The sequence below is a fragment of the Lissotriton vulgaris genome, chromosome 7 (assembly GCF_964263255.1).
Source record: "Lissotriton vulgaris chromosome 7, aLisVul1.2, whole genome shotgun sequence".
In the NCBI taxonomy this organism is placed as follows: domain Eukaryota; kingdom Metazoa; phylum Chordata; class Amphibia; order Caudata; family Salamandridae; genus Lissotriton; species Lissotriton vulgaris.
Window position 1 is genome coordinate 937,175,086 of NC_141695.1, and position 144,179 is coordinate 937,319,264.

The 144,179-nt window shown below is 44.4% G+C and overlaps 3 protein-coding genes and 1 pseudogene across 3 annotated transcripts; all 4 read right to left on the bottom strand.

Annotated features, from left to right (window-relative positions):
• Positions 1 to 17,578: 17,578 nt before the first annotated feature.
• LOC147702734 (protocadherin gamma-A6-like) lies at positions 17,579 to 55,620 on the bottom strand. The gene is made up of 2 exons (XM_086929441.1): positions 53,050 to 55,620; positions 17,579 to 17,818 (listed from the first exon to the last, which is right to left on the bottom strand). Exons 1-2 carry the CDS (start codon positions 55,618 to 55,620, stop codon positions 17,579 to 17,581), a joined length of 2,811 nt encoding a protein of 936 aa, XP_086785567.1.
• Positions 55,621 to 66,973: 11,353 nt separating this feature from the next.
• Positions 66,974 to 78,635, bottom strand: LOC147702735 (protocadherin gamma-B6-like). Its single transcript, XM_086929442.1, has 2 exons — positions 76,335 to 78,635; positions 66,974 to 66,985 (listed from the first exon to the last, which is right to left on the bottom strand). The coding sequence occupies exons 1-2, from the start codon at positions 78,633 to 78,635 to the stop codon at positions 66,974 to 66,976; spliced, it is 2,313 nt and encodes a 770-aa protein (XP_086785568.1).
• A 14,886-nt stretch (positions 78,636 to 93,521) lies between these two features.
• LOC147702736 (protocadherin gamma-B5-like) lies at positions 93,522 to 95,837 on the bottom strand. Its single transcript, XM_086929443.1, has one exon. It carries the CDS (start codon positions 95,835 to 95,837, stop codon positions 93,522 to 93,524), a length of 2,316 nt encoding a protein of 771 aa, XP_086785569.1.
• A 13,601-nt stretch (positions 95,838 to 109,438) lies between these two features.
• LOC147702737 (protocadherin gamma-B6 pseudogene) lies at positions 109,439 to 111,727 on the bottom strand (annotated as a pseudogene).
• Between the last annotated feature and the right edge of the window lie 32,452 nt (positions 111,728 to 144,179).

Below are 144,179 nucleotides of genomic sequence, written 5' to 3' on the forward strand. Positions count from 1 at the left end.
GGTTGCTGAAATAATTTTTATAATACTTAATAAGCCCTGAAGAAGTTCTAGTCGAATGAAACCCACAATACCTCAGTCACGATCCTCATGGTTTATGGCAAACAGTAAATATCTTATATAATCATACACATATTAGATACATAAAACATTCCTTTTTGTATTTAGTCACTGTTCATCACATCTGGGTTTTCCACTGCGTGTGATGTCTCCCTCCTACATGCAGAATCTCTGCCCTTTACCCTCTAACTCAGGGTGCAAAACTATGCCCTCATGGTTGAGAGACTGCACTCTGAGAAGAGATCGCCACTTATTGCCAATACACAGGGAATTACATACAGGAAGTGGTGTACTGACCGGCACAGGTTTGATTGGTTCGCCTTCCACTCTACTGTTTTCACAGAGGTTGATTACATTTCCTTTATGCTATTTAGGTCTCGCCTATGAGTTGGACCTTGTGAGGACTTCTGAAACCCACATATCTTCCAGTAACAGGGGCAGACAGCTGCATGCACTGAGCCCCGGGCATTTCGGAAAGGCAGTCTCAGGCACACACTTGGTAACACACAGCACGCCGGCAGCCTCGAGCCTGTAGCAATGCCTGAGCAGCACTCTGAACTAACATATACTGCAACACGACTGGCACCGAGGTAGCTGATCGTGCTGCTTCTAAAAACAAATAATGTGTAATTAATATTAACTCACTCGGTTAGCTACAGCAAGCACTGTCAGTCTCATTTACTTGTGAGGCCAAAGGTCTAAGACTAGTTGGTTGCAGGAGAGACTCCCTGCTTGGTCCTGGGTTCCCGAACAATAATGGGGGCCTCCGGTTTCAACATGTATACAATTCTTTGCCTTGAACAAGATTTCTAGAATGGAGCGCTGGCACTGTTATGATAGGAAGAATAGGTGGGGAATGTGAGTTCTATGGTCACTTTTATGGTAGTAGGAGAGAAACATTTTGTTGATTAATTTCCTCCTTGGTCTCTTTCAGTTCCATCTGGATAAAGGGCCAATTTGTACAAACCCTAAATGATCGAAATGATTTGAGATTTTTAATGGATCACATCAAACTCCATTTTTAAAGGTGGGTCTATTATAGTATGCAAAACAACAGGTCAACTCATTAGGCGTAGGCATGTATACTTAGAGCTGTATTTTATTATTGCAGATTTTAAAAGCAAACCATGGCAGTGCATTGAAATCGATTAATAAGGAATGACACTGACCTGAATACTTATCCACATCAAAGTATAAGGTAAGATGGTAAAAACAGAAAGCAGGACTCCCTTAGAATTAGCTGAGGAACATAACCTGGAATCATGAATTTGATTCTGACACTAACTTGAGTATGCTTATGTCTACAGATACATCCTGTACTGTGATAAATAGGACTTAGAGAGAGGGAACTACAGTATTTTTGTCTTCTCGTGAAACAATTGCTCATCTTTATTAAGTTGATAAAAAAGGGTGAGCATTATGGACACCTTATTTGATTTACAGAGTGTCATGGTAAGTGCATATGTTGGCGCACATAACATTGGCTGCAGTGCACAGAGACCATACAATGCCACCCACAGAGGAAAAAAATTAGAGGGAACATGGGCTCCAACTGATTTTCTTCAGACTTTATTACATTGCACTTTTAGATCGTTAATAAAGAAATGCTTGAGTGCACTTAAAAACACAAAATACAGAAAATGGATCTACTTGGACTATCCCATAAGTATAATGAAATATTTCATCAAAATCTTTTTTAAAAGAATTTTTTTTCTTATGAACAATAGTTTTATTTTTTCGGCACTATACCAGAAACAAAGAAGTTGCATAGAAACAATGCAAACATGTCCTTGCAGAAAAATTGGCCTTTTCTTGGTGCTTGTTTATGATACTGAGGCCAGAGTCGAAGAACAATGAACAAATAGGTCATCCTTGGTGGGTTGTCTTTGTAAATGGAACATCTACTATAAAGAAGTTCCCTTCAATTACAGCCTTGGTCCTTGTGCTTCATACAACTAAGAGAATATATGCAAACATTTAAACCCTTTTCATGCACACATCTTATGATTGTTAAATATTTTTCGGTACTGTCTTCAAATAAGTGAAAGTGAAAAATTATTTATTGTATAGTTAGTTAAAACCATCACAATGTGCCGATACATAAGATCCGTCTTCAAATAGATTGTTCTTGGACTACTCACACATCTTTAACATACCCAGTAATGTTTATGAATGAACAGATTTTTGAATGTCACTGTATAAATTACACCACACAACTTTTGGAGGATTAAAACACCACTCTGGAATGAGGCTGCTAGGAGATACTCCCGAATGGTTGTGTACATCATGTAGCAATTTATTTAAGAACAAAACCATAATATAGCCACATTTTATACTTTGGGGGAAAGTGGGAAAAAGTGTTGTACAAAAAGGCATATACTTTTTTCCACTTTTTTTTTAAATGGCATTAGCAACAATTCTGAATTCATCAAGGGGTCATTTGTGTATAACCCTCAAGGCTTTTCTAAAGAAACTTAATGTTGATGAAAATACATTGTGCAAATGAGTAGAAAAAGATAGTAATTGGTGACCATTTTTTTTACCTACATTTTTTTGTCACCATGGACAAATTACAAAACAAAATCCCGGTATGTCTGATAGACTCTCTTGGTCACAGGAATATATACTGTTTGCAGGATCTCCAAAAACAGGAGAAACTCAGAACCATCAACTGAGCTTCAGCCTATAATGAGTTTTCATTTAATAATGACCAAGCAGCAGTTCATATGGTAAAATATAATGAATGAAAAATGGTATGAAAGAAATCTATTATTTCTGAAATGGCACTGAATTTATTGTGCACCTCCGAATTTGGGGTTTTCAATATTATCACAAGATTCAAAGATAATTTTGCAAAATGTCTTCTGTTCAGCATAGTAACTTTTGGAAGCCAACAATGTAGAGAAATCAAATCGGTAAAAACAAATGTTTTACAATTCTGTACTATCATATGTCTCCCAATAAAAACTGGGCCCCACTTGTGTGGCATGGCCTAGCACATACTACACAAAAAACCCCAAAACTGTACCAGAAGAAATCACATGTCACCCAGCAAAATCAATGTTTTTTTTTCACAACAGGGGCAGCTATGGAATTTGGGCCTGGTTCATCTGCCACCCGGGGAATCCTATCAAACCCAAGCATTTCTGAAAACTAGACCCACAGGGGAGTACAAGGTAGCGTGACTTGAATGGGTCACATGGAGTCATTTTACCCAGAAGGTCTTGCAAACCTCAAACCTTAGCCAAAAACACCCACATCCCTCATATTTCTGTGAGAGAAAGTTTTGGAAGCTGGTGGTATCCACAAATTTTCTATCACCCAGTGGGTCCACACTTAGCACAATAAACTGGTGCACAACGTATGTGGATGGAACTAGTGCTCAAGAATACATAATACTCCAAAACATGTAGTGGAAAAAACAATGTGAGGAAAACATGACCCAGTTTGGAGATGGGTAACTGGGGATTTAAGCCATGACTCACCCATCACACAGGGAAGCCCACCAAACCAAGACATTTTTTTTTAAAACTAGGCTCCTAGTTCAAGGTGGGGTGACTATCATGGATCCCACAATGTTCTTTTGCCCAGAAAACCTTGGAAAGAGTTGGGTAAAAACACACATTTTCCCTCACATTTCTGTGACAAAAGTTCTCGAAACTGCAGGGATACAAAAACCTCTTACCACACAGCCTTCCCACACTTATCCTGATGACAACGTTACCTCACTTGTGTGGATTGGCCTAGTAACTATGACAGGAAAGGATCAAACCCGGGACAATAAGAGTCACTGGCTCTATGTGCATCAGTCACAAGACTCTCACCCACCGAGGCTGGAATGGGAGAATCTCCTGCTCTGACCCAGTGGATTGACAGATGGAGGAGAACAGAAGCAGCCTACAACAGCTTCGAGTCTGGTGTCAGGCACTTTCACATGACCTCCCCATCAATAGCGCTAGGCTGCGAGTGTTCATAATGCAGGGGTCACATTAACAGCACCAGGGGTAATACTGGGTAACAAAGAACTACTTAAAACACATTAATTGCTTTGCATCACGCTAAAAGATTGAAAGAAAAGTATGTGTTGGTGCTCATTCAGAGTCCAGAGAGTGGCCTGCCATGCCACTGGTGAGGCGAAGGTCTTGCCTATGCCAGCCTTGTGGCAACCAACCCATATTATTCGTGCTTTATTGCTGGGTTGGTGCAGAGTTTTCACCGGAAGTGCTTCAGACAACATTGCATAAGCAATATCAATGAAATTGCTGAATGTATGCTTATCTATCATGTCATGCAGAGTGGGTGCTTGCCTTTGAAGAATTAAAAAATAATGTTTCAAGCACACAAGGTGTTTTTTTTCCTCAAAAGTTTGTAGGACGTTCTTTGTTTTATCTTTCCGAAAAATGCAATGTGGGTGTGTGAAATTTGCGTAACTTGCTTTTGCGCAATTACACAAAATAACGTGAAATTATGCAGAATTACATGAAATGCAAATCTGTCATTTTGCATTATATTTTAGCACAAAATGCATCCTTGCATCAATTTTTAGTGCAAGGGTGAGTTTAAACAAGAACAAAGTGAACAACAATCACTGTTTTTCTGCTGTTGATCTGTGATTGGTGAAAATACTACTGGGCTTTACCATGAGTTGCTCCATTTGCAGTAAATGTTTATTGTGAACTCTGCATAATTTTGCAAAGTGTCATAATTTCAGGAATTTCATGTAACAAGCATAATGACAAATTTGTGAAATGACATGAATTAGGCCAGCATAATTTACATTTCGTCCAGTCCTAACTGCAATTCCCTGGAGTGGACCTTCAGATGTCATGGAGCTGGTGGTTCTGCTCTAGCTTGTCCTCCACAAAGGTGATTCCCAGAACGGAGTTCATGGGAACACAATGGTTCCCCACCATAAAACATACAGGATGTGGCATCTGATGATTTTGGTGGATGGATGGGTTACCACTCACCGGTAAATTATGAGTGTGTAAAGTTGCAAAGTTAGTTTCTTGCAAACTTCCCGTAGTTCTCACAAATACTTCAATTACTCCCCATTATTTGCTAAGTTTCTTGCATGTCAGCTTTCCTGTTAAAATCAGGAGTTTCATGTGATTTTTAAGTTGCTGCAAAAAAATATCAGAACTGAATGTGAAATAATTTGCAACTGCATGGCTGTCCAAAAAATGGAAACTCCATAAATTGTGGGTAGGCCAGTAATCGGGAACTATGAATTAATGGAAAAAAAATATGCACATCTCTATTATAAGTGGGGCTCTTTTTTCCTGAGCTTGCACAACTCCACAAACAACGGCAGCTAAAACCTCCAACTTAAATGTACACGTGAAAAACAGTCCAAGGTAACTTGCACCCATTGGTACTTTTATGCAACGGTCTGAGGATACCATACAGGGCAGGACTGGCTATTCTGCCACTCTGGCATATTTATGATGGGCTGCAAACTAGTGGGACTGCCTTCGGTGCTGAATGGGCTCCCATGACACAATCATGGCTTCATCCATTCTAGCCGCAGTCTCCAGCATGGTTGTTCTTCTTTGAACATTTTTTCCAGGCCAGGTATAGGTTTCCAGTCTGGTCTTGGATTCCTATTTCTTGTACCCAAACCTAACTGAAACAATGTTTATTTTATGTCATTCATGAAAATTCAAATGGCTCACTTTTATTTTAGTCCTTAATTTTACGCGTCTCCTCCTCCACCAACTGGACACCACATACCCAGGCCACATAGTATGAAGCATTTGAATGACGTAAGACAATGTCTCGATGCTGCCACATTCCTATTCTGTCACCACACACGTTTCCATTGAACAAACAATTGTCTGAAGTGTAATACATTTAAAAATCACATTTCTGTACCAAACACAGTACGCAAACTACAGTACACAAACTACAATATACAAACAAAATACCTGCCAAATAACAGTTGCTCTTCACTTAACGGGCAAAGTACAATGCTGCACTGGTTTCGATATGCTACATTTAATAACAGTTTCCGATAAAAGACTCGGAGAAGAGCATTGAATATGTAAATAATTCAGTGTTCACAAGCATTGATTAAATACAACGAGCAATGATCTGTATGTAAACTTAACACCCTTACTGAAGGCATTAAGCCAATATGTTTTTGTGCTTAATCACTACCTATGGCAAAGAGTGTTACAAACGGTACTGAGCTCTATAACTAAGACTCTGGAAAGAGAACTGTTCTTTAGTTTTTGAGGATTTCGTGTTCTATATTGACAGGGAATCAAAAGTAGACACCATTTGTACATCATAAAGATAACTTTAAAGTAATATTTCTTAGACATTCTCAGGAAGCCTCTGTAGGGCTGGATAGCTGTGACTATGAGTCGCAAGTCCATTTAAAATATTTCAGATCTGTTTGCTGTAAATTGAATTCTCTTTTGCGAGTAATAGCCTAAGAGACACGGAATTTGAACAATGAATATTCATACTACCTGAGGGCTTTCTCAGGATGAAACAGAAGCATAATTAGGCTCTGCCCCTAGATATAACACATTGGGCACAGGCTGACTGACATTCTGGCTGCAGCAGATGTTTTCAGGTTTCAGAAGAGTGGATCATAAAGGAAGAAAAGGATTTCTAGTGTTGTATGATGGACAGGCTGAGCGGCCACAAAGGCACATGCTTGTCGCCACCATCCTCCCATAGCCATGGACTGCAATGGATGGTGAATGTCAACACCACTCTCAATAGTTTTGTTTCTCAAACCCTCAGACCTACTATTTAGTTGGTTGGAGAGGAGCCAGTGCACATTAGGTAGGAATAGTATTTTATGTTTTAACTGTTCTTTCTTTTTTCTCTGTGGCCACTTTGTGGACTTGGTCAGAGGGGGTTTTAGCACTATATTTATCCCCTGAGTTTTAGATATTACAAGTAATGGTTATTTGAAGATGCAAAACTAGCATACTTTTCCCATATGTGATGTGGTTGCCAAAACTCTCCATGATTATTTGACAGCGACCCTTGTGATTCAAGGAATGGTCGGGTGGGGATTACCCTGGATTTCCCCAAAACGGGTATTTAGAACGGCACACAAATTTAAGTGCAAATGTTAGGATGCAGTTGTTGTCATCAAAGTTATCAGGGTGGCTTAGCATCTTTAAAATGAGGAAATATTTAGAATAAGTTCAATGCTATCCTTACATATTAAATTGCTCATCTTAGGAGGAAAAAAATACCTAATGGTAAATATGTCACAGCCATATATGAGAGCTGCCTGTGTGGTTTTTGGGTGGGGAGGGGGTATTAAGGCTCCAAGGCTTGACAGATCCACTTTCTATTACCAATGACGTCCACTAGTCAAGGTCCTAACAAAAGGCTCGGGGAAGTTGCTATATAATATCAGACATGAAATCAGTAACTAAATTAAAGAGTACACAGCTTCTTAAAAGAAGCACTTTAAAGTAAAACACTAATTGATATCCCATTAGTCACAAAATTGTATGCATGTGCAATAGGCTTATAATTTAAACGTAAAGTGAATTGCTTGATATACTTCAAAGTAAGCTGCAAAAATAAAAATGCACACAAATCTATACAGACCTAGTAACAGTATGATCTAAATTTTAAATCATTAGAAAAGAGTTGTGATGGGGTACAATTGAGCTTGGAGAAGTGTGGCTCAATGAGTGGAGAAGTGTGGCTCAATTATTGAAGCGGCAGACCCTGATGCAGAGGTCTAGCCCGGGACCAGGGTTCAATTCCCCGCCTCGGCGGGTCTTGCGCTCAAAATTCCACAGACCTGATAATTCTCGCCTCGGTGCCTATTCCAATCATGGAGTCCCACTCTGCAACTCTGGGCAATAGCTTGCTTAATCTCCACAACGGCCCCCACAACGCTAAGGATGCCTGGCCTCCACCTTGGGGGTGCCCAGGAGTGGACGCCTCACAGGGAAAGCTAGGATGGGTTCCACAGCGGTATTCGTACAAGCGCCTTGAGACCCTTGCGGGTGAGTAGTCGTTATACAAGTATACATTTACATTTAGCTTTCACTGATAAAACGTTAAAGTGAAGCACCATCTGTATTATTACAATCAATAAATAAGGACCACACATAGTCTTAAACTGCTGTATAAAAGAGAAGTATTGTAAATATAATTTAAAAAATGCCTCACCTGATTTAAGCTGTCATTTCCAATAGATATGCCAGCAGACTCGTTTCCAATCCCAGAATCATTAGGAGAACAGAGAATATCCGCTGAAACCTCTTGACTTGGTTTGAGTAAAGCAAACGCCTTGTTCCCAGAATCGAGGGCTGCCACAACCTCATACGAGTATGGCAGTGGCAGAGTCCCATTTTGGTAATTCGATGTAAACATTGGATCAATGTGTGAATAAAGAGCAGGAGTTAAAGACTCAAATATCTTGGGTCCCTTGGGCTTTCTGCATCTGAAAACCACGACAAGCATCAGAGTCACAATAAATAAAAGTGAAATTGATGCCAATGCTACCATTAAATAAATCGTTAAATTTGATTCGCTGACTTGGTCAAGTGGTTGATTTTTAAGCTCAGGAAGCGCCTCTTGTATGTTTTCTGCAAACACCACGTTTAGTGTAACTGTGGTGGATAGTGGAGGCTGCCCGTTGTCCTTTACCATGATGACCATTTTGTTCCTGAGCGGGTCTTTCTCCAGGAAGAATCTTGATGTCCTAATTTCTCCAGTGTGAGGCCCTACTTTAAATAGTGGGGGTTCAGTGGTTTCCAGCAGATAGTAGGACAACCATGCATTGTGTCCAGAATCAGCATCTACAGCCACCACTTTCGTGATCAGACAACCAGGATCAGAAGAAGGGGAAACCATCTCAAACAACACAGAACCATCAGGTCCGAGTGTGGGGTAGAGGATTTCCGGAGGGTTATCATTCTGATCCACAATAAATATCTTCACAGTGACACTGGTACTAAGAGGAGGAGATCCAGAGTCCTGAGCCTTCACCTGGAACCCAAACTCCCTGAGCTGCTCATAGTCATAAGAGCGCTGGCCATAAATCACACCAGTCTGGGAATTAATGGAGATGTAGGAAGACATTGGTGTTTTCTCCACTTGATTATCTTGTATAGAATAAGTGATGTGAGCATTTTGATCCAAATCTAGATCAGATGCACTTAAATGGTAAATGGAAGTACCTGGAGCATTGTTCTCTGAAACATAGATCTGGTAGGAAGACTTGCCAAACACGGGAGGGCTATCGTTAATATCAGATAGTTGCAACAGGATAGTTCTGCTCGTAGCTAGAGGAGGAAATCCTCTGTCTGTGGCTGTAACTGTGATATTGTATTCTGGGACAGTTTCCCTGTCCAGGTTGCTTTCAGTCAAAAGCTTATAATACTTTCCAGATGATGATAGTAATTTAAAAGGAATATTTTCTTCTAAATGGCACCCAACCTTTCCGTTGTCACCGGAATCTCGGTCGTCAATATAAATGAGAGCTACCACTGTACCCGGGGAGGAGTCCTCTGGAAGTGGACTGGAGATAGAGGTAAAGGTTACCTCGGGGGCATTATCATTCTCATCAGTTACTTCAACAAGTACCCGACACTGTGCAACATGTCCCCCTCCATCCCTGGCTTCTACTGCCATTTTGTATGAATTAATCTTCTCAAAATCCAATGTCATTTTAACTTTAATTTCTCCACTCTCTGCATCTAAGTTGAATGTACTCTGGAGAGCTTGAGGCATATTCCTGAAAGAGTAAGTAATTTTGGAATTCGAACCTTCATCCTTGTCCGTGGCTTTTACTTGAAGCACCACTGAGTTAATTGCTGCCCCTTCACTGATGCTGGCTCTGTAGACCTCGTGACTGAACACTGGGAAATTGTCATTGACATCAAGAACATTAATATTAATGTCCACGGTGCTCGATCTGATTGGTTCTCCCCCGTCAGAGGCAGTCAGAACCAAGCGATGGTGACTTTCTTTTTCACGATCTAAGGCAGTTTCCAGAACTAATTCTGCATATCTGTAGCCGTCACTACTCACTCTTTCTTCCAAGACAAATTGTGGGTTTGGGCTCAGCTTATAGCCCTGCAGGGCATTAATGCCAATGTCAGGGTCCCGGGCATTGTCCAGTACAATGCGGGTCCCTGGCAAAGAGGTTTCAACTATTTCTACATCCACGGAGTTCTTTGAAAAACTCGGGGGGTTGTCATTAATGTCCTGAATAAAAACTTCAACGTGAAACACATTCATTGGATTTTCCACAACAGCCTCGAAGGTGAGGGAGCAGGTGGGTGACTCCCCGCACATCTCCTCTCTGTCGATCCTGTCACTCACCTGCAGGATTCCAGTTTCCGGGTTTAATGTTAAATATTGTTTTGCAGCAGCAGAGGCAATGCGCAAGTTCCTGGCAGATAACAGCTTCAAATTTAAATCCTTTGCTATGTTTCCCACTACGGAGCCGCTCTTCGTTTCTTCTGCAATCGTGTATTTTATCTGCCCAGACACCGCCTCACAGAGGCACAGAAATAACAATGAAAACAGTACTTGCCGCCTGCCTCTCAGTCCTGCTGCTCCGGGGCGGGCTCCCATTCCAGCCACATGTACATGCGTGTACATTTGTCTCCCGAAAAGTCGCAACTTCCGCAATAATTCAAATAAAAGCACAGCCATAAAAACCTTGAATGCGAATCCACACTCGTTTGTCTCCCGAAATTAAGTAAGGTGCATCTTACACAGCTCAAAGCTCCTTTTTTTTAACAGTTTTATATATAGAGCTCCTCGCGGTGAAAATCCCTTCGTGACGAGTGTCTGCCTCTCCCTGGACTGACTGCGCACGGGGCTCGCAGGAAGCGCCACTGGCACTTCGGTTCCCACACCAAGTTTGACAACAGCGGCACCCTGTGGCTCTATTCCGGAACAACAGCCAAACACAGATTTCTCTGAACCACCAAAACACCGCAAACATTCAAGCCTGTGAGACATTAATATATTTATAAAAAGTTAAACAACCTCAATCTCCACAAACACAAATCTATACCACTAAATAGAGCGTCGTCGTCGTTATGTCTGTCCTCGCATTACATCCAACTATTATGAAGCAAATTAGACTTTTCTAGTTAATCACATACTGAGTATGCCGAACCTATGCCAAGGGGAGGGTAGGGGAGAGGGGAGAGGGTAGGGGAGAGGGGAGAGGGTAGGGGAGAGGAGAGGGGAGGGGAGGAGAGGGGAGAGGAGAGGGGGGAGGGGAGAGGAGAGGAGGAGAGATATTATGTGTGTGTGTGTGTGTGTGAGAGAGTGAGCGAGAGAGAGTGTTGAGAGAGAGAGTGAGAGAGAGAGGGTTGCGAGAGAGTGTTGAGAGAGAGAGTGAGCGAGAGCGAGACTAAGTGTGGGAGAATGAGAGAAAGAATACTTAGAAGGCCTGAACCACAGAGGATATCTCGAATAATGTTCCTATTGATGAAACTTTAATGCTGGAACATTCGTTTCTAAATTTCTCTGTTTTGCTTCCTCTGAGCAAGTGGAAGCGTTCTAGCTTGGAGCACCGAGCAACTGGAAATAATGTTGCACAATTTATAGATAGCAAAATGTTTTTGTCACAAAAACATGCCATTCATTGGTTGTATGTTATTCACAGCTAATGTAAGACAGGCAGAACATTACGCATTGAAAAAAAAATATCGTTGAAAGCAAAATAAGTAAACTTACTTGAATAAAGGGCTGGTCCTCGTTACTCGGGTTTATAAAATCGTCAATGAGGAGTTGCGGTCCTTGGCTCTCATAATTCTGATTTCCAGAAAGAGTATTTGAGTTGCTTGAATTTTGAACATTACACTGCTTTTGTACGGAGTCTGCTGTGAAACAAATATCATGAGAGTATGTCTGCAGAAAAGCTCTGACACCATCAATGCCCACAAACTGAGAGGCCGGAAGTGCATTGAAGTTAACACCGGATGACGCGCAGAGCTGAGATTCCCTCCAGTGGTGAAGCCTGATGGCCAAAAGATGAATGATCAAGAAAAGGAACAAGAAGGAAACTACAGCAACAGCGATCACCAGATACAGGGTGAGGTTTGACTCCATGTCTGCAGGAGGTGAAGGGTTACTTATATCATGAAGCATTTCTGGCAAACTGTCTGCCAACACGATGGTGACTGTAACTGAAGAAGAGAGAGCGGTCTGCCCATTGTCCTTGACTAAGACCACAAGGAATTGTTTTATGGCATCTTTTTCCAAAATGGGTCGGGCTGTCCTGATTTCTCCGGTGTGAAGGCCTACAGTAAACAGACCCTGGTCTGTGGACCTCAGCAGCTGGTAGGAGAGCCAAGAATTCTGACCTGAGTCAGCATCGACAGCGACCACCTTTGTTATTAGATAACCCGGTTCAGAGGAACGAGGAGCCATCTCCATCCCAGAGGAGCCATCCGTGGGTGTTGATGGGTATAATATTTCAGGAGTGTTGTCATTCTGATCCTGGATAAAGAATGTGACTGTGGTATTACTCTCAAGAGATGGAGATCCGCCATCTCGAGCCTTCAATTGAACCTGAAATTCTCTGAACTCTTCAAAATTGAAGGGCCGAAGGGCATAAATGATGCCAGAGTCAGAATTAATGGATATGTAAGAGGAAAGTGGAACATCTCCGATGTGTCCATCAGTGATGGAGTAACTGATTTTTGCATTTTGGCCCCAGTCGATGTCTCTCGCCGTGGCTGAATAAACAGAAGAGCCCTGTGCTAAATTTTCCATTACGTAGGTGCTATATGTCATTTCCTGAAAGACTGGCGGATTGTCGTTTTGATCAGCAATCTGAAGGTTTAAGATTTTCATTTTAGACAGTGGTGGAGTTCCCCCATCTGTTGCTGTAATGGTGATATTATATTCTGGGACTTGCTCTCTGTCTAAAACACCATCAGTCACCAAAGTGTAATAACTTCCAATCGACTTCTTTAACTGGAAGGGTAGGTGTGGAGGGATGGTACAGGTAACTTGTCCATACTCTCCTGAATCACGATCATATACCTCTAGAAGAGCAATGACTGTACCTGATGGGCTGTTTTCTGCTACTTGATTGGCCACAGATGACGTTAATATCTCTGGACTATTATCATTCACGTTAATCACACTTACCAAAACTTTACAGCGAGATGAGAGACTCCCGTCACTTCCCAGGACTTCAAATTCAAAAAATTCAGTTTCTTCAAAATCCAAGTTTTCAATTAATGATATCTCTCCACTTCTAGAATCCAGTCTGAATTTTTGCATAACACTTTCCTTCATTTGGTTAAAGGAATACGATATTTCTGAGTTGGACCCCTTGTCAATATCAGTAGCTGTTAAAGTACCCACAACAGTCCCCTTGGCTGTGTTTTCGGGCACACTGATCTTATAGACAGATTGCTGAAAAACTGGTGCGTTGTCATTCACATCCTGCACATTGATCTGTATCTGCAGTGAACCTGATCTGACCGGATCCCCTCCGTCCGTGGCTGTGAGGATCAAACTGTGAACTTCCTGCTCCTCCCGGTCCAGTGGTTTCTCTAGAACCAGCTCTGCGTACTGTGAGCCATCGCTTCTCTTTATTACATCCAACGTGAAGTGTTTATTGAAGCTTAGGTGATAGTTTTGAAGGGAATACATCCCTTCGTCTGCATCGTGGGCCTCTGGCAGCATATAACGAGTTCCCACTGCAGTATTTTCAAGGACTTGTAAAACAATTCGATCTTGAGTGAAAACGGGGGAATTATCATTTATATCTTTAATCTCCACTTCGACCTCATACACCTTCATAATGTTCTTTGAAAGGATCTCTACGTTCAATAAGCACAGAACGGTGTTCCCGCATATACTTTCTCTGTCAATCCTTTCATTGACATTTAAATGTCCGTTGTTTACATTGAGAATAAAATGCTGCTTCCTACCTCGGGACACAATCCGGGCTCCTCCCTCAGATAACGCCTTTGTATCCATACCCAGATCCAGAGCCACATTCCCAACAAAAGCGCCTTTCCTCATTTCCTCGGGAATGGAATAACGCAGCTGCCCGGAAGCGGCTCCACAGACTGTCAGCAGAGCAACAAGAAGCAGCAGAGGAGCCCCGGAGTAACAGCGCCTCGATGCCCGAGCCCCGGAGTCACAGCGCCTCGATGCCTGAGCACCTGAGTACCAGCGCCTCGATGACTGAGCCCCGGAGTAACAGCGCCTCGAAGTCTGAGCCCCGGAGTAACATCTTCCTGGAGTCTGAGCCATGCCAGACGGGGGACTCCCTCGGCGTATCATTAATCCCAATCAAGACTTCTGTTCTGGTGTGGAAAAAAAGCCCAGGTGCCGACGTCAGCGGAGGAGAGTCTGCAATGCACGGATTCTCAACGATCTTTCCTTATATTCCAAGACTGAGTCGGGTCCTTCACTGCTGTTTTGTACCACGTGGCCTTCGGCATCTCTTTATACTTCTCGTTCTCTGCTTGGTGAACAGCGGCGCTCAGTGTCCTAACCTGTAACTGCAACACCCCCACACAGTGGAATACTGCTGTGACCGTCTGTTTACATCTTTCAGGATTAGGTTATTATCAGCCTACATGGCAGGTTACTAACACTACTGCCAACATCCGTGCACAGGTTCATACACTATCTTTGCGGGATGCTCAGCGCGCTCTTCTTCGGGATATCGGAGTGGTCGTATGGTTGGGCGACGTGGTCAACGCGCCTGTAGGCCAGCGAAAGGCTGGCATCAACCTTATGGTATGAGAAGTACACGTCTTTATTGTGGCTAGTGGTGACCCCAGCTATCAAGGTCAAATCAAACCATGATGCTAAAAGGGACATCATTGTTCTTCCTTAGTTGCAAGATGAACTGCAGTAGTTGGGTTTTGAGCGAGGTAACAGGATGGAGGGGCCCGTCCCCCAAGGAGTGGCAGGACATAGGATCAGTCGTAATGCAGAAATGCATGGCAGCATTTTTCTCCCTGGGGTCCAAATGACATGTGACATGCCTGCAGTCCAAGTGGCATTTTCAAGTTTTGTTCATCAATAACGTTTGTAAAGGGTTACATAGCTAGTTCTATCCCAGCTTTTAGAGAAGCTGAGCATGATCTTTTTTCATCATATTAGAGTAAATGCAAGTGGTTGGTTTGGCCCCACTTGGAAGATCCCCAAACCAACCAGCTGCATTCAGCACTTTTTCAGGGAAGACGCGCATGAGTTCTTCAAAAACACTCTTCAAAACCTTATTGTTGATTCTTCCTGGCGGTCCACGGCTCCCTGCTCGAGGCAAAAGCATAACATCTACACCAAGATTATGCATCGCTTGAGCAACTGAGTGCAGCACAACCTCCAGGGATTTAACTGAAGGCAACGCTTCACACTGGTACTTGTTAACTGTTGTCACACCCCATCTTTATGCTTGGCCTCCTCTCAGCTTGCGTCAGTAAATCTCTGTACTCCTTCTCACTAACTTATCTGCCACCGGAACCCCAGCCAGTTCTGTCAAACCCACACCCGCAACTGCCAAAATGTAAACACAACAAAGAATCAGCTGCAACTAATTTTCTCTAAAAAGGCACATATTTCATTTTAACAAGTGATTCTGTAAATAGAACATACGCCGACTACATCTGCGTTTGAATCAACCCTCCCTCTGATACAAAATACTGACCAATAGCCTGCGATCCATTCTTAAAACATATTTACTGCCCCACACAATGTCTGAAGTGGTTGATGGGCCACTCACAGGGCAATAGTTCTACTTAAATAACCTCATAAATATTTCAAGTCTCTTTTGGAATCATTGGAATAAAACCCACCGTCCATCAAGCATTCACAGCTATTTGCAAAACAGTGTTCAAGCCCATTGGCTCCTTTATCTATTGTGAAGTTGCGCATCTTACCCAGACATAATTACTACAACACAGGGGAATCAATTAAAGAACTTTTAACTTGGTCAAACACAGTTTGTGTTCATCTCCCCTCACAAATTCCACACCCTTGAACAGTAATTTACTTATTAGTTCTAGAACTTTAACAACATTCGCAAAGTTCTGCAAATGACATCGGTTTGTCATTAAAATTCAGTGCCAGACCTTCTACCAACTACTCGCTCAGAACAATTTCTTAGTCTGATATTGTATTCCAAAAGTAGATGCCATGATTTAACTGTGGGTACTTTTCTGCACACAAAACAAGATTTTCTGTGAATTTCTGGCACATGCATCCCTCAAAACTCTCATGCACGGTCCATCTTCTTTTGTAAAAATAGACGGCCACCCTTCAAGTAATTTCCACAAGAAACTGTCATTTTGAAGAGTTGAAACCTGGCCCTCTGAAAAACTGAAGACACCCAGACATGGGCAAATAGCATCCACCCGTAATGGACATCCAAAAGGTACGGTGAAGAAGGTCAAGAAGCTTGAGGCCCCCTATGTTTCAAAATGATGTTAGGCTGATCTTAACCATAACAATATTCCCTTTCAATGCCCTGAGGCCAGACCACTAATACAAATGTCTGCCATCTTTTTCAGCCTCCGGTTGAAAAACTCATGTGATTCTTCAAAATTGTCTTCAGAAACGAGTTCTTAGAACATGTTTTGGAGACTTTGCATGACATTAATTGTAAACACCCCTCACCCCTGCTTGACACGAATAGTGCTCTCTTGCAAATATTTCTATGAGCAAATCCCTTTAACCTATCAAATGTTTTACAAATAATCCTGTGAATTCATGAAAAATCTGTCATTTCATATCATTATGAAAATACCATGTAATTGGTCCTGCCCAAAGGAGCTTAACAATATTTAGAATTTGTAGGACTCCTTCCACCTATGTAAATCCTAAACCTTACCATAGATTCAAAGCTAACACTTTAAGCAACTGAGTTAACATCCTAAACCAATAGCGAGAATTTATAAAGATCGGTAACTCTTCGTCAAAGCATTCAGAGGCACACATAAAAACATGCACGCGCCCACACACACAATGTGTAGGTTTTAAAATGGCTAGTTATGCTGAATTTGTACACTTTTTATGTGGGGTCATCATGCAATTTGTGGCAGGATTCAGACAACACTTTTAGTGTCACATATATCCATACTATAGTTTGAAACTGTATTTCTTATCTTTTGCTTGGGTTTAGACGGACGCTGGAGTTATGGCGAACAGAAATGTGAAGAATATTTGAGGAGATTCCACAACTAACACTGTCCCAAGCACTGGAGCCTCACCTAAAAGACCATCAAGGGAGACTCCAGAACAGAAAACCTCATGACACAGTTTTGTTTACATAGAAAGAACAACAGTATATCAAAATAAAATAACAAAGGTTGCTTAAACATACAAAACAATATTGAAACAAAAACAGAATATATAATCAGAAAAACTCCACATGTGTCACATTTTCTTCCCTAAAAAGAAGAAACAAAATAAACAAAGTGCTGGAAAAACCTGCAGTTGAAAACTTCTATAAATGACGATTATATAGCTATTCTCTAAATACCTTTTTATTTTTATTTTCGCCAATCATAATTCTCTTTTTATCATCAATGTTTTAGGTGTCATCATTAGTTGTCACGCTATTTTCAATGTTGCTGTTATTCACAGCAACTTTACTTTCCATACCTGCACACAGAGCAGATTCAGGCACCTCTGCAGAAAGAATCTCTTCAATGACGTGACTTGAGACGTCTAAATCCAGATGCAATCCATCAAAACACATTGTATCAGAAGTATCATATTCATACACAATTTTGTCAACATAATCAATTGGACCATCTCTGATCTCCCATCTCTTGTATGACAATTGTACATCCTTCAAAAATCTGCCTGTTTTGTGTCACTGAACTTGGAACATCCTTTTTAATCCAACCAGGATTTTTCACCCTTTACTGGCATTGATTATCACCTCCTTGGCAAGAATGAGTTTCTCATGGTACCTCTTGTATTACAATTCCTCTACCCTGCTCTACACCATTTTCAAATATACGTCCATCAACTTAGGCACACATATTTCGATATAGGTTTGACATTGGACATCAAGCTCTCAACTGGAATGGATTACTCCAGTTCTAAATTGTAGAGTAACGTGATAAGTGAAAAAAAAAATCAAAAACATGTATCACTTTTTATCCACAATCACCACAGTTTGGATGTCGTCTGTGCTAATCTTATTGTCAAACACGTGTTTTGGAAACTCTTCATGGCAGAAGTCACAAGCTAGACACTGTTGTCAATAACAATACTTCCTGAACCAAAATGTCCAACAAAACATTTGCCAGACACATAGTTGCCGAGGTACTCACAAATACACCTTTTCCAGTCTGGAAAAGATTAGCCAGTACAATCAAATGTTACACATCTAGAGGAAAGAACGCTCAGAGAATGCATGATAAAGGTCTATACACTAGCCCAGCAGCTGTTTCCTCTGCAATTGTTTCGTTGTCCCTGGGTGCTCCCTTGGACTTTTACATTTTGCTAGATTATGTGGTCCCCATATCACTAGGGACAGATAAACACCGTACCCAGTGCTTCTCATAGCCCCCTTCGAAGTACTTTGAGAATTGGGGGCTCCGATTTTTTCCTCTCAAAAGAAAGTCTGGAGGGGTATCCCCTTAATCTCTTCACAGGCTCTAGAAACTGGCAAAAGATTATGATTTGGGGGGCATCAAGGTTCACCCGAAGGAGCGGCCTACTAGCATTCCCACTGAAAATGAAGTCCAGTGCATTGAGGGGCATTTAGGTTATGTGCTTGTGTATGTGTTTTATCAAAAACATCAGCAGAACATTTTCTGCTGTTAGTGTTGGTGTAACCACTATTGGAAATGATAAAACATGACACATTAAAGGATTTGAAAACATTACAGGTGCGTCTTTAATAAGTGATGCCCATACATTTTCACAAACATTTACATTGTGTAAGGACAACAGAGGATGGGAGCTGCTAACATAAGACCGACAGACAGACAGAACAAGGACGGCTGCATCCGTTTTGTTTACATACTGTGGTCCATTCTGGGAAGCTTGCCTATCCCAAACTCCACTATGAGGAAGGAGGAAGTGAATCCTTCTGGCTTGTTGGTAATTTAAATAATAAGGATGGACCAAATGTAATTGTCAAAGGCTGCTGCCCACCCACCTGGCTTTGACATTATGACCCGGAGCCGCCCTGCAGCTCACCCGACATTGGCTGGACTGAGGATCTCAACGGACCATGCAGCCCAAGGGCCATTCCAGAGAATGGAGCGAGCATTCCGTAAACTTCCTCTTGGTTATAACAAAGGCCATGAGCTGGGGAAGGGCTTCGGCCATGAGCTGGTGAAGGGCTTCGGGCATGAGCTCTTACTACTGATTAATGTAAGTCCTGAGCAAACCCAAGGATTCCTAGGAAACGGAAGAGAGCCAGAGTCTGCTGTACCCCTCACCCGGAGACAGAGGTGTGTTGTAGGAGATTCCACTTCAATGACTGACTGCACTTGTGTACACCAACTGGAACCTTGAAGCCCCTTACCAGAGATAGAGGCAGGGTGCCTGAGTGACTGCTACATGTGCAGGGGAGATAGCAGTGACTCTGCATAGTGAGCACACCTTTTTATGAGCTCTAAGCATGAGCGGGAAATCCGTTACGCTCGCGGATTTTGCGGATTTTTGGGAAATCCGCAATCCGCGAATTTTGCGGATTTCCCGCAAAATCCGCAAAAAAAATCCGCGAACATAACGGGTTCAAAAGTTGATCCCCCACTCATGCAACTATTTTACAATGGCGCCAGCAAGCTGCCAGCGCCGTTGTAAAATAGTTACAAAGTTAGCTTGCTCAGGAACCACTAGATAAAACGAAGCAGGTGCTGCTTTATTTTATCTAAGTGCTTCCTGTGCAAGCTAACTTTGTAACAATTTTACAACGGCGCTGGCAGCTTGCTGGCGCCATTGTAAAATTGTTACAGGCACAGCCTTACACAGGTCACTCAAGGGACCCCTGCGCCCTTCAGGGCGATTGCATAGTAACACACACATGGTCACTCGAACTAGTTGATGCTCAAATTCAGTGACTCATTCATTAGCCCAAAAACAATCATGAGCGTCTTCTAGGCTGGACAGGTGTGCCTCTTCCCAAATCTACCGTGGAAAATCAGCTGTGATGCTGGGTAGAGGGCGGCCTTTGCATGGTCGCTCGAACTAGTTGATGCTCAAAATCAGTGACTCATTCATTAGCCCAAAAACAATCATGAGCGTCTTCGAGGCGCGACAGGTGTGCTTCTTCCCAAATCTACTGTGGAAAATCAGCTGTGATGCTGGGTAGAGGCCTTTGCATCCTTGACTTTCATGAGCGCAATCCCCGTGCTGTTCCTGTGACCAGGAGCTTCTTTCTCTTCATATAATTGTGTTCGCACGGGCTGCTGCAAGTTCGCACGCGTTTTGTACAATATCGCAATTTGCGAAATTGTACAAAACTCTCGCGAACTTGCAGAAACCCGTGCGAACATAAAAAAAAAAAAATCTGCAAATTCGCGAGAATTCGCGGATTTTGCGGATTGCGAGTTCGCAAATCCGCAAAATTCGCGAACGCGAGATTCGCCCATACCTAATGAGCTCACGTTTATTATTTTTAATGCTTTCTTTTTTTTGGATCAACCATGTGCGCTTGCCAAGCACAACACTTTCTAGCTTGCTAGCTAGCAAAAGAGAATTGTGGGTCTGTTGTAAGCCTTGTGCACTCAGGAAACCTACAAGGTCAGCATAACATAACTGTGCACTTATCTACAGACACAAACCTTGAAGCACTGTAGCATAATAACAGAGAAAGCATAAACAAACAAGAAATGCGGTGCATAGTATTTTATAATTTCTTCATTTTCTGAAGCCCAGACGCCTATAAACTGCTCCAAGGCACACTAACAGACATTCATATGTGGGACATGCTACTGCCTGACACTCTAGATGGTTTTTAGGATCATGTTAAATTTTGTCGGTTTAATCAGTATTCATGTTTGCGTGAATTAAATCACCAAAATGCAAGCCAAATAACTTATCAAATCAATTGCATCATGATAATGAGAATACTTTTTCTATGTATGGCCTAAGACAAAAGCAATGATCATGAAAAATACCAGAAATGAGTCACCTCATTTCTGGTATATCACAGTGACCTTTGTGTCAAACATCAGCTTGATGTCTGAACAAGCAATTTCCAGATCACAAGCCAATGCACACAGCAGAGCTCTTTATTCTTGGCTTTAAAATCCCCATGAATTGTCAATGTTCTGCCAGCATTGGTCTTCCACCTATCTCAACAAAAATAATAAATTACCATATTTACAGTTTAGCAGATGGAATTCCATCAAAACTTGACAGATATCCTGTCTGCTCTGTTATATAGGCTATAATGCACTAGTTATATGGCGGATTAAACACCAGTCATCTTTATGATAGAGTATCCTGTCTGCCAAACTCTAAATCAGGGCAACGTATCTACATTCACAAAAGCAATTGAAGACAGACACTTGTGCTAATATCTGGAGCTGAAACCGGAATGCCATTGTGGAAGGTATTCTGGCAAACCTATCAATGTGAAGCTCCATTCCACTGATTGGCTGAGTGCAGAGAAAAGACAATTTGAACACACTTCCCCAATTCTGAGGGATCTACATTAGATTCCTTGAGAGCCAAGGATAACATTTAAAGTCAACTGCACTGCTTTCAAAGGACTTCGCTTGGGTAGACCAAGATATCTAGCAGAGCTCCTAACAATCTCAGGAGGCAGAATAGATTCTAGGAGGGAACTCACTCTCCAACTGGAAACACTGATACTCAGGAAGATCCATGCTCCTAGGCAATGATTCTCTGGGGCAGCTTTGACCATGTATAACCCCCTGCTAATTCAGCTGAGAACATCCCTGGTGTCTTGTCATTTCAAAAAAGGCTAGGCACCTTTTCTAGATGTAGCTAGGAGGAAGAGACAACAGTGCTCGAAGTTCATTCACTACAAAAAGGCATCCCACAAAAGACTCCTAACGAACAGCCCCTTATCTAACAGTGGGCGAGCCACTGAACGCTTGAGCCAAGCTCGAGCCAAAACCATGGCTTTCGCTCAACATGAGATCATGTTGGAACCTCAACCCCATGTGAGGTGAGTTTTAAAGTAATTTCTGCCTGCCACTCTCCCTCTACCCAGGATTTGGCCCCAACTTACAAATTTGGAACTGGGGAACCAAATTCGTGTTTTGGTGTTGACTCAAACTCCAGTGATTATGGGCAATCACTTAATCTCCCAGTGCTTTAAAAATGAAGTGGCCTCCTGAAATGTAACTGGCGCTCATGTAAAATGCTTCGTCACCTACTGGCCGAGTTCTCACCATGTAAAACTCCAGAAATAAATTGTGCTGACTATCTTAGGCGATGGGCCAGGGCTCAGGTCAGGACTAGCTGTGGGCCGTTTGTTTCCTATCGCTGTTGGATCATTTAGCCAAACCCAAGGCTACTGGAGTGTATGATTTAGAGTATAGTGGAAAATAAAATAATAAAGACAAAAGGAAAAGATTAAAAAAGAAGGTGAAAAGAAAAAAAGAAAAAAAATGACAAAACAAGAGTTTATACTGAGACACTGAGCAGAAAAAAGGAAAAGGACTGAAAGATTTACAAAAACTTGAGTAAATAAATATGTACCGTAGCTTGCAGTTTAAAATACCTCATCAGTTTAGTAACACAACTGCAACATACTCTGTTTGATCAGCAGGACACTGCTCTGAATCTGGATGAAATAATTCAATTGGCAAAATAATTAAGGTGTGGCGCGCATGGGACAGAGTCCTCTGTCCATTTAAGAAAAGTACGGGCAAGGCCACTGGAATTATGTGCCAGGAGAGGGCCAAATTACGTGGCAGGGTTAAGTAAATTATGCAGCAAGAAAAGGTCAATCATGCGGCATAGTGCCACAGATTTTGTAATTGCATTATTTCATCATTTGTAAACTTAGTAACATTCTATGTGCATAGGTTACACCTTATTGGTACCAGTCTAACATCCAAACATGGAACTAGAGCAACAGAAATGTGCCCAGTCCAGCTTTGCAAATGGCCGTGCACTGCACAGTATCATGTCTCATCATATTTTTAATAACTTTTGGACTGTTTGTGCTGGAAACATTTTTTTTTGTCGAAATCTGCAGATTATGCAAATGATGATGGATTTGGTGGCAAATGGAGCAAATCTATAATTATGTGAAAATCCCTGCAGCTGCACAATTCCATAGTTCCAGTGGTCCTGACGATGGTAAATTCCCATTCTGTGCAAATCAGTTTGTGTATACTTACGCTCACAGACTCTCATTCTATTGAGAAAGATAACTTGTTTAATGCACCCACTGGAGAAATTTGCACAAATTACTTAATCTACCTATACAAAATAAAGGCGGCCTTGTGTAATGTTACTGATGCTTATGGAAAGTGCTCTAATACCTGTGGTACGAGTTTGCATCATTTAAAAACTGCAGAAAAATGTACAAAGAGATAAAAGCAAAGTTTTAACATGAAATAGTAAAGAGCCATAAATACCCATTTAGTGGATTATATGGACAAAACGAAACCAGAAAACCAGGATAAATCGTGGCTTCCCTGCTTAAATTGTATGAGCTTAGGCAAATATTTTATTTCACCAAACACCTTTTTCGTCATTATAATGAATGAAAACACTTCCAAATATGTGAATTTGGAATACCAGATGTACTAAAACATATTGTGCTTGATTTAATAGACAGTCATTTTGGTATATAATAATATGGGCCGTGAGCAGGGTTTACATGTCAACAGTCTTGCCATATTAGTTCACTAATGGCCCGGCCACCAGGGCGGGCTGGACTGGTCCTAACTATTTTGGAATTTTTTATTAGTTGGGAAGAGCTAAAACAAGCATTTGCAATGAAATAAGTCTCGCATTAGGAAAGTTTGAGTTGTTTGTCCTGTACAGGACAAATTTGTTATTTATGTGTTATTTTTGAAAATTGTGAAATTAATAGCTTTGCCATTTACAATACTAATACTTTTATTTTTTGACAATGTGACACCTATAGCATTTTTAATTCAACATGTTTAGTATTTGGGTGACTTAGAAGTATTTATTTTACAAATAACAAAGTTTCTTTTTTTAAAAATAATTAATACTTAAATAAAAAGTTATTGTAATTTATAATGGCGATATCTTAAACTTTTGTAAATAACTTTTGTGAAGATTATGTTCAGTGTATTTTATCGTGACTAAAATATAAGAACAGAAGTGAAATATCAACACTTTTTGTGACATTTGTAATAAAGCTTGAAACATTGAGAGAACATATTTGAAACAGTTGTTGTTGAAAGTTTGCACAGATTGATACTGTGGTGGTGCTGAATGATGTGGTGGCGACAAGTGATGCTGTGGCGTTCAGTGATGCTGTGGTAGCGCAGAGTGATGTTGTGGTGCCCCTGAGTGATGCTGTGGTGCCCTCGAGTGATGCTGTTGTTGTGCGATAGATAGAGTGAGGGTGATAGAGTGAGGGCGAAAGATAGATAGAGTGAGGGCGATAGATAGAGTGAGGGCGATAGATAGATGTGTGTGGTTGTGTGTGTGTGTGGTTGTATGTGTGTTGTTGTATGTGTGTGCGTACATGGTTGTATGTATGTGAGTGTGCAGTTACAGAAGGATGTATGTGGAAGACAGCAGCAGATCAGCATATTATAAGAGAACAGGGAGTTAAAGAAGGATGGGTGTTGAAGTGATCAGCAGATCAGCACAGGGGAAGAAAACAGGAAGTTAGAGAAGTAGGCGGTGGAAGGGAACAGCAAATCAGAACGGGAGAAGAGAATAGGGTTTTGGAGAAGAAGGCGGGTGGAAGAGAGCAGCAGATCAGCTCAGGTGAAGAGAACATGGAGTTAAATAAGGATGCAGGGTGGAAGAGTGCAGCAGATCAGCACAGGAGAAGAGAACATGGAGTTAAAGAAGGAGGCGGGGGGGGGGGAGAGAGCAGCAGACCAGCTCAGGAGAAGAGAACATGTAGTTAAAGAAGGAGGCGGGGTGGAAGAGAGCAGCAGACCAGCACAGGAGAAGAGAACATGTAGTTAAATAAGGAGGTTGGTGGAAGAGAGGAGCAGATCAGCACATGAGAAGAGAACAGGGAGTTAAGTAAGGAAGCGGGTGGAAGAGAACAACATATTAGCACAGGAGAAGAGAACAGTGAGTTAGATAAGAAGCGGGGTGAAGGAGAACAGCAGTTTAGCACAGGAGAAGAGAAAAGGGAGTTAGAGAAGGAGGCGGGTGAAAGAGAACAGCAGATCAGCACAGGAGAAGAGAAAAGTGAGTTATTGAAGGAGGCGGGTGAAAGGGAACAGCAGATAAGCACAGGAGAAGAGAAAAGGGAGTTAGAGAAGTAGGCCGATGGAAGATAGCTTAAAGATTATCAAAAGAGAAGAGAACAGGGAGTTAAAGAAGGAGGCGGGTGGAAGAGATCGGCACAGGAGAATAGAAGAGAAAAGGGAGTTAGAGAATGAGGTGGTGTAATAGAGCAGTAGATTAGTAAGGGAGAATAGAAGAGAACAGGGAATTAGAGAAGGAGGTGGGTGGAAGAGAGCATCAGATCACCACAGGTGAAGAGAAGAGAACAGGGAGTTAGAGAAGGAGGTGAGGTGGAAGAGAAGCAGATTAGCACAGCAGAAGAGAACAGTGAGTTAAAGAAGGAGGTGGGGTGAAAGAGAACAGCAGATCAGTACAGGAGAAGAGAAAAGGGAGTTCGAGAAGGAGGCGGAAGGAAGAGAGCAGCAGATCAGCATGGGAGAACAGAACATGGAGTTAAAGAAGGAGGCGGTGGAAGAGAGGAGCAGATCAGCACATGAAAAGAGAACAGGGAGTTAAGTAAGGAAGCGGTGGAAGAGAACAACATATTAGCACAGGAGAAGAGAAGAGTGAGTTAGATAAGCAGCGGGGTGAAAGAGAACAGCAGCTTAGCACAGGAGAAGAGAAAAGGGAGTTAGAGAAGGAGGCAGGTGAAATAGAACAGCAGATCAGCACAGGAGAAGAGAAAAGTGAGTTAGAGAAGGAGGCAGGCGAAAGAGAACAGAAGATAAGCACAAGACAAGAGAAAAGGGAGTTAGAGAAGTAGGCGGATGGAAGATAGCTTAAAGATTATCACAGGAGAAGAGAAGAGGGAGTTAAAGAAGGAGGAGGGTGGAAGAGAGCAGCAGATCAGCACAGGAGAAATTAAAAGGGAGTTAAAGAAGGAGGCAGGGTGGAAGAGAGCAGCAGAACAGCACAGGAGAAGAGAACAGGGAGTTAAAGAAGGAGCTGGGTGGAAGAGAAGAGCAGATCAGCACAGGAGAAGAGAACAGGGAGTTAAAGAAGGAGGCGGGGTGGAAGAGAGCAGCAGAACAGCACAGGAAAAGAGAAGAGAACAGGGAGTTAGAGAAGGAGGTGAGGTGGAAGAGAGAAGCAGATTAGCACAGCAGAAGAGAACAGTGAGTTAAAGAAAGAGGCGGGTGGAATAGAATTGCAGATCAGCACAGGAGAAAAGAGCAGGTAGTTGCAGAAGGAGGTGGTGTAAAAAACAGCAGATCAGTAGAGGAGAAGAGAACAGGGAGTTAGAGAAGGAGGTGGGGTGAAAGAGAACAGCAGATCAGTACCGGAGAAGAGAAAAGGGAGTTAGAGAAGGAGGCGGATAGAAGAGAGCAGCAGATCAGCACGGGAGAACAGAACATGGAGTTAAAGAAGGAGGCGGGTGGAAGAGAACAGCAGATCAGCACGAGAGAAGAGAAAAGGGAGTTAGAGAATAAGGCGGGTGAAAGAGAACAGCAGATCAGCACAAGAGAAGAGAAAAGGGAGTTAGAGAAGGAGGCGGGTGAAAGAGAACAGCAGATCAGCACATGAGAAGAGAACAGTGAGTTAGAGAAGGGGCGGGGTGAAAGAGAACAGCAGTTTAGCACAGGAGAAGAGAACAGGGAGTTAGAGAAGGAGGCGGGTAAACGAGAACAGCAGATCTGCATGAGAGAAGAGAAAAGGGAGTTATAGAAGGAGGCGGGTGAAAGAGAACAGCAGATCAGCACAGGAGACGAGAACATGTAGATAAATAAGGAGGTGGGTGGAAGAGAGGAGCAGTTCAGAACATGAGAAGAGAACAGGGAGTTAAGTAAGGAAGCGGTGGAAGAGAACAACATATTAGCACAGGAGAAGAGAACATAAAGTTAAATAAGGTAGTGGGTGGAAGAGAGGAGCAGATCAGCACATGAGAAGAGAACAGGGAGTTAAGTAAGGAAGCGGTGGAAGAGAACAACATATTAGCACAGGAGAAGAGAACAGTGAGTTAGATAAGGGGCGAGGTGAAAGAGAGCAGCAGATCAGCACAGGAGAAGAGAAAAGGGAGTTAGAGAGGGAGGCGGGTGAAAGAGAACAGCAGATCAGCACAGGAGAAGAGAAAAGGGAGTTAGAGAAGGAGGCGGGTGAAAGAGAACAGCAGATAACCACAAGAGAAGAGAAAATGGAGTTAGAGAAGAAGGTGCATGGAAGATAGCTTAAAGATTATCACAGGAGAAGAGAACAGGGAGTTAAAGAAGGAACGGTGGAAGAGAGCAGCAGATCAGCACAGGAGAAATTAACAGGGAGTTAAAGAAGGAGGCGGGTTTTAGAAAGCTGCAGATCAGCACAGGAGAAGAGAACAGGGAGTTAAAGAAGGAGGCTGGGTGAAAGAGAGCTGCAGAACAGCACAGGAGAAGAAAACAGGGAGTTACAGAAGGAGGCGCGTGGAAGAGAACAGCAGATCCGCACAGGAGAATAGAAGAGAACAGGGAGTTAGAGAATAAGGCTGTGTAATAGAGCAGTAGATTAGTACGGGAGAATAGAAGCGAACAGGGAATTAGAGAAGGAGGTGAGGTGGAAGAGAGCAGCAGATCAGCACAGCAAAAGAGAAGAGGGAGTTAGAGATTGAGGCGGTGCAATAGAGCAGTAGATTAGTACGGGAGAATAGAAGCGAACAGGGAATTAGAGAAGGAGGTTGGTGGAAGAGAGCATCAGATCAGCACAGCAAAAGAGAACAGGGAGTTAAAGAAGGAGGTGGTGTGGAAGAGAGCAGTAGATCAGCACAGGAGAAGAGAAGAGAACAGGTAGTTAAAGAAGGAGGTGATGTGGAAGAGAGCAGCAGATCAGCACAGCAAAAGAGAACAGGGAGTTAGAGATTGAGGCGGTGTAATAGAGCAGTAGATTAGTACGGGAGAATAGAAGCGAACAGGGAATTAGCGAAGGAGGTGGGTGGAAGAGAGCAGTAGATCAGCACAGGAGAAGAGAAGAGAACAGGGAGTTAAAGAAGGAGGTGAGGTGGAAGAGAGCAGCAGATTAGCACAGCAGAAGAGAACAGTGAGTTAAAGAAGGAGGCGGGTGGAATAGAATAGCAGATCAGCACAGGAGAAGAGAGCAGGGAGTTGCAGAAGGAGGCAGTGTAAAAAAACAGCAGATCAGTAGAGGAGAGGAGAACAGGGAGTTAGAGAAGGAGGTGGGGTGAAAGGGAACAGCAGATCAGTCCCGGAGAAGAGAAAAGGGAGTTAGAGAAGGAGGCGGATGGAAGAGACCAGCAGATCAGTACAGGAGAACAGAACATGGAGTTAAAGAAGGAGGCGGGTGGAAGAGAGCAGCAGATCAGCACAGGTGAAGAGAACATGGAGTTAAAGAAGGATGTGTAGGGGAAGAGAACAGCAGATCAGCACGAGAGAAGAGAAAAGGGAGTTAGAGAAGGAGGTGGGTGAAAGAGAACAGCAGATGAGAAAAAACCAGTTAAAGAAGGAGGCGGGGTGCAAGAGAACATCAGATTAGCACAGGAAAAGAGAACAGGGAGTTAAGTAAGGAAGCGGGTGGAAGAGAACAACATATTATCAAAGGAGAAGAGAACAGTGAGTTAGAGAAGGGGGCGGAGGGAGAAAGAGAACAGCAGTTTAGCACAGGAGAAGAGAAAAGGGAGTTCGAGAAGGAGGCGGGTGAAAGAGAACAGCAGATCAGCACAGGAGAAGAGAAAAGGGAGTTCGAGAAGGAGGCAGGCGAAAGAGAACAGCAGATAAGCACAAGAGAAGAGAAAAGGGAGTTAGAGAAGTAGGCGGATGGAAGATAGCTTAAAGATTATCACAGGAGAAGAGAAGAGGGAGTTAAACAAGGAGGCGGGTGGAAGAGAGCAGCAGATCAGCACAGGAGAAATTAAAAGGGAGTTAAAGAAGGAGGCAGGGTGGAAGAGAGCAGCAGAACAGCACAGGAGAAGAGAACAGGGAGTTAAAGAAGGAGCTGGGTGGAAGAGAAGAGCAGATCAGCACAGGAGAAGAGAACAGGGAGTTAAAGAAGGAGGCGGGGTGGAATAGAATAGCAGCTCAGCACAGGAGAAGAGAGCAGGGAGTTGCAGAAGGAGGCAGTGTAAAAAAACAGCAGATCAGTAGAGGAGAGGAGAACAGGGAGTTAGAGAAGGAGGTGGGGTGAAAGGGAACAGCAGATCAGTCCCGGAGAAGAGAAAAGGGAGTTAGAGAAGGAGGCGGATGGAAGAGACCAGCAGATCAGTACAGGAGAACAGAACATGGAGTTAAAGAAGGAGGCGGGTGGAAGAGAGCAGCAGATCAGCACAGGTGAAGAGAACATGAAGTTAAAGAAGGATGTGTAGGGGAAGAGAACAGCAGATCAGCACGAGAGAAGAGAAAAGGGAGTTAGAGAAGGAGGCGGGTGAAAGAGAACAGCAGATCATCACGAGAGAAGAGAAAAGGGAGTTAGAGAAGGAGGCGGGTGAAAGAGGACAGCAGATCATCACAGGAGAAAAAAACATAGTTAAAGAAGGAGGCGGGTGTAAGAGAACAGCAGATAAGCACATGAGAAGAGAACAGGGTGTTAAGTAAGGAAGCGGGTGGAAGAGAACAACATATTAGCATAGGAGAAGAGAACATGTAGTTAAATAAGGAGGTGGGTGGAAGAGAGGAGCAGATCAGCACATGAGAAGAGAACAGTGAGTTAGAGAAGGGGGCGGGTGAAAGAGAACAGCAGTTTAGCACAGGAGAAGAGAAAGCGGAGTTAGAGAAGGAGGCGGGTGGAAGAGAGCAGCAGATCAGCACAGGAGAAGAGAACAGGGAGTTAGAGAAGGAGGTGGGTGGAAGAGATGAGCAGATCAGCACATGAGAAGAGAACAGGGAGTTAAGTAAGGAAGTGGTGGAAGAAAACAACATATTAGCAAAGGAGAAGAGAACAGTGAGTTAGATAAGGGGTGGGGTGAAAGAGAACAGCATTTTAGAAAAGGAGAAGAGAAAAGGGAGTTAGAGAAGGAGGCGGGTGAAAGAGAACAGCAGATCAGCACAGGAGAAGAGAAAGGGGAGTTAGAGAAGGAGGCGGATGGAAGATAGCTTAAAGATTATCACAGGAGAAGAGAACAGGGAGTTAAAGAAGGAGGCGGGTGGAAGAGAGCAGCAGATCAGCACAGGAGAAATTAACAGGGAGTTAAAGAAGGAGGCGGGTTTTAGAAAGCTGCAGATCAGCACAGGAGAAGAGAACAGTGAGTTAAAGAAGGAGGCGGGTGAAAGACAGTAGCAGAACAGCACAGGAGAAGAAAACAGGGAGTTAAAGAAGGAGGTGGGTGGAAGAGAACAGCAGATAAGCACAGAAGAAGAGAACAGGGAGTTAAAGAAGGAGGTGGGGTAGAAGAGAGCAGCAGATCAGCACAGGAGAAGAGAACAGGTAGTTACAGAAGGAAGCGGGTGGAAGAGAACAGCAGATCTGCACAGGAGAATAGAAGAGAACGGGGAGTTAGAGAATAAGGTGGTGCATTAGAACAGTAGATTAGTACGGGCGAATAGAGCGAACAGGGAATTAGAGAAGGAGGTGAGGTGGAAGAGAGCAGCAGATCAGCACAGGAGAAGAGAACAGGGAGTTAAAGAAGGAGGTGGTGTGGAAGAGAGCAGTAGATCAGCACAGGAGAAGAGAAGAGAACAGGTAGTTAAAGAAGGAGGTGAGGTGGAAGAGAGCAGCAGATCAGCACAGCAAAAGAGAACAGGGAGTTGGAGATTGAGGCTGTGCAATAGAGCAGTAGATTAGTACGGGAGAATAGAACCGAATAGGGAATTAGAGAAGGAGGTGGGTGGAAGAGAGCATCAGATCAGCACAGGTGAAGAGAACAGGGATTTAAAGAAGGAGTTGGGGTGGAAGAGAACTGCAGATCAGCACGAGAGAAGAGAAAAGGGAGTTAGATAAGGAGGCGGGTGAAAGAGAACAGCAGATCAGCACGAGGGAAGAGAAAAGGGAGTTAGAGAAGGAGGCGGGTGAAAGAGAACAGCAGATCAGCACAGGAGAAGAGAACAGGGAGTTAATTAAGGAAGTGGGTGGAAGAGAACAACATATTAGCACAGGAGAAGAGAACATGTAGTTAAATAAGGAGGTGGGTGGAAGAGAGGAGCAGATCAGCACATGAGAAGAGAACAGTGAGTTAGAGAAGGGGGGTGAAAGAGAACAGCAGTTCAGCACAGGAGAAGAGAAAGGGGAGTTAGAGAAGGAGGCGGGTGGAAGAGAGCAGCAGATCAGCACAGGAGAAGAGAACAGGGAGTTAAAGAAGGAGGCGGGTGAAAGAGAGCAGCAGATCAGCATGAGAGAAGAGAACAGGGAGTTAGAGAAGGAGGTGGGGTGAAAGAGAACAGCAGATCAGTACCGGAGAAGAGAAAAGGGAGTTCGAGAAGGAGTCGGATGGGAGAGAGCAGCAGATCAGCATGGTAGAACAGAACATGGAGTTAAAGAAGGAGGCGGTGAAAGAGAGGAGCAGATCAGCACATGAGGAGAGAACAGGGAGTTAAGTAAGGAAGCGGGTGGAAGAGAACAACATATTATCAAAGGAGAAGAGAACAGTGAGTTAGAGAAGGGGGCGGGGAGAAAGAGAACAGCAGTTTAGCACAGGAGAAGAGAAAAGGGAGTTCGAGAAGGAGGCGGGTGAAAGAGAACAGCAGATCAGCACAGGAGAAGAGAACAGGGAGTTAAAGAAGGAGGCGGGTGGAAGAGAGCAGCAGATCAGAACAGGAGAAATTAACAGGGAGTTAAAGAAGGAGGCGGGTTTTAGAAAGCTGCAGATCAGCACAGAAGAGAACAGGGAGTTAAAGAAGGAGGCAGGGTGGAAGAGAGCACCAGAACAGCACAGGAGAAGAAAACAGGAAGTTAAAGAAGGAGGTCGGTGGAAGAGAACAGCAGATCAGCACAGGAGAAATTAACAGGGAGTTAAAGAAGGAGGCGGGTTTTAGAAAGCTGCAGATCAGCACAGAAGAGAACAGGGAGTTAAAGAAGGAGGCGGGGTGGAAGAGAGCAGCAGAACAGCAGAGGAGAAGAAAACGGAGTTAAAGAAGGAGGTGGGTGGAAGAGAACAGCAGATCAGCACAGGAGAAGAGAACAGGGAGTTAAAGAAGGAGGTGGGGTGGAAGAGAGCAGCAGATCAGCACAGGAGAAGAGAACAGGTAGTTACAGAAGGAGGCGGGTGGAAGAGAACAGCAGATCCGCACTGGAGAATAGAAGAGAGCAGGGAGTTAGAGAATAAGGCGGTGCAATAGAGCAGTAGATTAGTACAGGAGAATAGAAGCGAACAGGGAATTAGAGAAGGAGGTGAGGTGGAAGAGAGCAGCAGATCAGCACAGCAAAAGAGAACAGGGAGTTAGAGATTGAGGCGGTGTAATAGAGCAGTAGATTAGTACGGGAGAATAGAAGTGAACAGGGAATTAGAGAAGGAGGTTGGTGGAAGAGAGCATCAGATCAGCACAGCAAAAGAGAACAGGGAGTTAAAGAAGGAGGCGGGGTGGAATAGAAATGCAGATCAGCACAGGAGAAGAAAGCAGGGAGTTGCAGAAGGAGGCTGTGTAAAAAAACAGCAGATAAGTAGAGGAGAAGAGAACAGGGAGTTAGAGAAGGAGGTGGGGTGAAAGAGAGCAGCAGATAAGTACAGAGGAAGAGAAAAGGGAGTTAAAGAAGCAGGCGGGTGGAAGAGAGCAGAAGATCAGCACAGGTGAAGAGAACATGGAGTTAAAGAAGAATGTGTAGGGGAAGAGAACAGCAGATCAGCACGGGAGAAGAGAACAGGGATTTAAAGAAGGAGTTCGGGTGGAAGAGAACAGCAGATCAGCACGAGAGAAGAGAAAAGGGAGTTAGAGAAGGAGGCGATGAAAGAGAACAGCAGATCAGCACAGGAGAAGAGAACAGGGAGTTAAGTAAGGAAGCGGGTGGAAGAGAGCAGCAGATCAGCACAGGAGAAGAGAACAGGGTTTAGAGAAGGAGGCCGGTGAAAGAGAAGAGCAGATCAGCACGAGAGAAGAGAAAAGGGAGTTATAGAAGGAGGTGGGTGAAAGAGAACAGCAGATAAGAAAAAAACAGTTAAAGAAGGAGGCGGGTGCAAGAGAACATCAGATTAGCACATGAAAAGAGAAGAGGGAGTTAAGTAAGGAAGCGGGTGGAAGAGAACAACATATTATCAAAGGAGAAGAGAACAGTGAGTTAGAGAAGGGGCGGGGTGAAAGAGAACAGCAGTTTAGCACAGGAGAAGAGAAAAGGGAGTTAGAGAAGGAGGCGGGTGAAAGAGAACAGCAGATCAGCACAGGAGAAGAGAAAGGGGAGTTAGAGAAGGAGGCGGGTGAAAGAGAACAGCAGATCAGCACAGGAGAAGAGAAAAGGGAGTTAGAGAAGGAGGCAGGTGAAAGAGAACAGCAGATCAGCACAGGAGAAAAAAACAGTTAGAGAAGTAGGCGGATGGAAGATAGCTTAAAGATTTTCACAGGAGAAGAGAACAGGGAGTTAGTGAATGATGCTGGCGTAAGAGAGAAGCAGATCCGCATGTGAGGAGAGAACAGGGAGTTAGAGAAGGAGGTTGTGGGAAGGAACAGCAGATCAGCACATGAGAAAAAAACAGGGAGTTAAAGGAGGAGGAGGGGTGGAAGGGAGGAGCAGATCAGCACAGGAGAAGAGAAGCAAAAAGGGATTTAAAGAAGGATTTGGGGCGGACGAGAGCAGCAGATCAGCACAGGAGAGGAGAAAAGACCAGGGAGTTAGAGAAGAAGGTGGGGTGGAAGAGAGCAGCAGATCAGCAAAGGAGAATAGACCAGGGAGTTAGAGAAGGAAGAGGGTGGAAAAGAGCAGCAGATCTGTACAGGAGAAGAGAACAGGTAGTTAGAGAAGGAGGGAAGTGAAAGAGAACAGCAGATCTGCAGGAGAAAAGAGAAAGGGGAGTTTTAGAAGGAGGCGGGTGAAAGAGAACAGCAGATAAGCACAGGAGAAAAAAAACTGTTAAAGAAGGAGGCGGGGTGGAGGAGAACAGCACATTTGCACATGAAAAGAGAACAGGGAGTTAAGTAAGGAAGCGGGCGGAAGAGAACAACATATTAGCACAGGAGAAGAGAACAGTGAGTTAGAGAAGGGGCGGGTGAAAGAAAACAGCAGTTTAGCACAGGAGAAGAGAAAAGGGAGTTAGAGAAGGAGGCGGGTGAAGCAGATCAGCACGGGAGAAAAAACTGGGAGTTAGAGAAGTAGGCAGATGGAAGATAGCTTAAAGATTATCACAGGAGAAGAGAACAGGGAGTTAGTGAATGATGCTGGAGGAAGAGTCAGCAGATATGCATGTGAGAAGAGAACAGGGAGTTAGAGAAGGAGGTTCTTGAAAGGAACAGCAGATCAGCACATGAGAAAAAACAGGGAGTTAAAGGAGGAGGTGGGGTGGAAGAGAGAAGCAGATCAGCTCAGGAGAAGAGAAGGGAACCAGGATTTAAAGAAGGATTTGGGGTGGACGAGAGTACGAATAGGCACAGGAGAAGAGAAGAGACCGGGGAGTTAAAGAAGGAGGTAGGTTGGAAGAGAGCAGCAAATGATCACAGGAGAAGAGACCAGGGAGTTAAAGACTGAGGTGGGTGGAAGAGAGCAGCAGATTATTACAGTATAAGAGAACAAGGAGTTAAAGAGGGAGGCGGGTATAAGATAGCATCAGATCAGCACAGGAGAAGAGAAGAGAACTGGGAGCTCGAGAAGAAGGCAGTTGAAAGAGAGCATTAGTTCAGCTCTGGAGAAGAGAAGAGACTAGGGAGTTGGAGAAGGAGGTGGGTGGAAGAGAGCAGCATAACATCACAGCAGAAGAGAACATGGATTTAAAGAAGGAGGAGGGTGGAATAGAGCAGCAGATCAGCACAGGATAGGAGAACAGGGAGTTAAAACGGATGCTGGTGGAAGAGAACAGCAGATCGGCACAGGGGAAGAGAACAGGGAGTTAGAGAAAGGCAGTGAAAGAGAACAGCAGTTTAGCACAGGAGAAGAAAACAGTGAGTTAAAGAAGGAGGCGGGTTGGACGAGAGCAGCAGATCAGCACAGCAGAAGAGAACAGGGAGTTACAGAAGGAGGTGGTGTGAGAGAGAGCAGTAGAACAGCACAGGAGAAGAGAAGAGAATAGGGAGTTAAAGAAGGAGGTGAGGTGGAAGAGAGCAGCAGATTACCACAGCAGAAGAGAACAGTGAGTTAGAGAAGGAGGCAGAGTGGACGAGAGTAACAGATCAGCACGGGAGAAGAGAAGAGAACAGGAAGTTAGAGAAGGAGTGGTTGGAAGAGAGCAGCAGATCAGCACAGCAGAAGAGAACAGGGAGTTAAAGAAGGAGGCGGGGTGGAAGAGAGCAGCAGAACAGCACAGGAGAAGAAAACAGGGAGTTAGAGAAGGAGGCGGGTGAAAAAGAACAGCAGATCAGCACGGGAGAAAACAACTGTTAGAGAAGTAGGTGGATGGAAGATAGCTTAAAGATTTTCACAGGAGAAGAGAACAGGGAGTTAGTGAATGATGCTGGCGGAAGAGAGCAGCAGATCCGCATGTGAGGAGAGAACAGGGAGTTAGAGAAGGAGGTTGTGGAAAGGAACAGCAGATCAGCACATGAGAAAAAAAACAGGGAGTTAAAGGAGGAGGTGGGGTGGAAGAGAGGAGCAGATCAGCACAGGAGAAGAGAAGCAAAAAGGGATTTAAAGAAGGATTTGGGGCGGACGAGAGCAGCAGATCAGCACAGGAGAGGAGAAAAGACCAGGGAGTTAGAGAAGAAGGTGGGGTGGAAGAGAGCAGCAGATCAGCACAGGAGAATAGACCAGGGAGTTAGAGAAGGAGGTGGGTGGAAGAGAGGAGCAGATCAGCACATGAGAAGAGAACAGGGAGTTAAGTAAGGGAGTGGGTGGAAGAGAGGAGCAGATCAGCACATGAGAAGAGAACAGGGAGATAAGTAAGGAAGCGGTGGAAGAGAACAACATATTAGCACAGGAGAAGAGAACAGTGAGTTAGATAAGTGGCGGGTGAAAGAGAACAGCAGTTTAGCACAGGAGAAGAGAAAAGGGAGTTAGAGAAGGAGGCGGGTGAAAGAGAACAGCAGATAAGCACAGGAGAAGAGAAAGGGGTGTTAGAGAAGGAGGCGGGTGAAAGAGAACAGCAGATAAGCACAAGAGAAGAGAAAAGGGAGTTAGAGAAGTAGGCGGATGGAAGATAGCTTAAAGATTATCACAGGAGAAGAGAACAGGGAGTTAAAGAAGGAGGCAGGTGGAAGAGAGCAGCAGATCAGCACAGGAGAAATTAACACGGAGTTAAAGAAAGAGGCGGGTTTTAGAAAGCTGCAGATCAGCACAGAAGAGAACAGGGAGTTAAAGAAGGAGGCGGGGTGGAAGAGAGCAGCAGAACAGCACAGGAGAAGAAAACAGGGAGTTAAAGAAGGAGGTGGGTGGAAGAGAACAGCAGATCAGCACAGGAGAAGAGAACAGGGAGTTAAAGAAGGAGGTGGGGTGGAAGAGAGCAGCAGATCAGCACAGGAGAAGAGAACAGGTAGTTACAGAAGGAGGCGGGTGGAAGAGAACAGCAGATCCGCACTGGAGAAATTAACAGGGAGTTAAAGAAGGAGGCGGGTTTTAGAAAGCTGCAGATCAGCACAGAAGAGAACAGGGAGTTAAAGAAGGAGGCGGGGTGGAAGAGAGCAGCAGAACAGCACCGGAGAAGAAAACAGGGAGTTAAAGAAGGAGGTGGGTGGAAGAGAACAGCAGATCAGCACAGGAGAAGAGAACAGGGAGTTAAAGAAGGAGGTGGGGTGGAAGAGAGCAGCAGATCAGCACAGGAGAAGAGAACAGGTAGTTACAGAAGGAGGCGGGTGGAAGAGAGCAGCAGATCAGCACTGGAGAATAGAAGAGAACAGGGAGTTAGAGATTGAGGCGGTGTAATAGAGCAGTAGATTAGTACGGGAGAATAGAAGCGAACAGGGAATTAGAGAAGGAGGTGGGTGGAAGAGAGCATCAGATCAGCACAGCAAAAGAGAATAGGGAGTTAAAGAAGGAGGTGGTGTGGAAGAGAGCATCAGATCAGCACAGCAAAAGAGAACAGGGAGTTAAAGAAGGAGGCGGGGTGGAATAGAATAGCAGATCAGCACAGGAGAAGAAAGCAGGGAGTTGCAGAAGGAGGCTGTGTAAAAAAAACAGCAGATAAGTAGAGGAGAAGAGAACAGGGAGTTAGAGAAGGAGGTGGGGTGAAACAGAGCAGCAGATAAGTACAGAGGAAGAGAAAAGGGAGTTAAAGAAGCAGGCGGGTGGAAGAGAGCAGCAGATCAGCACAGGTGAAGAGAACATGGAGTTAAAGAAGAATGTGCAGGGGAAGAGAACAGCAGATCAGCACGGGAGAAGAGAACAGGGATTTAAAGAAGGAGTTCGAGTGGAAGAGAACAGCAGATCAGCACGAGAGAAGAGAAAAGGGAGTTAGAGAAGGAGGCGGTGAAAGAGAACAGCAGATCAGCACAGGAGGAGAGAACAGGGAGTTAAGTAAGAAAGCGGGTGGAAGAGAGCAGCAGATCAGCACAGGAGAAGAGAACAGGGTTTAGAGAAGGAGGCCGGTGAAAGAGAACAGCAGATCAGCACGAGAGAAGAGAAAAGGGAGATATAGAAGGAGGCGGGGTGCAAGAGAACATCAGATTAGCACATGAAAAGAGAAGCGGGTGGAAGAGAACAACATATTATCAAAGGAGAAGAGAACAGTGAGTTAGAGAAGGGGCGGGGTGAAAGAGAACAGCAGTTTAGCACACGAGAAGAGAAAAGGGAGTTAGAGAAGGTGGCGGGTGAAAGAGAACAGCAGATCAGCACAGGAGAAGAGAAAAGAGAGTTAGAGAAGGAGGCGGGTGAAAGAGAACAGCAGATCAGCACAGGAGAAGAGAAAAGGGAGTTAGAGAAGGAGGCAGGTGAAAGAGAACAGCAGATCAGCACGGGAGAAAAAAACAGTTAGAGAAGTAGGCGGATGGAAGATAGCTTAAAGATTTTCACAGGAGAAGAGAACAGGGAGTTAGTGAATGATGCTGGCGTAAGAGAGAAGCAGATTCACATGTGAGGAGAGAACAGGGAGTTAGAGAAGGAGGTTGTGGGAAGGAACAGCAGATCAGCACATGAGAAAAAAACAGGGAGTTAAAGGAGGAGGTGGGGTGGAAGAGAGGAGCAGATCAGCACAGGAGAAGAGAAGCAAAAAGGGATTTAAAGAAGGATTTGGGGCGGACGAGAGCAGCAGATTAGCACAGGAGAGGAGAAAAGACCAGGGAGTTAGAGAAGAAGGTGGGGTGGAAGAGAGCAGAATATCAGCACAGGAGAATAGACCAGGGAGTTAGAGAAGGATGAGGGTGGAAAAGAGCAGCAGATCTGTACAGGAGAAGAGAACAGGGAGTTAGAGAAGGAGGGAAGTGAAAGAGAACAGCAGATCTGAAGGAGAAAAGAGAAAGGGGAGTTTTAGAAGGAGGCGGGTGAAAGAGAACAGCAGATAAGCACAGGAGAAAAAAACTGTTAAAGAAGGAGGCGGGGTGGAGGAGAACAGCACATTTGCACATGAAAAGAGAACAGGGAGTTAAGTAAGGAAGCGGGCGGAAGAGAACAACATATTAGCACAGGAGAAGAGAACAGTGAGTTAGAGAAGGGGCGGTGAAAGAAAACAGCAGTTTAGCACAGGAGAAGAGAAAAGGGAGTTAGAGAACGAGGCGGGTGAAAGAGAACAGCAGATCAGCACGGGAGAAAAAACTGGGAGTTAGAGAAGTAGGCAGATGGAAGATAGCTTAAAGATTATCACAGGAGAAGAGAACAGGGAGTTAGTGAATGATGCTGGAGGAAGAGAGCCGCAGATATCCATGTGAGAAGAGAACAGGGAGTTAGAGAAGGAGGTTCTTGAAAGGAACAGCAGATCAGCACATGAGAAAAAACAGGGAGTTAAAGGAGGAGGTGGGGTGGAAGAGAGAAGCAGATCAGCTCAGGAGAAGAGAAGGGAACCGGGATTTAAAGAAGGATTTGGGGTGGACGAGAGTACGAATAGGCACAGGAGAAGAGAAGAGACCGGGGAGTTAAAGAAGGAGGTAGGTTGGAAGAGAGCAGCAAATGATCACAGGAGAAGAGACCAGGGAGTTAAAGACTGAGGTGGGTGGAAGAGAGCAGCAGATTATTACAGTATAAGAGAACAGGGAGTTAAAGAGGGAGGCGGGTATAAGATAGCAGCAGATCAGCACAGGAGAAGAGAAGAGAACTGGGAGCTCGAGAAGAAGGCAGTTGAAAGAGAGCATTAGTTCAGCTCTGGAGAAGAGAAGTGACTAGGGAGTTGGAGAAGGAGGTGGGTGGAAGAGAGCAGCATAACATCACAGCAGAAGAGAACATGGATTTAAAGAAGGAGGAGGGTGGAATAGAGCAGCAGATCAGCACAGGATAGGAGAACAGGGAGTTAAAGAAGGATTTGGGGTGGAAGAGAGCAGCAGATCAGCACAGGCTAAGAGAAAAGAGAGTTAAAACGGATGCTGGTGGAAGAGAACAGCAGATCGGCAAAGGGGAAGAGAACAGGGAGTTAGAGAAAGGCAGTGGAAGAGAACAGCAGTTTAGCACAGGAGAAGAAAACAGTGAGTTAAAGAAGGAGGCGGGTTGGAAGAGAGCAGCAGATCAGCACAGCAGAAGAGAACAGGGAGTTACAGAAGGAGGTGGTGTGAAAGAGAGCAGTAGAACAGCACAGGAGAAGAGAAGAGAACAGGGAGTTAAAGAAGGAGTTGAGGTGGAAGAGAGCAGCAGATTACCACAGCAGAAGAGAACAGGGAGTTAAAGAAGGAGGTCGGTGGAAGAGAACAGCAGATCAGCACAGGAGAAATTAACAGGGAGTTAAAGAAGGAGGCAGGTTTTAGAAAGCTGCATATCAGCACAGAAGAGAACAGGGAGTTAAAGAAGGAGGTGGGGTGGAAGAGAGCAGCAGATCAGCACAGGAGAAGAGAACAGGTAGTTACAGAAGGAGGCGGGTGGAAGAGAACAGCAGATCCGCACTGGAGAATAGAAGAGAGCAGGGAGTTAGAGAATAAGGCGGTGCAATAGAGCAGTAGATTAGTACAGGAGATTAGAAGCGAACAGGGAATTAGAGAAGGAGGTGAGGTGGAAGAGAGCAGCAGATCAGCACAGCAAAAGAGAACAGGGAGTTAGAGATTGAGGCGGTGTAATAGAGCAGTAGATTAGTACGGGAGAATAGAAGCGAACAGGGAATTACAGAAGGAGGTGGGTGGAAGAGAGCATCAGATCAGCACAGCAAAAGAGAACACGGAGTTAAAGAAGGAGGTGGTGTGGAAGAGAGCATCAGATCAGCACAGCAAAAGAGAACAGGGAGTTAAAGAAGGAGGCGGGTGTAATAGAATAGCAGATCAGCACAGGAGAAGAAAGTAGGGAGTTGCAGAAGGAGGCTGTGTAAAAAAACAGCAGATAAGTAGAGGAGAAGAGAACAGGGAGTTAGAGAAGGAGGTGGGGTGAAAGAGAGCAGCAGATAAGTACAGAGGAAGAGAAAAGGGAGTTAAAGAAGCAGGCGGGTGGAAGAGAGCAGCAGATCAGCACAGGTGAAGAGAACATGGAGTTAAAGAAGGATGTGTAGGGGAAGAGAACAGCAGATCAGCACGGGAGAAGAGAACAGCGATTTAAAGAAAGAGTTCGGGTGGAAGAGAACAGCAGATCAGCACGAGAGAAGAGAAAAGGGAGTTAGAGAAGGAGGCGGGTGAAAGAGAACAGCAGATCAGCACAGGAGAAGAGAATAAGAAAGGAAGTGGGTGGAAGAGAGCAGCAGATCAGCACAGGAGAAGAGAACAGGGTTTAGAGAAGGAGGCGGGTGAAAGAGAACAGCAGATCAGCACGAGAGAAGAGAAAAGGGAGTTATAGAAGGAGGTGGGTGAAAGAGAACAGCAGATGAGAATAAAACAGTTAAAGAAGGAGGCGGGGTGGAAGAGAACAGCAGATTAGCACATGAAAAGAGAACAGGGAGTTAAGTAAGGAATCGGGTGGAAGAGAACAACATATTATCAAAGGAGAAGAGAACAGTGAGTTAGAGAAGGGGGCGGGGAGAAAGAGAACAGCAGTTTAGCACAGGAGAAGAGAAAAGGGAGTTAGAGAAGGAGGCGGGTGAAAGAGAATAGCATATCAGCACAGGAGAAGAGAAAAGGGAGTTAGAGAAGGAGGCGGGTGAAGGAGAACAGCAGATCAGCACAGGAGACGAGAAAAGAGAGTTAGAGAAGGAGGCGGGTGAAAAAGAACAGCAGATCAGCACGGGAGAAAAAAACTGTTAGAGAAGTAGGCGGATGGAAGATAGCTTAAAGATTTTCACAGGAGAAGAGAACAGGGAGTTAGTGAATGATGCTGGCGGAAGAGAGCAGCAGATCCGCATGTGAGGAGAGAACAGGGAGTTAGAGAAGGAGGTTGTGGAAAGGAACAGCAGATCAGCACATGAGAAAAAAACAGGGAGTTAAAGGAGGAGGTGGGGTGGAAGAGAGGAGCAGATCAGCACAGGAGAAGAGAAGCAAAAAGGGATTTAAAGAAGGATTTGGGGTGGACGAGAGCAGCAGATCAGCACAGGAGAGGAGAAAAGACCAGGGAGTTAGAGAAGAAGGTGGGGCTGAAGAGAGCAGCAGATCAGCACAGGAGAATAGACCAGGGAGTTAGAGAAGGAGGTGGGTGGAAGAGAGGAGCAGATCAGCACATGAGAAGAGAACAGGGAGTTAAGTAAGGAAGTGGGTGGAAAAGAGGAGCAGATCAGCACATGAGAAGAGAACAGGGAGATAAGTAAGGAAGCGGTGGAAGAGAACAACATATTAGCACAGGAGAAGAGAACAGTGAGTTAGATAAGGGGCGGGGTGAAAGAGAACAGCAGTTTAGCACAGGAGAAGAGAAAAGGGCGTTAGAGAAGGAGGCGGGTGAAAGAGAACAGCAGATCAGCACAGGAGAAGAGAAAGGGGTGTTAGAGAAGGAGGCGGATGAAAGAGAACAGCAGATCAGCACGGCAGAAAAAAATCTGTTAGAGAAGTAGGTGGATGGAAGATAGCTTAAAGATTTTCACAGGAGAAGAGAACAGGGAGTTTGTGAATGATGATGGCGGAAGAGAGCAGCAGATCCGCATGTGAGGAGAGAACAGGGAGTTAGAGAAGGAGGTTGTGGAAAGGAACAGCAGATCAGCACATGAGAAAAAACAGGGAGTTAAAGGAGGAGGTGGGGTGGAAGAGAGGAGCAGATCAGCACAGGAGAAGAGAAGCAAAAAGGGATTTAAAGAAGGATTTGGGGCGGACGAGAGCAGCAGATCAGCACAGGAGAGGAGAAAAGACCAGGACGTTAGAGAAGAAGGTGGGGTGGAAGAGAGCAGCAGATCAGCACAGGAGAATAGACCAGGGAGTTAGAGCAGGAGGTGGGTGGAAGAGAGGAGCAGATCAGCACATGAGAAGAGAACAGGGAGTTAAGTAAGGAAGTGGGTGGAAGAGAGGAGCAGATCAGCACATGAGAAGAGAACAGGGAGATAAGTAAGGAAGCGGTGGAAGAGAACAACATATTAGCACAGGAGAAGAGAACAGTGAGTTAGATAAGTGGCGGGTGAAAGAGAACAGCAGTTTAGCACAGGAGAAGAGAAAAGGGAGTTAGAGAAGGAGGCGGGTGAAAGACAACAGCAGATCAGCACAGGAGAAGAGAAAGGGGTGTTAGAGAAGGAGGCGGGTGAAAGAGAACAGCAGATAAGCACAAGAGAAAAGAAAAGGGAGTTAGAGAAGTAGGCGGATGGAAGATAGCTTAAAGATTATCACAGGAGAAGAGAACAGGGAGTTAAAGAAGGAGGCGGGTGGAAGAGAGCGGCAGATCAGCACAGGAGAAATTAACAGGGAATTAAAGAAAGAGGCGGGTTTTAGAAAGCTGCAGATCAGCACAGAAGAGAACAGGGAGTTAAAGAAGGAGGCGGGGTGGAAGAGAGCAGCAGAACAGCACAGGAGTGGAAAACAGGGAGTTAAAGAAGGAGGTGGGTGGAAGAGAACAGCAGATCCGCACAGGAGAAATTAACAGGGAGTTAAAGAAGGAGGCGGGTTTTAGAAAGCTGCAGATCAGCACAGAAGAGAACAGGGAGTTAAAGAAGGAGGCGGGTGGAAGAGAGCAGCAGAACAGCACCGGAAAAAAGAACAGGGAGTTAAAGAAGGAGGTGGGTGGAAGAGAACAGCAGATCAGCACAGGAGAAGAGAACAGGGAGTTAAAGAAGGAGGTGGGGTGGAAGAGAGCAGCAGATCAGCACAGGAGAAGAGAACAGGTAGTTACAGAAGGAGGCGGGTGGAAGAGAACAGCAGATCCGCACTGGAGAATAGAAGAGAGCAGGGAGTTAGAGAATAAGGCGGTGCAATAGAGCAGTAGATTAGTACAGGAGAATAGAAGCGAACAGGGAATTAAAGAAGGAGGTGAGGTGGAAGAGAGCAGCAGATCAGCACAGCAAAAGAGAACAGGGAGTTAGAGATTGAGGCGGTGTAATAGAGCAGTAGATTAGTACGGGAGAATAGAAGCGAACAGGGAATTAGAGAAGGAGGTGGGTGGAAGAGAGCATCAGATCAGCACAGCAAAAGAGAATATGGAGTTAAAGAAGGAGGTGGTGTGGAAGAGAGCATCAGATCAGCACAGCAAAAGAGAACAGGGAGTTAAAGAAGGAGGCGGGGTGGAATAGAATAGCAGATCAGCACAGGAGAAGAAAGCAGGGAGTTGCAGAAGGAGGCTGTGTAAAAAAACAGCAGATAAGTAGAGGAGAAGAGAACAGGGAGTTAGAGAAGGAGGTGGGGTGAAAGAGAGCAGCAGATAAGTACAGAGGAAGAGAAAAAGGAGTTCAAGAAGCAGGCGGGTGGAAGAGATCAGCAGATCAGCACAGGTGAAGAGAACATGGAGTTAAAGAAGAATGTGTAGGGGAAGAGAACAGCAGATCAGCACGTGAGAAGAGAACAGGGATTTAAAGAAGGAGTTCGGGTGGAAGAGAACAGCAGATCAGCACGAGAGAAGAGAAAAGGGAGTTAGAGAAGGAGGCGGTGAAAGAGAACAGCAGATCAGCACAGGAGAAGAGAACAGGGAGTTAAGTAAGGAAGCGGGTGGAAGAGAGCAGCAGATCAGCACAGGAGAAGAGAACAGGGTTTAGAGAAGGAGGCCGGCGAAAGAGAACAGCAGATGAGAAATAAACAGTTAAAGAAGGAGGCGAGGTGCAAGAGAACATCAGATTAGCACATGAAAAGAGAAGCGGGTGGAAGAGAACAACATATTATCAAAGGAGAAGAGAACAGTGAGTTAGAAAAGGGGCGGGGTGAAAGAGAACAGCAGTTTAGCACAGGAGAAGAGAAAAGGGAGTTAGAGAAGGAGGCGGGTGAAAGAGAACAGCAGATCAGCGCAGGAGAAGAGAAAATGGAGTTAGAGAAGGAGGCGGGTGAAAGAGAACAGCAGATCAGCACAGGAGAAGAGAACAGGGAGTTAGAGAAGGAGGTGGGGTGAAAAAGAACAGCAGATCAGCACGGGAGAAAAAAACTGTTAGAGAAGTAGGCGGATGGAAGATAGCATATAGATTTTCACAGGAGAAGAGAACAGGGAGTTAGTGAATGATGCTGGCGGAAGAGAGCAGCTGATCCGCATGTGAGGAGAGAACAGGGAGTTAGAGAAGGAGGTTGTGGAAAGGAACAGCAGATCAGCACATGAGAAAGAAACAGGGAGTTAAAGGAGGAGGTGGGGTGGAAGAGAGGAGCAGATCAGCACAGGAGAAGAGAAGCAAAAAGGGATTTAAAGAAGGATTTGGGGTGGACGAGAGCAGCAGATCAGCACAGGAGAGGAGAAAAGACCAGGGAGTTAGAGAAGAAGGTGGGGTGGAAGAGAGCAGCAGATCAGCACAGGAGAATAGACCAGGGAGTTAGAGAAGGAGGTGGGTGGAAGAGAGGAGCAGATCAGCACATGAGAAGAGAACAGGGAGTTAAGTAAGGAAGTGGGTGGAAGAGAGGAGCAGATCAGCACATGAGAAGAGAACAGGGAGATAAGTAAGGAAGCGGTGGAAGAGAACAACATATTAGCACAGGAGAAGAGACAGGGAGTTAGAGAAGGATGAGGGTGGAAAAGAGCAGCAGATCGGCACAGGAGAAGAGAACAGGGAGTTAGAGAAGGAGGCAAGTGAAAGAGAACAGCAGATCAGCAGGAGAAAAGAGAAAGGGGAGTTTTAGAATGAGGCAGTGAAAGAGAACAGCAGATAAGCAAAGGAGAAAAAAACTGTTAAAGAAGGAGGAGGGGTGGAGGAGAACAGCACATTTGCACATGAAAAGAGAACGGAGTTAAGTAAGGAAGCGGGCGGAAGAGAACAACATATTAGCACAGGAGAAGAGAACAGTGAGTTAGAGAAGGGACGGGTGAAATAGAACAGCAGTTTAGCACAGGAGAAGAGAAAAGGGAGTTAGAGAAGGAGGCGGGTGAAAGAGAACAGCAGATCAGCACGGGAGAAAAAACTGGGAGTTAGAGAAGTAGGCAGATGGAAGATAGCTTAAAGATTATCACAGGAGAATAGAACAGGGAGTTAGTGAATGATGCTGGAGGAAGAGAGCAGCAGATATGCATGTGAGAAGAGAACAGGGAGTTAGAGAAGGAGGTTCTTGAAAGGAACAGCAGACCAGCACATGAGAAAAAACAGGGAGTTAAAAGAGGAGGTGGGGTGGAAGAGAGAAGCAGATCAGCTCAGGAGAAGAGAAGGGAACCGGGATTTAAAGAAGGATATGGGGTGGAAGAGAGCAGCAAATGATCATAGGAGAAGAGACCAGGGAGTTAAAGACTGAGATGGGTGGAAGAGAGCAGCAGATTATTACAGTATAAGAGAACAGGGAGTTAAAGAGGGAGGCGGGTATAAGATAGCTGCAGATCAGCACAGGAGAAGAGAAGAGAACTGGGAGCTCGAGAAGAAGGCAGTTGAAAGAGAGCATTAGTTCAGCTCTGGAGAAGAGAAGAGACTAGGGAGTTGGAGAAGGAGGTGGGTGGAAGAGAGCAGCATAACATCACAGCAGAAGAGAACATGGATTTAAAGAAGGAGGCAGGTGGAATAGAGCAGCAGATCAGCACAGGATAGGAGAACAGGGAGTTAAAGAAGGTTTTGGGGTGGAAGAGAGCAGCAGATCAGCACAGGCTAAGAGAAAAGGGAGTTAAAACGGATGCTGGTGGAAGAGAACAGCAGATCAGCACAGGGGAAGAGAACAGGGAGTTAGAGAAAGAGGCAGTGGAATTGAACAGCAGTTTAGCACAGGAGAAGAAAACAGTGAGTTAAAGAAGGAGGCGGGTTGGAAGAGAGCAGCAGATCAGCACAGCAGAAGAGAACAGGGAGTTACAGAAGGAGGTGGTGTGAAAGAGAGCAGTAGAACAGCACAGGAGAAGAGAAGAGAACAGGGAGTTAAAGAAGGAGGTGAGGTGGAAGAGAGCAGCAGATTACCACAGCAGAAGAGAACAGTGAGTTAGAGAAGGAGGCAGAGTGGACGAGAGTAGCAGATCAGCACGGTTGAAGAGAAGAGAACAGGGAGTTAGAGAAGGAGGTGGTTGGAAGAGAGCAGCAGATCAGCACAGCAGAAGAGAACAGGGAGTTACAGAAGGAGGTGGGTGGAAGAGTGCAGCAGATTAGCACAGGCGAGGAGATCATGGAGTTAAAGAAGGAGGTGTTGTTGAAGAGAGCAGCAGAACAGGACGGGAGAAGAGAACAGGGAGGTAGAGAAGGAGGAGGGATTAAGAAAGCTGCATATCAGCTCTGGAGAACAGCAATGAACAGGGAGTTAGATAAGTAGGTGGGTGGAAGAGAGAAGCAGATCGGCACAGGAGAAGAGAACAGGTAGTTAGTGAGAGAGGCGGGTGGAAGAGAACAGTAGATTAGAACAGGAGAAGAAAACAAGGAGTTAAAGAAGGAGGCGGGGTGGAAGAGAGCAGCAGATCAGCACAGGACAAGAGAAGAGAACAGGGAGTTCGAGAAGGAGGCAGGGTGGAAGAGATCAGCAGTTCTGCACAGGAGAAGAGAAGAGAACAGGGACTTTAGAGAAGGAGTTTGCTGGAAGAGAGGAACAGATCAGCACAGCAGAAGAGAACAGCGAGTTAAAGAAGGGGGTGGGGTGGAAGAGAGCAGCAGATCAGCACAGAAGAGAATAGAATAGGGAGTTAGAGAAGGAGGTGTGGTGAAACAGAGCATCAGGTCAGCAGAAGTTAACAGGGTGTTAAAATGCTATGCAATATGTTTCTCATTTGCAAAGTTTGAGCTATTGCTATTGTAAAAGACCAATTTTTTAAAAATGTTTTGTTGTGGAAAATAGTGAAAATAATTGCTTTGTCATTTACAACACTAATAGTTATAACTTTTGGAAATGTGACACCTATAGCATTTTTAATGCAATATGTGTTGTATTTATGTGACTTACATGTATTGATATTACAAACAACACTGGTTTGGATTTGGAGGGTGGAGTTGGCTTTTGATTTGGAGGGTGGAATTGGCTTTTGATTTGGAGGGTGAAGTTGGAGGGTGGAGTTGGGGTGGAGTTGGATTAGGAGGGTGTATTTGGAGGGTAGAGTTGGATGGTGGATTTGGAGGTAGGATTTTGATTTGGAGGGTGGAGTTGGAGGGTGAAGTTGGAGTTGGCTTTTGAGTTCGAGGGTAGAGTTGGAGGGTGGAGTTGGAGGGTGGAGTTGGATTTGGAGGGTGGATTAGGAGGGTAGAGTTGGATGGTGGATTTGGATGTAGGATTTTGATTTGGATGGTGTAGTTGGATGGTGTAGTTGGAGGGTGGAGTTGGCTTTTGATTTGGAGGGTGGACTTGGCTTTTGATTTGGAGGGTGAAGTTGGAAGGTGGATTTGGAGGGATGATTTAGAGGGTGGAGTTGGAGGGATGATTTGGAGGGTGGAGCTGGAGGGATGATTTGGAGGGTGGAGCTGGAGGGATGATTTGGAGGATGGAGTTGGATTTGGAGGGTGGATTTGGATGGTGGATTTGGATGGTGGATTTGGATTTGGATGTAGGATTTTGATTTGGATGGTGGAGTTGGTTGGTGGAGTTGGAGGGTGGAGTTGGAGGGTGGCGTTGGAGAGTGGAGTTGGAGGGTGGAGTTGGAGGGAGGAGTTGGAGGGAGGAGCTGGAGGGTGGAATTGGAGGGTGGAGTTGGAGGGTGGATTTGGAGGGTTGTTTTTGGAGGTGGAGTTGGAGAGTGGAGATGGAGGGTTGTTTTTGCAGGTGGAGTTGGATGGTGGAGTTGGAGGGTGGAGGATGGAGTTGGATGGTGGAGTTGGATGGTGAAGTTGGATGGTGGATTTGTATTTGGATGTAGGATTTGGAGTTTGATGGTGTTTTTGGATGGTGGAGTTTGAGGGTGGATTTGGAGGGTGGAGTTGGATTTGGAGGGTGTATTTGGATTTGGTTTTTGAGGTTGGATTTGGATAGTGGAGTTGGAGGGTGGATTTGGAGGCTGGATTTGGAGGCTGGAGTTGGAGTTGGAGGGTGGATTTGGAGGTTAGAGTTGGATGGTGGATTTGGATGTAGGATTTTGATTTAGATGTTGGAGTTGGATGGTGGAGTTGGAGGGTGGAGTTGGAGGGTGGAGTTGGAGGGTGGAGTTGGAGGGTGGAGTTGGAGGGTGGAGATGGTTTTTGATTTGGAGGGTGGAGTTGGAGGGTGGATTTGGTGGGATGATTTGGAGGGTGGAGTTGGCTTTTGATTTGGAGAGTGGATTTGGTGGGATGATTTGGAGGGTGGATTTGGTGGGATGATTTGGAGGGTGGAGTTAGAGGGATGATTTGGAGGGTGGAGTTGGAGGGATGATTTGGAGGGTGGATTTGGATTTGGAGGGTGGATTTAGAGGGTAGAGTTGGATGGTGGATTTGGATGTAGGAATTTGATTGTGGAGTTGTAGGGTGGAGTTGGATTTGGAGGGTGGAGTTGGAGGGTGGATTTGGAGGTTAGAGTTGGATGGTGGATTTGGATGTAGGATTTTGATTTAGATGTTGGAGTTGGATGGTGGAGTTGGAGGTTGGAGATGGTTTTTGATTTGGACGGTGGAGGTGGCTTTTGATTTGGAGGGTGGAGTTGGCGGGTGGATTTGTTTTGGATGATTTGGAGGGTGGAGTTGGAGGCATGATTTGGCGGGTGGATTTGGATTTGGAGGGTGGATTTAGAGGGTAGAGTTGGATGGTGGATTTGGATGTAGGAATTTGATTGTGGAGTTGTAGGGTGGAGTTGTAGGGTGGATTTGGAGGGTGGATTTGCATTCTGAATTTGAGGGTGGATTTGGAAGGTGGAGTTGGAGAGTGGAATTGTAGGGTGGAGTTGGATGGTGGAGTTGGAGGGTGAAGTTGGAGGGTGGAATTGCATTTTGAGTTGGAGGGTGAGTTGGAGGGTGGAGATGGCTTTTGATTTGGAGGGTGGAGTTGGATTTTGATTTGGAGGGTGGAGTTGGAGGGTGGATTTGGAGGGTTGAGTTGGAGGGATGAGTTGGAGGGTGGAGTTGGAGGGTGGAGTTGGAGGGTGGAGTTGGAGGGTGGAGTTGGAGGGTGGATTTGGAGGGTGGATTTGGAGGGTGGATTTGGTTGGTGGATTTGGAGGGTGGAGCTGGGGGTGGATTTGGAGGGTAGAGTTGGATGGTGGATTTGGATGTAGGATTTTGATTGTGGAGTTGGAGAGTGGAGTAAGACAGTGGAGTTAGAGAGTGGAGTTGGAGGGTGGAGTTGTAGGGTGGAGTTGTAGGGTGGAGTTGCATTTTGAGTTGGAAGGTGGAATTGGAGGGTGGAGTTAGAGAGTGGAGATGACTTTTGATTTGGAGGGTGGAGTTGGCTTTTGATTTGGAGAGTGGATTTGGTGGGATGATTTGGAGGGTGGATTTGGTGGGATGATTTGGAGGGTGGAGTTAGAGGGATGATTTGGACGGTGGAGTTGGAGGGATGAGTTGGAGGGTGGAGTTGGGGGGTGGAATTGGATTTGGAGGGTAGAGTTGGATGGTGGATTTGGATGTAGGAATTTGATTGTGGAGTTGGAGGGTGGAGTTGGAGAGTGGAGTTGGAGAGTGGAGTTGTAGGGTGGAGTTGGATGGTGGATTTGGAGGGTGGACTTGGAGGGTGGAGTAGGAGGGTGGAGTTGGCAATCTGGCGTGTGGGTGACTGTGTTGAAACGTTCTGGGGTACTTGACCCTGTTGGACCTCCATATACGCTGGGCACTGCATTTCCCTTCTCCCACAGGGCCAGGAGGCTCACCTGCAGTGTGTTGAGCTGATGGGGGTGGCCTCTTCCACTGGCTGAAAAGCTCCTGTGCAATCCCATTATGCAGGATCCACGTGCGCCGCGCCCGGGCCAAAGGTGCCCATTCTGCACCCTTCAGAGCCAAAAAGAGGCGGGCAGGGCCACCCCACACCCTGGTTTTGGTTGTCTCGGCGGTCCTGTTGCCAAAACGTCCTGAGACCAATCAACCTGCCTCCTAGGGTACTATTTGAAACGTGGCCTGACTGGTAGAACTAAATATTTCCCTGGTGTGTGGGGAATAACACGAGGGTCCCATTATACTAGCTCCCGGTAGGCGGCAAGTTGGGCATCGCTCCGCTAACTACCTTCGCTCTATTCAGAACAGTTTTGTCAGTGCCCACAACAAAGTTCTGCTATATTTGTGATTGGTGACTGTTCAGGGTAGACTCGTTTGTACACAAGGGCAAGTGGAGGAGGGGGAATGTATTACTGCCAGGTTTGATGTGTTTTGGTCTATCTACCACAGGGTTCCCTGGGGGGTCCTATGTTTTTTGTGGGGCTGTATTCAGGAGGGGCTGTGCTGTATTAACAGCTCAGTCATGGGGAAGAGGAAAGCTCCTGTTGTTACATCACCATCGCCACCCCCCAAATCGAAGGTATTCTAACTCAGGCAGTATCAGTGTTGTCGAAAGAAATTGAGTTAGCAGTAAGCAGATTATTGCTATCTAGGTGCAGCCTGCCTAAGACCCCACCTTAGCATGCTTCGCCCGCAGAGGTTCCCTCAAGAGTGGATGGGTTGGGTGCCATGGGTTCTGGGGCCTAGAGAGGGAGTAGGGAAGGGTTCAGGTGGGCTCTCTAGAAACCAGAAGGTTGTCATCTGGAAGGCATGAGGGGAGAGGCTTAGGGGCTCTGACTCAATTTCCCCATGTCCCATGAGTGCGAGCTGCAAAAGATGGAAACAGGGGGCGTTTACGAAGTCATAGAGCCCTGGGTTTCATGAAGCCTCCATGTCTGATTCTAATTTACCTCGACCTGGAAGAGTGGAACCACTGAGTATGGAACTAGTCTCTGAGCTTAAAGTGGTCTTAAATGCTAAATTAGAACTGATATGTGTAGGTTAAATGCCATTGAGACTAAAGTGGCAGAAATTCTGCCTCAACTTAATGAAGGGAGGGACATGCTGACAAGGCAGCCTATTTCCTTGGAGCCAACTGTTTTGACACCCATGCTGCGGTGGGCAGTACAGCCTCCAGTCATGGTGAATCTGGTAACTCAGCTGGTTCGACCAGTCCCAGGAGGGATCCCAAGGACATACCCAGGCAATTTCCGACCCAAGCCGCCTCTACAATGGAGAGCCCACACATAGATAACGGCCTCACCTTGTTTATAGAGCACTGGGGATATACTTAATTTGTCCCCTGAGGCTACCCCTTATGTTGTGGTCTTGGGAAATGTTCCACTCGATCAAACCCGGCACCAGAGTTCTTTCAGGAGTTAAAACAGACCAACAAAATTCAAGCCGCTAAAAACAAATTTTGAAGGCAACTAGTCCAGATTATGCAATGTACTCCTGCCTTCTCAGTGCATGCTGAACTTGGAATTAGGTTCCTTGCCGGCACAGTTGCTCTTAGTCCTCTCCTCTGCTGGATAAAGTTTTGCACCAGGGAGGATCTTAAGCTCAATACAGTTACCCTCTCAGACTCTTTGTCCCTGCAGGATGCACTCAAAATCCCCTGGTTAGCACATATTAAGACTGCATTTGTCACACTTGGGAGGTTAGATGCCTTTTTGACCCCCTACTCTTTGGTGGCCCGTGACCTGCTTTCCATAAAAGAGCAGTATTTTGAGCAGACATCATCCCTTACAGAAGGGCCTTAATTGATGTAACCCTTGCTGATGGGACACTGGCTCCTTGCGTCCTGGTGTCTAGAAGGCATGTCCGGTTTTATCTTGGTCAGGTTTCATTTTTAATCAACTACACCATCTCCTGGCCACACCCTGTGATTGGGTCCACTCTGGTAATGCAGCTGCTACAATAGATCCCCGAAGGATACCCTACATTTTGTAATGTTTTGCAGTTAATATAGTTGGCCCAGAAAGCAATTCCTGACTCCATTGTTGAAGACACTGAACTTTACTCAAGTACGACCGGCTCTTATGTACTTACAACTGCTCCGGGAGGAACATGTCTTTTTTGCTGTGGTTAGTTATTTATGTGCAGCTTTGGCATCCAAGAGCTCAAGGCTGGACTGAGTATCATATTTATATATTAGGTGCTTCCTTGGCTCTAAATCTTCTATTTTATGTACATGTATAATGTTTGTGTGGTTTTATGGCTATATATTTTTTTTATGGTTGCTTGTACAAGCAAATAAAGATTTTACTATTACTACTCAGTGTAAAGTACTGGCAAATGAGTTTTTCCCCTTATTTACAACAAACAATACATACAACAGGTGTATGTATCATGCTTTTTAAACCAAGCCAAATCAATATACCACAAAATAAATAAACTTACTTGAATAAATGATTGGTTCTCTTTAGTCATACTCAAAAAATCTTCAATGAGGAGAGGTTCTTCTTTATTACAATTCTGATTTTCTGACAGAGTATTCGAGAGGCTTGAATTAGGGAAAGGGAACTGGCTTTTGCCAGAATTGGCTGTTAAACAGGCTTCATGAGAATATGTCTGTAGAAAAGCTCTGACTCCATCAATGCCCACAAACTGAGTGGCAGGAAGTGAATTGAAGTTAATCCTGGATGAATCACAAATCTGAGATTCTCTCCACTGGTGGAGCCTAATAGCCAAAAGAAGAACAATCAGGAAAAGGAACAAGAAGGAAACAACAGCCACAGCGATTACTAAATACAGGGTTAAATTAGACTCCATGTCTGTGACAGCTGAAGGTCTACTTATATCATAAAGAATTTCTGACATATTGTCTGCCAACACTATAGTGACTGTAACTGATGAAGATAGAGGAGCCATTCCATTGTCCTTCTCTAAGACTACTAGGAATTGTTTTGTGGCATCTTTTTCCATAATAGTTCGGGCTGTCCTAATTTCTCCTGTGTGAAGACCAACAGTAAACAGTCCCTGGTCTGTGGACCGTAGCAGATGATAGGAGAGCCAAGAATTCTGCCCGGAATCAGCATCAACTGCTACCACCTTCGTGATCAGATAACCTGGTTGAGAGAAGCGAGGAGTCATTTCCACTCCAGTGCTACCATCAGTTGGTGTTGATGGGTATAAAATTTCAGGAGTGTTGTCATTCTCATCCAGTATAAAGAATGTGACTGTGACATTATTCATTAAACACGGAGAACCGCCATCTTGAGCCTTCACTTGAATGTGAAATTCTTTGAACTCTTCAAAGTCAATGGATTGAAGCACATAAATGACTCCGGATTCAGAATTTATGGACACATACGATGAAAGTGGATTAACTCCGATTTGTTCATCAATGATAGAGTAACTGATTTTGGCATTTTCCCCCCAATCCAAATCTGTTGCTTTGGCAGTATAAATGGATGTTCCTGTAGAAATGTTTTCCTTTATGTATACATGGAATGACATTTGCTGAAATACTGGCGGGTTATCATTTTCATCTGTAATCAGAAGGTTTATGCTTTTGGTTTTAGACAATGGGGGAGTTCCGCTGTCTGTGGCTGTAATGGTTATATTATATTGCGGGGTCTGCTCTCTGTCCAACAAACCATCTGTTACCAAACTGTAATAGTTTCCAATTGACTTCTTTAAATGAAAGGGGAGGTGAGGAGGCAGGGAACAAGAAACATTTCCATGGACTCCAGAGTCCCTGTCATATACCTGCAGTAGAGCAATGACTGTTCCAGATGGACTATTTTCAGAAACGTATTTGAGCACAGACGAAAACATAATCTCTGGGCTGTTATCATTCACATTAATGACTTCTATGAAAACCTCACAGAGCGAGGACAGGCTCCCATCACTTCCTCTGACTTCAAATTCATAAAATTCAGATTCCTCATAATCTAGATTTTCAATCAAAGATATTTCTCCAGTTTTTGGATCGAGTTTAAATTTTTGTAAAATAGGCTCCTGCATTTTGTTAAAAGAATATAATACATCTGAGCTTGCTCCCTCGTCAACATCAACAGCTTTGACACTGCCCACAACAGTACCCTTGGATGTGTTTTCTGGCACACTGACCCTATAGACAGACTGATTGAAAACTGGAGCATTGTCATTCACATCCTGCACATTGATCTGTATCCGCATGGTGCCTGATCTGACCGGATCCCCTCCGTCTGTAGCTGTGAGGATCAAGCTGTGAACTTCCTGTTCCTCCCGGTCCAGTAATTTCTGAAGAACGAGTTCTGCATATCTTATTCCATTGGTTCTACTTTTTATATCCAGATTAAAGTGTTTATTGTCACTGAGCTGATAGTTCTGAAGAGCATAAATCCCAACATCTGCATCGTGCGCCTCGGGCAGCACATAGCGGGTTAATGGTAGTGTGTTTTCAAGGATCAATAATTTTATTTGGTTATCAATAAACGTAGGCGAATTATCATTAATATCTTGAATTTCTATTTCAATTGCATACACTTTCATAAATGTTTCTGATATTATTTCTACATTTAAAGAGCAGTGAACCTCGCGTCCACACACGGTTTCTCTGTCAATCCTTTCATTGACATTTAAATGTCCCTTGATTAAATTAAGAATAAAATACTGCTTCATACCTCTGGACACGATGCGGGCTCCTCCCTCTGATAACTCCTTTGCATCCATCCCCAGATCCAGAGCCACATTCCCAACAAAAGAGCCTTTCCTCATTTCCTCGGGAATGGAATAACGCAGCTGAGCGGAAGCGGCTCCACAGACTGTCAGCAGAGCAACGAGAAGCAGCAGAGGAGCCCCGGAGTAACAGCGCCTCGATGCCTGGAGTAACAGCGCCTCGGTGTCTGGGCCCCGGAGTAATAGCGCATCGGTGCCTGATCCCAGGAGTAACAGCACTTCTGTGTCTGAGCCCCGGAGTAACAGCCTCCCGGTGTCTGAGCCCCTGAGTAACAGCGCATCGGTGCCTGATGCCGGCAGTAACATTGTCTATTTCTCGCCGTCTTTGACATTTCAGAAAATTGAGTTTCCAATATTAGGCATCTGAGTATAAAGGTCGGTTGAGGAGTTGATGGAGCGGGTGCCGTCGCTGGGCTCCTTTGATACAAGTCTGTATGTTCGCAGACTGCCTGAGATTATTTGCTTTACTCGTACCACGTGATCTGCTGCTGCGCCCCTTGCATTTCTCTGGCTGGTGAACAGCGGCACCTGTAGTGATGGAGCCACCCGGCCCGCACACGTACGCACACACGCACGCATACGCCTCAGGGGCGGGGTAGCCCCTGAGTATAAATAAACGGCCATAGGACCGCTCGTGGTCTTTGGCCCTAACCGTAGTCAGTGTTGCGTCATTTGTATCTGTGATAGTTAGGCCCCATTTTGCGGCCTAGGCATTCCCTTACCCCCGTGTCTCCGGACACCACACTGGCGACGAGGCGGACTTTCGTTACCCGCGCCTCGCCACGCAGCTGTGCCGGTCATCCCTGCTCGGCCGAGCCCTGAGGTGGTGCTGCCGCGTGTGACGTGTGCACCAGGCCGTGGTGCGTCAGGTGAGCTCGAGCCTCTCCGAGGCCTCAACCGACGCCCGCCACCCAGCCCGCTTTCTGGCCGCTTACCGGCGCTCTCGCTGCCGTTCGCCTTCCTGCTGCCTCCGTGTGCGTTTCACCGCCTGCCGCCGGCGCATCGGGGGGTGTTCCTCGGCCCTCGCGCCTGTACCTCAGCGGCCGCGCTTGGAGCCGTGAGCTCGCGCATGCGCACGCTGCACCAAGTCGCGTAAGCCCTGTCAGCTCGCATTTCAGGCTGCCGACCGGTGCGAAGGGCCCTGCGTTTTCACACGCATTGGGCGGACGCAGGAATTTCCTTGAAGGGAGCTTTTCCTTGTTTCACTCGGCCTTTGACCAGACGGCGACTCGGCACACTCCAAGTCAGATCGCCTGCCTCATCAACCAACACTGCACCTTTGGCTGCTCGGAGCCTGTTCTGCAGCACAGTTCTGCACGCCTAACCTGGAAGAAAAGCCTAGTTAACCGGCGCTGCCTGTCTGCCACGTGGGACCTGTGTTTCATTGTGCCTACCCTGTCTCAACCTCCCACATCGTGTTATCCAACGTGTTCCTACTACTGCTACGACAATGAGCGATCAACAAGCCGATGGTGGTGCTGCTGCCGCGACCCCTGCACTGAACCAACCGCCTGCTCCTACTGGTCCCCCGGTCATGGGGCAGCCCCTCGTTGTTCCTGGTCCGGCTCCTGGCGCTGCCACGACCGCTGCTGCAGCCCCCCCCGGGCATGGCCTTGCAGCGCCACTTCCTCCGTTCAGCGAACTGGCGGATCCACCCACGGCTGCGGCAAGATGGCGTCTGTGGATTGGAAGATTGGAACACTATTTTATCGGCGTCCGTGAGACCGATGGCAAAGTCAAGCGCTCTTTGCTCATGTGTTATGGCGGAGATGAACTATATGAACTCTTTGAGACGTTGCCAGATCGAGGTGGAGAACAAGATTACGACGCCGCGGTACGGGCATTAAACCTCTACTTCGACCCCAGGGTAAACCCTGACTACGAATGGTTTAAGCTGCGCCAAGCCAGACAGGGAGAGACGGAGCCCATTGATTCTTTCTATGCCCGGTTGCGGAAACTGGCTATTGCCTGCGAACTTCCGGACCAGCGCCTAGAGATTCGCGCACAACTAATCCAAGGGTGCCGGTCGGTACAACTCAGACGCCTCATCCTTAGGCAACCACGTATCTCTCTCGACGAGATCCTCGTCCTTGCGCGCTCGCATGAGCTCTCCAACGCCAGGGCTGACGAAATGCAAGCTGCTCTTGACCGACCCGGCGCCCCCGCCAAGACCCCTCACATCAAGGAGGAACAAGTAGACGCTATAAGGCGCCGGCCACAAACGCAAAGGGGAGCCTCGCAAGCCACTTCCCGGAACCCCTGTGGGAACTGCGGCATGGAACACCCCGCCAGTGGAAGGTGTTTCGCGAGAGGAAAAGTATGCTCCAACTGCGGAAAAGCGAATCATTTTGCGAAAGTGTGTCGCAGCAGCGGGAACCGCCGTTTTAGCTCAAGCGGAAGAGGCCCTACACAGGCGGTGCGGCAACTTTCCTTGGAAGATCCAGGCCCGTGCAGTGATGCCTCAAGGTCAGCGTTCCGCGTTGACGACGATGATGATAATGTCTTCTTTGTCTCCTTCGTGGGAAGAGAAGGTTCTAGAAGACGCCCACCCCCGATGTGCGAGATCTCCATTGCTGGCTCTCCTGTGCAAGCACTCATTGACACTGGGGCATCAGTAAACGTGATGGACAGCACGCAATATGAGTTACTGTCTCCACGCCCACCACTGTCTCCTTCAAATGCAAAAATATACACCTACGACAGCGACGACCCGCTTCCCCTGAGGGGAGTAATCAAAGTGACAGCTGCTTGCAATGGTCAGCAAGTCCAGACCAAGTTCCATGTTACCGGGGGCAGGCGCGGCACACTCCTGAGCTGCCACACGGCGGAAGATCTGCTACTAGTATTCTTCGCGCGACAAGTGCATGAACTGCACGCGGAAGCCATCTTGCGAGACTTCCCAACCCTCTTCAAAGGACTCGGTTGCTTGAAAGGAAGAAAGTTCAAACTACACGTTGACCCAACGGTCCGACCCACTGCCCTCAGACACAGACGAGTGCCGTTTCACCTACGGAAGCAAGTGGAGGAAGAACTACACAAACTCGAAGAGTTGGGGGTGATCGAAAAAGTGTCGGGCCCGATGCCCTGGGTATCGCCTCTCGTGATCGCTCCTAAGCCGAAGCAGCCAGGCGCAATACGCTTGTGTGTGGACATGCGTCTTCCGAACAAAGCAGTGAAAAGGGAGAGGCATCTAACGCCAACCATGGACGACATCGTGGCAGATCTCAACGGCGCTCGCTGGTTTTCCAAGCTGGACCTCAACGCCGGATATCACCAGCTTGAGCTTCACCCGGACAGTCGCAACATCACGACATTCTCCACCCATGTCGGACTCCGGAGGTATAAGCGGCTGAGCTTTGGGGTGTCATCGGCGGCTGAAGTTTTCCAAAACGCCATCAGGGAGACTCTCTCAGGCTTGACAGGAGTTATAAACCTAAGCGATGACATCCTTGTCTTCTCCAAAACCTTGGAAGAGCACCACGTCCACCTCCGAGCCACGTTGCAACGCCTTGCCGATCACGGTCTCACTCTCCATAAAGAAAAATGTTCCTTTTACAAGGAATCAGTGGATTTCTTCGGGTATATCTTCTCCAGGGAGGGACTTCAGGTCGATCCGAAGAAAGCGGACGCCATCCGGGCCGCTCCTAAACCGATGTCAGCTACTGAGGTCAGAAGTTTCTTAGGGATGGCCACGTACTGTGGCCGTTTCATCCCTGGATTGGCATCCCTCTCCGAGCCGTTACGCACCCTCACCAAATCGAACCAACCATGGGCGTGGACTGCCAAGGAAGACGAAGCCTTCGCGGCAATCAAAGCCGCGCTAATTGACGACAAAGTCATGGCATACTTCAGGCCACACCGGCGCACGGAAGTCATTGTGGACGCGAGTCCTGTGGGACTGGGGGCCGTCCTCATGCAGGAGACAGAAGCCCATGAATGGGTGCCGACAGCCTACGCTAGCAGAGCACTGACCGCGACGGAGAAGCGGTACGCCCAAATTGAACGTGAAGCGCTGGCCATCAAATGGGCGTGCCAGCATTTTCACCTCTACCTGTTCGGACATGAGTTCAAAGTAGTATCTGACCACAAGCCCCTGGTGCCTCTGTTTGCAGGAACCGCCAGGCTCGCCCCACCCAGGATTGAGAGATGGGCTGTGCAACTCCAAACATACCGGTTCGAGGTCATCTATCGGCCTGGAGCCGACAATCCTGCGGACTTCCTATCAAGACACCCCGGCTCCTCACATGCAGTCCAAACTAGAAGTGATGAAGACGACGTCGAAGAGTACGTCCGAATGATCTCTCAAGACGCTTGCCCAGTAGCCCTGACGCTAGAAGACATCGGAAAAGCCACGGATGAAGACGAGTGCCTCATCAAAGTGAAAGCAACGCTGGCAAATAGAAACTGGAAAAATTTCCTGGATGGAGTCAGCGCTCTCACGCCCCAGGAACAGCTGGCAAGGCAACAACTGTGGAGGGCTCAGAGCGAGCTGAGCATCGGACCCCATGGTGTGATCCTCCGAGGAACGGCGATCGTGGTACCTGCAAGGCTACAGGGGGAAGTCGTGCGCCTTGCGCACCAAGGCCACCAAGGGGTGTCAAAGACCAAAGGACGCCTGCGCAACAAAGTGTGGTTCGCCGGCATGGACGCAGCGGTAGAGAAAGAGGTTGGCAACTGCCATTCGTGCACCATCACAGGCCGGGAACCTGCTCCTCACCCGGTGATCACAGAAGGTCCCTGTAAAGAGCCATGGTCGAAAGTAAGTGTGGACTTTGGATCATTCCCGGATGGACGGCACACCCTCGTCCTAATTGACTCCTACTCCCGTTTTCCCATAGTGGAAATTGTACCCTCCACAGCGTTCCACCATGTCAAGAAGGCCCTGGAGAGAGTGTTCGCCATGGTAGGCCTGCCCGAAGAAGTGAGGTCGGACAATGGCCCTCCTTTTCAGGGGAAAGACTTCCAGGCATACCTCACCGCCCGGGGCATCCACCACAGAAAAATCACTCCACAATGGCCCCAGGCAAACGGGGAAGTCGAGAGATTTATGCGGACCTTGAACCGCGCACTGCAAATTGGCGTGGAAAGAAGGGAGGACGCCGAAGAGTGCCTGTCACAGTTCCTCAGCGCATATCGACAGACACCCCACTCGACCACCCGCTGCGCTCCGGCGCACCTAGTATTCAAGAAGGTACCCAGAGACTGCGTGCCAGCTACACCTACCTGGTGCCCCCCTGAAATAAACCACGAAGCCACCCAAGATCGACGGAGGCGTACAAACGACAAAGCCAGTCAGGCTAGGAGAGCCCAAGCCAGGTCATTGGCAGTTGGTGACAAAGTGGTCCTCAAGAACCGGCACCGACATTCAAAATACGACCCAGCCTTTGAACCGGAAGTGTGGGAGATCGTGAATGTGCACGGCACCATGGTGTCCGCATCCAGAGGCACACGAGCCGTGACTCGGAACGTGTCATGGTTTAAGCGAGTCTCTCGCGACGGTGGACATGCCGGCTCTGCATCTGAGGAAGCAGAAGACGGAGACCAGGAGCCAGCACGCATGGAGTCACCCACGTCCCCACGAGAAGAAGAAAGACCGATTTCACAGAGACTCGAACCGGCCGACAACATCAGCCCTGAGAACTCCTCGAGCAACATCGCCCTGAGCAACCAGTGGAGACGGGAGGTCTGGAAAGTCGTCAAAGCCAAAGATATCACCTGCGACCCAATCCGACCCCCAACCAACGATTAAAGGACTATGCATGGAATATGAACTGATCCAAGATATCTCATGGCCGGGACTATTGATCTGTGAGTTTGGAGGGATGTAGTGATGGAGCCACCCGGCCCGCACACGTACGCACACACGCACGCATACGCCTCAGGGGCGGGGTAGCCCCTGAGTATAAATAAACGGCCATAGGACCGCTCGTGGTCTTTGGCCCTAACCGTAGTCAGTGTTGCGTCATTTGTATCTGTGATAGTTAGGCCCCATTTTGCGGCCTAGGCATTCCCTTACCCCCGTGTCTCCGGACACCACAGCACCCAGCGTCCTAGCTGATAACTGCAGCAGTTACACCCGGGTGCTTTTTACATGCAATTTTGCAAACGCTGCCTCTGAACCCGCTGATAATTTCGGCGTGCGTAAAATCAAAAGGAGGTGACTCGTGCTCCATTTGTCGAAGTAGTATCGCGGAGTAATGGTGGACGGATGGCCCTCTTTTACCATCTTGAGCCGAACCCATGCAACAGCTCTTATTTTAGAACAAATTGCAGTGTTCAAATGTAATCTACTGTTGAGCGACAGGTTACTTTCTTCCAACGGAGCCCTCAATACCATTGTATCCAACTGCACCCACGGAGATCTGAAGTAGGCGCGCAATAGACCTTAGAAACGCACCCCCCTTATGCCGGGGTCAAACCAGTCTAACCCCCCCCCCCCCCCCCCCCCGACGAGTATTTGTCGCCGTTACAAAACAGAATGCGCGACCCTCATAGTTTTAGGACAAACGTTTGGAAAAGTGATCTATGCCCCGATACAGGCATTAGCAGTTCAAGAACTAGGACCGCCACATTTCCAAGTGAAAAATACCGGCCATTAGGCATTGTTTTAAGAATCGGAAAGGGCCTGGATGAAATACTAAATAAGAGTGTTAACAACATCGTGTGTTTTCATTTGTAACAATTGTCTGCCTTTAGTTATTTTAATTATTAGCTATATAAAAGTACCGCAGCTTAAAATCACATTTAAAAATATTTTCTATTTATACTTCTGGTTTGAAGTTTTTAGAGACGAAGGCTTAAAACTACCGACCTTAGGTGATTTTGCTTAGTTTTGTACCAGCAGGGACTGCAAACTATACTGGTGTCGGTGGAACACTGTCCAGGTGGTTAATCTAACAAGAACCTCAAAGCCCTGCTGTTCAGACAAGCTTTCGTGCTAGGCGCACTTGGTCATCTAATGCGTGATTAAAGCGTCGACTTTAAGTGACGCTGCGCCTCCCTGTGCCAGACTCCCTAATTAAATACACTTTAGCGATATGGGTTGGGACTCCGAGTTAACCAGTCTCCCTATAGGTCTCCTTATAGGTTTTATTGAGATGGCGGAACTTAAGGTCTGTAGTAAATCCAATACACAAATGTAGGTTCCAAGAAGGTTTATTCCAGAAGAACAGCTTAACAACCACAGGTAGGAAGATAGGTCTTAACAGCTTCAACTCCACAGCAATACAGTAGAAGTCAAGGCAAAACATTCTGTGAAACATAGAGTAGTTCCAAATGACATATGATAATTCCAAATGACATCAGGTCATGGAATACCACACACCTCCCCCCTTTTAAAAAAAAAAAATGAAAAAAAACAAAAGGGACAAAAAAAAAAAACAATAAAAGTAACATATGAGCAATATTGGTTAATAATTAAGATCTAACATAATCCTTGAACTTTGAAGGAACACATTTGACACGCTCACTACGTCTTAAGGAAGTCTCCTCAAAGTCAGCATTCAGCGAAGAATTATCAATTTCAACAGAAGAATTAGGTAAAATGTCAGAATGAGTCCCCAGATTAGAACTATTTACAAATTTATTCTCTAAATTGTCATATACCTCATGTGTCCCAGGAAAGCCATTTGAGTTATGGTCTAAGTGGAACTTCTCAGTAACAATAGATTTTTGAGTGGGAGGAACGTGTGTAGTACTGGTCTTGCATAAAGAAATTCGCCTCAAGTTCCATATTTTACCTCCTTCCACCCTGACAGCTTTGCTAAAAATCTCAATGACCTTGACAGGATCAGACCATTTACATACCCTCCTGTGTAGAAGTCCACCTGACTTTACTCGAACAAGGTCACCAATTTTGATACTACAAGAATTGTATTTTCTTTTTTCAGAATGTTGGATCATTCTTTCCTGGTACTTGCCAATTTTATCCTTCAATTCCTTAAAATCTACTTCGTAAGAAGAGTTACTTCTTAGCCACCAAGGTAAAAGCCTAGAACCTGGTTTCCTACCACGTAATAGTTCAAAAGGAGACAAACCAGTCACCGTATTGGGAGATAACCGATAGGTCAACAAGGTCGCTTGAAGCGCTCTTCTCCACTTCAAGCCACTTTTCACAGCCAACTGGCAAGATTCCTTAATGACCCTGTTGAACCTTTCAACTTGGCCGTTTGCCTGTGGAAAGTAATTTGAAGTTCTTTTGTGTTTAACACCACAATTACTTAGGAAATCTTCGAACTCCTTACTAATGAATTGTGGGCCATTGTCCGAAACAAGTTCTTCAGGTAGACCTTCTCTAGCAAAAATTTCATCAAGAAATTCAATGACATATTCTGAAGAGGTTCTCTCAACAATCTTCAATTCAGGCCATTTAGAGAAGTAATCAATAAGAACTAATGCAAACAACTCTTTTCCAGACTGGTAGCTAAAAGGTCCAATAATATCAATGGCTAATCTACGCCAAGGGCCATTGGCATATTCAATGGGAGTTGTGTCAACAGATACGCTCTTAACAGACTTGTCGCTCAGAGAGCAGGGAGAACAATTCCTGACCCAATTATCCACCATGGCATCGACACCAGGCCACCAGTAATGTTCTCTGATCCTCCTTTTAGTAGTGGACATTCCCATGTGTCCCTCGTGTGCCAATTTGCAAATAGTCTCTCTTAGTTTCAAAGGAGGAATAATTTTATCAGATCTAACAATAATGTCTTGTGACAACATCAAATCATCCTTAACTTTGTAGAAGGATGACAACTCACCGGAGAGTTTCCTCTCTTCAGGCCAACCTTTAATCAAGAACTCCTTAACTTGAATCAAGACATGGTCATTCATCATAGCTTCTAACCAGTCTTTCTCAGAAAAACAGAAAGAACCTTCTTGATTCAAGATTACATTGACATCAGCAAGTGAAAATGCAACATCGCAATCAACATTTTTACCAACAGTTACAGTTGCAGGAAAACGTGACATACAGTCTGCATGGACGTTCAGACGTCCTGGAACATACACGACCTCACAACGATATTCTTGTAGCTTGGCCGCTAACCTTGCTAAGCGAGCGGTAAGTACTCTACCACCACCAGCAGATAACATGGTGATCAGTGGTTTGTGATCAGTTCTTAGAGAGAATTTAGTTCCCCACAAGAATTGTCTAAAGTGCTGGGATGCCCAAGTACAAGCTAGTAGTTCCCTCTCAATGGTTGAGTAATTTTTTTCAGCATCACGTAGAGCTCTAGAGGCATATGACACTACAAACTCACCAGATTTGTCTTTTTGCATTAATACAGCGCCTAGACCTACATTGCTAGCGTCAACATAGACGATACATTCCTTACCTACGGAATACGGTTTCAAAAATGGGGCCTCTACTATTTTGTGTTTCAGAATTTCAAAAGAATCTTGTTGTTCTTTTTTCCATTCAAACTTTGCATTCTTTTTCAGTAAAATCCTTAAAGGATGTACAATGTCTGAGTAGTTTTTTACAAACTTGCCATAGAATTCGGTGAGACCCAAAAAGGAAAGAAGTTGTTCTTTAGATTGAGGTGCAGATGCATTCACAATACTCTGAACATGATTTACTTTTGGTTTGATGCCATTGCTCGAAATTTCATGACCAAGGTACTCTACTTTATCCTGTCTAAATTTACATTTAGTGAACTTTAATGTGAGTCCCTTAGATTTAATTTTCTCCAAAACAGAAAACAAGTTCTTATCATGTTCAATGCAATCTTGCCCAAAAATCAAAATGTCGTCTTGGAAGGCTATGGCACCCTTGCATTCCATTAGTAATTCTTTCATTAGACGCTGAAATACAGAAGCTGCACTTGCCAAACCAAAAGGCATGCGAAGGTATTGGAACATACCTTCTGGAGTGACAAATGCAGTCAACTTCCTGGAGTCCTCATGTAACTCCACCTGATGGTAGGCACTGGCTAAATCAATGGAAGAAAACACAGTAGCGCCAGAAAGCGCAGAAATAAGTTCATGTATGTTCGGTAAAGGGTGTTTATCTATCCATATTTCTTTGTTAAGGCTGCGAAGATCCGCACATAAGCGCAGTTCGCCTGTGCTTTTAAGAGAAATTACAATGGGCGAAACCCAAGGGGAGGATTCGATAGGTTCAATTATGTTCCTTTTGACTAAGTCATCCAAAATTTCTTTCAATTTGGGTCTGTAGGCCAAAGGAACATTTCTCACTCTGTGTCTAACAGGCAAAGCGTTATCATACAAGATGATTTTGTGTTTGAAGTCTGCATATTTTCCTAATTCATCACTAAAAATCTCAGGAAATTTCTCAAGTACTAATTTAGTGAAACTACTGTTGGATACATCTACTGTTAAGTTCACCATGGAATCAGTAATAGACTTTTGAAAACGAGGTTCATCAACATAAACTGGAGGATTAGCATTGGGATCTAATTTGATTCCTAGACAACGTTGATGAGGCCAACCAAGAATGGATACACCTTTAGTGGATACATAGACTTTTCCCATCATATCCCAATTCTTAAAGTATAGCTTAGCCCAGAAAAAACCCTCTAAGGCGATTCTTTGTCCCGTGTAACCACCAGGGTAAATGTCTGGACTTAATAATTCTCTATGACTCCACAATTGTTCAAAAATATTTTTGCCGATAATGGTGTACCAAGCACAAGAATCAGCAAAAATCTCAACAGGTTTACCATCCATAAGAATAGTACAAGAAGGAAATTTTTGCTGAACACATTCATCGACAGAAAGTATACAGTTCAAACTGTTAAGAACCTCCTCTTCTTCAGGAGATATGTAGTTAATTCTCTGACCTGATCTGCATACATTACCAAAATGCCCTTTTTTCTTACACTTTACACAAATTTTATCCCAGGCAGGACAGCCTTTGTAATTACCCACATGAGTGGAACTTCCACATCTGTAGCAGAGAATAGTATTCTTTTTGACAAAATTTCTATTGTCATAGGAATTTTTTACAAATTCTTTTTTAAAATTAGTTTTGTTACCGGAAAAACCTGAAATCGGCTGATTTTTGACAATGGCTACTTCAACATCAGGAACATTTGTTTTCTGATTTCTCCCTCTTATTTCGGACACAAATATTTCTGAATGTTCTATGCCTTTAGCTATGTTCACTACTGCAGATAATGTGGTTTCAGTCCCTAACCAAAGTCTCTCTTGGATCTTTTTGCTTTTAGTCTTCATCATTATTTGATCCCTAAGGACTTGTTCGTAAGATATAGTTTCAAATGCACAGGTGCAAGCAAGTGAACGTAATGCTGCCACGTAATCTTCAATTGTTTCATCAGGTTTCTGCTCTCGAGAATAGAATTTGAACCTTTCCATTACGGTGTTTATTCTTCTACCGAATCGAATTTTCATTTGTTTGGCAGCTTTATCAAACACATCCATATCACCAGCATCATCTAAGGGTGGTAAGTTGTCGAATTCTTTAATTCCAGCACCCCCTAGACAATGTCTCAAGAGAGCGAGTTTTCTTTTAGCAGAACAACCATCTTTTTCTAATACTTCTACATATGCAATGAACATGGGATACCAAAGATCCCATTCTATTGAAGGATCACCTGCAACTTGAAGAAAATGAGGAGGAGCAGAAATATTAGACATTTGTAAATACAGCTGAAAATAAACAATGTAAGTAATTAAATTATCCTGAAACCTGAAAAATAAGGATATTAATATAACTGGTGTGCAAATCACCGTAGTAATGGATTTGCTGAAAATGTCGATTTTTCCTCTTATAAGATCACTGTTATCTTTGCTGTTTAATTCTTTATAAATCCGAGTTTATTTCCTTAAAAATCGCTTTTGAACGTGAGAAGTGGCAGGAATAAGTCTTCGAGTAAACTTTGAAAATATACTCGCAATTTCGAAGAAAATACTTCAGCCCTTTACTAATATGGCCGCCAAGAGCGTCACGCATGCGCGATGACGTCCGCAATGACGCGTGTATCCCAGGATGCAACTCCGCGTCAATAACAATGGCAGAGCGAGGGGAAACACGAAGGACGCCTCGTGAAGGAAACGAACTGTGAGATTCTCGAGGTGAGTCTCTTTGAAAGTAAACAACCAGGGAGACACACTCCAGTATGGGAAATTGAGAAAATATGCAATAAATATTCTCACGTTCGTAATGCTTGGAAGCACACCGCTCGATAGATGCGGTCGAAAAGGCAACAAATCGAAAGTTATTAAAGCTGATGAGAAAACTTACATTTGTTCACGTTTCTCGTGTTTTCAGGAAACGGATCTTTCACACAATTGAAGTAGGATTCTCATCTCACGTTTCCAAATAAGCAGGTCTTTAACACCATGAGAATGTAGGTTTTCTTGAAGTTGAAAAGGATAAAAAAAAAAAAAAAAAAAAATGACCAATCCAGGAGAAAAAGAAGTGAACGCTGTTTCCTTCTGAGATCTGGATCCCCAATCGTCGCCAGCAATTATGTAGTAAATCCAATACACAAATGTAGGTTCCAAGAAGGTTTATTCCAGAAGAACAGCTTAACAACCACAGGTAGGAAGATAGGTCTTAACAGCTTCAACTCCACAGCAATACAGTAGAAGTCAAGGCAAAACATTCTGTGAAACATAGAGTAGTTCCAAATGACATATGATAATTCCAAATGACATCAGGTCATGGAATACCACAAGGTCATTCATCCGCAGTATCAAACAGCCATTCCGTAGTCTACAACCATTAGACTTCATGGCTAACTAGGCGAGAACCAGAGCGATGACTAAATAACTAAATGCAACGTAAAAGCTCCGTCACACTTGGACGCACTGCACGATCTGCCGACATTTTTTTTCTTCAGAACAATGCAGTATCTGCCAATGGAGAATTCAGTTTAATTCTACTTCACACTGTTTCTCCGAGTTAATTAGCGTAATCATTTTTTTCCCGTAAATTGCACTCATTAACGGGCATCAGGAAAAGGCCACACGTGTCCCTAACAAACAGCCTGATTGCTGGGCCGGGTAACGGGCCGACGGTGTGGCATTCCTTTCCGGTGTTTTCTTTCTGCTTGTGCCCAGGGAAATGAGTGCTTGTCATTGAACAGGACAGCACAGAGGCCTGGAACGCAACCATTTCTGAATTCATGTCTCTGATTTTACTCTCCCCAAAAGTAATTCTCTTCCTGTCAGTCGGAAGCAGGTGACTCAACAGGTGACACTCTTGAACCGGTAAGAACGGACCGCATTTCTTACCGGAACGGAGATTGGCGTCTAATCTCCGGAATCTGGCCGCAGCGAGGAAAGGAGATGCTAGTTATCAAAGGGCGTCTTCATCATCTCAGGTGACCTCCCACTCACCCCACCAGGCAGCCCCCTCTCCTTGTATCTAGGTTTGGTACCAAGGGGGTGTCATGCACACATCGTCATATCCGAGAGCCCCCGCGCAGCTAAGGTTGGGTGATGGCTGTGGGAAAGAGGATTGTCTAGAATGGAATAGCACTTTACAGTTGAAACTCCACTGTGACCTCTCTGGAAGGTTCTTTATGAACTGTGCTCTAAACGGGTCTAAAGAAGTGCCTGTACTCTCCCATTACACGTATAGCAGCTGTGCCTAGAAGTGCATGAACTCTCAATTTCAAAATATAGAAGTGCAGGTACTTAAACCGGACAGTATCTGCCACCTGAAACCACTGATTTAGGATTAATAGACATTTCTTAGTGTTTATCAATGAACAAACATGGCTCTCGAGAAGACTACAGATAGTTATGTCCTAACTAATGAAACTAGCAAAATGTGACGCCCTTTGCCACTTTCATGGCAGTAGCAGCAGCTAGGTTCAAGGCGCATAGGGTTGTGATAGAGTGACCCTTTGCAAGTGCACCACTCCTCCAGAGCACTGAATGTAAAGGTCGATTCAGGAAACTAACCCTTGAGACTATAGGAAATAATATGGGTCCGAGGCTATTGTAACTTCTTCGATAAAGTAATCCCCTGCTTGAGGACATGCCAGAGGGCATGTAAAATGTCCCTAGCATCACTATAATTCACCCTTAGAAACAAGATGCTATGTGGAGTGGCTTCTGGCACATAATTATTTTAAAAATGTTAAAAGAGCACCATGGAATGCTTGTATTAATGTCTACCACAGGCAATTACTTTCGGTCTCATTCCAATCCATTGTTTACTGCTCATCGTGGTGTGACAGAGAAATCACCATATCCCAATCAGTTTTAGCCCAGAACAGAAGTGGACAGTTCACTCAATGCTACCAGTCTACTCTCTGTCAAGGGATACAAACAATCACAGACTCGTTTTGACTTTGTTCTGCGTCTTCAGGGAAATGCATTTTGATTCTAGTTGCACCTAGACAATGTTATGAAACAACAGAACCATTTTCTCTCTGAAGGAGTCAGATGATGGCAGTCTCATCCACCGATTCGGTGATGCACTTGGATGCCCAGGAACCCTGCAGAAAGTGCTACTATGCTGGCCCAAATAAACAGTGAGAGTAGCAAGGAAGTCATTTCCTGATCAGGAACCCCATTGGAAAGGAAAAGAAAAAAAATACATACACAGTGCTTTAAATGGGCCATGTCCGGTACGGAGTACCAGCACTTTTTTATTTTGATAGGTAGAGTACCTGCACTTCTCAAGAGAAATGCTATACTTTTAATTGGAGTATACCAGCACTTCTCAGAAACAAGCACTGTATATATATATATATATATATATATATATATATATATATATATATATATATATATATATATATATATATATATATATATATATATATATATATATATTTATACACACACATATATATACATATACACATGTATTTCTAGGAAGACGTTCCTATAGAAAGATTTAATCTCCATAATTAATCACTATTGGACTGGCATTCACTAGACAGCTTCAGACAATAACAATTGCTCTTTTATTTGTAGCTGGCAGGGAACATGTTGAATTTTCACTTTAACTGCCAAATACAAAGCTATTTGGATAATCATTGTGTGTGTGTGCGCGTGTAGTTCAGTAATCTAGGTCACTCTCTTGGTGGAAGTATGTAGAGATGTTCATGGTTTCCTGTATGGTTGAGAAGCTGGAGTAGAAATGGCTGCCTTAGTGGTAGGAGGGCACAATGTGTACTCCCACGTGCAGCAACTTCCCAGTCCACTTGCACCCTAGCCCAAAAAACTGCCACGCAGGGCACAACAGTAAACCCAGTCTGATCCTAATGACACAACAGGCAAGACTTCAGTGAGAATGACGAGGTCTACCAATAAGAGAACCCAGATAAAGTGAGGTTTGGGGAGGCCAAGGCCCAAGAGGAAAGCAACAACATGACATGATGAAGAAAGTGGGCCCCCCTGCTGCAAAAGAAGCAGTTGTTGAGATCTGGTACTTGCTTATGAATAAGGAATAAAAACATGAACCTTTGCTCAGGACTGTCAATAGCCAGATCAGAGGGGCTCTGGAAGACACTATGGCTTCAGGCCACAATTTTTCAAACAAAAATCACTGCACCCACTTAATTTTAAAACAACATACTTCATTTTTTGTATTTTTTTTACATCGACAAAAACACTCCTCCTCTAAAGCTGCACTGAAAATGTTAACTATTTCTTCTCAAGTAACAGCATTTTAAAAGCAAGTATTTCATTGTAGTGTTCTACTTAATGTCATGTTGCTCTTAAGAAGGCGAGATTTGTGTTGTGACAACATGTTGGGGTCAGGGTTACGATGGGCACCGCTGACTGTCCTCTTTGTATTGCGCGGTTCAGTGAGTCAGGAACAATAGTCTCCATAAGTTGTTCTGGGGTACAGTATGCAGCTGGCATGAGGCTCCATGCAGGGCTGCTGCTGCATTGAGGAGCAATGCCGGAACACTGTGGTCAGGAAAGTAGAATACAAACTGCCCCACCCCCTTTAGTACAAATGGTTATTTTCAGAGCAGCCCTTGTCCCGTGAAAGAGAAAAGGTGTGGGCTCTCGCGATACTTCTCACACAGTGTTCTATTTTTAGACAAAAGAGTCGAAAGTACACATTATGTCGATTTTTTCCACAATATTAGAACCATTTCATCTTTCACAGAGAACTTTTATCGAAAACGTGCAATACATGCCCAATGCTCTTCGTTCTGGCTTCTATTAGACATAAGGGTAGGCTTGGATACCCCATAACACTTCTAAGCACTTGGCAACAAATGCACAACGCCAATGCCCAGCTCCAGAATCCCCACTCTGGTCGCATACAATGCAACACCAATGCAAGAAAACCAACAATGAACAAACTCCCTGTCCTGCTAGAGCTGTTCTGCCGCTGTAAACCGGTGAATGGTTTGTGATTGGTTTCTGCAAGTTGGGCAAAACAGAAATGGTGCCTCCGCTCGAAACAATACCGTCCATATAGAAATACATCTCCAGACCACGGCAGAATAACAATGTATATGCAGCCAATATATAATTCTAGCTGAACATTCATAATCGCATATTTGGAACTCAGTGGCGATGAAACAGGATGACCTTGTACACACTCTAAATCACCCTGTGCATGCCAAGCACACTATAGGCTAATTTAAACCACATACTTCAAAGCAAACCTCACTGTGTGTCTGCAAGTCAACCAATGCTTGGTTACTCGAGATGCATTTTAAGACCATACGTACATCGATGACTTGTAGGCTTACACTGACCAATCCTTACCATGCCACCATCTCCACTACCCTCACCATCAAGGATACTGTTGGTTTCCAACAGCAGGGCCGCTTGGGACATCAGAAAAGTCTGATAATGTTCTACTTTGCACCTTCAGTATGCACATTAGAAGGAAATGATTAATTAAAGAGCCTTTGCACTCTTTCCACCCACCACACCTGATAAACAGCCAATATAAGCTAGAACAAGCTGTTCGGACAAATAAGCGAACATTAGCGCTGGCCATTATCAAAGCAGGCTTTGTGGCACAGTTCAGCTGGGCATCTGAACGAGCAATATCCAGACAACAGTCACTAGATTGGCAATGGTTTATGCATTCTGTGCCTTTAAGGTGGGGCTAAAATAACATATATGCCTCTCCCCAATCACGAAAATAGATCCATGCGACACAGTCACCTTTTGTGATTGCTTCCATGGGCAGACATGTATGTGAAATTATTAGTTTAGTTGTTAGCAGAAAGTGCAAAGCTGACTTCTGCAGCCCGAGCCTGCTTCTCTCGGTTATATCTATGGTGGGAAAGCATTAGTGAGTATGTTTGGTGCTTATGTAACATGCCTCGAGGCACTCTAGTGAAGCACTGTAATAAACACAGATGTGTGTCATACTCGTATGACTAGGTTCATTTAGAGAAGAAACAGAAAAGGAAGAGACGCTAAATAAATGTATCACAGTCTACAAACAGTCAAAAACTCCAAAACTTAATTTTGCAACATATCTGACCAACTGTACCTTTAGTTCACATGCTTCTTAGGCAAACGGTGATGAAAGATGACGCAGGTGTGCTGGGCTCATGAATGTAGTCTAGCCCCAGATAACAGTGAAAGACCCCTTGCACATTCCCACTGAAACACAATTTAGTGCATGACATCCCTTATATTCACTGATTAACTTCAAACACTGAGATGTTTTCTAAATGAATACATCATAGTACATTGATAAAAAATGAGTGAACAATAGTTATGTGGAAACATATCAAATCTAGGTGGTTTCAAAATTGCATTGCATTGTGCACTTTGGATGAAATAGTCAGTCAGTTCAAACTTTATTCGACTAATTAAAAAACAGCCATAAAAGTGCATAAAACATACTTTAAAACATCACAATATGACAGAATAGAAATAAAGTGCCTTGTTCAGAATATCACATAATTTGAGTACATAATTTACTAATTCTCACAACCAGTACAATTTAACACACAATACTCTTCCTTAAACCGATCGCCTTCAGAAGAAAAATTGCGACATTAAAACACACTATATGATCGTTTAAAAATAACAAAAAATACAAGGCCACTTTGTAATTTCTAATACTCTGTATGGCAAAAATTGCTTTAATAGGATAACGCCTATAGCCAGACTAAAAGTTACAAAATAGTATAAAGTGCATGGTGCTCAGCTTATTTACACCATCACATGGACAGGGGGTCGACTCAGGTGGACACAACTTCATTGAGAGGAAAGCTACCAGGTGGTGCACAGTGCCAAGCCAAAACTTTATCAACACATATCGATGTTGGTTATTAGTAACTCAGGATAAATAGTATTGGTAAACCTCCCCCAAAGGAAGAGACATATACATGCGGACTGTTAGTTTAATCAATTCCAAACTTATTCTAAGATCCTGCCTATTTCCTACTAAAAGAAACTTTAATCAGATTCTTGGTAAGTATCAGGACCTTAGAAGGATCATCCTACATCGACAGTTTAAAAAGGGTGCTAAAAGAAGACTTATCATACAACAAAAGCGAAATGCGTAAGGCATTATCCTGGGTTAGGCAATCTAAAATGATGGATTTAGTACAACTAGCTTTTGCTTTAGACCAGATATTAAACTAAAGGAGCAGAGGTTAACCAAAAGCAGATCCTCTAAGTATTGTAATTCAAGCTCTTGGTAAACAATAAAATTAGAAGCAGAGGTGGGTAAACGAAGTAATCATTTGAGAAATCGTTTTTCCTCAAGTTGTAAGTGCTTACTAGAAGTAAAAGGAGTAGCTAAGGAGTAGCAGTTTATACAGAAATGCTTCCATTTACAGTAGGAAAACAAAGAGTGAACCATTAGCACATTGATGTTACTTGGACAACGTAGTTCAGGAACCCAGAGCTCGGGCAAACATGCCACTGGAATATTCACCGAACATAAAAAATGAGGCTCTTTCCCAGGACCGGGAGATTTTAGAAGGACTGAGATGGAGCAAAAAAAGTCCACACATTTGCTTTACCTTCAAAGTTCAATCCCACCAGGATGAGTGGGAGATGGGTGAAGATTCCCCAGAACCTCCTCTTGTGGACTGGCAAGGAGTACACCCCACACAGCCTGCTTTTACATCAGGTATTACTCTGACAAGATGTGCTCACCTGCACAATAAATCCTGCTTTTGAAGAGGAGAGGGAGAAGGGGCCCGAGACTGCACTCACCCATTTGGCACCCTTCCTCTTTTAGATGGTGTAGACCGACCCACACATTGATGAGGCATAATATTCCCCCACTCATCCTGCAGGCAACTAAGCATGACAACTTAGGTTTTTTTTGTGTAATGGCATAGCTGGTGCGAGTGGGTGACAGCGCGCTACCCCCCACTACAGCCACAGATAGGTTATGCCATAGAGCATGGAGAGTTGTGAGCTAAACTGGTTAAGCAAAGAATCTGTGCTTTCTTTTGCATGTTAATCAATATTTTTAGGATAGATTGTTTACTGAAGTCGGACAGTGTTTGTGATTTTAGTGACTGTGCATTGTACACTACCAGTCCATTCAAGGAAAGCCTTGCATACCACACAGATGAATTAAATGCACTGACCTATGCTAGAGGGCATCAGTGGATGAAGAAGGTTGCCCAGTTCTTTAGCCACTGGTCTGTTTCGGTAGTTGCATTATTTGTGTTCATTGACTTACTTTTTGCCATTAACGATGTATGAAAGAGCGGTATAGCTCAGCCTTGATTATCTATCTGCCTACTTCTACCACCCTGCTGTGTCCACCTATGGATGAAAATGGTGAATGCTGTTGAGGGCGCCAATGTTTCTAAAATGTAATTCAGGTGCATGTTCACGTACAAATACCAACTGTCACACAAAGACGGTGAAACATACTGCAGCTTTACTCCCACATGTGAGTGACCCCCTTTTAACTATACGCTCTATTTCAGTGAACTCATAGGAAGGCCTGCAAATGGTGTATTCATTTTGCAATCTGTCCACAGAAGTGGTAGCTACTTTCATAGGACTCCACAAGATGGGACATTAATATGATGCTCAAATGTACCTGGGAATTGTATGATGGACCGCAGAAAGTAAATGTTACAAGGCCCCAGGTCAATTGTATCTGTTTGAGCTCATATTCTTAAACCAATATCATGATTCGACCCACAGATCATTTAATACCGGTTTTGTCTTTCTACATTTGCATGCTTCGAGGGTTGGGATGCACCAGAAACGAAAACATAGCTAAATACGTCTTTCTAAAGATATAACACTAACCCCACAACTCGGATTATTGAACATTTGGGAGGCCACTGACTTGACGGAGATCGAACAACAGTTCGCAACATTCGGATACACGCTGGTGAAGAGAGAAGTGGCTAGGGGCTGGGGGGATAAGAGCCCACCTCGTATTACTCCTTGGGTCATGGAAATGGACAGGTGCATGTTGGCAGAGACAGAGGTCTAGAAGGCAAGGGGCTTCCCTAAGAAATGGGACAGGAAATTGTCACAGTGGAACAAACACAGGAGGGACCTATGTGTATCACCCACGGTCGAAATGGAGATGAAAAGAAAAGAGACTGGTAGGAGATGCGTCCTGAATAATTTTGATTGTTGTTGAACCGGAAATTTCTAATGGTAACATGCAATTTGTCGTTCAATCATGTAATGTACTATTGTGATTTCAATCAATAAATAAAGTTTTTTTTAAAAATACAGCTTTCTAAAACACTTACTGAAAACACAAGAGACCTCCAAATTGGTTTGCCACATTTACAGAAAGTGGTCGTTTTAAAAACAAAAAACTTTTTTTAGCTCTATATTAAGACAATGGGCCACAAAGCTTTGCTTAACTATTTGGATATTACGTAAACAAATACACACATAAATGTACGGCACACACACATGATAGTGTGTTTACAGAGTTTATATAATGACATAAAATAGCAGTAAATGGTAAAGTGCACATTCACCCCTTGGGGAATCTTGGCGCTGAACAATAAACAATGCAAATACAATCAAAGTTATAAGAAGGTTATACGCCAAGCTAAAATGTGACCCATTAAGTTTCTCAGCTGATGGACAAAAGCTAAGAAGAATGGCACACTTAGACAATTGTAAACTTGCCTCACCTGTTCCAGGATCTCGTTGTCCACAGTCCCTCCAAGAGACTCTTGTACAGTCCCAGAATCTTTTGCAGAAAGAAGACTTGGCTTGGGGAAAATGAATTCATTTGGGCCAGAATCCAGGGATACAGCGACCTCATAAGAGTAGGGCAGCGGCAGAGTCCCGTTTTGGTAGTTGGAAGAGAATCTCGGGTCTATGTGGGTGTAGAGTGGAGGACACAGAGACTCAAGTATTCTGGGCTCTTTGGGTTTTCTACATCTGATAACCACTGCAACCATTAGGGTTAAAGTGAATAAAAGTGAAATTAAGGCTAAAGCTACAACTAAGTAGATCTTTAAGTTTGAGTCATTGTCTTGGTTATTTGCCTGGTTACTTAATTCCGGAAGTGCTTCTTCCATGTTTTCTGCAAACACAATATTCACAGTAACTGTGGCAGACAGAGAAGGCTGCCCACCATCCTTCACACAAATAACTATTTTCTGCTTGGTGAGATCTTTCTCAAACAAGGCTCTTGTTGTCCGTATCTCTCCGTTATGTGCTACGATTTTAAACAGTGGTGATTCTGGGACATGAAGAAGGTGGTACGAGAGCCACGCATTGTGCCCAGTATCAGCATCCACAGCTACCACCTTTGTTACAAGATAATCTTGACTGGAAGAAGGGGGTACCATCTCGAACAATATCGAGCCGTCTGATTCCAGAATAGGATAGAGGATTTCAGGAGGGTTGTCATTCTGATCGATAATAAACATCTTCACAGTAACATTACTGCTGAGAGGAGGTGACCCATAGTCCATGGCCCTCAACTGGAACTGAAATTCTCTCACTTGTTCAAAGTCATATGAGCGCTGGGCATAGATCACGCCAGTCTGGGAGTTAATGGAAATATAAGATGAAAGGGGGGTGTCCTCCTTGAGATTACTCAATGAATATGTGACATGGCCATTTTGACCGAAATCTGCGTCAGACGCATTTACCCGATAAATAGAAGCACCTGGTGCATTGTTCTCCGGGACATAAACTTGGTACGAAAGCTGGATAAAAACTGGAGGATTGTCATTTATATCGGATAATTGTAATCGGATAGTTCTGCTTGTAGATAGAGGAGGGGATCCTTTGTCAGAGGCAGTGACTGTGATATTGTATTCTGGGACAACTTCCCTGTCCAAAATAATTGCAGTCACAAGATTGTAATATTTTTCAGATGATGATACTAATTTAAAAGGCAGATGCTGTTCAATATGACACCTAACCTCGCCATTATCTCCAGAATCTTGGTCGTCAACATAGATCAGGGCCACAACCGTATCCAGCTGTGAATTTTCTGGGACTGGATTGGTGATAGAAGTAAATGTTATTTCAGGAGCATTATCGTTTTCATCAATAATTTCTATCAGCACCGGACAATGAGCCACGAGTCCCCCTCCATCCTTCGCTTCCACTGTCAGTTTGTAAGAAAAGGTCTTCTCAAAGTCGAGACGCCTCTTAACTTTTATTTCTCCTGTATCTGCATCCAGGCTGAAAGTACTAAGAGCACTATCTGAGATGCTGCTGAAAGAGTAAGCAATTTTGGAATTTGAACCTTCATCCATATCTGTAGCTTTCACCTGAAGCACCACTGAGTTAATTGCTGCCCCTTCACTGATGCTGGCTCTGTAGCTCTGCTGACCAAACAAGGGAACATTGTCATTGACATCATGAACTTTAATATTAATGTCCACTGTGCTGGATCTGATTGGTTCTCCTCCATCAGAGGCAGTCAGAACCAAGTGATGATGACTTTCTTTTTCACGATCTAAACCAATCTCCAGAACTAATTCTGCATATTTGTAGCCATCACTATTTATCTTTTCTTCAAGTGCAAAATGCGGGTTATCGCTCAGTGTATAGCCCTGCAGGGCATTAATGCCAATGTCAGGGTCCCGGGCATTTCCAAGGGAAATGCGCGCTCCCGGCAACGCGGTCTCAACAAGTTCCAAATCGAGGGAATTCTTTAAAAAGCTCGGAGTATTGTCGTTAATATCCTGGATTCGCACTTCCACGTGAAATATGTTTAAAGGATTCTCCGCAATGGTCTGAAACTTGATGGAACAACTGAGTGACTCCCCGCACAGCTCCTCCCGGTCGATTCTGTCTTTCACAAGAAGATTCCCAGTTTCTGCGTTTAACGTAAAATACTGATTCCCGGAAGCAGAAACAACACGGAGCTTCCTTTCAGAAAAATCCCTCCTATTTAACCCCAAATCCTTCCCGATGTTCCCAACAACGGAGCCTCTCTTCATTTCTTCGGCAATCGAGTACTGCATCTGTCCGGTGACTCCCTCACAGAACCAGAAAAACAACAGAAACACTACTTGCCGTCTGTCTCTCTGCTCTGCTTCTCCGTGGAGGGCTCCCATAGCAGAAGAGTTGGTCTCTTTTGTTCAGAAAAATCCAGCCTTGAATGAGTAATCCGAGAAAATCAGCGCACGAAAATATATGGCTGCAGGCACACCGAGCAGCATATGATGCAGTGTGCGCCTTCCTGAAGATGTAACTGAGGGAAATCCACGCTGCAGAACGTCTGCTGCTGCTCTCGCAGTGACAACTTTGTAGGCGGAACCAGCTCAGTTTTACAGTGTGTTGTATAATAGCGCCGCCTTGTGGCAAATTTGAAAACTACATACACCCTACGAAACTAATGCATTTAAAACGTGTCTCCGTCAAAACGTACACCAACAGAACCATGTTGTATTGAACACATTAAATATTTCAAATAATGTTTCTACACCTAACAGCTGCATTTAAAAAGGATTCTCACAAAGATGCATGGCATTTGCCTGCATGCCAAATTCCCACCTGCTATTATAATCACATTAAATGTACGATCGTGTGTAACTTATGTGTTCATCGTGCAAAACCCTGCTTGCAAGCATTGTGTTGTGCATTAGAGAATGTCGTGCATTAGAGAATGTCATGCAACAGGGTCAGATGCGCCAAAGGTACTCGAAACATTTGGAGAAACAACAAAACGAGTATGGTTTTCCGACAGACAGCAAGTTATCTTCAATTAGCTCCAAGTGTATTTGTAAGGAAACATCGTGTCAGAGTACAGAAAAACACATTTTCTTGCATGTTATTATTCACATTCTATTGCATGTTGTTATTCACAGCGGATCCAATGCAACCGTCAGCCAATAGTGTATTTAAAAAAAAAAACCCTGCACAACATCACAATGTAAAAAAAAGCTACACATCTTAAAGGACTGTTTCGTTATGCCCTGGATTACAAAAAATCTTCTATTAGTAGAGGTCTTGGCGTCTCGTCATTCTGATTTTCTGAAAAGGATATTTGAATTGGGGTATTTAAAGTGCTTTCTCGAGTCTACTGTTAAAAACGGACACCATAAAAATTCAGACTAGGCCTGTAGTAAAGCTCCGACTCAAAAATTGCCCGCAAATGGAAAGAAAGAATGTTAATCAAGGTTACCACCGGATCATTTACTTAATTGACATTCACTCCAGTGGTGCATAGGGGTGGCCAAGAATATGACCAGGAAAATTAACAAGTGGTAGTCAAGAGCAAGAGAGATCCACAGATTTACTGTGATGTTCGACTCTGTCTGTGGGAGGTGAAGGGTTATTTATGTCATGAAGCATTTCCGGCAACGTCTGCTGACATTATTGTGACTGGAACTGAAGAAGAGAGAGAGAGAGAGGTCTGACCACTATTAAGTATTCTTTTACAGCTTCGTTTTTAATTTTCTTTTTTAATATTATAGTGGGGTTGGTTGTCCTGATTTCTGCAGTGTTAAGACGTACAGTACAGCCTAGTTTCTGTGGACACCAGCCAGTGGTAGGGGAGCCAGGTATTCTGCCTACAGTTAGCGGCAGCAACTACCACTATAGTAGCCAGATAACCTGATTCAGAGGAGCGAGACCAATCTTCACCCCCAGAGGAGCCAAGTGTGTGTTCAGGAGTGGATGGAGTGGAGCTGGATAACGTGTATAACATTTCTTAAGAGTTGCTATTCTGATCCACTAAAATTATGGCACAGATACTTTCAGTCCAAAATTGTATATCCAGCATCATGAGCTTTATTTAGGTTTGTTATTGAACTTATCAAAGTTGATGGGTTAAAGTGCATAGATCACACCATTTTCGGAATACATTAATATATGCAAATTCTAGTGATTCTAGCAATCACTTCCAGGTGTCAGGATCGCTCTAGAAAACCAAGCATGTAACAGGAATTGGTACCCACAAACTCTTCTATATGACCTGGATTCCGCAAGTATATGCAGGGTATCTCTAGATGTCCTAATTGACTTACATCCGTATTCTAAGTAAACCCCCACCCTAGCTTCAGAGTACAGTTTGCCGAATTTGTCTGTCCCCAACGTTGTGCCTGTTTCAGACAGAGCACATTCTTCACAATTGATTTGGAGACACACTCCACAATCAAAGACATCAAATAGATCTAGTGCTTGTCTCCTGCGCCTGTTTTTACTCAGGAAAGAACGTGATATTCAAGTTCCATATTACCGATGTCAATCATAAAGAACATTATGTTATCTACTAGGAATCTCTGCCAGCAAATTTGGGATATGCTGCAACCACGAGCCTAAGTAGGATAACTCCATTGATATCCAGGAAGCCAATCCACTCCTCATAGGGTAATTTCAGAGTATATACTTTGAATCTAGGATGAGCACCTGTCTATATCAGAGTACATATGCGACCTTTTAATTTATGAAATTCTTCTCAACAGTACACAGAAGGTTGCATGAAAAACATGAAATCATTTGGAAAGCACCTACATTTTTACTAAAGCAACCCTGTCGATCGCTGATAAAGGTAAATTCATCAGAATGTCACGGATTCATGTATATGAGACAGTACATGACAGATGCATAAAGGTATATGTGTGTCCTGAACAAGTGCCAATGTAATTACCAGGTACATCAAATTACTTAATTGCCATTGGGGGACCATACGTGTGAGAAATGTCACCCCACACTGATCTTACACCCTAAGGGGAAATATCCGGCACTTAGTCCAAATAGAATGAAAACTTGACATTTATTTATAAAGCAGATCTTACAGTTGGGGTGTAGAGAGAATAGTGTCTTTAAAGTCTAACAAAGTGTCATTGGCATTTTAAGATAACATAGGTTTCACTCTACCAATCAGAGTCCTCCATTCCTCTATATGCAGTCTTAACATATTTGCCATGGGCTCCACTACCAGAAAGAACAAAAGATGGAAGTGGGCGGCTCTGGCAACCACCCTGTTCCAGAATTCAACAATCCAATATCTCCTTTTGAGTACTTAATACTGGGGTTTTGCATGAAGCCTCTTTACCCGTCCCTTGATATAGAGGTCAAAACAAAGCTTTTCAAGTACCTGAAGCATGAAGTCCAAACCGGCAGTTTAAAAATGTTTAACATCCAGAGAAGCTACTGCATACACTCCTCAATTATAAACAAAAAAGTACTTTGAGCTAACATGCGGAGGCTACAAATGGTATTGCTGTGACAATAAAGCCTGATTTGTCTGGTGCATTACATCTGAAATTAGAGCTAAGTGTCTTATAGCACCAGCTCCACTAGGATCTTTGAACATCTTTGAATATATAGTCATAATTGATTGTGACCACTAACATTTGAAGTCCTTCTGGTCTTTTCCCCACTAAAAGGACCACAACAATCCATATATCCCTCATGGAATCAATGAGACATCCCATAAGTATGCACTTACCACACACATCCAGGACTTGTTCCTATAACAGAATTGGAAAAGCATGATAAGACTCCGCCACCTGTCCATCTATACTCGGGTTCTCCCTTATTGCATATGGTCGATATAGGCAAACAAGTCCGTCATGGTCAGGGGACCATCCAGAATCACAGTCTGTTCCAAGTTAACCATGTTAATTTCACCTCTCGCAAATAATTATGGACCTCATCTGGATCCAGGACATATGTGTGTGATTTACAATTAATGTTTCAAAAGTTGATAATCACTCGCTCTCTGCACTGAACTCCTGTCCTGGTCAACAATGGGCAACCTCTAAGACTCTATCCAGCAGCTAATCTAACATCTTTCTATACTTGTCCCCTCTGCATGGAACATGAAAATCTGTCTAACATTGTATTCAAATAACAATGCCACGAATATATTCAATGCCACCATAGTTCTCCCTTTTAAATGCAACCTATATATCCAAGGCAGTAATTTCCTCCTATAGTTTTGCAATATTCTGCATGAGCTGTTGAAGTACCTGTTATATCTAACAAATGCAAACACTCCTCACCACCATCGTCATAACTTCCCATTCAGTGGTCTAACGTGACACCCTACTACAGTTATTAGTGAAGTAATCATTAATAGTCTCACCCATTAGTCCAAAAAATTCGAAACTTCTACTCTAGTGACACCATCATGAGCCTCTACCCCACATCAAGTATTTACTAAGCACTGGGAGGAGTTGGAAAACAAAATCCTTTCCACGTAATGGGGCTTACTCACAAACTGCATTTCTCAGTACCCTTTGTAAAACTGTAAATATCCTACAAACATATGACAAAATGCTATCTATATATATAAGTGTGGGGTTTCCACCTCCACCTCTCTTATATTTTTCTGTGAGAAGATTTGCAACTTGACTGGAGAGTCTTCGCACACATAAGTACACGGTTTAGTAGCACAAGTGGGAGGGGCAGAAAAAAGTAGCTGGAAAATGGGGAATACTTGCAACTACAGGAGAGCAAATAACGGAGGAGTAAGGAGGGTGTAGGGATAGTTAGGGAGGGGTGAAGGGAGGGACATGCAACAAGCCACAAAAAATCATGTCACTGCCAGTCACAAACTGCACTTCTAAGGTTACTACAGCCAAAAAACGGACCTAAAAACAGTAGTACATCACTCCAGCTCAGAACCAAAGCCCAGCACTAAATGGTCAAACTGTGGTACTGCAAAACCTTACCATAGATAATAATAAAGATAGGGTCATACCATTAAAAAATCTCACAAGAAATAATGTTAAATAAAAGTAAACTATTATATATATATATATATATATATATATATATATATATACATGTATATCCAAGGAAGTAGTGACAAACAGATTCACCAAAGAACAAAAGAACAAAAATATATTTCCACTACAACGTTTCAGCTTCCGCCTTCCTCAGGTAGTTTCAAGATGGTAAGCTCAGTGGCTGCACAGAAGACACAGCTGAATTTTCAAAAAGCATCTGAGTGAAGATTCCATTTGGAATGTGGAATCAATGCAGTCCTGAGAGTTCTTGAGATATGCAGTAATCAGGTTGTCAGTAATGTTCAGTCCATCTGGATGCAATGATTTTGAACGGTACATCCAGAAGTTATATATTAAAAATATTATTATATATTCAAAGTCCATACAATTAAAATGTATTATTAATTAAAACATATTTGAATACATTTTTCAATAAAAAATAATTATAACATTAAATTGTAACACAATATAATGAAACTACTTTTAATTAATTCTATAAAGTACTCTCAGTAATGAATGCATAAAAACACATTTTTTGTTGATTTTCGGTGCCAATTTTATTTATCCATAGTCCCCAGCGTGGTGTTTCCCCCTCTCCGTGAACATCTACCTGAACGGGTAGTCATCGGAGAGTGTGTAGACATGTGCGGAAGCTTATTGCAGTTGGGTGTGTTAGCGTCAGCCCTCCTTGCAATGATCGACTTAGCTTACCGGAGAAGTCAGGGGGATGGCCCGTCCCGGCCCCTGCTGGCCCCGGACGGCCACAGACGGCCCGCCCTTTGCCCGGGCTTCGCCCGGCGTCCCGCTTGCGTCCCGCAAGACGGACCCACTTCTGATGATATAGGTTGGGCGGTGGGGGCGGGGCACGCAGGGGTGCGCTGACCGGATGTCTCGTGGTCAAGCAGGGACTCCTGGGATAGTGAGTCCCTGCCGCGCTACCCCTGCAGCCTCCACAGATGGTCCTTCCTCTCGGCGGCACGTCAGCCAGACGGAAACAACAGCGTTGGTGGGTCAGAGGTGTCCTCCCACAGGCGAAGCGGCTCCCGCGCAGCGGGAGCGGCGAGCAGCAAAGGTCAAGACAGACGGGGCAAGTACTCTCCCTCGGCGTCTCCGCGTTCTAAAACAGGGTCACACAGGCAAGCACTGCTGCTCTCAATTAAGCTGATTTGCCGATGGGGGCGGGGCACGCAGGGGTGCGCTGACCGGATGTCTCGTGGTCAAGCAGGGACTCCTGGGATAGTGAGTCCCTGCCGCGCTACCCCTGCAGCCTCCACAGATGGTCCTTCCTCTCGGCGGCACGTCAGCCAGACGGAAACAACAGCGTTGGTGGGTCAGAGGTGTCCTCCCACAGGCGAAGCGGCTCCCGCGCAGCGGGAGCGGCGAGCAGCAAAGGTCAAGACAGACGGGGCAAGTACTCTCCCTCGGCGTCTCCGCGTTCTAAAACAGGGTCACACAGGCAAGCACTGCTGCTCTCAATTAAGCTGATTTGCCGATGGGGGCGGGGCACGCAGGGGTGCGCTGACCGGATGTCTCGTGGTCAAGCAGGGACTCCTGGGATAGTGAGTCCCTGCCGCGCTACCCCTGCAGCCTCCACAGATGGTCCTTCCTCTCGGCGGCACGTCAGCCAGACGGAAACAACAGCGTTGGTGGGTCAGAGGTGTCCTCCCACAGGCGAAGCGGCTCCCGCGCAGCGGGAGCGGCGAGCAGCAAAGGTCAAGACAGACGGGGCAAGTACTCTCCCTCGGCGTCTCCGCGTTCTAAAACAGGGTCACACAGGCAAGCACTGCTGCTCTCAATTAAGCTGATTTGCCGATGGGGGCGGGGCACGCAGGGGTGCGCTGACCGGATGTCTCGTGGTCAAGCAGGGACTCCTGGGATAGTGAGTCCCTGCCGCGCTACCCCTGCAGCCTCCACAGATGGTCCTTCCTCTCGGCGGCACGTCAGCCAGACGGAAACAACAGCGTTGGTGGGTCAGAGGTGTCCTCCCACAGGCGAAGCGGCTCCCGCGCAGCGGGAGCGGCGAGCAGCAAAGGTCAAGACAGACGGGGCAAGTACTCTCCCTCGGCGTCTCCGCGTTCTAAAACAGGGTCGCCAATTTTATTTACAATTTAAAGCTCAGAAAAAATGTTTCTAATTTAATTTATTATATTTACAATTATTAAAGACTTAATTCAAAATTAAGTTATTAGAACTGTAGCATTTCTTTCTTTTGTTCTGCATTTAGAATACATATATTTTACACTAATATTTAACATAAAAGTTTTTTTTAACATTTTAGTGAGTTAAATACCATTTTTTTAAAAAACGTTTCCCTATACTTTACTATAGGGAGCCTCTGCAGTCAGGGCAGAGTTCTACATATGGCAAAGTATAGAGAAAAGTAAAACAGTTTATTCAATTTAGAAAAAGTACTAAAATATATTTTTATGTCAAATATAATTTTGAGGTAATTGTGAAGTTTTATTTTAAACGTTAAACAACAAAATGAAACAGCACCATTAATCTAATTCTGAATAAAATATTTAATGAAATATATTAAATTAAAATTTCCGACAAAATCTCGTAATAGGGCCATTAGAGTCTTTACATGCAGTAGACTGATTAGATAGGATTGGTTCAGATGAAGCAGCTGGTTCCCCACTTCGACATCAGTCCTCTCCAATGAGGGATGCCACATGTCTGCAAGCTATATTTTTCATTATTTTGATATTGTGCATTGTTTTGCTGGATTTGTCCCACACCATAATTCACAAATGATGCAGTCCAAAGCACAATGAATCTGGAGTTTCAGGACCAATTAAGCACGCAACTGTAAGCTTTGTGCCAATCCTAACCCAAAGGCCATCACAATGTGTATAGTAGAAAAGGTTTAATTGATTAAGTTGAGATGGCTGCCAAAGTCCTTGCAACACTAGCACGCTCACCAGGGTTTTCATGATGCAGTGTCCTTTTCTGTGACAAAGCAGAGTGAGTGGCCCTATGGATCATAAGATGGTGACTTCCAGGCATACACATAACACAGACAGTGTCCAAATAGGCCCCAGATAAGCATCCATCTGGTGCTCAAATAAGCAACTCCTCAAGATAATAAGTGTGAAAAAACAATGCTCAATAGGAATACTGTAGGCCGAAGTGGCCATCTGAACCAGAATACATGGCTAGTCAAGGTGATCAATCTTTGATGTTCAAGGCAAGGAAAAAAAGATTGTGCAGGTGTCGCATGAAGCTGGTTCAGGCAGGGGAGGTTTGCTGTGTATGCAAAGCCTTTGTACAGAACGACGCCACCAGATTTCCAGCCTCCCCATGACCATATCTGCCTCACATGACTAGATGGCCTGCTCTGAGGGAAGACTAGGTTCACCTGTACACTGGCACACCAGGCCTCACAAATGGTCTGGTAAAGTATACGATGTTCAAGAACACCATAGAAATGATTATGTAAAATAGTCATGAGTTTCCCAAGTGGGTCTGATTAACTTTAGGGGATTGTAACACCCCTCAGAGACATTCTGATAAAGATTTAGCTTTGTTGCATAGTCAAGACTTTGCATCAAACTCAGTAAGGACACTCTGTCAAAGAGGATAGGCAAATACAGAGTATAGTGAAACCTCCACGACAAACATTACAGGTAGAGGCTAATGTATTGTGAAACACCTGGTATAGATTTGTTATTATTTCCTTTTATAGTTTTTGCTATGTTTATGTGTATTATTTTACTGTGTGCATAGATTAAAGTATGTTTCCTTTGTATAAGTAGAAGCATTGTCTGGGCAACAAAATCTGTTGTTGTGTGCCATACTGAGTTCTGAATCCCTAGCCTAAACCACCTCCATGAATATGTTTTGGACTCCTACGTTTGCTATCCCCCAAGGACAAAGTGCTAAAGTTGAAGGTACACTTCATGTTGAGATTTGGGTCCATTACAAGGTGCCCTATAAAACAGAGATAAACAACATATTTTGTCACAGTTGGAGCTCACTAACTCCCGATGGTCCTGATACCCCATGTGTGTGTTTGTGTGTTTATACATATGTTGTCAGTACTCAATGATGCCTCTGTAAACAAAGGCCAGAGGCTTAGCAGATAATTTATAATATAATACGAACAAGAGAACAATGGTTCTCTCCAATGTTATTTTATTACAAATTGGTTGTTGGCCACTAAGTGTCTTATTTAGCGTTTGACGGTGAGGCGGGTTGGAATGACTCGAGGGGACACGAAAGGAAGGTAACGAGGGTTTTATTGATTTTAGTAGTCGCTTTCGGTGTACAATGCTTATGTAGTATGGGAGAAGGGTTTCAGTGTATTTCTTTTTCTGGGGAGAGGCGTTCCTTCCAGAGATCCAGTCCTCTTCTTCTTCTGTCCAGGGTGCTTGAGGTGGATGTAGGCGTCGGCCCAGTCGTCGTTACCACCATGAAAAGAAAATAGACTTGCTGCAGTCGGGTGCTCGATATTTTTACAGTGTCAGGGAAAATGGGGTGAGGAATTCACACAGGTGTACAAAGTATTAAGCAAACAGAATGCTGCAACGTAGTGCCGCATGTGCTCGGGGAAGGGAGTGGCAGGTCCGATCGAGAGGTGTTTCAGTGTGGTTTAAAAACCTTTCTACCCGCCCAGTCTGCGATACGTAAACGTACCTGGGAAAGCCACGCTTCCCCTGAAGCATGGCTGGGCGATGCGCCTTGCCGTTGGACTCCTGGGTCCGCTGCTCGTCGGGACGCCTCCTCTGCCAATACTTCTCTGCACCCTCTCTCCACGCTGTTCTCTGCTCTTTCACCTCCGCTCACGCCTTCGTTTCCTCCGGATGTACAACACACCGGTGTGTCTTCTCTTCCGGTATTTACCCCGTCATCCTCCTCCGCGTGACTCCTGGGGGTCAGGGTTTGCTGGAACTCCGTCCAGTTAAAGAAACAGTGTTCGCCGTCCTGGTCAGGCAAAAAACACAGCTGAGTCAGAGCGCCTCCAGTTCTTGGGTTGCTGTTTAAAAAGAGGGGAGATGGTACTGTTCGCATTGTTAGGAGTCGTATTCAGGTTAGTCTCGTCTCTGTCCTGCACCACCCCATCACAGACGGACAGGTTATTCCTTCACAAACATGATGGAAATCCCCTCCACTACATTACAAGTACCTTATGATATAATACACTTGTAATAAGGCAGACAGTATATCTATCACATTTGTGATGACCTAAACTGTCTGCCAAACTCTAAATCAAGCCTAATGTCTACTAAAAAATGACTATGAATGAGAAAAAATAGATTCTACATCCACTATTGTAATCTCAACACTAGAATAAGCTATATAAATCTATAGCTGTGTTGGCAATTTCTTGGAACCCTTGCATTGTGTGACCCACATTTATAATATCAAACAAACACATGTTCTGTATTTTACGAGGAGGACTAGATATTCTTCATTTACCCAAAATTGATGACCCGCTATAACAATACAGTTAAGGAAGATGTTGTTCCTACCTCGTTAAGAAGGGGAATGTGCAATTTTTTCCTCAAAACTGGCAAGGCCCCTGGAAATGTCTGCAACTTATGGCCACTCGGATATTAAACACAGATTACAAAGTATTGTTGAAAATCCTATTTAGGTTAGCTACAATAGTCCTGAAAATAGTGCATGAGAATCAAACCTTATATATACATTTTTGTATAATTGCCACCAACACCCATTATCTGATTCAGTTGACAGATTATCAATCAAACACTCAATCAGGGTTTTGTAAAGAGCCCTACTCACCCGTGAGGGTCTCAAAGGTCCTGGGGGAGGGGGGAAATTTGGGCAGCTCCGAATCAGCTGAACAGCCAGGTCTTCAGGCTCTTCCTCAATGCTTACAGTGTGGGGGGACGCCTGATGATGATGCTGAGTTGTTTGTTCAAGGTCTTGGCCACGATGTAAGAGAAGGCTCTTCCTCTCATTCTGGCTCTGTGAATGAGAGGGATTTTGGCCAGGGCAAGGGTGGCAGAACGGAGGTTTCTCTTGGGGGTGTGTAATGAGATCCTTTTGTTGAGGTATTGAGGTCTGGTGTTGTGGAAGCCCCCTGCCCTCTGCACATCTTCCACAGAGTCGCCGCCATTACACTAGAGCTACGATGCACCATCAACACCACCTTTGAAACCGGTACATTCCCCGATGACTGGAAACATGCAGAAGTCAAGCCCCATATCAAGAAGCCCTCAGCAAAACCTACAGACCTTAAGAACTACCGACCAATCTCTCTCCTCCCCTTCATGGCCAAAGTCACTGAGAAGACCGTCAACGTCCAACTAACAAAATTCATCTAAGAGAACTCCATCTTCACCCCCTCCCAACCTGGATTCTGCAGCAACCACAGCACTGAGACCGCTCTACTCTCCACTACAGGAGACATCTGCACTCTCATCGACCAAGGCCACACAGTGGGCCTAATCCTACAAAACCTCTCTGCAGCCTTCGACACCATGTCCCACGGCACACTCACCGCCAGACTCCACATTGCCGGCAACAGGGAATCACCCTCGACTGGCTCCGCTCCTTCCTCACTGGCATAAACCAAAGATTCAGACTTTCACCCTTCCTCTCCGAACCCAGAGATCAACAATGGAGTACCTGAAGGATCATCGCTCAGCCCTATGCTCTTCAAAATCTACATGACCCCCTTTGCCGTCATCGCCAGACAGTACAGACTCAGCATAGTATCCTACGCTGATGACACCCAGCTCATCCCCTCCCTCACCAAGGACCCAATCACCACCAGACTCAGCTTCCAGGAAGGGATGAAGGACGTTGCATCCAGGATGAGCAGCAGCTGCCTGAAACTCAAGTCTGAGAAGACAAAAGTCCTCGTCCTTGGACCCTCCCGCTCTGCATGGGACTACACCTGGTGGCCCACCGTTCTCAGCAGCCCCAAACCAACCACACAGACCACGCTGGAACCTCTCATCATACTCGACTCCTCCCTCTCTATGACCTGACACATCAACGCTGTCGCCTCCACCTGTTTCAACACCCTCCGCATCCATCGCAAGACCTTCAAATGGATCTCCTCCCCTAATCAAGAACAACCGTCACCCACACACTCATAACTAGCAGACTGGACTATGGAAATGCCCTCTATGCTGGGATTAACAAATCACCCAACACCTGCAAGACCTCCACTGGCTCTTTTTCCAAGAAGATGGTTTTGAATAAGCAGCAAAAAGTACACATTTGAGCTGAAATAAATCAAGTGTACACGCTTTACACCACGTTAGAACTAGTTTGCACCTAAAATGGTGATCCAAAATGTACCTTAAATGTGCAATGTACTCTTACCTTTGGCTTCACTTACAGCATAAACATTCCATGAAAATATATACTGTAGTAGATAATTATCTATAAGAACAATTTCCATAACCTGAGTCACCACTCTGGTCATGTAGTGCAGGTTAAATTAAATCAATATATTTCTTGTCTGTAAATCTCCTGCTACAGACTTCACTGTTACTGTAAACACATGAAAGACTTGTTCTACATTAATATTTTTGCAAGCAGGCCATACTATATGAATTGCCAATCTCCCCATCTAATTTGCTGCAGAAGCAGTTGCAGGATCGACCAGGGGCAGCAGCAGGGACTGCCAGCCTTTAGGTTTGCTGGGCAGGGTCTGAATCACATTCTCTGTCCCACTGGTTGACCACCAAACACATTGGACTTTGCTCCTTTACTGGTAGGCGAAATCTGGATTTTTTTCTCTATTTCTCAAGAGAGGGTAGTGGAGCAGTGGTGTGTAGCAGGCTTGTATTTTTGCCCCTACCACGATTATCCCCTGACTCTCTATGGGAGCACTATTAAAACTGCCCGGGGGTGATTCACAAGACGGTAGGAGTGCGGAGGGACCAAGATATGGCCAGGAAACCAAGGTCTATCCCATAAAGGATTTGGGAGAGGTCCCATTTTGGGTAGCATTGGCATGTTTTAGGTCCTACTTACTGATTGGCACAAATGGCCTTCCCTGTTATGGGGAAAAGCTGAGTTTGCATTTTTTAAGCACTTAGTTACTGGAGTCTGGGGCCCAGATCCAATTTTCATGGGGATGGTGCTTGAGAGGCAAGTCTCTGGTTATCCTTGATTTTTATAGGAATTTTTTGGTCCTTCCTTGCATTCTTCTCGATGATTTCAACGCACACGGTCAAGAAATGTTGTTTATATGTCTTTTTGGAAAATAAAAACGGCCTGGGAATGTGTATTTCTCAAAAACAAGTGTGGAAGTCACGGGATATTTCAATTGCTTCTCTTCTAGGGTGTGATGGGGCATGAGGCTGGTTTAGTGTATGTATGCAGATGCCATTCACACTAATCCTTGGGGGTCCCTCGCCCAATGTTTTCATTTTACGAAACAGCTTAAATCGTCAAAGACTACATATGCTTTACTGCTCTTAAAATGGAACATACAGTATATTTGTCTGAGAAATCACAGTCACGTTACTAGACTGTTCTATAAATTCATTTTGACATAAAATACACATTACTTCAACGACTGTTCCAATGAGGAATGCCCATAGTTTTTGACATTATAAGCTAAATAAAACAGGAGGTACACCTACCTATCACACTATATATAACAAGCTTACGGTTTGCTCATTGGGATGTTAAACATCAAAGCCGCCAACACTACATATTTGCCAATCAGATGTTTTCTAACAAGTCAAAATCCATTACCATTATTGACCGCTTAACAAGATTAACCTTCGTGTTCATTTTCAATTGGTACTACCATGCAGAAAACATTAACAGTAAGGCAGCCTATGTTGATAAAACATTCATCTGATACATCAGCATCCTTAATAGCAAGAACCATGTTAATAAATATAGTGCTAAACCTTTTGTCTCATCAATCACTTTTTGATTAGGCCAACATTTCTATTTAAAGTAAGACAACATTTTCTCACAAATCGTGTAAAATAAGCAAGTAGAATTGTGTGCCGGAACAATAAACCAGGATACAAAATGCTGAACCATAGGGTGGTCTTTGCAGCCCATTCCCTTTAAAGTCAGGAACACACAATGTCCAGATAACTAAAGGTTTACTTTAGAGTTTAATGATATATTAAAGTCGATTCAATAACCAAGAGTAGAATGCACTTATACTGAGTTCTTCAGGAAACTCTTACAGTCCAGTTAAACCAGAGGCACGCGTTGGTGAATTATGGCTATAAATCAATCTACACCGTAAAGATGAGTTAAAAGCACAGAGGAGATGTTACGAGCTTTAGTTATAGGACTATTTCAGAATGTTGCCTTTTTGATTAAATTGATTTACCTGTTTCACTAACAGTGGACGGTGAAGTACAGAAGCTCTGACTTGATTGTCCGAGAGCCCGCGTCCATCTATGGGTTCTGCAGTGTGTACCAACGGTACCAACGCTATCTAATCAACAGTGACTTACATCCTGGTATACAAGTAGCCATTGTCAATCACTGATGCATGAGCATACAGCAGATATACTCTTAAATGAGAGTTAATCAGACTCTCAGTCATGCCTACCTGAAAGATATCAGTAGAAGCCCTGGGAAGCAAGGGCATGAAATGATATTCGTTCATTTTTCATTTTGTCCACAGAGCTAGAAGCACATATAGGTATCAAAAAACGCAAAGATGAAAAATAGTACTGAAATATGTGGGATGCATGTCAGGACTTGGGGAAGAGAAAAGGGGCACTGAGAGCAAAAGGAACAAGCAGATAATATTCCGCTTAAGGTCATAGTTTCAAAACATTTTTTTTTACCTTTTGTTTAATCAATTCACACCTAAATTGTGTTTTTACATTTGGATCTAGCTACGGATTAGCATAACCAGAAATTAAAACACAGTTTTGAGAACACCGCCAACAACATCAGGCTGACAGTTCTTTAAATGATTAAAACATTGGTTAACACCTAATTAATTAGAAGAAGACTTTTCCAAAACAGTGGTTGTAAACTTAAGAACCATTAAGCAAGTTTTCCTGATAATATTTATAGATTATGACCCACAAAGACAGCATGGTCCTCTTTATTGTCAGGCATACAAAGGTGTTCCATTTAACAAGCAAAAACAAAGGGTCATTTTTCTTTATTCAACCACTTCAATAATGCAAGCAGGCAGGCAGGAAGACACACACACAACACACAGAAACACAAATATTTCCATAGTTACACCTAAACTTGCCTCACCTGTTCCAGGCTGTCGTCGTCTGTTTTCCAGCCAACTGACTCTTGTACAATCCCAGAATCGTTTGCAGAAAGAAGACTTGGTTTAGGGAAAATTAACTCATTTTGGCTGGCCTCCAGGGCTACAGCGACCTCATAAGAGTAGGGCAGCGGAAGAGTCCCGTTTTGGTAGTTGAATGAGAATCTTGGGTCAATGTGGGTGTAGAGTGGAGGACACAGAGACTCGAGTATTCTGGGCTCTTTGGGTTTTCTACATCTGATAACCACTGCAACCATTAGGGTTAAAGTGAATAAAAGTGAAATTAAGGCTAAAGCTACAACTAAGTAGACTTTTAAGTTTGATTCATTGTCAGAGTTTGTCATCTCACTGCTTATTTCCGGAAGTGCTTCTTCCATGTTTTCTGCAAACACAATATTCACAGTAACTGTGGCAGACAGAGAAGGCTGCCCACCATCCTTCACACAAATAACAATTTTCTGCTTGGTGAGATCTTTCTCAAACAAGGCTCTTGTTGTCCGTATCTCTCCGTTATGTGCCCCTATTTTAAACAGTGGTGATTCTGGGACATGAAGAAGGTGGTACGAGAGCCACGCATTGTGTCCAGAATCAGCATCCACAGCTACCACCTTTGTTACAAGATAATTTTGACTGGAAGAAGGGGGTACCATCTCGAACAATATCGAGCCATCTGATTCCAGAGTAGGATAGAGGATTTCGGGAGGGTTGTCATTCTGATCGATAATAAACATCTTCACAGTAACATTACTGCTGAGAGGAGGTGACCCATAGTCCATGGCCTTCACCTGGAACTGAAATTCTCTTACTTGCTCGAAGTCATATGAGCGCTGGGCATAGATCACTCCAGTCTGGGAGTTAATGGAAATGTAAGATGAAAGGGGCATGTCCTCCTTGAGATTATTCAATGAATATGTGACATGGCCATTTTTACCTGAATCCAGATCAGATGCATTTACCCGATAAATAGAAGCACCAGGTGCATTGTTCTCAGGGACATAAACTTGGTACGAAGACTTGATAAAAGCTGGAGGATTGTCATTTATATCGGATAATTGTAATCGGATAGTTCTGCTTGTAGATAGAGGAGGGGATCCTTTGTCAGTGGCAGAGACTGTGATATTGTATTCTGGGGCAGCTTCCCTGTCCAAAGTAGTTGCAGTCACAAGACTGTAATATTTTTCCGATGATGATACTAATTTAAAAGGCAGATGATGTGCAATATGACACCCAACCTCACCATTATTTCCAGAATCTTGGTCATGAACATTTATCAGAGCCAAGACTGTAGCCACGGGTGAGTTTTCTGGAACTGGATTGATGATCGAAGTAAATGTTATTTCAGGAATATTATCGTTTTCATCAATAATTTTTATCAGCACCTGACAATGAGCAACATGCCCCCCTCCATCCTTCGCTTCCACAGTCATTTTGTATGAAATAGTCTTTTCAAAGTCGAGAAACCCCTTAACTTTTATTTCTCCTGTATCTGCATCGAGGCTGAAGGTGTTAAGTGCATTGTCTGAGATGGTGCTGAAAGAATAAGTAATTTTGGAATATGAACCTTCATCCTGGTCTGTGGCTTTCACCTGAAGCACCAGAGAGTTAATTTCTGCCCCTTCACTGATGCTGGCTCTGTAGCTCTGCTGACTGAAGACAGGGAAATTGTCATTGGCATCAAGAACATTAATATTAATGTCCACGGTGCTCGATCTCATTGGTTCTCCTCCATCGAAAGCAGTCAACACCAAGTGATGATGACTTTGTGTTTCACGATCTAAACTATTCTCCAGAACTAATTCTGCATATTTGTAACCATCATTATTGATCTTTTCCTCCAGGGCAAAATGCGGGTTATCGCTCAGTTTATAGCCCTGCAGGGCATTAATGCCAATGTCAGGATCTCGGGCATTTCCAAGTGAAATGCGCGCTCCCGGCAAAGTGAACTCAACAAGTTCCAAATCGAGGGAATTCTTTAAAAAACTCGGAGTATTGTCGTTAATATCCTGGATTCGCACTTCCACGTGAAATATGTTCAAAGGATTCTCCGCAATGGTCTGAAACTTGATGGAACAACTGAGTGACTCCCCGCACAGCTCCTCCCGGTCGATTCTGTCTTTCACAAGAAGATTCCCAGTTTCTGCGTTTAACGTAAAGTACTGATTCCCGGAAGCAGAAACAACACGGAGCTTCCTTTCAGAAAAATCCCTCCTATTTAACCCCAAATCCTTCCCGATGTTCCCAACAACGGAGCCTCTCTTCATTTCTTCAGCAATCGAGTACTGCATCTGTCCGGTGACTCCCTCACAGAACCAGAAAAACAACAGAAACACTACTTGCCGCCTGTCTCTCTGCTCTGCTTCTCCACGGAGGGCTCCCATAGCAGAAGAGTTGGTCTCTTTTGTTCAGAAAAATCCAGCCTTGAATGAGTAATCCGAGAAAATCAGCGCACGGAAATATATGGCTGAAGGTACACCGAGCAGCATATGATGCAGTGAGTGTCTTCCTGAAGATGTAACTGAGGGAAATCCTCGCTGCAGAACGTCTGCTGCTGCTCTCGCTGTGACTGTGCAGTGACAACATTGTAGGCGGAACCAGCTCAGTTTCACAGTGTATTGTATAATAGCGCCGCCATGTGGCTAAATATGACTACATCCACACCACAAAGTTATATTACGAAAGCCAAGGCTTCGTACACAAACAGAACCGTTTTGTATTGAACACATTAAATATTTCGAATACGTTGTATACACCTAACAGCTGCATTTAAAAATGATTTGCACAGAGATGCCTTGCATTTGCCTGCATCCAAAGTTCCAAACGCTATTCTGATCACATCAAACATACGATCGTGTGTTCATGTAATGTTTTCCTTGTGCACGACCCGGGCACAGCTGATGCAGTTTAGAGACTGTTCTCAAGCAATCATTTTATTGTGTATTCGGCAACGTCATGGAACAGGGTCAGATGTGCCAAGGGAACTCGAAGCATCTGGAGAAACTACAACATTCGTGTGGTTCTCCGACAACCACCAAGATATGTTCGATTAGCTCGAAACGTGTTTGTAACAAAACATTGTGTCAGAGTTCAGAAAAAAACCATTCTGCAGCATATTATTAGTCACAGCCGATCCCAAGCAACAGTCAGCCAGTCGTGTACTTAAAACAATACAATGTAAAAGAAAGATTCGTAACTTAACAAATTACTTATTCGATGTGCCCTGGATTCCAGGACATCTTCTATAAAGAGAAGTACTGCCGTTTGGTCATTGGTGATTTTCTGAAGAGGATATTTGAATTTGGGAATTTAAGGTGTTTCTCGGGTCTGCTCTTAAACTGACATCATCAGAAATTCAGAATAGGTCCATAGTAAAGCTCTGACTCAAACATTAGCCAATGGAAAGTCAAATTAATCAAAGTCACCACCGGTTGACTTTTTGAGAAGGTAGTCCACGGCAAGAGAAATCAACATGTTTACTGTGATGTTTGACTCTGTCTATGGGAAGTGAAGGGTTACTTATGTCATGAAGCATTTCCGGTATACGGTGTGCCGACATTATTGTGACTGGGAGGGGGGAGGGTGAGAGAGAGAGAGAGAGAGAGAGAGAGAGAGAGAGAGAGAGAAAAAGAGAGAGAAAGAGAGAGAGAGAGAAAGAGCGAGAGAGAGAGAGAGAGAGGGAGAGGGAGGGAGAGAGAGAGAGGGAGAGGGAGGGGGGAGAGAGAGAGAGAGAGAGGGAGGGGGAGGGAGAGAGAGAGAGAGAGAGAGAGGGAGGGAGAGAGAGAGAGATCTGACCACTACTAAGTATTGTTTTACAGCTTCTTTTTTAGTATTATAGTGGGGCCAGTTGTCCTCATTTCTGCAGTTTAAAGATGTACAGTAAACATCACCGCATCGGTGGACACTAGCTGGTGGTAGGTGAGACAGGAATTCTGCTTACAGTTAGCATCACCAACCACCACTGTGGTGATCACATAACCTGATGCGAAGAGCTATCTTTACCCACAGAGGAGCCAAGTGGCCTCATGTAATGCAACTGGTACTCGTGTAAAGTGCTTTAATACCCGGTACCCTCGGGTCAAGTTCGTGCTATATAAAACTCTGTAAAAAAAATAAAATAAATAAAAAGCATGTGTGTGCGTGGATGGGGTGGAGCAGGGTAAAGTTTATAACATTTCTTACGAGTGCCCATACCGATCCACTGAAATAATGACACAGATACACTACATTACTGTCCAAAATTGGATATCTACCATCATTAGCTTTATTAGTGAATTTATCAAAGTTAAAGGGTTGAAGTGCATAGATCACACCATTTAAGAATGCATTGATATATACAAAGAATATACAAATTCTAGTGACCTACCTGGCAATCACTACCAGGTGTCAGGGTCGCCTTAGAAAACTAAGTATGTAACAGGAATTGGTACCCTCAAACTCTTCTTTGTGTCCTGGATTCCTCAAGCATATGTAGGGTATCTCTAGATGTCCTAATTGATTTGCATTCATAATATACATAATCTACCACCCTAGCTTCAGAGTACAATTTGCAGAATTCATTCCATCACCAAAGTGGTGTCTGTTTGAGAAACGGCACATTCTTCACAATTGCTTTGGGGAGACAGTCTAAAATCAAAGAGATATAGTGTTGACACCTGCGACTGTTTTTACTGAGGAAAGAACATAATATCTAAATTCCATATTACCCATGTCAATCCTACAGTAGTTTATGTAATCTACTAGGAATCTCCGCCAGCCAATTGGGGATATGCTGCAACCAAGAGGCTAAGTAGTAAAACTTCATATCCAGGACACCAATATATTCCTCATATGGAAATTTCAGAATGGATACTTCGAATCTAGGATGAGCACCTGTCTATATCAGAGTACGTATCAGACATTCTAATTTCTGGAATTTGCTTTTCAACAAGTACACAAAACATAGCTTTTAAAATATAAAATAATTTGGGAAGCACCTCCATTTTTACAAAAGCAACCCTGTCGATCACAGATATAGGTAGATTTATTCACAAGGCCACTAATTCATGCATACGAGAAAGTACATGCTATATGCATGTGTGTGAGTTAATTCCCACATAATTCAAATCACTTAACTGCCATTATAGGACCATACCTCTGAGAGAGGTCACCACGCTCTGATCTAGAATCCAAAAGAAAATAATTGGAACTTAGACCAATTTGTATAAAGACCTAAAATGTATCTACCCAGTAGTCCAATTGAAATGTATTTATCAAGCAGATCTTACAGTTGGGGTGTAGAAAGAATATGTTCCTTAACCCCTTCCATGCTCAAGACAGCTCTTCATGGGCGTTACCTGCGCTGTGCGTTTGACGAGTTGACCTTGTCATGAAACTATAGTATTCAAACATTTTCAGCACAGGAGGGGAAAACCCCCTAGCAGCCAAGGTGTTAAAGTCTAACAAAGTGTCAATGGCATATTCAGATAACAAATGTTTCACTCCACAATCCTAGTCCTCCATTCCTCTATATGTAGTCTTAACATATTGGTCATGACAGGACAAAACAGACAAAAGAAGAGATGGCAGCGGGCAGCTCTGGCAAGTGCCTTGCTCTAGAATTCAACAATCCAATATCTCCTTTTGAGTACTTAAGAATGGGGTGTTGTATGGAGCATCCTGATCCACCCCTTGATTTAGAGGTCAAAACAAAGCTTTTCAAGTACCGGAAACATGAAATCCAAACAAACAGTTCTAAAATTCTTAATATCCAAAGAGGCTACTGCATAAGCTCCTCAATTACATCCAAACAGAACTTTGAGCTAACATTGGCAGGCTACAAATGGTATTGCTGTGACAATAAAGATGGATGGGTTAGGTGAATTAGAGTTAAATGTCTTGTAGCAACAGCTCCACTAGGATATTTGAACATCTTTCAATATACAGCCATAATTGATTATGATCTCCAACATTTGAAGTCCTTTGGGTCTTTTTCTCACTAAAAGGATCACAACAATCAATATATTCCTCATGGGCTCATGGAGCCACCCCATGCGTATGGACTTATCATACACATCAAGAACTTGTTCCCAAATCAGACTTAGAAATGCATGATAAGACTCCATCACCAGTTCATCTATACTCAGATGCTCTATTATTGCATATGGTTGAGAGAGACAAACACATCCTTCATGGCTAGGGGGCTATCTAGAATCAGATTCTGTTCCAAGTTAACCATGGTACGTTCAACTCGCTCCAATAATTATGGACCTCATGTGGATCAGATTTTGCAGGACATGTGTGTCAAATGTTGATAATCACTCGCTCTGTGCATTGAATTCCTTTCAAGGTAAACAACGGACTACCTCCGAGACTCTCTCCAGCAAGGTAATCTAACATTCGTCTAGATTTGTCCCCCTCTGCATGAACTTGTGTGGAATGACATACATGAAATTCTGCCTAAAGGTGCATTCAACTCACAATGCCCACAAATATATTCAATGCCAGTTATAGTTTACTCTTTAAATACAATTTAGGTGTCCAATGTAGTAATGTTCTCCTATAATATTGCAATATCCTACATCAACTGTTGATTTACCCCTTATATCTAACAAATGCAAACACACTTCACAACTTTCGTCATAAAGTCCTATTCAATAGTCCCACAGGACGGCCCTACTACAGGTAGGCAATCATCAACAGCCTCACCCTTATTCGTACAAAAAAAATCGTCTACTCTAGTGACTCCATAATTAGCCTGTTCCCCACATCAAGTATTTAGTAAACACTGGGAGGAGTGGGAAAACATAATCCTTTCCACATAGTGGGGCTTATTGACAAACTGCATTTCTCAGTACATCTGTAAAACTGCAAACATACTACAAAGATATTACAAAATGCTATCTATATAAACACGTGTGTGGGTTCCGCCTCCACCTCACCTATCATTTGTATGCAGAGATCTTCACCTTGACTGGGGAGTCTTCACACACAAATACACATTTTAGTAGTAAATGTGGGACAGACAGAAACGAGTAGCTGGAAAATGGGGAATACTTAAAACTAAAGGAGAGAGAATTAGGGAGGAGTAAGGAGGGTTTAGGGATAGTTAGGGAGGGGGGAAAGGGAGGGACAGGCACAAACTACAAAAGAGTAACCGTACTGCTATTCATAAACTGCACTTTTAAAAATAATACAGCCAGAAATTGCCCCAAAACAGTAGTAAATTACTCCAGCTCAGAACTGAAGTCCAGCACTAAACATAGTCAAACTGTGGTACAGCAAAACCTTAACATAGAAAATAATAGAGTTAGGGTCATACAATTAAATCTCACAAGAAATAATTTTAAATGAAAACACACTATTTTAAATACTTAAATATATAAATACATATAATTTAATGTTAAAAATCCATAAAATGTAAATATATTTATTCTTTAATAATAACATATTTGAATACATATTTGAATACATTTTTAAATACAGAACAAGAACACTATTGTATTCAAACATAATTAAACTACCTTTAATTTATTCTATCCATTATTTTTTAATAATTAATCCATAATAAATATTTTTTTTTAATTTTTGGTGTCAATTTAGTTTATAATTTAAAGCTCAGCTAAAATTTTAAATTTAATTAAGTATATTTAAATGTATTCAAGATGTTAATTGAAAATGAAGTTAATAGTACTGCAGCATTTGTTTCTTTTTTTCTACATTTAAAATAAATATCAACATTTATTTTACAATAAAATTTAACATAAAAGTTTTATAATGTTTTGTTGAGTTAAATAACATTTTCTTTGAACTTTTCCCTATACTTTTCCATGGGGAGACTCTGCGGTTGGTTAAGTATAGAGAATAGTAAAAAAGTTTATTAAACTTAGAAAAAGGTACTAAAATACATTTTTATGTTAAATATTATTTTAAGATAATTGTTCATGTTTATTTTAAACGTTAAACAAAATGGTACAGCACTATTAACCCAATTCTGAATGAAATGTTGTATTTAACTATATTAAACTTTTCAGAAGATTTAATAAAAAATAAATTCCCAACTATTATGAATCGTTATTAAAGTGACACATTGCTAAACTATTTTATCATTAAATTTGATGTATATATATATGCACACACACATATGTAGGTGTGTTACAGTGAATTATACTTTTAAAAATCTTTTTTGCTATTTTAAATAATTCAATGTATCACTTTCCAATAGGTTTTATTTGAAGTCTGTATCACATATTTTCTATGGAAGGGTGTTGCAATATCATTGGTTGGGCCATGTGTAGTGGAGGACTTACTACTGTCTCTTTTTGGCAAAAGCATTTAATATTTTTAAATGTGTCTCCACTCCCTGTTTCAGGGGTTTGAGGCATGCAAGTCTACATTTTCGGTTACCCTTATACTTGGATTTTGTGAGTAGCAAAAAGGAGTAAGGTTACTCAAAGCGTAAGAGTTAACTTACATGTGTAGCTTACTCACAAGTGTAAGTTACCTTAGTGGATAGCCCTGACTGTGTTCCCATACAGCATGTAGGAATTGAGCCCCTAGTAAAGATGCAATTTGTTCTTCTGTAGGAGTCATGGGAGTGAGCAAAAGGAGTATATTACGTATCAGATGTGGTGTTCACATCTCAAATACAATACTTGCAGTCTATATAGAGTATCCGTTGACTGCACAGAAAGTCATAGGAAAGGGACCAGCCTAAAAATGGATATTTGTAAAGCACGATGAACATTACACAATTAAAATCTCTAATCTCTACTAGTTCCAGAAACAATGTCAAGCTTATCACTAAATGAGTGTACTCATTACGTTGACATAGCAGTTGTGTGTTTAAAGTATTATTTATCAATACTAGGCTTGGAAACAATTTCCATCACATAGGTGTAATATCATACTATTTGGGTAAATTGGTGTTTCACATTCTACTGGTCCAACATGTTTCCAATGACTTATTGTGCTGTAAAATATAGTATAAAATGCTGGTTTAGCATTTCACATAATAAGGCACCATTTCTTGTAATTTGTCTGAAATGTTGTGTAATCATGCAAAAGGTAACTACACAAATTTCACACAGACCTATACACTGTGGCTCTCAGAGTCTTTTACATCAACTTTAAAACCAAAAGAGACATTACAGTCCTGCTATGTGGAAACTATCCCCCAGCATAGGTGGATTACACGTACTAGCACAGACTTGCACTAAATTCCTTGGCAACTTTTTATACCACATCTAAATGACTTTACTAAAGAAATGCAATACCACTTTCAAACTCCTAAGAAACGTAAATATATCTTATGATGTTTTCTATAAATATTCAAAACCAGGCCATAATTTTAACTCTTCCTAAAAAGTAAAACCAAATGGTAAGTGGAAACCATATGACAATGCCAAACACGTCCCACCAACAATCTTTCAGGAACACCAACATGTATTAAAAGTAGATCCTCCAAAATTATGTGCCCTGGAAAAAAAAACGTAGCCCAGAACCAATGAAAAGATAATACCAAACCTGGAAATAGGCCACAGGAAGTCAATAGTGGCCCAATTTAGGGTTTGGTGGATAGTTTACTCAGGGCACAAAAGAAAGTGGGGGACGATGTCATCGGTAGTGACGTCACGAAAGGTGGCTTGCACCATTGAGCTCATTGCCTCTCCGTGTGTTTCCAACCCCGATAGAGAAGGCTCCCAAGAGGTGCACTGCCCCACCTCCCTTCAAATGCCCATCTGCTCGTGGAATGTGTCCGCCTTACCGCTGCGTCCTCTCTGGGACGAGATTGTGAGCTCCGATCTCGTCCCAGAGAGGCCAAACAGTGAAGTTCAGCTGTTTAGCAGGGAGACGGTGTCCCCCCGGTAAAATAAGTGGGGGACGCCGTCCACCCGCGTGGTACCCCGACTCAAGCCCAGACTTTACTCCACCACAAACGTGACAGAGTACCGTGTCGGACAAACACTTGGTCTGCCTGCTCGATTTAGAATAAGGTAGACCCATGTCTTTCTGCCAGTGGTAACTCCGCTGGCTCTACTTATAGAAAGCTTACTCTGAGAGTCCAATGGAATGGAAATCAGCAATGTAAGCACAGCAGACCGCCCCATCTATTTAGATGAGAGAGTTTGATTTTTCTTTTGTCTGCCCTTCACTTCCAGAAGAAACCTGGCAGTACATGACAGAAAAAATAAATTTCACTACACACCCTTGACCAAAATATAGAGAATGTGGAGGTCATTCGTTTTTTGGTTTTCAAAAATAAGATTCCACTTACGAAGTTTATTTTTGAAAAATAAAGAAGATTGGTGAGCGGCCAACTGGAAGATGTCAGCCACAAATCAAACTTGCAATATCTTCAGGTGAACCACCTTTATGGTGGTTTCTCTGAAGGCACAGGGACCATGGCTGGTCTGGCATTAAAATCGAAATATGGTGGGTGGCAGTCCATCATGCAGCAGATGTAATGCCCTCCTACACCCTTTTGGACAGCAGGCCACCTGCCATATTTTAAATCAGGGCATACGTTTTTTAACTTCCATGTGTATTACAAGCCACAAATGACCAAGCAACCAAAACTGCAAGCCAGAACGAATACAAATATTGAAAAGTAACCCAAAGAAAAAGGCAACAACAGGACAAAGGTTATGTACTGTCTCAGCAACTCTGCCCATTTCTAGAAGGAGCCACCAAGATGACAATACTATCTCGGGTAACGTTATACAAAGAATTAGAAAAATTGTGATTGAATGCCGATGGTCCCATCTTCTTTAGAGCCATGTTTATGAGTGGGGTCTTTCCTAAAGTGTATCCACCTGACCAACAGCATATTGTAAATGGTCGCCATCCAAGGTGGCCTCAACACAGCATGCAAAGAACAATCGACCAGCACAGTCATTCTGCAAGCAGACTGAGAGCAACTGTTACTGTTAGAGACCAAGGACATCTTTGAAAACATCTCTAGGGATCTAGCTTTTCTACCCAGCACACCTCTGGTCCATCCCTTGGGAAGTATGTGACTTTTTCCAGACATCAAGCCAATCCTAAACAGTCTCTGGTGATGTGATTATGTTGTAGACAATATCTCAAACTTGAAAGTTTAAAAAATGAATATCCAGGGACAATTTTTTTAGGTACTGCTCTGTGGAGGGGCCGGCCATATTTGACTTGAAAGCCAGATTCCCAAAGGTGTTATGGATGTACAATCCTTCAGTTTCCTGAAACTTTTTTTCAAGCTTAAGTGTACTCTCCTGAAGTTTACTTATTATTTTATAAATTTCAAATACATTAGATGCATCAACTGCTGCCTATCTCTTCTTGGTCCTTTCTCTCACCATCCAATGATATATCCTAATCAAGTTAATTTCTATTGACGCCACGTCGATTTGTTGATCCATGGCTGACTTAATCTTTACATCCTGTGAACTGATCAGATAGGATGGGTCCAGATGAAGCAGTTTGATCCCCACCTCGACATCAGGCCTCTCCAATGAGAGATGCCACAAGTTTGCAAGCAATATATTTAATTATTTTGAAAGTGTGTATTTGTTTGCTGGATTTATCCCAAAAATTATTCACTAATGACGCAGTCCAAAGCACAATGAATCTGGAGTTTCAGGACCACTTAGCACGCAAGGATTTTGGCATTCATCTCACTTAATGAATGAAACTTTTTCTACTATACACATTGTGATGGGCCTTGAGTTCGGAGTGGCACAAAGCTTACCTTTGTGCCACTCCGAACCCAAGGCCCATCACAATGTGTATAGTAGAAAAAGTTTAATTCATTAAGTGAGATGGGTGCCAAAATCCTTGCAACACAAGCACTCTCACCAGGGTTTTCATAATGTTGTGTCCTTTTCTGTGACACAGGAGAGTGAGGGGCCCCAAGGCTCATTTGATGGTGACTTTCAGGCATACACAAAACCCAGGCAGTGTACAAATAGGCAACATAAAGACAATGCACAACAAGAATACCGTAGAGCAAAGTACCCACCTGAACCACATTGAGGGGCTAGTCGTGATGATAAATCTGTGATGGTTAAAGCAGTGAAAAAGATTTTGCAGGTATCGCATTAAGTTTGGTCACGCAGGGGAGGTTTTTCCATGCATGTGAAGCCTCTGCACAGAATGGCACCTACAGATATCCTCCCTCCCCTTGACCATATCTGCCTCACATTATTACATGGCCTGCTCCAACGGAAGACTGGGTGCCCCTGTACACTTCTGGGAAACAATACCGGTTGTTGTGTGCTGTACCGAGTTTTGAATCCCTAGCCCAAACCACCTCCATGAGTAAGTTTTGAACTCCTCTTCTTTGGTACCCCAAGCGCTAAGTGCAAAAGGTGAATGTGCTCTTTATGCTGAAACTTGGGCCTATTACAAGGTGGCCCCAGAAAACAGAGATAAACTACATCTTTAATCGGTGACCTGCTATATCAATACAGTTAAGGAAGTTATTCCTCATTACGGTGGAAATTTGCTATTTTTTTCCAAAACTTGCAAGGCCCCTGTGAATGTCTGCAACTAATTGACCACTCAGCTATTAAACAGATTACAAAGTTTTGATGAAAATCCTATTTAGAAGGCTAGCTACAACAGTCCTCAATATAGTGCAAGAGAATCAAACCTTATTTCTTCTTTTAGGTATAATTGCCATCAACACTCATTACCTGATTCAGTTGACTGATTATTGGGGGATTAATATGGTTTAGTTGGCTTCGTGCTGTTGGATGCCAATAAAGCCTTCTACTCCTGTATACTTCTTCTATCACAATGATGAGCAATGCCAGAAAACCGTATTTATGCATCAAGAGTGGAAACTGAACTCATCCTCTTTTACCAAGAGGATGGTTTTGGATAAGCAGCGGAAAGTACACATTTTAGCGGAAATTAATCATGTGTACACCTGTTGCACCGCGTTAGAACTAGTTTGCATCTAGCAGAGAATGGTGATCCAAAATATACCTTAAACGTGCTATGTACTCCTACCTTTGGCTTCACTTACAGCTTACATTTTCTATGAAAATCTATACAGTAGTAGATAATTATCTATAGGAACAATTCCAAACCTGAAGAACCATTCTGTTCATATAGTGCAGGTTAAATGCAGTTAATGTATTTCTCATCTGTAGATCTCCTGCTACAGGCTTCACTGTCACTGTAAACACATGAATGACTTGTTATACATTAATATTTTTGCAAGCAGGCCATGCAAACTGAATTTCAAATCTCCCCATATCTAAGTGGCTGCAGGAGCAGTCACCGGATAGACCAAGGGCAGCAGCAGGGACTGCCAGCATTTAGGCTTCTAGGCAGGGTCAGATTCACATTTTCTGTCCCACTTGTTGGCCACAGGACAAGCAGACACCTTGGTATTTGCCCCTATAGTGGGAGGCGAATTCTTGATTTTTGTGTATTTCACAGGGGAGGGTAGTGGAGAAGCAGTGTGCAGGGGGCTTGGGGTTTTACCCACACCATGATTATCCCCTGACTCTCTGTAGGTGCACCTTTAAAACCACCCAGGGGTGATTCACAAGATGGTATAAGCGCGAAGGGACCAAGATATGGCCTAGCTACATTGTCTATCCCATAAAGGGTTTCTGGATCCCATTTTTGGTAGCTCTGGCATGTTCTAGATCCAACTAACTAGGTCCAAAGGCCTTCCCTTTCATGAGGGAGTGGCCGAGTTTGCATTTCTTAAGCATTTAGTAATTGGAGTCCTAGATCCAATTTTAATGGGGATGGTGCTTGGAAGGCCACGTCTCTTGTTAGCCATGATTTTTGACATTTTTTATAGGAATTTTAAGGTCCAACCTTGTATTCTGGGTGATTTCAAAATATACAATCAATAAATGTTGCTTATGTGTCGTTTGGGGAAATCCAAACCGTCAGGCAATGTTTATTTCTCAAACACAAGTGTGGTGGTCACAGGATACTTCAATTGCTTCTCTGCTAGGGTGTGGTGGGGCATTGGCCTGGTGTAGTGCATGCATGCAAATGCCATCCACACTCATCCTCGGGGTCTCTCGCCCAATGTAGTCATTTTAAGAAACTGTTTAAATCGTCACAGACCTCATGTACTTTACTGCACTTAAAAGATAAATACAGTATATTTGTCTGAGAAATCATAGTAACATTACTAGACTTGTCTATAAACTCAATTTGACATACAATACACACATCAACAATGACTGCTCCAATGAGGAATGCCCATCGTTTTTGACATTATAAGCTGAATGAAACATTAGGCGCACCTACCTATCACATTACATATAACAAGCATAGGTTTTGCTGATTGAGCTATTGAAGATCAGAACAGCCGTCTCTACCTATCTGCCAATCAGATGTCTTCTAATAAATCAACATATACATTGACATATAAAACATAGATGTCTGTGGCTAGTAAACAAGGAATGCGGTTTACTAATCTATCATCACTATTGACCCCATAACAAGATTAACCTTAATGTTAATTTTTAATTTGTGCCACGATCAGAAAACATTAACAGTTAGGCAGCCTATGTTGATAAAACATTTATCTGATACTTTAGTATGCTAAACCTCTTATCTCATCAATCACATTTTGATTAGGCAAACCATCCTATACGAAGTATGACAACATTTTCTCACAACTCGTGTAAAATAAGCAAGTGGAAGTGTGTTCAAGAACACCCAACCAAAATACAAAATGCTGAGCTATAGAGTGGCCTTTGCAGTCACAGGTCACTTTAAAGGCAGGAACACACAATGTTCAGATAACTTCAAGGTTTACTTTACAGTTTAATGGTATATTAAAGTCGATTCAATAACCGAGAGTTGAATGAATTTATGCTGAGTTCTTCAGGCAACTCTTACAGTCCGGATAAACCAGAGGCACGCACTGGTAATTTATAGATATAAATCAATGTACAACATAAACATGAGTCAAAAGCACAGACATGGTAGGGGGTAAAGTGCTTTAGTCACAGGACTGTTTCAGAAAGTTGACTTTTTGCAGAAATTGATTTACGTTTTGTCATTAACAGTGGACGGTGAAGTCCAGAAGCCCCGTCATGATTTTCTGAGAGCTTGTTCTCACACGAATTGCCCATCAATGAGGGCTGCAGTATGTACCAATGGTGCAAATGCGATCTAATCATCAGTTACATACGTGCTGGTATACAAGCAGTCATTGCTGCTCAGTGGTGATTGAGCATACAGAAGATCTACTCTCAAATTAGAGTTACTCGGACTTTAAGTCATGTCTACCTTAAAGATATCCGTAAAAGCACTGGGAGGCAAGGGCATGAAATGATATTCGTTCATTTTTCATTTTTTCAATAAATCTAGAAGCACAGATAGGTCGCCAAAAATGGAGACATTAAAGATAGTACTGAAATAAGTGGGATGCCCATCAAGACTTGCGGAAGGGAAATGGTCACGGAGAGCAAAAGGAACCAGGCTGGTAATATTCCGCATAGGCTCATAGTTTCAAAACAATTTTTTTTAAGGTTTTGTTTTATCAATTCACACCTAAATTGCGTATTTCAATTTGGATTTAGCTAAGGATTAACATCACCAGACATTAAACCACAACTTTGAGAACACCAGCAACAACGTCAGGCTGACAGTTCTTTACATTACGAAATAGAAAACATTAGCTAACACCTAATTAATTAAAAGTAGACTTTTAAAAAACAGTGGTTAGAAACTAAATAACCATTAAACTTGTTTTAATGATAATATTTATAGATTATGACCCACAAAGACAGCATGGTCCGATTCATTGTCAGGCATACAAAGGTGTTCCATTTAAAAGTAAAAGCAAAAGGCAATGTTTGCTCACTCAACCACTTCAATAACGGAAGCAAGCAGGCAGGAAGACACAGACACACACACACACAAAGAAACCCAAATATTTCTATAGAATCGCCTATCCTTGCCTCACCTGTTCCAGGCTCTCGTCTGTTTTCCCGCCAAGAGACTCTTGTACAATCCCAGAATTGTTTGCAGAAAGAAGACTTGGTTTGGGGAAAATTAACTCATTTTGGCCACACTCCAGGGCTACAGCGACCTCGTAAGAGTAAGGCAGCGGCAGAGTCCCGTTTTGGTAGTTGGATGAGAATCTCGGATCTATATGGGAGTAGAGTGGAGGACACAGAGACTGGAGTATTTTGGGCTCGTTGTGTTTCCTACATCTGATAACCACTGCAACCATCAGAGTTAAAGTGAACAAAAGTGAGATTAAGGCCAAAGCTACAACTAAGTAGACCTTTAAGTTTGATTCGTTGTCTGGGTTATTTGCTTGGTTACTTAATTCCGGAAGTGCTTCATCCATGTTTTCTGCAAATATGATATTTAGAGTAACTTTGGCTGACAGAGATGGCTGCCCATTGTCTTTCACACAGATAACTATTTTCTGCTTAGTGACATCTTTCTCGAACAAGGCTCTTGTTGTCCGTATCTCTCCGTTATGTGCCCCGATTTTAAAAAGTGGTGATTCCGGGATATGAAGAAGGTGGTACGAGAGCCACGCGTTGTGTCCAGAATCCGCATCGACAGCCACCACCTTTGTTACAAGATAATCTTGACTGGAAGAAGGGGGGACCATCTCGAATAATATTGAGCCATCTGATTCAAGAGTAGGATAGAGGATTTCAGGAGGGTTGTCATTCTGATCGATAACCAACACCTTCATAGTAACATTACTACTGAGAGGAGGTGACCCATAGTCCATGGCCTTCACCTGGAACTGAAATTCTCTTACTTGCTCGAAGTCATATGAGCGCTGGGCATAGATCACGCCAGTCTGGGAGTTAATGGAAATATAAGATGAAAGGGGTGTGCCCTCCTTGAGATTACTCAATGAATATGTGACTTGGCCATTTTGACCGGAATCCAGATCAGTTGCATTTACCCGATAAATAGAAGCACCAGGTGCATTGTTCTCTGAGACATAAACATGGTACGAAGGCTGGATAAACACTGGAGGATTATCATTTATATCGGATAATTGTAATCGGATTGTTCTGCTTGTAGATAGAGGAGGGGATCCATGGTCTGTGGCTGTGACTGTGATGTTGTATTCTGGGACAGCTTCCCTGTCCAAGGCAGTTGCAGTCACAAGATTGTAATATTTTTGAGATGATGATAATAATTTAAAAGGCAGATGCTGTGCAATATGACACCTAACCTCGCCATTACCTCCAGAATCTGGGTCGTCAACATAGATCAGCGCCACAACTGTATCCGGTGGTGAGTTTTCAGGGACTGGATTGGTGATTGAAGTAAAAGTTATTTCAGGATCATTATCGTTTTCGTCAATAATCTCTATCAGCACCCGACAATGAGCAACATGCCCCCCTCCATCCTTTGCTTCCACTGTCAGTTTGTATGAAATAGTCTTCTCAAAGTCGAGAACCCCTTTAACTTTTATTTCTCCTGTATCTGCATCGAGGCTGAAGGTGTTAAGTGCATTGTCTGAGATGGTGCTGAAAGAGTAAGCAATTTTTGAATTTGACCCTTCATCCTGATCTGTGGCTTTCACCTGGAGCACCACTGTGTTACTCGTTGCCCCTTCACTAATGCTGGCTCTGTAGCTCTGTTGACCAAACAAGGGAACATTGTCATTGGCATCAAGAACATTAATATTAATGTCCACGGTGCTGGATCTGATTGGTTCTCCTCCATCAGAAGCAGTCAGAACCAAGTGATGAATACTTTGTGTTTCACGATCTAAGCCATTCTCCAGAACTAATTCTGCATGTTTAGAACCATCACTGTTTACCTTTTCTTCTAACGCAAAATGCGGGTTATCGCTCAGTGTATAGCCCTGCAGGGCATTAACGCCGATATCAGGATCTCGGGCATTTCCAAGGGAAATGCGCGCTCCCGGCAACGTGGACTCAACAAGTTCCAAATCGAGGGAATTCTTTAAAAAACTCGGAGTATTGTCGTTAATATCCTGTATTCGCACTTCCACGTGAAATATGTTCAAAGGATTCTCCGCAATGGTCTGAAACTTGATGGAACAACTGAGTGACTCCCCGCACAGCTCCTCACGGTCGATTCTGTCTTTCACAAGAAGATTCCCAGTTTCTGCGTTTAACGTAAAGTACTGATTCCCGGAAGCAGAAACAACACGGAGCTTCCTTTCAGAAAAGTCCCTTCTATTTAACCCCAAATCCTTCCCGATGTTCCCAACAACGGAGCCTCTCTTCATTTCTTCGGCAATCGAGTACTGTATCTGTCCGGTGACTCCCTCACAGAACCAGAATAACAACAGAAACATTACTTGCCGTCTGTCTCTCTGCTCTGCTTCTCCACGGAGGGCTCCCATAGCAGAAGAGTTGGTCTCTTTTGTTCAGAAAAATCCAGCCTTGAATGAGTAATCCGAGAAAATCAGCGCACGAAAATATATGGCTGCAGGCACACCGAGCAGCATATGATGCAGTGAGTGTCTTCCTGAAGATGTAACTGAGGGAAACGTCTGCTGCTGCTCCCGCTGTGACAGTGCGGTGACAACATTGTAGGAGGAACCAGCTTCAGCTTTGACAATGTATTGTATAATAGCGTCGCCATGTGGCTACATTTGAGAACTACATCAACACGATAAATCAACATTACGAACCCTGATGCATGTAAAACGGGCCTCGTTAAAACGTACAAACAGAACAATCTGTTTTAACACATTAAATATTTTAAACGATTTTTCTACACCTAATAGGGACCTTTAAAAGGATTCGCACAAAGATGCATTATGCTTTTGTGCATCCACGTTCCTGGATGCTGTGATAATTAAATACACAAGCATGTGTTACTTTCATGTGTTCATCGTGCACAACCCTGCTGGCAAAACTAACGCAGTTGAGAGACTGTTCTTGAACAAACATGATATTGTATATTCTGCAACGTCAAGCAACAGGGTCAGAGGTGCCAAATGTACTGAAAGCATCTGGAGAAACGACAAAATTAATGCGATTCTGTGACAGCCAGTTATCTTCGAATAGCTCGAAATATAGTTGTAACAAAAAAATGTGTTAAACAAGCATTTGCAATGCAATAGGTGTCACATTTACGCTACTTTGAGCTATTGGCATTGTAAATGACAACGTCTTTTATTTATGTTTTTAACCCGTTTACTGCGGCCCCGATTTTCCCGCAGTGCGGCACTTCCGCAAAACGGGCGGAGCCACACTGGGGAGGTGATGCTGCCGTCGGACAATGGCCGACGGCAGCAAGGAAGGGGTTAAAACCAAAACATAAAAGGCATCGTCATTTAAAATGCCAATAGCTCAAACTCGCGTAAATGCGAGACCTATTGCATTGCAGATGCTGGTCTTAAACTTCTGCGACTCGTACTTCTGGTTTTATACTGCAGTTCTATTAGACAACAAGACCCAGAATTCTAGGGGAAGAACGGGACTAGCCGCGTGGACTTAGGAAAATTGCCAGCTACGCTATTGTTTGATTATCTTATCAATAAAGGTTAGGTCCAAGAGCGTTATCGCATCAAAAGGAATAGAGTAAACCCCTTTTGGAGGGCAGCGCGGGTTTGCACAGACATTGAGCTGTTGCTCATCCTATGAATGAATGTTGCTCTTAGAAGGCTGAGTATAAGTGAAACATGGGTGACGCCCTCCACGTGAGAGTGAGTACGCTGGTCACCTCTTGCACTCCTTGAATCAGATAAGACTGAACCTCATGCCAAGTGCAGAGAAAATATACAAAAATGTGCATTAACAATGCTTCCGCCCCACTGTTTTGCCGGATTATTACTAAGGGATCCACCGCACATGCACGCTGATGTGCGGCCACCCTGGGCCTGCCAGCGCATTCAGAGTCGTGACTCACGCGCCTCCTCTGGAGCAGCGCGCGCTCCCGCCCACGTGCTGCTGCCATCTCGGTCTGAGCCATGACTCACGCGCCTGCTCTGGAGCAGCGCGCGCTCCCACCCTCGCGTGGCCTGTGAGGGAAGCCTCCCTCCCTGTGACACAGAGCGAAGGAATAGAGCTAATGATCGCTGTGCACCCGGCATTTCCAGCGGTGCAGAAGGAGGGAAGAAGACAAAAGGAATAATTTACTCCTCGTTCTTGCATTTCACCAGCTGCATCTGGGTAGAGAGCGTGCATAAATAACCCCAGCCTCTGGCACGCGCAGGGCTTGACTCATTGCGGTTTCCTCTGGCTTCCCCAGCTGGGCCTGAAAATCCTTTCCGGGATGTTCTCCAAAATGGCTGTCCTGTCGCAGCATCCTCAGAGATGTGCCACTCACTAATCCTTTCCTGCAAACCGTGACCCAAACATGCTGGTGGAATCAGCCTTATAAATCTGTAATCGTAATTCCTTTAAGGTCTATTAGTACTTTCTTTGCCAGGTGGGTAAATAGAAGTAACAGGCAGAGCCGAGGACTTGAGGTAAGCGCACCGCCATGTTGGATTGGGGATTGTTTTCGCTTTATTCCAGCATTGGTTGGTTGTGTGTGTGTGTGTGTGTGTGTGTGTAGGCGCGCATGTGCGTGTATGTGTGCGTTTTTTTGTGCAGGGTGGCTGGCTGTGTGTGTGTGTGTGCACCATTACTGCATGCGAGCCAAGCGAAAGCAGGGGCTGTGTACATGTAGGCGCGTCTGGGAAGCGCGTACACAGACCCAAATCAGCGTGTGCTCCGGTCTGTACCACTTGGGAGTCAACACAACGACAATAAGTCTTGCTGGCGACAGCTCTTCGCGCCGCAACGCCAGGCGAGACCTAAAAAGGAACATTTCACAACAATACAATGTAAAAGAAAAATACATATTTTAACAAAAGGACTGGTTTAGCTGCGCCCTGGATAAAAAATAAATTCAGAAGAGGTCTGTAGTAAAGCTCTGACTCAAACAATGCCCGCAGAGATACAGAAGGCGAATCAAAGTTACCACAAAGTGATTTTCGGAGTTCAGACGCCTTCCATCGGTGAATACTGATGCCAAAAGAACTCCACCTGAAAAAGGAACAATAGGTAGTCAAAAGCAAGAGTGATCAATAGATTTAGTGTGAGGTTCGACTGTCTGTGGGAGTTGAATGGTTACTTATGTCATGAAGCATTTCCGGCATGCTGCTTATCTGCAAACATTATGGTGGCAGGAACTTAAGAAGAGAGAGGGTATCTGACCACCACCAAGTATCATTTTACAACTTCTTTTTAGTTTTTTAGTTGGGCCGGCTGTTCTGATTTCTGCAGTGTGAAGAGCTACAGTAAAAAGCCCCAGTCTGCGAACACCAGCCGTTGGTAGGAGAGCCAGGCCTTCTGCCTACAGTTAGCTTCAACAACTACCACTATAGTGATTAGATAACTTTGTGTGTGTGGCACGTGGAAGTGGGGGTGTGGCACGGTAACATGTATAACATTTCTGAGGGTTGCAGTTCTGATCCACAAAAAAAATGGTGCAGACATTACCTTCAAGAATTGGATATCCACCATCATGAGCTTTACTTTGATTTTTAATTGAACTTATCAAAGTCAAAGGTTTGAAGTGAAGAGATCATACCATTTTCGGAATTAATTGTTATATACAGGGAATATACACATTCTAGTGACCTACCTGGCAATTACCACCAGGTGTCAGGCTTGCCATGGAAAACCAATCATGTAACGGGCATTGGTACCCACAAACTCTTCTTTGTGCTCTGTTTTCCCCAATCATATGCAAGGTATCTCTAGATGTCCCAATTAACTTGCATCAATATTGTACTTAAACTACCTCCCTAGGTTCAGAGTGAAATTTGCAGAATTCCTTCTGTCCCCCAAGTGGTGACTGAGAAAGGGTACATTCTTCACAAATAATTTGGAGACTCAATCACCCGGCTGGGCTTGATCACGGTACAAACAAATGAATGTGTTCAAGCCCAGCCGGGTGAAATGCGTAGGTGTGGCAGGAGTAATGGCTTGCTAAAGGAAAAGAAATAAACCGTTTAAACTTCACATTCTGTGAGAGTGCTGCGTAAAGAACAGTCGCCTCCACATGGAAGACAACGAGGGACTCAGCGGGCAGTGAACAGGAAATATTATTCAGTAATTCTAAAGGCATGACGCGTTTCGGGAATCGTCCCTCTTCAGAGGCCTATGCTCCCCACCTGACCCCCTTGTAGCTGTCCCTTTTTGAATGTGGAATACATCCTCCTCATTGGTGGAAAGATGGTGGACTGCAAGTACCAGCATCCCTTGTTGTGGGATGTCTGAACAGGCTGCCAGGACTCGGAAATGTTCCTCTTGGGGCTGAAACAATTGTCCCCCACTGCCCAACGCCTTCTGCAGCCTCCGTTGTGGGTAAATAGGGGAAGTGCCGTGGCAATACTCCGAGCTTCTGTTAGAAATGGGATCCTGGCTGGCCAAGACTCGTGTCGAGGTCAGTCAGGGATCACCATTCCTAAGGTCAGGGCAAGGGAGTTACACGCCAAGATAACCCCTACTCGCCCTCTAGGTAACGTGGCGCGAGCAGCAAGGCTAAACTTGGAGGCGATATGAGTTAAGTATTTGCGCACGCACCCCAGCAACAACACCCAAGGCCCACCACAAAGGAAACTCCACACAAGGTTATATAGAAAAATAGCCTTTGTATTACAATAAACACATTAGATAAAAACACACACTTTACAATGTGCCAGAGGCACGGGCAGAATTTACAGGGGATATTTCAAGACAGGGCCACCTGGACCACTGTCAGGAATCAGCACTTTTAGAAGTAACACTTAGAATGTAAAATTACATTAGCACAAAATAGCACACAACCAGTAATCACTGGTAACCAGGACCTCACTAGCACCACCTGCACTAGGGAGTAAACAACCACCTAACTATTACAATACCTGTAGGGGTGTAAGAACATAACACATGATGCAATGCATAACATTCATTCAGAGGTGTAACAAGAACAATTGCGCCAAACTCACGTAAGTCACCACCTGTGACTGTCCCTAGGCCCTCTGGCCTTGTTGGGGCTAGGACGCCCTGTGTCCCAAAGTCAGGGTCCTAAACGGAGCAGTTGCCCACAAAGTGCTGGGCAACTGGTGCAACTGATGGGGCCAACGTGGGAGTCTCGCAGGCTCTGGCCAGAACAATGTGAGCTAAGAGTGAGCCTCTCAGGGCTCTGTAGAAATAAAAGGTCCCCCTGAGCCTCTCGGGGCTCTTAATCAATGCAGCACTTAAGAGCCTCTCGTGGCTCCGGGATCGACAATGCCCCCAAGAGCCTCGTGGGCTCTTCTACACAAATGCGGCCGTTAAGGTGGAGTCCCCCACTGGGGACTCTGAGCGTGAAATTGCCCCCTTGAGCCTCGCAGGCTCTATGCCCAGCTGTCGCCTTTTGGAGCCTTCTGCAGGCTCGGCACACCGGAGGGGAGGGGCGCGGGCACTGGCAATGTGCCCCGACGGCCCCCCCTTTTCCCAGATGCTCACTCACCGGTCTCGGGCGGCTCTTGCGGGTCTCCAGGCTCCTTCTCTCCCTCGGCAGCTGCGGGGGATCCCGGGGTCGGCTCCCGGTAGCTTCCTGCTTCCTTCTTCCTGTCCCGGGCCGGCAGCCAATCAGAGCGCGGCCCGGGGAAGGTCACGTGATGTCCCGCAGTCCCGCCCCCGGCCTGCCTGACTTCCTGGTCGCGGGCCGGGCGGCGATTTTGCAGCAATGTACGGGGCAAATGCCGGGTTGGTACCGGCTTTGTAAAATACCATAAATCGAGGTGGGCACTCGATCGGGCCCGCAAATCCACAACCAAAACGGGCCAGATGCCGGGTGGGCACCGGCGAAGCAAAATAAAGCGCTCTCAGGCGCCAGGGGCACGGCAAAAAGGCGCTCCAAGCGCTAGGGGGGAAAGATCAAGCGCTCCCAGGCACCAGAGCGAAAAGGAAGCGCTCCCAAGCGCTATAAAGGCAAATCAAGCGCTCCCCAGCGCTAGCAGGAGCCAAAGAGATAATTATAGTGCTCCCAGCGCTATAGTACAGCACAAGTCCAGGAAAAGTCCTTCAGCAAGGTAGGGGGGGGCAAGGCTGGGCCCAGAGCCAGCTCACTGGGTCTCCAGGCAGGGAGACAGTCCAATTGGCGGTCCTCTGGCCCAGCAACAGCAGCAGCCCCCTCAGGCAGAATCCTGGAAGAGAACAATTTCAGTGGGGACACAGCCCCATTTTTATACACCTAAATCCTTTGTTTGGAGGTGCAGGGTGGGGGAGAAACCAGTCGCAGCTGGTTTGGGAGTGCCCTTGATGGCCCAACCACCCCTTTCATTCACTGGGGAGGCTAGGGTCGTTAGACACACCACAGGGGGGCGGAGCCAGCATTGTGTGGGGAAAACCGAGCCCTTCCAGGACACAGGTAAACTCCTCCCACACATCACTCATGCTAATCTCCCACTCACCACCGGGGCAGACCCATCCAGACTCCTGGAGCCAGGCTCACCAGCCTGCTCCAGCCAATCACACGCCAGGCATATTTTACATTAATATGCCAAGTCCTAGAAGTGGCACTTCTACATATGACACACTCATGCAACACACACCATTGCGAAGCATTCACTCTCACGAGTTCGCACATATCAGATTCGAACCTGTACACCCCACGCATCAGGAACTACCAGGGACACATACATTCCCCATGCATTCCTATGGGAGGGCAGGCCTATCTCATCACATGCACTCAGAGTGCGCACGCACTTTCCACTGGGACACAGTGAAAGTGCGCAGAACCCAAAAATCACCATCACCAGGTCACCATTACAAACAAAAAGTCTAGGGGTGAACCTGCCATAGGGGCCAAGTCCAACATAGGTAAATAGGGGAAGCGCCCTGGCAATACTCCGAGCTTCACCGCGAACTCGCAGTCCCATTGAGGCCCGGTATTCGCCCTCCCGTGCCTTACAGCGCTCCAAGCACACCATCACTACCGCAATTCTCCTCCGTTGTGCCACAAAGGTGCTTGGCTCATAGGGGCGGGTCACCTCCATTGCGCTGTGGCCTCGCAAAAAATTTCAAAGAACAGTCGCCTCCACACGGAAGACAACGAGGGATTCAGCGGGCAGTGAACAGGAAATTTTATTCAGTAATTCTATAGGCATGATGCGTTTCGGGAATCGTCCCTCTTCAGATGCCTATGCTCCCCAACTGACTCCTTGTAGCAGTCCCTTTCTGAATGTGGAATACATCCTCCTCATTGGTGGAAAGATGGTGGACTGCAAGTACCAGCATCCCTTGTTGTGGGTTGTCTGAACAGGCTGCCAGGACTCGGAAACGTTCCTCTTGGGTCTGAAACAATTGTCCCCCACTGCCCAATGCCTTCTGCAGCCTCCGTTGCGGGTAAATAGGGGAAGCGCCGTGGCAATCCTCCGAGCTTCACCGCGAAATCGCAGCCCCATCGAGGCCCGGTATTCGCCCTCCCGTGGCTTGCAGCGCTCCAAGCACACCATCGCTACCACAATTCTCCTCCGTTGTGCCACAAAGGTGCTTGGCTCGTAGGAGCAGGTCACCTCCATTGCGCTGTGGCCTCGCAAAAAATATCAAAGAACAGTCGCCTCCACACAGAAGACAAAGAGGGACTCAGCGGGCAGTGAACAGGACATTTTATTCAGTAATTCTAAAGGCATGACGCGTTTTGGGAATCGTCCCTCTTAAGATGCCGTCCCTCTTCAGATGCCTATGCTACCCACCTGACTCTTTGTAGCAGTCCCTTTTTGAATGTGGAATACATCCTCCTCATTGGTGGAAAGATGGTGAACTGCAAGTACCAGCATCCCTTGTTGTGGGATGTCTGAACAGGCTGCCAGGACTCTATATATATATGTTCTGAACATGGGGAACATTAATTACTAGATACTTCAAATCATCAAATTGCCATTGTAGGACCAAACCTGTTAGAAAAGTCAGCCCACACTGATCTAGCACCCAAAGTGGAAATATCCGGCACTTAGTAAAATTTGCATGAAGACCTAAAATGTATCTATCCAGTAGATCAATTCATATGAAGACTTGAGTTTTATTTAGCAAGCAGATCTAACTGTAGGGTGTAGAGGGATTAGAGGCTTCAAAGTCTACTAGCCTGTCATCTGCATATTAAGACAGCATTATAGTGTAGTTCCTAAATATACATAGGATCTGCACATTTGTAGGTAACATAAACCAAGGGATTGGTGTCTAGACTGTTTCCGGACACCCCCATATGATATGTCAGCCTATAGACCAGCTAGCACACAGTGCCACAATAAGCCCCTTAACCTTACCAAGGAACAAATAGTTTCTGGAAACCATCAAACATGACAACCCTTGATCCTTCATGAATCGTGGAAGAGCCCATACATTTAGCTTAGTAACTTGTGCTCACTTAGTCTCAGAGAGATACACAGAATAAACATTGGGGACATTTTCAATAAACAGTTATTGAACCACCATCATTCTAGTGTGAAACATGTTTGCTGAGACAATCATTAGACAGAAGCAAATGTAAAACATTACCAGCACCAACAGAGTAAATAGAAGGTAGAATTCTACCATGGTGCTAAAACAGTGACTATATGCAGGAGTATAAACTTGACAGTAATCAATCATACTCCTACTGTACAGACCCTACCTAAGTTTACCTAGCATGTATGTGGGTGTAAAGCCAATAATAACCTAGGAAGGAGCCAACCCCATTACCTGATGGGAAAGAATGAAGGACCCTGTCTTGGTCATGAGTTGGACACCCTGCAAGGGATATCAGACCTCTCTGCCTGTTAAAACTTCAGCATGCAGGGACCTCTATGTCTTGTGTCAGCGTCTCCTCTAGTTACCTAATGAGGGTGCTGTTCTTTTATATCACAAGGATAGGGTCATGGTTTCTACCACAATCGATATGTTGTGAGTACATTTATGTGAATTAGCCCAAATCAAAAATTGCAACTATGCAAAGTAGCTCTGTTGCCCTAGGATGAAGATAGCCATGGCTTTCAAATAGAGTATGATAATTCTGTTATGCATGTCATGTGCAGGGGATTTTACTAAGAATACTCATACATCATAAATGAGGCTAAAGGAAACCAATCTACATTGATTCTGCACATAACTGTGTAAAAGGTCAGTGCAAGAACTGTTATGCAGAGCAATGTAGCGCAAATGTAGGTGAAAGGTTACTTTGCTAATTAGGTCTAGTTTCGGGAACATACCAGCATATGTTTCACTCCACCAATCTTAATCCTCCATTCTTCTAGATCAAGTCATAACATAATGGCCAAGGGTTTCATTACCAGACAAGCTCCGGCAACTGCTCTGTAAAGTGCTCTGCTATAGAATTCACCACTCCAATATCTCTTTTGAGTACTCAAGCCTGGGGTCTTCTATGGAGCAGACTAACAAATATCTTGCTATACAGGTCACAACAAAACTTTTCAGGTACTTGAAACAAGAAGTCTAACACAACAATTTCAAAATTCCATCATCCAGAAAGGCCGCTGCATAAACTCCCTCAATCATATCTAAGTGGTACCTTTAGCCAAATAGTGGGGGGTACCAATGGTATTGCAGCAATAACACAGCCTGATTTGTTGGGTAAATTCAATCTGAAATTACAGCCAAATGTCTTCTAGCAACAGCTCCACTAGGACATTTGAATATCTTTGAATATACAAGCATATGTGATTTTGACCTATAACATTTTAAGTTCCTTGGGTTTTTCCTACTAGAAGGATCACAACAATCATGACGACGTAGAATAGGATTGACCAAGCTTCAACTAGATACTAGGGGGTCATTAGGATGTCGGGCGGATTGCCTCCGCCAGGCTGGCGGTAGCCACCGCCGGCCTGGAGGAGGCAATCCGCCCGACATCCATTTCCCAATTCCCCCCGCCATATTAGGATGGGGGGGGACCGCGGCGGTGAAAAACACCACCCGCCTGTTTTCCGCCCCGGTCGCCTTTTGGCCGGGGCAGAAAATGTTTAATATGGTGGCAGTGTCTATTAGACACCACCAGCCATATTACAATGGGCATTTTGGCAAGCCTTTCCGTGGCGGCAATGCTGCGACGGAAAGGCAGGCGGTCTTTGCTTTGGGGGCCCCCTGCGGACCCCCCTGGTGAAGGCCGAGGTGTTGTTGCAAAGGGGGGGGTACCTGTGGGACCCCCCTGCATTTGCATACACCAAGCAGCAGGCACCGCGGGGTGCCTGCCGCTTCCTGTATGCAAATGCTTGCATTTCATTTTAAGATTGTGGCGGGCGGTGCAGTGAGCACCGCCCGCCACAATGTTAAAATGAGGATTGCGCCCGCCACTGTGGCGGGCGCATCCTAATGCACATTTCAGGACCCCCGCCCTTAAGGCGGGCGGTCCCGTTTCCCAATAGGGTGGCGGGCGGGCAAAGCCCGCCCGCCATCCTAATGAGCCCCTAGGAGTGGTGGAATGGGGGTGCCACATTTAAAGACATTTTGCTATGCCTGCCAATTGCAGTGGTTGGCATACTGGCTTGTGAGCCGCAACTTGCAAGGAATTGCCATGACCCAGGGTGAATGGCACAAGGGCAAGCTACATACACTCCTTCTGCCAAATAGTAAGATACCAGCAAACACGCCTCCACTACTGAAAGTGGCTTTAAAGTATTAGAGAAAGGCACTCCGATATACTAAGCAGCAGATTCCGTACGCACCTTTTATACCACTGTTGGGTATTCCACTGCAGCTGGAGGTTGTAACACAGGGACTTATTTTGAACTGGTTCGAGGCTGGGGTGAATACCATAGGAATGCTATTTGTAGATGGCGTGCTGATGGACCACAACAACTTTGTGAGAGAACAGGGAGTGTCCAGTGCGCTATTTCCGACTCATGCACATATCCTGCGATTTGTTTTTTGTACATGGGGACAAACTGGGACTCAAACCCCGACACACGAGTTGGTGCACATGCAATATCTGATGGGAAATGGCGGACATCTGACGAGATGGCTAGTTTATGGAATTAAAGTACACACAGCGACATCTCTACATAACCTTAGGGACAAATTGTGTACTGAAGTGGGGAGGGTACTCACGGACAGAGAATGGAAAACCGGACTTGAATATCCTAGAAAGGTATCCTGAAATCTGAAATTTGAATTTATTTAGCTAATGATTCTGCATCAGGCCTATTTAACTTCTCAGAGACTAAGTGTCATGTTCGCGGACATGACAGATGTGTTCCCTCGCTGTCAGGAATCGAATGCCACATTACTGCACATGCTCTAGGCATGTCCCAGATTAACACAATACTGGTCTACCATACATGCCATGTTAAGTACAATAGTGCCTGGGACAGGCAGATCTACGTTAGAATGCTGTCTACTGGGTATGCATATTAAAACCAAGAGAGGGAACCCCCGCAGCTCGATTCATTAATCTGCTGCTAATATTAGCCAAGAGAACAATAACGGCTCGTTGGAAAGCACGAATACCGCCAGTGAGCATGGACTGGTATAATGAGGTGATTCGATGGGGTAGGGCTGAAATACAAAGAGAAGAGAAACGTGGGCTACGCAAAAAACCTATTTTGCTAGAGTGAAACTGATGGAGGAATTCAAAATGATAGATACTGATACATTTACGTAAAGCTGGACAGTATATGTATGCTGTGGGTCGAGCAGGACGGCCTAGTATTAGCACGTTTGTCGCACCAAAATTACTATATTAGACAGCCAAAATGACTCATATGATGTATTATACAACTAGAAGCCTTAGTGATGGTGCCTGCTGCTGTGATAATTAACGCTGTTCTGGAGTTCAAAGGGAGGGTGGGAGGGGTATGTTTGGGGTCTGAAATGGTTTGCGTGCTAAGACTATTACTCGAATACACGTTATACTATGCAGCTGCAACAGTAATCCGCATGTATACATAGGTTACTTCGGACAGGTGTAGCATTGTTAAAATGGAGAGATAATCTGTACAGTAATGAGCTGGAAGACTTGTCAGCCGGATACATGTAATGTTCTATGTTATTTGAAATCTGCAGCCTATCATAATGAAATTGTAGTAATGTAGAATAATATTCCTTGTGGAACATGACTATAGTTTAATAAAATATGTTAAAAAAAAGGATCACAACAATCAGTATATCCCTCAAGGAATCAAGGAGCCATCCCATGAGTATGGACTTATCACACACATCCAGGACTTGTTCCTATAGCAGAACTGGAAATGCACAATAAAATTCCACCTGGAGGCCATCTATACTTGGGTGTTCACTTACTGCAATTGGTCCAGGGAGAGAAACAGCTTCTTCATAGTCAGGGGGCCCATCTATAATCACATTCTGTACCAAGTTACCCATGTTAAAGTTCATCTCTCTCAGATAATTATGGGCCTCAAATGGTTTAGATTTTCCAGGACATGTGTGTGTGGTTTACAATTAGTGTTTCAAAAGTTGATAATCACTCGCTCTATGCACCAAATTACCATCCTGGTCAACAGTGGGCTACCTCTGGGACTCTTTCCAGCAGCTAATCCAACATCCTTCTAGATTTGTCCCCCTCTGCATGCAACTTTTGTGGAATGACAAATGAAATTCTGCAAAAAGGCGTATTCAACTCACAATGCCCACAAATATATTCAGTGCTAACGTCTTCCTATATTTGTCCCACGCTGCATCCAACTTGTGATGGAAGGATATGCATGAAAATCTTTCTAAAGGTGTATTCAACTCACAATTCCCACAAATATATTTGATGGCATATATTGTTCTCCATTTAAATGTGAACTTTGTTACTAAGGCACCAATTTTATCCTCTAATGTTGCAATATACTGCATCAGCTCTTAAACCTTACATCTCATCTAACAAACGAAAACACTACTCACATTCATCTTTATAGCTTCTCATTTAATAGTCAAACAGGACGCCGTGCTATCGTTATTAGTGAAGTAATCATTAATAGCCTCAAACATAGCAGTCCAAAAAAGTGTACACTTTAGTGACTCCATTTTGAGCCTCTACCCATCATCAAGTAATTAGTAAACTCTGGAAACAGTGGGGAGAGAAAATTCTTTCCACATAGTGGGGCCTCTTAATAAACTGCAGTTTGCAGTATGTTTTGCAGTACTGCAAACATACTACAAATGTATTAAAATATGCTATCTATGTAGATTCTGCCTCCATCTCTCCTAACTCTTTCTGTACGAAGATCTCCGCTCTGACTGGGGAGTCTTCGCACACATAAGTACACATTTTAGGAGTAGATTTGGGATAGAAAGAGAAGAGTGGCTGGAAAATTGGGAATACTTACAACTAAAGGGGGAGGATTAGGGAGGAGTAAGGAGGATTTTGGGATAGTTAAGGAGGGGTTAAGGGAGGGATGTGCACCAACTCACAAAAGAGTAATCCCACTGCTATTTACCAAACTTCACTTCTAAAGTAACTACAGCCACTAGGGACCAAAAACAGAAGCCAATTACGCCAGCTCAGAACTGAGGTCCAGCCCTACACATGGCCAACCCCTAAGTACTGCAACACATTCCCATGAAAAATAATGGAGCTGGGGACATACAATAAAATATCACAAGAAATAATGTTAAATAAAATTTAACTATTGTAAATACTTACAAATATAAATTGATACAATTTCATGTTAAACATCAATACAAATAAAATGTGTTTATTATGTAATTATGAAATATTTTAATACCTTTTTTAAATAAAAAATATATAATCCAACATGAAGTTGTTCTCAAATATAATTAAATGACTTTTAGTTAATTTTTCGACACTACTTTTCATAATTATTAATGAATAATATGTCCAGTTTTTGGAGTTTAGGTACAAATTTAGTACATAATTTAAACCGCAGAAAAAGTATTTCTCATTTAATTAAAATTATTTAAATTAATGAAAGAAGATTTAATTGAAAATTTAGTTAGTAGTGCTGCAACTGTTTTTGTTCTACATTTAAAATAACTATAAAACATTATTTTACATTAACAATTTACAAATATTTTATAAACATTATTTATATAAAAAACTATTTATTTATTTTGTTTAACTTTTCCCTATACTTTACCACAGGGAGACTCTACAGTCAGGATTGAGTTCTTCACATGTTAAAGTATATAAGAAAGTAAAATGGTTTATTAAACTTAGAAAACATTATTAAAACAATTTTTTTAATGTTAAATGTTAAGTTAAGATAATCGTATGTTATTTTAAATGTTAAATAAAATGATATAGCACTAATAGCCTAATTCTCAATTAAACCTTTAAATGAAATATTAAAAAAATAATTAATGACTAATATAAAATATTTTATAAATATATATACCATGATTGATATATATACACATAAACACATGAATGTAAAGAAAGAGGTGCCCTCGACAAAAAAACACTTCCAAAACGCTTACTTTTATTATGAATACAGCACAAGCAGGAACTTCCATTGCCTTAAATTTTCATCAGCCTAACGCTTTGCGGACACAGCAGTCTTTGATCACAGGCAAAGCACAGAGAGGCAGCAGCATGATTGCAGGCACCTGAATACCTTTTAAATAAAGTCCCACCTGATGGGCCGTCAAGTGACTATGCTAGTGCATGCTGGTAAAGATATTTACAAAAAGGGGTGGTGAGGGACAGAGTCTCTGAATTAAACAGAAAGCTCTCACCCAGTCAAAAGATCAGGGCTAGATCCAACACCGTTTTTTAGCTCACTGCACCATCCCAGTTTCAGAACCTGACTGTATGCAAATTAGTCTGTTCCTGTCCCAGTGCATGATGGGAACAGGACAAACCAAACTACAGAAGCCAATTCTTACACTGGGAAGGAAACAAGCTCCCGGGGACCGGTTTCTGGCATTACAGCCGTCTTCGGCCCGGTTTGCTTGAATCCTGATGGTGCAATGAGCAAGGGTCTCACATCTGAGAATACCCTTCCACGCTTAGGGTGGACAAAAATATTTACAAAAAGGGGTGGTGAGGGACAGAGTCTCTGAATTAAACAGAAAGCTCTCACCCAGTCAAAAGATCAGGGCTAGATCCAACACCGTTTTTTAGCTCACTGCACCATCCCAGTTTCAGAACCTGACTGTATGCAAATTAGTCTGTTCCTGTCCCAGTGCATGATGGGAACAGGACAAACCAAACTACAGAAGCCAATTCTTACACTGGGAAGGAAACAAGCTCCCGGGGACCGGTTTCTGGCATTACAGCCGTCTTCGGCCCGGTTTGCTTGAATCCTGATGGTGCAATGAGCAAGGGTCTCACATCTGAGAATACCCTTCCACGCTTAGGGTGGACAAAAATATTTACAAAAAGGGGTGGTGAGGGACAGAGTCTCTGAATTAAACAGAAAGCTCTCACCCAGTCAAAAGATCAGGGCTAGATCCAACACCGTTTTTTAGCTCACTGCACCATCCCAGTTTCAGAACCTGACTGTATGCAAATTAGTCTGTTCCTGTCCCAGTGCATGATGGGAACAGGACAAACCAAACTACAGAAGCCAATTCTTACACTGGGAAGGAAACAAGCTCCCGGGGACCGGTTTCTGGCATTACAGCCGTCTTCGGCCCGGTTTGCTTGAATCCTGATGGTGCAATGAGCAAGGGTCTCACATCTGAGAATACCCTTCCACGCTTAGGGTGGACAAAAATATTTACAAAAAGGGGTGGTGAGGGACAGAGTCTCTGAATTAAACAGAAAGCTCTCACCCAGTCAAAAGATCAGGGCTAGATCCAACACCGTTTTTTAGCTCACTGCACCATCCCAGTTTCAGAACCTGACTGTATGCAAATTAGTCTGTTCCTGTCCCAGTGCATGATGGGAACAGGACAAACCAAACTACAGAAGCCAATTCTTACACTGGGAAGGAAACAAGCTCCCGGGGACCGGTTTCTGGCATTACAGCCGTCTTCGGCCCGGTTTGCTTGAATCCTGATGGTGCAATGAGCAAGGGTCTCACATCTGAGAATACCCTTCCACGCTTAGGGTGGACAAAAATATTTACAAAAAGGGGTGGTGAGGGACAGAGTCTCTGAATTAAACAGAAAGCTCTCACCCAGTCAAAAGATCAGGGCTAGATCCAACACCGTTTTTTAGCTCACTGCACCATCCCAGTTTCAGAACCTGACTGTATGCAAATTAGTCTGTTCCTGTCCCAGTGCATGATGGGAACAGGACAAACCAAACTACAGAAGCCAATTCTTACACTGGGAAGGAAACAAGCTCCCGGGGACCGGTTTCTGGCATTACAGCCGTCTTCGGCCCGGTTTGCTTGAATCCTGATGGTGCAATGAGCAAGGGTCTCACATCTGAGAATACCCTTCCACGCTTAGGGTGGACAAAAATATTTACAAAAAGGGGTGGTGAGGGACAGAGTCTCTGAATTAAACAGAAAGCTCTCACCCAGTCAAAAGATCAGGGCTAGATCCAACACCGTTTTTTAGCTCACTGCACCATCCCAGTTTCAGAACCTGACTGTATGCAAATTAGTCTGTTCCTGTCCCAGTGCATGATGGGAACAGGACAAACCAAACTACAGAAGCCAATTCTTACACTGGGAAGGAAACAAGCTCCCGGGGACCGGTTTCTGGCATTACAGCCGTCTTCGGCCCGGTTTGCTTGAATCCTGATGGTGCAATGAGCAAGGGTCTCACATCTGAGAATACCCTTCCACGCTTAGGGTGGACAAAAATATTTACAAAAAGGGGTGGTGAGGGACAGAGTCTCTGAATTAAACAGAAAGCTCTCACCCAGTCAAAAGATCAGGGCTAGATCCAACACCGTTTTTTAGCTCACTGCACCATCCCAGTTTCAGAACCTGACTGTATGCAAATTAGTCTGTTCCTGTCCCAGTGCATGATGGGAACAGGACAAACCAAACTACAGAAGCCAATTCTTACACTGGGAAGGAAACAAGCTCCCGGGGACCGGTTTCTGGCATTACAGCCGTCTTCGGCCCGGTTTGCTTGAATCCTGATGGTGCAATGAGCAAGGGTCTCACATCTGAGAATACCCTTCCACGCTTAGGGTGGACAAAAATATTTACAAAAAGGGGTGGTGAGGGACAGAGTCTCTGAATTAAACAGAAAGCTCTCACCCAGTCAAAAGATCAGGGCTAGATCCAACACCGTTTTTTAGCTCACTGCACCATCCCAGTTTCAGAACCTGACTGTATGCAAATTAGTCTGTTCCTGTCCCAGTGCATGATGGGAACAGGACAAACCAAACTACAGAAGCCAATTCTTACACTGGGAAGGAAACAAGCTCCCGGGGACCGGTTTCTGGCATTGGTCCCCGGTAGCTTGTCTCCTTTCTGGTAAAGAATTGGCTTGGTAGTTTAGTCTGCCCTGTTCCCATGATGCACTGGGCCAGGGACAGACTGATTTGCATATAGCCAGGTTCTGAGCTGGGATGGGGCAGTGAGATAAAGAACGGTGATGGATCAAGCCCTGATCTTTGGACTGGGTAAGAGTGGTCTGCTCAATTCAGACACTCTGTTCATCACCACCCCCTTTTGTAAATCGATGCTGGTAAAGATAGTCACACACAATGCCTTCTAACCCCAGTGGGTCTGCCAACACTACACAATAAGTGAAAATAAGTTCAAAAACCCTCCAGTGGGCTAATACAATGTCTAATTCCCTGCTGTGCTGGAAAAAACCTCCAAGCCAATTGATCTAAAAATTACTAACAGTCAAAGTCACAAGGCCCGCTGGTTTCCGCAGTGGTGCGCCTCCACGAAACTTGACCCTGCTAGGTAGGTCGCTCCCCCTCAACACAGCACCGCCTGTGCCCCTTCTGCTCCCCTCGTTGCCCCCGTGTCTCTCTGCCCGGTTTTTCCTTCTGCTCCCCTCGCGGCCCCCGTGTCTCTCTGCCCGTTTTTGCCTTCTGTTTCTTAGCTGCCCCTGCATTTCCGTGACCTTTCTGCCTTCTGTGCCATTCGCTTCCCCCTGTTTTCTGTGACCTTTTCTGCCCTTTCTTGGGACCTTACAGCCACCAAGCCACTTCTTTCCCCCCGTTTTTTGTGACCTTTTCTGCCCTTTCTTGAGACCTTTGTGCCTCTGCGCCACACGTTTCCCCCCATTTTTGTGACCTTTTCTACCCTTTCTTGTGACTTTTGTGCCTCTCTGCCACTCGTTTCCCCCTGTTTTTTGTGACCCTTTTCTCCCCTTTCTTGGGACCTTCTGCCTCAGTGCCACTAGTTTTCCCATGTTTTTTATGACCTTATCTGCCCTTTCCTGGGAACTTTCTGCATCTGTGCCACTTGTTTCCCCCTCAATTGTTGTGTCTTCTTGCCTTCTGTTTCCTTCGTCGCCCCTCGCCGCTGCGTCCATTGCGGCCCCGCCCCCTGACTGCCCATTTGCTGCCCCCACCTTCCGCCTCCCAGCTGCTCCTCCCTCCCACCTCCCCATATAGGCCAGCCACTGCTCGGTGAGGAGAGCGATCCTTGACCATGCCAGGTAGGTCGCTCCCCCTCTGCACAGCACCGCCTGTGCCCGTTCTCTCCTTCGCTGCCCCCGTGTCTCTCTGCCGGGTTTTCCCTTCTGCTCCCCTCGCTGCCCCTGTGGCTCTCTGCCCGGTTTTTCCTTCTGCTCCCCTCGCAGCTCCCGTGTCTCTGCCCGTTTTTGCCTCCTGTTGCTTAGCTGCCCCAGCATTTCTGTGACCATTCTGCCTTCTGTGCCACTCGTTTCCCCCCGTTTTTTGTGACCTTTCTGCTCTTTCTTGTGACCTTTTGCTCTCTGTGCCAAACGTTTCACCCCGTTTTCTGTGACCTTTTTTCCCTTCTGGTGACCTTTTTGCCTTCTGTGCCACTCGATTCCCCCTGTATTCTTGTGACTTTTTTGCCCTTTTGTGACCTTTCTGCCCTCTGTGCCACTCGTTTCCCCCTCGATTGTCGTGCCCTTTTGCCTTCTGTTTTCTTCGTCGCCCCTCACCGCCCCCGCCGCTGCGTCTCCCTGATTGCCCATTCGCTGCCCCCACCTCCCTCCTCCCAGCTGCTCCTCACTCCCACCTTCCCACACATGCCGGCCGCTGCGCGGTCGTGCCGCTGGGGCACGGCAAGCCCGTCTGCACCCGCACGTGCCTGGACCGCACCCAGAACCCCTGACCCCCGCACCCGCCACGACGACCGCCGCCAACACTCTGCACGCTCTCAACCCCGGATGGACCCACAACTACTTCAAGGCCACCCCAAAACGCACACACGGTCACTTCACCTGCCGGAACGGCAGCTACACCAGCCACAGAGCCGACGATCCACCCGCCAAGTAAGATCTCAACCACCTCCGATGCATACTCCTGAACACCCGCTCCGCACGCAAACACGCCGTCGAGCTCTGGGACCTGCTCAACAACCCCTCCCCAGACGTCACCTTCCTGATTGAGACCTGGTTGAACAACTTCTCCGCACCAGACATCGCCATAGCCATCCCAGACGGCTACAAGATAACCTGCAGAGAAGGGCACCAATGGAGTCGGAGGAGGAATTGCCATCGTCCACAAGAACAGCATCAGGGTCTCCACTAGCACCGACGACGCGCTCAGCACCGCCGAACACATGCATTTCCAGATCCACACAGGCCCCAACTCCACCCTCAGAGGCACCCTCGTCTACCGACTCCCCGGACCCCGCCTCCAGTTCAGCGACTCCATTGCAGACCTTCATCCGCACGCACACCCTGACCTCCACCGACTACATCCTCCTCGGAGACCTGAACTTTCACCTTGAGAACAACGACGACGACAACAACAACCCTGAACAATAACTTTGCCAACGTCGGACTGAGACAACTCGTCACAACGCCCACCCACTCCGCTGGCCACATGCTCGACTCCGTCTTCTCCTCAAGCCTGCATGTCTCCATCAGTCACACCACCGAACTCCAATGGACTGACCACCGCTGTATCCACTTCACCTTCCAGAAACACACCACACACCACCGCACCCAACAGATCCCCCGCCGCTGCTGGAGCAAAATCACCGAAGACCAACTACATGCAAACCTCGCTCTCAGCCCACCCACCGAACCCTCCAACGATGTCGCTGCCTACAACCTCAGATGCTGGATCGAGGACTACGCCCCGCTGAAGAAACCCCCTCACAGAGACACCAGCAAGAGGACCAGCTGGTTCACCCCAGAACTCCTAGATTCCAAGCAATCCTGACGGAAACTAGAGAAGAAATGGCACAGGGAACAAACTCCGGACAGCCACGCAGCACACAAGGACGCCGTCCGCAACCACCACCACCTTATCAGGGCTGCCAAGAAGACCTCCTTCAAAGACCGCCTCGACAACAATGCACATGACAGCAAGCTCTTCGACATCGTGAAGGAACTCTCCAACCCCAGCTCCAACACCAACACCAACGACATCCCACCGTCGCAAGCCCTGTGCGACTCCCTCGCCACCTTCTTCCACCACAAGATAGCAGACATCCACGACAGCTTCAACACCCAGGCAGCCCCAACAGACAGCAATACAACAGACGCTCTGAACACCATCGACCACGTCCCCTTGCTAGCCTGGACCAGCGTGAGCGTCGATGACTATGAGCACAAACCAATCCGGCTCTCCATCAGACCCATTCCCGCACCACATCTTCAAAAAGGCAAGCAGCTCTATCGCACCCCACCTACGCAACATCATCAATCTCTCTCTTGAGACTGGGACCTTCCCAGAGAGCTGGAAACGCACCAAGATCAACGCCCTACTCAAAAAACCCAAGGCAGACCCAAGAGACCTCAAGAAATCTGACCCATCTCTCTGCTCCCCTTCCCGGCCAAGGTCATCGAGAAAATCGTTAACAGACAGCTAACCCGATACCTCGAAGAGAACAGCATCCTGGACCCTTCCCAGTCAGAGTTCTGCAGCAACCAAAGCACCGAGACCGTCTTCACCGCCGCCACCGACGACATCAGGACCCTGCTAGACAACGGGGAGACTGCGCACTCATCCTCCTAGACCTCTCCACCGCCTTTGACACCGTCTGCCACCGCACACTACGCGCACGCCTCCACACAACAGGGATCCGAGACAAGGCTCTGGAATGGACCACCTCCTTCCTCTCTGGCAGAACCCAGAGCGTCAGCCTCCCCCCATTCCAAAGTCTCAGAGATCCTCTGCGGCGTACCCCAAGGATCCTCCCTCAGCCCAACACTGTTCAACATTTACATGGCCCCGCTCGCACACGTCGCCCGACAGCACGACCTCAGCATAATCTCCTATGCCGACAACACTCAACTGATCCTCTCCCTCACCAAGGACCCCATCACCGCCAAAGCCAACCTCCATGAAGGAAGGAAGGCTGTTGCCGACTGGATGAAGATCAGCCGTCTGAAGCTAAACTCAGACAAGACGAAGGTCCTCATCCTCGGCTCCAACCCGTCAGCCTGGGATGACTCCTGGTGGCCAACGGCACTGGGGGCAGCCCAGACCCCCATCGACCATGCACGCAACCTGGGAATCATCCTCGACTCAACAATCTCAATGACCAAGCAAGTCAACGCCGTCTCTTCCTCCTGCTCAAACACCCTCTGCATGCTCCGCAAGCTCTACAGATTGATCCCGACAGTCACCCAGGCCATCGTCAGCAGCAGACTCAACTACGGAAAACGCCCTCTACGCGGGAGCCCCGACCAAGCTCATCAATCGACTACAATGCATCCAAAACGCCTCGGCACGACTGATCCTCAATGTACCACGACACGGCCACATCACCCCCAACCTGAGAAACCTACACTGGCTCCCCGTCAACAAGAGGATATCCTTCAAGCTCCTCATCGAAGCACACAAGGCACTCCACAAGACCGGCCCAGCCTACCTCAACAGACGGTTCTCCTTCTACACCCCCAACCGCCAGCTAGGCTCCGCCGACCTCTCAGTCGCCACCGTCCCGCGCATTCGAAGAACATCCACCAGCGGTAGATCCTTCTCCCACCTCACCGCCAAGACATGGAACACCCTCCCACTGAGCCTACGATAGACCCAAGACCTGCTGACCTTCAGGAGGATACTAAAGACCTGGCTCTTCGATCAGTAGCGGCCCCCACCTTCCATGCCCCCCAGCACCTTGAGACCCTCACTGGTATGTAGTGCGCTTAACAAATGACTGATTGATTGATTGACTGGCAGTAATACTTGTAAAGAAAGAGGTGCCCTCGACGAAAAAGCACTCCCAAAAGTCGTACTTTTATTAGGAACAGAACACAAGCAGGAACTTCCATTACCTTAAAATTCCATCAGCCTAACAAGTATCTGACATAGCAGTCCTTGATCACAGGCAAAGCACTGAGAGGCAGCAGCATGCTGGCAGGCCCCTGAATACATTTTAAATAAAGTCACAGGACTGTTACCCACTTGGGGCGGAATTGTACATAATGAGCACACGAGTAACTGTGATGTTTTGCTTGTTTCCAGACCTTGGCCAGTGAACAAGGAGCGAGGAAGCCTGAAACACATTTGGCCTCATCTTTCCTGTGGGTCTTTTGTGTTTTTCTGTAAAATAAATGGAATTTTTTCCTGGCTAAGCATGTGTCTCTATTCAAGGCCAACTCCTTTTTTGCAATATATATTTATATGATGCAGACAATGTGATTCAATCTCAGCGTGCACAACACTGGGTACAGACGTGGGGGCTGAACCATTAGCCCAAGTTCAATTTTGCAATCAATAATACGCCGCACTCGGTGAATCTGAAGTATTCATTGATGTATTCTGATCTCAGGACATTTACACTCCACCAACGTGTTTCAGCCTCACACGGTCTCTCTCACTGTAGGAGAGTCTTTGCTCCACAAGGTTTACATACCCCTTCCATATTAGCCTATAATGAGTCATTGTGGCAGTTGAAGTTCTAATATCGTTGTTTAACAAAAACAAATGCTTCCTTCAATCTTTCCGATTCCCTGATCTCTTGTGTTACTACATGTGTCACATTTGTAATTTAGGCACTGAGACATGAAGCATTGGTGGAGTCTAAATATTTTGAGATCAGAATAAATGAATGAGTACTTTCTATTCACAGAGCGCAGCATATTATTGATTGCAAAAAACAATACAAAAAATACATATATACACACACATACCACAACTAAATGTGTATATATATATATATATATATATATATATATATATATATATATATATATATATATATATATATATATATATATATATATGTATATATATATATATATATATATATATATGTATATATATATATATATATATATATATATGTCAAGCTCCAAGAAACTGCAGGGCATCCTGGATACTGCAGTCCCGGAAATGTTCAGTGCACCAGTATACTGCCGGTATCACTTGTCTGCGGAGGCCCATCTGTGGGCTTTTAACTTTGTTACCGGCAGTATATTGGTGCACTGAACATTTCCAGGACTGCAGTATCCAGGATGCCCCGCAGTCTCTCATTAGAGCAGCCCATTGAGGGGCGTGGAATTGGGCGTATTTAACTGGGACTGAACCGGCAATTGCACGAACTGTTAACTGAGAGCCTCTGAGGAAGAAAGGACACTTTTGAAACACGTCAGGCTGAATCTCATTATAACAGCTGCTTAAGGAATCTGCAGGCAACCTTGATGTCCTAACCTAATAAAGCATGTTTCACGACAGAGTTTGAGTGCCGCTCTTTGCTTAGGGCAAAACTTGGAGCTTGATATATATATATATTTATATATATATATATATATATATATATAAACACTAAGCTATATGTGTAAATATATTTATATATATATATATATATATATATATATATATATATATATATATATATATATATATATATATATATATATATATATTTTAGTGTTACATATAAATAAGTATAATTTTGCGTTATCTATCCATCTACATATAACACTGAATTATACTTATCTATATAGATATTTTAAATATTTTATTTTATTATTATTTTCTACTGGGTTTTATTTGAAGTCCGTAACTCCTTATTTTCTATGGAAGGGTGTTGTAGAATTAATAGTTGGCCATGTGTGGTGCAGGACTTTCTACAGTCTCTTTTTTCAGTAGCATATTACATTTGTAAATTTGGATCCACTCCAGTTCTGGGGTTGAGAAATGTAATCCTACATTTTTGAGTGTCCTTAGACTCAGATTATGTTAATAGCCAAAAGTAGTACATTTACTAAAAGTGTTAGAGTAAACTTGATGGTGTAACTTACTCACAAGTGTACATTACATTTGTGGATAGCCCTGATTGAGTTCCCAAACACCATGAAGAAACGACTCCTCTAATAAAGATGCAATTTGTTCTACAGTTGGAGTCATATGAGTGAGCAAAAGGAGTATAATAAATATCAGAGGTGTTGTTCCCACAACAAATACAATAGTTACAATCCATTTGGAATTTGTATTAACTGTGCAGAAAGTCGTAGGAAAGGGCTCAGACAGGAAGTGGTGGGTTTGTAAAGCACAATGGACATTACACAATGAAAATCCTTGGTCTCTGTTCGTTCCAGAAACAAGTCAAGCTCAGCATTGAATGAGCATACTCAATAAGTTGACACAGCAGTTGTGTGTCCAAAGTGCTATTTAACAAATACTAGGCTTGGACAAAATTCCCATTACATTGGAGTAATCTCATGTAATTTGAGGAATATCATGTTTCACTTTTTACTGGTTCAACTCGTAACCCAGACTAATTACGCTGCAAAATAAAGCATCAAATGCTGGTCTTGTATTTTGCATAATTATGCGTAATTTAATACAATTTTTCTGAAATTTTGTGTAATCATGCAAACGTTAACTACACGAATTTCACCCAGCTCTAATACACTGTGGCCCTCAGAGACCTAGATCAACTTGTAGAACCAAGAGGGGCATTATTATCCTCTTATGTGGCAACTCTCCTCCAGGATAGGTGGATTATGAGGACCAGCACAGGCCTATACAACATCTAAATGGCTTCACTGAAGAAATGCTGTACTCCTTCCCATTTCTTAAGAAACTTAAGTACCATACAACGTTTTCTATAAATATTCAAACACAGGTCATAATTTTAACTCTTCCTAACATGTAAGTCCAAAGGGTATGTAGAAACAATCTAATAATGCTAAACACGATCCACCCACTATCTTCCAAGAACTCCAAAATGTATCTGCCCCGAAAAAAATCCTAACACACAACCAATGAAAGGGAAATACCATACCTGGAAAAGGGCCAGAAGAAGTGAATAGTGGCCCAATTTAGGGTTTGGTGCACAGACTAACCCATCATAAATGTGACAGCATACCCTGCCCGCCAAACAATTGGTCTATCTGCTCTATTAGAGACCCATGTCTTTCTGACAGTGCTGCCTCAGCTGGCTCTTCAAACAGAAAGCTTACTATGAAAGTCCAAAGGAAAAGATCACATTGGACTAAGGACACCAGAGCTTGCTTTATTTACAGCAGAAAGTTTGATTTCTCTTTTTTTCTGCTTTTCACCTGTAGGAGATACCTGACAGAAAATAAATACTCCCGCAACCTTGGCGAAACCACCCAGAGTGTGGTGATTGGTGAAGACCACCTGAAAGATGCCAGTCACACACCAAACTTGAGATACCTTCAGGGGAACCGCTTTGATGGTGGTTTCCCTGACAGCACAGAGATCACAGCTGGTCTGGTATTGAAATCTAAATATAGAGGATGGGAGTCCATCTTGTGGCAGTTAATGTCTTCCTTTACCCTTTTGGACAGCGGGCCACCTGCAATATTTAATTCAGGTCATACTTTTTTAAACTTCCATGTGCATACCAAGCCAACGAGGACAGACCAACTAAAACCACAAGCCATAACTTATAAAACATTTTTAAAACAACAACAGCACATGGTTTGCGTGCTTCCTCAGCAAGACTTTCCATTTCTAGAGGGGCCACAAACATGACAATACCATCTCAGGCACCGTTACAAAGAAATAGACAGGTTGTGATTGATTGTCAATGGCCCCACCTTCATCAGAAATGTGTTTGTGAGTGAGGCTGTTCCTAAAGTGGAGTATCTCCACCGGACCAACAGTATATTATAAATGGCTGCTATCCTTGGTGGCCTGAACACAGCATACAAAGTACAATTGGCAAGTAACACCATTCTGCAAGCAGACTGGCTGCTGTTGTTTCTGTTAGAGACCAGAGGCATCTTTAAAAAGTTCTTTGAGAATCTAGTTAGTTTACCCAACACACCTCTGGGTCCTTCCTTTGAGAATTAAGTGACTTTTTCCAGACATTCAGCCAATCTTAAGCAGTCATCTTAAGCAGTCCTTGGGATGTGAATATGGGGTAGCCAATGTCTCATTCTTGAAAGTTAAAAAAATTAACACAGATGGCCCTTTGAGTCAGCCCTACTTTGGCCCCAGTACCAGGGCTGTGTGTGTCCTTCCTACTGAAAACAACTGATAACCCTTTAGAACACAAAATGCCCATGGAACCCTGTTTAAGGAACCAGCGTGAGATTGAATGCTGCGCAATGATGTATGCGGCATGATTGTGTCTAGTGAGGAAGTGCCACTTCTAGATGTTGGCATGTTAGTGGAATTTGTGTCTGGCGTGTGATTGGCTGGAGCTGGCTGGTGAGCCTGGCTCCAGGAGTCAGGATGGGCCTGCCCCAGTGGTGAATGGAGAGATTAGCATGCTGATGTGAGGGAGGGGTACACCTGGGACCTGAATAGGGCTGGGTTTTCCCTCCACAATGCTGGCGCCAGCCCCTGTGGTGCGTCTGATGTCCCTAGCCTGGCCAGTGAAAGGGAGTTCCCCATAACCAGTTGTAGCTGGTTCTTACCTTGCCTACACCCTGCTAGACAAAGGGATTTTTGTGTATAAAAAGAGGCTGTGAACTCTTGTAAAATGTTCTTGTTTCTGACTGGAATCTACCAGGGGTGTGCTGCTGCTGGGGCCCAGGGGAAGGCTTGTCTCCCTGGGCCCTGCCCAGACCCTAGATATCCTGGATGCTTGGAAAGCTCTCTCCCTGTGGGACCCCTCTGCCTTTCCTGGGGGAGCTGGATGTCTTTTCTTTGTTGGGAGCTGCTGTGTTCCACCTTCTTTGCCCCATGAGTTTTTCTGCTACTTTGGGTGTTTGTGGTGCCCTAGCGCCTGGGAGCATTTTATTTGGCCCCTAGCGCTTGAGAGCGCTTTGTTTTGCACTAGCGCCTGGGAGTGCTTTATTTTGCCACTAAGCGTTTGGGAGCGCTTTCTTGTTACCCTCGCAGGAGCCCACCCTGCATTTTGCTGTTTTTTCGCGGCTGCCCATGCCACATATTGCTGTGTGTCCTGCCTTTGATTTGCCCCTGACGGTGCCCACCCCGCCAGGGACCTTGCCGCTACCCCGTTTCATTATTTAAATCTAGTCCGGGAGCCTACCCCGGACTATTGCTGAGGTGTGCCGCTCTTCCTGCCCCCCCCCCCTTCGGGCCGCCGCGCTGCCTGCGACGACCCGGAAGTACTTCTGTGTAAAACCAGAAGCGGACGGGAGCCCACCCCGCTCTCTGGTGAGGGAAGGAGAGAGAAGAAGAGGCCTGCAGCTGGTGCCTTCCACGGGGAGAGAGGGGGGCCGTCGGGGCACATTGCCGGTGCCCCCCCCCCCCCCCCCCACCACCACCAGTGTGCAGAGCCTGGTGTAGAGTCTGTTGATGCTCAGGGGGCAGTTGTTCCTTTTTGAGTCCCCAGAGGGGGGACTCCACCGAAGGCGCCAGCATTTCAGAAGAGCCCACAAGAGGCTCAGGGCATATTTTGTTTATCTCGAGCCCACGAGGGGCTCCAGGGGGGCAAGTTATTTTTAGAGCCAGAGAGGCTCTTGGCTGGCATTTAGTTTATTTTGAGTCCCCCATGAGGGACTCCCACGACCTGGGGCATTCTTCTTTAGAGCCCATGAGGGCTCAGGGGGCACATTTGTATTTCAGAGCCCCGAGGCTCCCAGCCCACATTGTTGGTTGAGCCACAGGAGAGCCAGGAGGCACGCTGGTGCCAGGCTCGAGTTCCCAGCTGCCCAGCACTTAGTGAGCAGCTGCCACGTTTAGGCTTGTTCTTTGGCTGCCTGCACCCTTCCCTGACATTTGGGACACAGGGCGTCCTAGCCCCTGACAGGTCAGTTGGCCTGGGGACAGTTTATGAGTTTAGGCCCTAATGTGATTTTTGCGCAATGTGATTTTACTATGTTTACGATGGTAATTGCCTAATGTGATTTTTGCGCAATGGGATTTTACTATGTTATGATGGTAATTGCCTAATGTGTTTTATGGGCTAGAGTGATGTGGTGCTAGGAAATGTAATGCATTTAGTATGTTTTACGCACCCTGTATTGATACCTCTAGAGATGGTTTTACCTATGGAGGTTTATGATAGTAAGATTATGCTTCACTGTGAGTTACGCCCCTAAATGCGAGTTATGCTTAGGGGGTAGGGTCTAATGTGTTTAGACTAGTGAGAGATTGCCTATTGTAGTTATACTGTTTAGGCCTAAATGTGATTGCTGCATAATGTGCTTTGCCCTTATGCTTGTGTTATACTTCTAAAGGTGCTCATGCTTAGAAGTTTGCTTTGCCTAGTATGTTATACTAGTGAGCTTGTGTCCCTGCGTGATCTAGGCCTATGGTTATTAGTATTGCGTAGTGTGTACCTACCTGTTACCAGTAGTTACTGGTTGTGATCTATAATTGTTATTTGGTGTGATAGTTATTCTAAGTGCTAGTTCTACTAATTGCTGATTCTGACAGTGGCCCACGTGGCCCTGTCCTGGTGTAAATAATCCCTTGTGAATATTGCCCGTGCCAGTTGGCACAATGTATATGGTGTGATTACCATCTGATGTGTTTTGACAATACAAAAGTAATTTTTATATAACCTTGTGTGGAGTTCCTTTTGTGGTGTGCCTAGGATGTTGTTGCTGTTGTGTGCGTGTGCAAATGCTTTACACATTGCCTCCGGGATAAGCCTGTTTGCTCGTGCCAAGCTACCAAGGGGGTGAGCAGAGGTTATCTTGGCGTGTGACTCCCTTGCCCTGACTAGAATGGTGGTTTCTGCCTGGCTTTGGCGTAAGCCTTAGCCAACCAGAAATCCCAGTTCTAACAGAACTGCTCTGTGGATGGGGCCCTTCACAGTATATTTGAAGTCCAGGTATCCAAAGGTGTTATGGATAGATCATCCTTTAGTCTCCTGAAACTTTTATTACAGGACATGTGCAGTCTTCCTGAAGTAAAATTTTTATTTGATACATTTCACATACGTTAGATGCATCAACTGCTGCCTATCTCTTCTTGGTCCTTTCGCTCGGTGCTCCCTAAGATCTCTCCTAATCAAGTTAAATTCAATTGAAGCCACATCGATTTGGTGCTCCAAGGCCTACTTAAAGTCTTTATGTGCTGTGAACTCATCAGATAGGATGGGTTAAGATGAAGCAGCTTGATCCCCACCTCGACATCGGGCCTCTCCAATGAGGGATGCCACAAGTCTGTAAACAATATATTTAATTATTTTGATAGTGTGCATTTTATTTCAGGATTTGTCCAACAGCATAATTTGCAAATGACGCAGAACAAAACACAATGAATATGGAGTTTCTGATACCATTCAGCAATCAAGAGTATGCTTTGAGCAACTCCTAACCCAAGGCCATCACAATATTTATAGTACAAAAAGTTTCATTTATTAAGTGAGATTTCTGCCAAAATCCCTGCAATGCTAGCACTCTTACCATGGATCATTAGATGGTGACTTCCAGGCATACACAACACACAGGCAGTGTCCACACGAGGCCACATATAATCAGCCATCTGGCGCTCAAACAAGCAACTCCTCAAGATAAGAAGTGTGAAAAAACAATGATCAATAAGAACACCATAGGGCAAAGTGCCCACTTGAACCGCAGGGCTAGCTGTGGTGATCAATCTGTGATGATCAAGGCAGGGAAAATAGATTTTGCAGGTATTGCGTTAAGCTGGGCCAGGCAGGGGAGGTTGTGCTGTGAATGTGAATCCTCTGTACAGCATGGCACCAACAGATCCCTCCTCTTGATCATATCTGCCTCACATGACTACATGGTCTGCTCTAAGGGTAGACTGGGCGCACCTGCACACTGGCACACCAGGGCTCACAATGGTCCTATAAAGTATGTGATGCTCAGGAGCACCAGCTGAATTATTGTGCACAGTAGTAATGAGTAGCCTATCTGGATCAAGTTGACGTTAGGGGATAACTACTCTTCTAAGAGACATTCTGATAAAGATTTTGCTTTGTTGCATAGTTAGGCTTTTGCACCAAACTCAGTAAGAACTCTGCCAAAGGAGATAGGGAAATACAAAGTACTGTGACATCTCCACAACAATCATTACAGGTAGAGACTACTGTATTGTGAAACACCTGGTATAGAATTGTTATTATTTTCTTGTATAGTTTTTGCTATGTTTATGTGCAGTATCTAAAAATGTATATGGATCAAAGTTTTATAAGTAGAAGCACGGTCTGGTCAATACTAGATGTTGTTGTGTGTTGTACTGAGTTCTGAATCTCTAGCCCAAACCACCACCAGGAGAAAGCTTTGGACTCCTCTGCTTTGCTACCCCAAGGGCTAAGTGCTAAAGGTGTCACGCCCTTTATGCTCAGATTTGAGTTCATTACAAGGTGGCCTCAAAATCAGAGATAAATGACATTTTGACACAATTGGAGCCCACTAACATCTGATGACACTGAGACCCCAAGAAATAGGTCCCATATCTTGTCAGTACACAATTATGCCTCCATCAAAAAAGGCCAGAGTCTTTGTAGAGAATTTATAATACATTGCTACCAGAAAACAATGGTTCTCTCCAATTTAATTTTATTACAAGTCTGTGGTAGGCCACTAAGAGCCTGATTTAGCAATTAATGGACATGTAACTCCTTCACAAATGTGATGGAAATCCCATTCACTGCACAAGAACTATATGATATAACACACTTGTAACAAGGAAGACAGGACATATGTCAGATTTGTGATGAAGTAACCTGTTCACCAAACTCTAAAACAGGTCCAATGTCTACTAAAACATTACTAAGAATGAAGAATAGATTCAACGTAAAGTACTGTAACCTCAACACTAGAACAGGTTTTATAAATCTATAGCTGGGTAGGTGATTTCTGGGAGTCCTTGCATTGAGTGACCCACATTTATAACCTCAAACAAAAACATTTTCAGAATTTTTCAATTAGTGCTAACAAGCACTATTATTCTTCATTTACCCCGAATTGATGTCCCTTTATGGCAATACAACTGAGGAAGCTGTTGTCCCTTTCTCTTTTAAGAGAGGAAATGTGCTATTTTGTTTCCAAAACCGGCATGGCTCCTGTAAATGTCAGCATCTGAATGGCCATTTAGCTATTAAACAAAGATGACAGAGTATTTATAAAAATCCTATTTAGAAGGCTAGATACAGTACTCCTGAATATGGTTCATGAGAATCAAACCTTATTTATACTTTTTGATACAATTGCCACCAACATCTATTACCATATTCAGCTGATTGTTCTTGCAAGGATTAATAAGAGTCAGTTGGCTGTCATGAGGTTAGATGCCAAGAAGGCTTTTGACTCACATGCACATGTTCTACCACAATGATGAGTAATGGCAGATCACAGTGTTTATACATTAAGAGTGGAAACAGAACACATCCTCTTTTACCGAGAGGGTGGTTTTGGATAAGAATAGAAAAATACACATTTCGGCTGAAATAAATCAAGTGTACATCTTTACAAAAGGTTGAACTAGTTTTCACCTCGCAGGGAATTGTGATCCAAAATGTATCTTAATCATGCAATATACTCTTACCTTTGGCTTCACTGACAGCTTAAATCATCCATGGAAATCTATACTGCAGTAGATAATTATGAATACAAACAATTTATAGAACTTGAAGCACCCCCTTTGGTCATACAGAGCAGGTTAAATGCAAAATGCAATCAATGTATTTCTCATCTGTAAATGGCCTGCTAGAGACTTCGCTGTCACTGTAAACACATGAATGGTTTGTTCAACATTAATTTTCTTGCAAGCAGGCCATACTAACTGATTTGATCATTCTGTGGGAGGGTGGAAGACTATGATTCCTGCAAATCACCCCTATATAACTGACTACAGGAGAGGTCGCAGGATCGACCAGGGGCAGCAGCCAGGAAGGCCAACATTTAGGCTTGCTAGGCAGGGTCAGAATTATATTCTATGTCCCATTGGTTTTCCACAGAGCAGGTATACACCTTGGAATTTGACCCTTTAATGTCAGACACATTCTTGATTTTTTTTCTCTATTTCCCCAAGGGAGGGTAGTGGAGCAAGGGTGTGCAGGAGGCTTTGGCCCTTACCACAACTATTCCCTGCTCTCTATGGGTGCACCTTTAACACCGCTGGAGGTGATTCACAAGATGGTATGAGTGTGAAGGGGCCAAGATATGGCCAAGCTACTAAGGTCTATATTATAAAGGATTACGGGGGGGGGGCATGTTTTAGGTCCAATTTACTGGTTGGCCCAAATGGCCTTCCCTGTTACGGGGGAGTGGCTGAGTTTGCCTTTTGTAATCACTTAGTAACTGGAGTCTGGGGGCCAAGATCCAATTTTTGTGGATGGTGCTGGAAAGGCAAAGTCTGAGGTTAGACATGGGTTTTGGTAATTTTGGATAGACATTTTTAGGTCTAGCCTTGTATTCTTGTGGATAATTTCAATGTATACGATTGAGAATTTTTTTCTAATATGTCTTTTGGAAAACAAA

Bases quoted from the DNA above. Each gene is read 5' to 3' on its own strand.
- LOC147702734 (XM_086929441.1), bottom strand. From the start codon at position 55,620: ATGTTACTGCCGGCATCAGGCACCGATGCGCTGTTACTCAGGGGCTCA. The intron at 17,819-53,049 runs GTAAGTTTATTT...TTGTCATACAAG, and splicing joins AGAACCAATCATTTATTCAA to AGATGGGAGATCAGAGATGG.
- LOC147702735 (XM_086929442.1), bottom strand. From the start codon at position 78,635: ATGCAGTACTCGATTGCCGAAGAAATGAAGAGAGGCTCCGTTGTTGGG.
- LOC147702736 (XM_086929443.1), bottom strand. From the start codon at position 95,837: ATGCAGTACTCGATTGCTGAAGAAATGAAGAGAGGCTCCGTTGTTGGG.